The 144,179-nt window shown below is 41.4% G+C and overlaps 2 protein-coding genes across 3 annotated transcripts; both read left to right on the top strand.

Moving 5' to 3' along the window:
- The first annotated feature begins 33,046 nt into the window (after window positions 1-33,046).
- TMEM59L (transmembrane protein 59 like) lies at window positions 33,047-80,077 on the top strand. Its single transcript, XM_072112423.1, has 8 exons — window positions 33,047-33,321; window positions 51,738-51,843; window positions 56,364-56,458; window positions 65,591-65,740; window positions 65,831-65,939; window positions 67,529-67,640; window positions 73,266-73,383; window positions 75,227-80,077. The coding sequence occupies exons 1-8, from the start codon at window positions 33,157-33,159 to the stop codon at window positions 75,386-75,388; spliced, it is 1,017 nt and encodes a 338-aa protein (XP_071968524.1). The 5' UTR covers window positions 33,047-33,156; the 3' UTR covers window positions 75,389-80,077.
- A 25,659-nt stretch (window positions 80,078-105,736) lies between these two features.
- KLHL26 (kelch like family member 26) lies at window positions 105,737-131,460 on the top strand. Of its 2 annotated transcripts, XM_072112400.1 has the most exons (3): window positions 105,737-105,910; window positions 118,293-118,478; window positions 128,665-131,460. In XM_072112400.1, the coding sequence occupies exons 2-3, from the start codon at window positions 118,294-118,296 to the stop codon at window positions 130,244-130,246; spliced, it is 1,767 nt and encodes a 588-aa protein (XP_071968501.1). In that variant the 5' UTR covers window positions 105,737-105,910; window position 118,293; the 3' UTR covers window positions 130,247-131,460. The 2 variants fall into 2 exon arrangements, with proteins under 2 accessions (XP_071968501.1, XP_071968510.1); XM_072112409.1 differs by lacking the exon at window positions 118,293-118,478.
- The last annotated feature ends 12,719 nt before the right edge of the window (window positions 131,461-144,179 follow it).

The raw sequence follows: 144,179 nt of genomic DNA, 5'->3' as shown, positions 1-144,179 counted from the left end.
GCGTGAACTATCTATGGCCGTAAGAATGACCATGTGGCTCTATTCTCTATGGAGAGGGGAGGGGTGAGCCGCGATCACCTCTCCAGCGCGTCCGATGTGTGCTATAGCCTGGCAGGCACACGTTTATGTGAATGCAGCAAACATATGTCTATTTTTTTTAAGAGAAAAGGGGGGGCCCCATGCAGAAATCTGCTATGGGGCCCAGCCTCTCCTAGTTACGCCACTGCTTAAAGGTAGGATGAAACCCCATTTCCTCACTAACTCTTACCTATTAGCTCCACTCTTCAGGCAGGGGCTAGGCTCTTCCTGCTCTGGTCTGGTATGCTAGCTGTCTAGAGTTTAGACTGGAGTTACTCCAGTTTGCTTCTGCAGACTCCTAGGTCTGACTGTTTTCTACAAGTGTCCTGCAGACCTTCTGGTCTGACTGGAACTGGGCTCTAGAACATTCCTGGCCAGGGGTTTGGTTACTCCCCACTGGTCAGGTGGTGGCTGCTCCTCCAATTACATCTCAGCTTACAATACATTAGGATAATACATGTGATTGGATGACACATCTTACATCACATAAAGCAATTAACTCCTGCCTTACCAGGCAGGATCTACCACTGCAATGTTCCCCTGTGTCCTATAAGGACTATGTAGTGTGATGTAGTGACATGCTGTGGGGCTGACTAGACCCTACACAGGCTGCAAGCTACATGGTGGGACGTATTTGCAACCACTCCTCCGCCTTGCATCGGCGAGGGTGTTGCAAATCCTTTTGTCCTTGTGGAAATGATAAGCTAGTAGATGTTCCAGATAACACTGAAAGACCCTTATTTCTCTCTACCCATTCAGTACACAAACATGCTTAGAATTGTGTCCCGTGGGCCTGTGACATTTGACAATTGTTCAATAAACCCTATCAGAAATAACATAATAATTAGCAATCTCAGATTCTTTGAAGTAAAATCCCTCATAGTTCATAGTGCCATGGAGATTTGATGCTTTCAGTAAAATCATAGCAAAAGGTAGATTGCATCTCATGTAATATAGACAGATAAGGGTGCATACAGTAATAATGGATCTCATACCCCTTGTATATATTGTATTTTCTCATCTAATACCAACTTGGATGCATGCATCTCATCCTAAAGGACACTAAAGGGAGATGTCTTTACAAGTGTCCTATACAAGTAGGATGTATCCAAGAGATCCAGTTCACTGTTGGCACTTTTTAGAGAGCTGTTGTCTCAATCACTAGTTATTCCAAATGGATCCATTTTCGGTGAAGAAAATCTTATTTTATTGACAGTAAAATTACATAAAATAGGCTCTCATCTGTAAAATGCAGTACGCCTGAAACACTTTATTAAGGGTCTATTTTATTTAATTTTACCAACAATAGAATAAGATTCACTGAAGATGGATCCATATGAACAACTAATAATCAAAATGACAGCGCCATAAAGAGTGTCTAAAATTTTTCTCTGAACTGTATTTCATGACAGTATCTGGACAATCTTATATAAGCTGACTATTGATATGTAAAGTGGTTCGTTTTCAGCACATTACAAGTCTGTTTCAGGAAAGTTTCTCCCATTAAGCAGCTAGTATATTGATACATTTAGGTAAGGAATGATGAGCAAGAGATTATGCATCCAGTGGGAATAGTGAATCATCGCTAATATGTCTGGAACACAGAAGACATTGAAATGGTAAATTTGTGTCACATAAAAAAAAGATACTACTGGTAACTACTGACATGATTGTTCCACAAGGGACTGTCACATTCTGTTCTGTCTGTTCTACATATTGATCTACTTGCAGGCAGACATGAATAGCACTAGTGCCTTACAATGAATTGCACATCAGTACTGCGTGAGATGCGTAAAAACACATCTAAATATACCGAATACGAGCACCGAGCAAAATCTTTACCTTTGAACATAACATTTTGTTAACCATTGGCAACTGACAATGCTGATAAAAGCATACAAAGTGAATACATTAAGATATTGGATCAAAACCAAAGGATTTTGCCATCAGGGGGCATTTATTTATGGCTTTCCAGCAGTTTTGGTATTTTTTTTTCTCTTGCTGCACCATATTTATAAAGTGTTGGAGCCACGATATTGCTCTATTTCCGATACTCACACCTTTTTTTTGTCGCTCAATTTGGGCGAAGCTTGGTAATCCTGAAACTTTTCCTGCACTTCTTTGTTCCCAACACTTGATTTGACACAATTTTTGGTGCACAAATAGATAAGCTAAAAGCTGGTCTACCAAGTTCTATTTGACCTTTATGAATGTGGAGTCAGTTTGGAACCTTTTCTGTCACATGCCAATTCATTATGCCTTTGTGCCAAAATAAATATAATCCCTGTCTAATTTACTGCACAGTTTCTGAGCCAAAGAAAGCAGACCCTGAGCCACAATTGATGAATGCCCAGGTTTGTGATTACTTATGCCTTTTCTGTCCTATGTGCCTAGTCAACTGGTTTCATATCTTGAAAACCTGCAGCCTTCAAGGGGTTATTTCATTTTTACTATTATTTGGAGTTAAAAATTCAACTAAAAATTACCATTATAAATTTATAACGTATTGTGTAACGTTCTTGTCACGGGTGCTCCCGCGATCGCTGTCTCGGATCGCGGGCGCACCCGTGTTCCTGCTGCTGCCCCCGGTCCCGGGTCCCGCTCACCTTCCCTGGCTCCCGCGATGTCCTCCCTGGCTTCCGCAGCTCGGGGCGCGCGTCCCCGTCTCCTAGGGCGCGCGCGCGCCGTCACTCTAAGATTTAACCCCTTCCCGACATTTGACGTAATAATACTGCATGGCGGGAGGTGCGTTCCCGCAAAATGCAGTATTATTACGTCAAGCTTCTGGCGCCAGCTCCTGAACGGAGCCGGCGCCAGAAGCTGCGGGTGTCGGCTATATATTATAGCCGACACCTGCCTCTAACACCCGCGATCGGAGATTTCTCCGATCGCGGGTGTTAACCCCTAACACCCTGCGGTCGCGCTGACCGCGGCGTGTCAGAGGCATTTAAATGCAAGTTAAAGTGAATCGGACCCCCCGCGGCGCTTACCGGGGGGGTCCGCTGCTCCGATCGCAGCCCCGGGACTGCCGGTGCCCGGGGCTGCGAGATCTTCATCCGGAAGCCGGGTCCCTGCCTCCTGGCAGGACCCGGCTGTAAGACACTGGGCATGCGCAGCATGCTCAGTGTCTTACATTACACAGTGCAATACATCTGTATTGCACTGTGTAACCTGTAAAATAGCTTGAACAAGTGATCAGAAGATCACTTGTTCAAGCTTAGATGTCATTACCTGTAAAAAAAAGTTAAAACAATAAAGGTTTTTTAAAATAAAAATAAATAATGAAAGAAAGTGAAAGTCCCCCCCAAACACCACATTTCCCTGTACACAATTAATAAAGTATAAAAAACACTAAATCACAAAAAAAACCCCACTTATTTGGTATCGCCGCGTCCGTAACAATCTGTACAATAAATCCTAATCATAATTGTACCCTCTAGGTGAACGTGGTAAAAAAAAAACCCCAAAAACTTGCCAAAAATTAAAACTTTTTATCAAATTGCTTTACAAAAAATGTTCTAAAAAGTGATCCGAAAAGGTTATAAGCGCCAAAATGATATCACTGAAAAGAACAACTTGTCACGCAAAAAATAAGCTCACAACCAGCTCCGTCAACCAAAAAATACTATAGTTATGCCGCTATAAAAATGGCAATACTAAAACAAATGTAATTTTTTCTATTCTAGTTTTCCTTCAATAAAATTGGACAAATATAAATAAAACTATATAAATGAGGTATCACCGTAATCGTAGTGATCCGTAGAATAAAGATAATATATTATTGTTATGCTACAGCGAACACCCCCCCCAAAAAAATGCTAAAAATCCAAAACAAAAATTGATAAATCCCAAAAAAAAGTTAATAAAATTGCTTCGATAAGCTAAACACCCTCTAAAATAAAGGGTTTTTTTTACAGTGCATCTCGTCTCGCAAAAAATAATCCCTTATTTGTCTAAATTGCTTAAAAAATAAATAAAGATTGTATAGCCCATTCCCAACGCGCGTTGTTATAGAACGGTGCGGCGGGTAGTGACTTGCCAACACTGTTCAGACACAGTGATCGGGGTAAGACGGCGGCTGTTCCTGACAGCCATCCATCCTGCCTCATGGACCAGAAGGGTTCCATCCCCCCCACACTCCCAGTTCATGATCGCTGCTATTGGCTCATCAATTCAGACCAGCCAATAGAAGCGAATTTACTTATGACGTCAGTAATACTGGTCACTATGTCTGTAGACACGGTGATCGGGGCAGGGTTGCGGCTGTTCCTGACAGCCACCAATTGTGCCTTGTGGTTCAGAGGGGTTTTGTTGCCCCCCTCTGTCCATGTTTGCCGCTATTGGCTGGTCGATTTGGTCCAGCCAAAAGCAGCAATATTCGTCACAATGGGCATCGCTAGGGTGAATAAGAGCAACACTTGGCGATAATTTCCCTACGGAAAACGAAGATATGGTACAGAAGCGCTGGCCGTGTACATTGTACAGATTATGCTGTACAACTCTTACGAGCTGTTCCAATGTGCATGTCCTGCCGTATCATTTCTCCGTTTTCAAGAGGAAGGTATTAGGAAACTAATATTGGGACAAGAAGGACGGGGCCCCAGTACCTCTGGTTTAGATGTTCCAGGACAGCATTTTCCCGGTGAATTCTGCTGCTTCTAAAGGTAGGACTCAATAAAGAGTCTGTTCCAAAAGAGGAGTTAGGATGGACACTACATACTACTAATAGACCTGCGACACCTCCAGAGTGACAAAAGTTTAGTTGGTCCCCTGGTATATTCTACCTCCTTATACGCAACACATTCACAATTCACGCCCAAGCTGTTGTGAATTCATTTAGGTAAAATTAATAATTGTAACAACTGTTAGGTTACGTTGCTCCCTATACCCCTCCATTATTTCATAAGGGGCGCCACATAACGGGCACTGAACTTTCCAGAAATAATAACCACCTGTATGTTCAAAATGCTCATTTCACCACGTGTATTACCCTACACCACATATTACACCTTGCTAAATTCCCCAAGGGGTGTACATTCAACAATTAGGGTCACTTTTCGGGGTTTCCTCTGTTTTGGTACCACTACGGCTCTCCAAATGTATCCTGACACATGTGAAGGATTTCTGTCAAATTTGGCCACTAAAAGACAAACATCCCTCTTTTCCTCTACTGTGCGCCCATAAAGCATTTTATATGCACATGTGGGGTACTTCTACACTCGGGAGAAATAGTTTTACACCTTTTTTGGGGTTATTTAATATATGATTCCTTGTAGCTTACAAAAATTAGGGGTAAAGTGACATTTATAGGAAAATTTTCACCTTTTTAATGTTTAGGGCCTAATTGGATCATTAACCTGTAGGGTAAAATACATATATTACACATTGCAAAATTCTCTAAGGGGTGTGCGTTCAAAAATTAGGGTCACTTTTCGGATTCTAAACTGTTTTATACCACTAGGGTTCTCCAAATGCATGTCAAACATTTCTGTCAAATTTGGCTTCTAAAAGGCAAACATCCCCCTTCCCTTTTACTGTGCGCCCATACAACATTTTATATACACATGTGGGGTACTTCTACACTCGAGAGAAATAGGTTTACACATTTTGGGGGGTTATTACATATTTTTATCCCTTGTGGCTATAAAAAATTAGGGGTACAATGACCTTTATAAGAAAATTTTCACCTTTTTCCTATTTAAGTCCTAATGAAATCAAACAACTTTACGGACAAATACACATATTACACCTTGCTAAATTCTCTAAGGGGTGTGCTTTCCAAAATGGTGATACTTGTTGGGGTTCCCCTCTGTTTTGGTACCGCTACGGCTCTCTAAATGCATCCTGACACATGTAAAGGATGTCTGTCAAATTTGGCTTCTAAAAGGACAACGCCCCTCTTTCCCTTCTGAGCTTCACTGCGTACCCATACAACATTTTATTTGCATGTGTGGGGCAATTTTATACTCGGGAGAAATGCTAGTACACATTTTTTGGGGTTGTTTTATCTTTAATGCCTTATGGGATACAAAAAATAGCCGTAAAAGTGACTTTTTTGGGAAAATGTTCATATTTTTCCTTTTAGGGACCTAATTGAAGCAAACACCTGTAGGGGAAAATACATATATTACACCTTGCTAAATTCTCCAAAGGGTGCACTTTCCAAAATGGTGACACTTGTTGGGGTTCTCCTCTGTTTTGGTACCACTAGGGCTCTCCAAATGCATCCTGACACATGTAAAGGATGATTGTCAAATCTGGCCTCTAAAAGGCCAACGCCCCTCTTTCCCTTCTGAGCCCTACTGTGTACCCATACAACACTTTATATGAAAAAGTGGTTCAGTTCTGTGCTTAGGAGAAATAGTTTTACACATTTATGGGGGTTGTTTAATCTTTTATCCCTTGTGGCTTACAAAAATTTGGGGTAAAAGTGACTTTTTTGAGAAAATGTTCACCTTTTTTCCCTTTTGGGGCCTAAATGAATCAAACACCTGTTGGGGCAACTACACAAATTACACCTTGCTAAACTCTCCAAGGGGTGTACTTTCCAAAATGGTGTCTCTTGTTGGGGCTTTCCTCTGTTTTGGTACCATTATGGCTCTCCAAATGCATCCTGACACATGAAAACTTTTTCAGCCATATTTGCCCTGCAAAAACGAAACAACGCTCTTTCCCTTCCAGGTGCCCCACTGTGTCCGTACAGCGGGGTATAGTGACAAAATGGGTATTTGCATACTCAGGAGGAATTGCCCTCAACATTGTAAAATGCATTTTCCTTTTTAACCCATTGTGAAGGTGCAAATTTTAGTGTTCAATGAATCTATAGTAAAATAAAATTACATTTCTGTAATTTCACTTTCATTTATCTTTCACCCTCATGAAACGCTCATAGGGTTAACAAAATTCCCAAAGGTTGTTTTGAATATTTTGAGGGGTGTAGTTTCTGAAATGGTGTCATTTGTGGGGGTTTTCTGTCATGTAGGCCTTATAAAGTCACTTCTAACTAAATTGACCCTCCAAAAGTAGGTTTTGATGATTTTCGTGAAAATCTGAAAAATTGCACCTAAAGTTATAAGCCTCCTAACATCCTAAAAAAAGGAAAAGATGTTTGAAAAATGATGCCAAGTTAAAGCAGACATATGGAAAATGTCAGTTATCAAGTTATTTTAGTGATATGACCAACTTTCCAAAAAGTAGAAAATTTTGAATTTGGAAAACATTGTTTTTTTCAAAAATTTTGCCAAATTTCCATTTATTTCATAAATAAATACTAAATATATTGATTAAATTTCTCAACCAACAGGAAGTACAATGTGTCACGAAAAAACAATCTCAAAATCAACTGGATATGTTAAAGCGTTCCAAAGTTATAACCACTTAAATAGACACATGTCAGATTTTAAAAAATGGGCCGTGTCAGGAAGGTGAAAAGTGGCTTCAGCGTTAAGGGGTTAAAGGGCCAGCACGCCAATAATTGGCGCTGGCCTGCTACAAGTTTCTTCCCCTTCCTGTGACCCTTGCCGGATCTTTGTGCCTCATAGCCTTAGAGAAAGCTTCCAAGCGAGTATTCCTGCGTTCCTGTGTATTCCTGCGTTCCTGTGTGTCCCCACTCCCAAGTCCTGTGTTACCCGTGTTCCTCCGTGTTGCTGTGTTCCTGTGCCTGTGTTCCCGTCCATTTCTGCCTGGACCTCCTGTTGCTGACCCCGGATTGGACCTCACCTTGCATCTTTGCCGCCTGCCTTGACCCTGTGCCTGGACCTGTCTACGAGATTGTCATCCGCTAAGGTACCTCGACCTCCTCTTCGGGAAAGCCCTGGCCTGGGCTACCCCTCTTTGGGATAGAGGCGACCCAGTCACGACTACTCTCACGGCTTTTCTGGCAGAGTTCCGGGCCGTATTTGAGGAACCTGCACGGGCCTCTTCTGCCGAGACTGCTTTACTGAACCTGCTCCAAGGCAGCTCGTCTGTGGGAGAGTATGCGGTTCAGTTCCGCACCCTGGCCTCTGAACTTGCCTGGAACGATGCAGCCCTCATCGCTACCTTTAAGAAGGGACTCTCTGCGCAGGTTAACGACGCTCTGGCTGCTCGGGACCTGCCGTCAACTCTGAGTGGTCTTATCACTCTGGCCACTCGGATTGATGTTCGGTTCAAGGAACGCGCCGAGGAACTCCGCACCGAGCACCCTCAAGCCCGGGTAAGACGTTTTCCTCGCCTGGCTCCAGCCTTTCAAAGACCTCTCCAGCCTTCGCCTGAATTGTCTGCTGAGGAACCTATGCAGGTGGACAGAATTCGGCTCTCCCTACAGGAGCGTTCAAGACGACGACAGGAGAACCTCTGTCTGTACTGTGCCAGCCCAGAGCACTTCATCAGTTCCTCTCCTGTCCGTCCTCAACGTCCGGGAAACGCCAGCACCTAGGCTTCTTGGGAGAGGCGTCCCTAGGTGTAAGTACAGCTTCTCCACGTCTGACTCTTCCCGTGCTCCTCAGCGCTGGCACCGGTACCCAGATCCAGGTTTCTGTCTTCCTGGATTCGGGCTCTACAGCGAACTTTGTGGATGCAGCCTTGGTCTCTCAGCATCACTTCCTGGTGGTTCGTCTCGAGAAGCCATTGTCCATTGCCTCGGTCAATGGTCAGATTCTCTCCGTACCCATCTGGTTTCGCACGGAACCCCTGCTTCTGCAAGTTGGTGCCCTACATCAAGAGAGAATCTCAAGAGGGGTTTCATACGCAAGTCCTCCTCTCCGGCTGGTGCAGGATTCTTCTTTGTCACTAAGAAAGACGGCTCCTTACGTCCCTGTATAGACTATCGTGGGCTGAATAAGATCACGGTTAAAAACCGATACCCCTTGCCGTTGATCACGGAACTCTTTGATCGCCTGCGGGGCGCCAAGGTGTTCTCCAAACTGGATCTTCGGGGTGCTTACAATCTCATCCGGATCCGCAAAGGTGACGAGTGGAAGACGGCGTTTAATACCCGGGATGGGCATTTTGAATATTTAGTAATGCCCTTTGGACTGTGTAATGCCCCTGCTGTCTTTCAAGAATTTGTTAATGACATTTTCCGGGACCTCCTCTATACATGTGTCGTGGTCTACCTGGATGACATCCTGGTGTACTCTCCGGACCTTGAATCCCGCCAGAGACACGTACGCCAAGTTCTTGATCGACTTCGTGCCAACCATCTCTACGCCAAACTGGAGAAATGCCAGTTTCACCAGCACAGTCTTCCATTTCTTGGTTATATAATTTCCGACAAAGGCCTCCAGATGGATCCCGCAAAACTGTCTGCAGTTCTTCAGTGGCCACGCCCAGAGGGCCTCCGAGCCATACAGAGGTTCCTGGGGTTTGCAAATTATTATCGACAGTTTATTCCCCATTTTTCCACTGTGGTGTCTCCCATCGTGGCCCTCACTAAGAAGGGTGCCAATCCACGTTCCTGGTCTCCTACAGCTGAAGAGGCCTTCTCCAAGTTAAAGTCCGCTTTTGCCTCAGCTCCAGTACTCTCTAGGCCTGATACCGACAAACCTTTCTTTCTTGAGGTGGATGCGTCCTCCGTGGGAGCTGGAGCGGTCCTCACCCAAAAAGGGCCCAGGGGCCGAACTTCCACTTGCGGCTTCTTTTCAAAAACATTTTCCCCTGCTGAAAGAAATTATTCGATTGGTGACCGAGAGCTCTTGGCCATTAAACTTGCTCTGGAGGAATGGCGGTATCTTCTGAAAGGTGCTCTTCATCCTGTATGTGTGTACACTGACCACAAGAACTTGTTATATCTCCAGTCAGCCCAGCGCCTGAATCCCAGGCAAGCCCGGTGGTCATTGTTCTTTTCCAGTTTCAACCTGCTAATCCATTTTCGTCCGGCTGACAAGAACGTCAAGGCTGATGCTCTATCCCGTGCCTCTGATGTGATTGGAGAGGAACCAGCTCCTCGGCATATAATTTCTTCAGACCAGCTTGTTGTTGCAGCTCCTGTTGATCTTCGGCAGCTACCTCCTGGCAAGACATATGTTAGACCTGCTCTTCGGAAGAGGATTTTGTCTTGGGGACATTCTTCCCGTGTGGCTGGGCACCCTGGGGTGCAACGCACCGTGGCCCTCATCTCCCACTACTACTGGTAGCCTGACCTGGTCAAAGATGTTCGAGAGTTTGTGGGATCCTGCTCCTCCTGTGCCCGCAACAAAGCCTCTCGTCTCAAGCCAGCTGGACTGTTATTACCCCGTGGTCCCACGTGGCAATGGATTTTGTCACTGATCTGCCTGTCTCCTCGGGCTGTACTGTCATCTGGGTGGTGACGGACCGGTTTTCGAAGATGTCACATTTTGTTCCTCTTCCAGGTCTTCCGTCTTCTCCACAGCTTGCCAGCCTTTTCTTCAGACATATCTTCCGGCTGCATGGTCTTCCGCTGCACATCGTGTCCGATCGTGGAGTCCAGTTTGTGTCAAAATTCTGGCGTTCCTTGTGTAACCAACTGCAGGTCAACCTTGACTTTTCTTCTGCCTACCACCCTCAGTCTAATGGTCAAGTGGAGAGGGTGAACGAGACTTTGGGCTGCTATCTCCGTCACTTCGTCTCAGCCCGTCAGGACAACTGGGCTGACCTCCTACCCTGGGCTGAGTTCTCATATAATTCCCTGGACTCTGGGTCTACTGGCTTGTCTCCATTCTTCGTGGTCTATAGACGTATTCCTCGCCCTCCTCTTCCGCTGTCTACTCCCTCTGATGTCCCTGCGGTTGAGGATCTGCTGTTGGACCTCAACTCTATTTGGGACCAGACCCGCCAGTCTCTTCTGCGAGCTACAGACCGTATCAAGACCCAGGCTGATAAGAGGCGTCGGGCTCCTCCCGTCTTTTCTCCTGGTGAAAAAGTATGGTTATCTTCCAGATACGTCCGACTCAAGATACCTAGCTACAAGCTCGGTCCCCGGTTCCTTGGTCCTTTCAAGGTAATCAAGCGCATCAATCAAGTGGCCTACAAACTCCGCCTTCCTCCTTCTATGCGCATAACGAACTCCTTCCATGTCTCCCTCCTGAAACCTGTCATCCTGAACCGCTTCTCCCAACAATCCCCTCCTCCTGCTCCTGATGCGGATTCCCCAGACGTCTATGAGGTTAAGGAAGTTCTGGACATGAAGTTCGTGAGGGGTAAGCGGTTCTTTCTTGTAGACTGGAGGGGGTTCGGGCCTGAGGAGAGATCCTGGGAGCCCGAAGAGAACATTTTGGATCGGACTCTCCTCCAGAGGTTTATTGGCCGCAAGAAGAAGAGGGGGAGGCCGAAGGGGGGGGTACTGTCACGGGTGCTCCCGCGATCGCTGTCTCGGATCGCGGGCGCACCCGTGTTCCTGCTGCTGCCCCCGGTCCCGGGTCCCGCTCACGTTCCCTGGCTCCCGCGATGTCCTCCCTGGCTCCCGCAGCTCGGCGCGCGCGTCCCGTCTCCTAGGGCGCTCGCGCGCCGTCACTCTAAGATTTAAAGGGCCAGCACGCCAATAATTGGCGCTGGCCTGCTATAAGTTTCTTCCCCTTCCTGTGACCCTTGCCGGATCTTTGTGCCTCATAGCCTTAGAGAAAGCTTCCAAGCGAGTATTCCTGCGTTCCTGTGTGTCCCCGCTCCCAAGTCCTGTGTTACCCGCGTTGCTGTGTTCCTGTGCCTGTGTTCCCGTCCCCTTCTGCCTGGACCTCCTGTTGCTGACCCCGGATTGGACCTCACCTTGCATCTCTGCCGCCTGCCTTGACCCTGTGCCTGGACCTGTCTACGAGATTGTCATCCGCTAAGGTACCTCGACCTCGGCTGCCACCGTGGGCTAGTCACACCTGGGAACGACCTAGTGGTATCCTGCCGCAGCAAGTCCAACCCGCTTTGCGGCGGGCTCTGGTGAATACCAGGTGCCGCTAGGCTCCGGTTCCGGGTGTTGGCTAGTTACATCTCCCGCGGTGGTCCAGAGGATCCACTGATCCTGACAGTTCTTTTTGATATATGATGTTTATAGTCTTGGGGCTGGGTATTTTTACTAATTTATTGGGAACTATTTAAATGCACTTGTATATTTATATACAGGCGGTCCTCGACTTAAGAAAATCCGACTTACAGACGACCCCTTATTACAAACGGACATCTGGATGTTGGTAATTTACTATACTTTAGCCCTAGGCTACAATAAACAGCTAAAATAGTTATCAAATGTGTCTGCAATTAAGCTTTATTGCTAGTCCTGGTTCTTATGACAACCAGGGGCATTGCTAGGAACATAAAAGATACGGGGCACTTTCAGTAATGCCTGCTCCTGTACCGAACCCCCTTCATGTGTGTTTGGGCCTATGTGAGAGATATCATATTTCTCTCCAGATGCCATATTGTTTGCACAGATGCCATATTGTTCAGCCAGAAGCCATATTGTCTATATCAGCCATATCAGAATTCAAACGTTGTAAGGAACTGAACCGGGGTCACAATGGGAATTCGAAAAAAAGTCGCAAGGCATAGGGAACAAGTTTTCTCTCTCTCACTAGGAAACAGGGATGCACGCGCCAGGCCGCAAGAGCCGTCGCTGGATCATGGGGAAAGTGAGTCAAACTGCTGTCGCAGAGGAGCACACAGAGATGCAGAGGTGTGCCTGTGACCCCAGACCAGGGCCGGTTCTAGACAAAGTGGGGCCCTGGGCAAAACTAAAAGTGGGGCCCCAGAATAAAACTATTTTATGACCAGTTACAGTCAGCAAGAGGCTCCCTTTAGTATGGTAAAACAAATTGTAATTTTGGAGAATTTTATAGGAGATAGATAGATGATAGGGAGATTGATGGGCAGCATGGTGGCTCAGTGGTTAGCACTACAGCCTTGCAGCGCTGGTCAACATCTGCAAAGAGTTTGTATGTTCTCTCTGTGTCTGTGTGGGTTTCCTCCAGGTACTCCGGTTTCCTCCCACACTCCAAAAAATTACTGGGAGGTTGATTAGACTGTGAGGCCCATTGGGGAGAGTGACCGATATTTTCTGAAAGCAGACACTTGCCCCATTTTCAAAATTGCATCAAAGAGTTTATAGACATAGGCACCTTCATACAACTTTGATTTGAACTGAAACATTTTACAAAAAAACCCTTAAAATTTTACTTTGATGGCAAAAAATGTGCTCCAAACAGAAAATATTTACCTTCACACCTCCTAAATGTAATAGATGGACATGTGTAGAGTTCACAAATGTCCCATATTGATATGTTCACATAAATAAATCCACATAATATCTAATAACTAGATATCTGCTTTTCAGCTAGAAATTTTTACACAGTCACAACCTGCAAAATATAGCAATAAAACAGAATAAAAAGTAAAGGCGCCATAAAACCTAGAGAATTTTGAAAGCAGACAACAGGCGATGCATTTGGCAATTAACATTCAAAATTTCCTCTAAAATATGTACAAATCCAGAATACTTATATAAACAAAATATACTTTCCTAAAACAGTAAGATGTGAGGAGGGCATACATAACCCACACCAATATACAGTATTCACCAAAATATGCAGCAAATGGAACTGCAGAAAATTCTCACAGATCTATCATTGTATGTTCCTTACACAATGGTCACCCAATTAATAACTATATATCCATTAACCCCTCTAATGAGATAATAAAGTCACTTTTAGATGTCGCCATTGTATTAGCCGCACAATAACAGAACCCTCCGCCCTTCATAAGAATGAGAGTGAGAACGTCATAACATAGGTGTAAATAATGGAGGATGGTGTGAAATAAAAACTTTATTTCCGAACATGTGTGTGTTTTTGCTGTTACATATAACTTTATGGACATGTTCTAGGTCGCAGTGTTAATATGTAGGGACATTAGGCGAAGAGGATTGAATGTTCATCGTATCAGTCAAATTTCCCAACAAAAAATACACAAATCACAAAATAAGAAAAGAGAGAAAGTGTGTTCTTAGATAGTTCTGCATAGAGAAGGGTTAAAAACATGAATATTAGTTGATATTATCCCTTCTCAAAATGTAGTAACATATAAAGTGAATATTTCCATTATCTGTGAGGTGCAGCAGCTCCTGTGTGCAGCAAATTTTCCCTGCAGCCTGATGGCTAAGAATCTGGAGGGGGGTGCATACTTCAGAGGGCTGTATCTATGGCACTGTGACAAATAGAACCTTACTTCTTTTTTTCCTATGAAAGAAGAGAGTCTCCTCTGTTATATGAATCTAAATTTGTGTTTCTAGGAAAATGGAGATAATAACTGTTGAACTGCCGTCGGGAGTGATTTTTATATATAAAAATGGCACCTGATATTCCCACTTTAAACCTGAATATCTCTGGATCCATAGCACCTAGAAACAAAATTCAAGATTCATTTGAAAGAAGAGACGCTCCCCTTTCAGGGGGCCCTGGGCAATTGCCACCTTTGCCTACCCATAGCGCCGGCCCTGCCCCAGACATGGGTCGCAGGGGCACCCGTGACACCCATCATCACCATGTCTCCTCTTCAGCCACCTGTCCTCCCTGTGGAGTTTACCACACAGACATCTTATATTCTTTACTGTCCCTACATCTTGGTCCCCTAACAGTGTTATCCTGCTCGTACCCCCAAACACTCTCCCTCCTTTACTGTAAGGCCTCTTTCAGATGCATGTATGCTACGCCCAGGCCAGGACTGCTTGGCTTGGGAGGTGAAGGGGTGACCGCTACTCAGAATTCTTACGTGTTCTCACCATACTGTGCCAACTCCTCTATTCACCACTACAGTGCACAGAGTGTACAGTGTCCTGCTGACTCGAGACATCCGGGGCACAGGCCAAAAGATCCGGGACACGGGCCCTGGATCTTTTGACCTAGCGACGCCCCTGTTAACAACCCAACATTTTTAAACTCCAATTGTTACAGAGACCAAATTTTGGGTTACTATTATAAAATAGACAGTTCCGACATACATACAAAATTCAACTTAAAGAAAATCTACCATTTCATTTAATGCAATATGTAGCTACACTGATGCAGAATAATTTCTTGCTTAATCCCTGTGCTGAGTGATCAAGTTGCTCTCTGTATATTAAAGGGGCAGCATCAAAAAATGGTGCACACTTTCCAAACAGTGCAGGGTGCTCCAGATAATTGAAGACAAATTGAGGCAAACTGTACTGAGAACAGTTTGCCTAACTTTTGATAAATCTGGGCAATAGTTGTCTCAACTGAAATCCACAATGCAAAAAATCTCACAGGTCATGCTCTGTGGATTTTTAATAATGTCCTTTTATGTTGCAGGTTTATAGGTTTATGTAGGTTTATAGGTATGTAGGTTTATACAAACATACATACATCATATACAAATGCATACAGTATATACACAGTATGTGCATATACAGTCATTTGTACACACATACACTATATACACATCATATACACACATACTGTATAGTATATATACATTATGTTTGGACTTGTCTGACTCATCTGCATTGTTTGGTCTGGTACCTTTCATTTTCCTCTTGACAATACCACATCAATTCTGTATGGGGTTAAGGAACAGACCCTGAGAGACCCTGCAAGTGGATAGAGGGAACTTACTTCTTCTGACAGCTGCTGGATGGTAGAATAGATGGGTAAGATGAAGCCGGAGACAGACCAGCATACACATAGGGACACAGAGGGATAAATAGAGACAAACAAGTGGAATCGGACAGAATCAGGTTAAAACCAAAATAGTTTACCCAACTATATACAGTTGTGTATAATGTTGGATTTTAACCCACTAAAATGAATTACCATATATACTCGAGTATAAGGCGACCTGAGTATAAGCCGAGACCCCTAATTTTACCACCAGAAACTGGGAAAACCTATTGACTCGAGTATAAGCCAAGGGTGGGAAAGGCATTGGTCACAGACCCCACTCCCCCAATCTATAGCCAGCCAGCCCCCTATAATATACAGACTGCCCCCTGCAGTATACAGCCAGCCCAGCTTGCCTCCAGTAGTATACAGCCAGCCCAGCTTGCCCCCAGTAGTATACAGCTTGCCCCCAGTAGTATGCAGCCTGCCCCCAGTAGTATACAGCCAGTCCCCAGTAGTATACAGCCTGCCCCCAGTAGTATACAGCTTGACCCCAGTAGTATACAGCCAGCCCCCAGTAGTATACAGCCAGTCCCCAGTAGTATACAGCTTGCCCCGAGTAGTATACAGCTTGCCCCCATTAGTATACAGCCAGTCCCCAGTAGTATACAGCCTGCCCCCAGTAGTATACAGCTTGCTCCCAGTAGTATACAGCTTGCCCCGAGTAGTATACAACCAGTCCCAAGTAGTATACAGCTTGCCCCCAGGATTATACAGCTTGCCCCCAGTAGTATACAGCCAGTCCCCAGTAGTATACAGCTTGCCCCGAGTAGTATACAGCCAGTCCCCAGTGGTATACAGCTTTCCCCCAGTAGTATACAGCCAGTCCCCAGGAGTATACAGCTTGTCCCCAGTAGTATACAGCCTGTCTGTACGGCTCGTCTTCTGGCTTACGCGGACATCGGGGGAGCAGCGCTGCACATCGGGGCCACCGGAGGGTGAGTATATAAGTTTATTATTTTTTAAGCCCATTGACTTAAGTATTGACTCGTGTATAAGCCGATGGGACGTTTTTCAGCACTTTTTTTGTGCTGACAAACTCGGCTTATACACGAGTATATACAGTATGTAAAAAGAAAAACAGGGCCCCTTTCTTCCAGAAACAGAGGCACATCTTACCATGGTTAGTGCAATCATTGAAAATCAGTGGTATAGAAATAAATTCAATTTAGGTTCAATAACATGTACTACCCAACATCAGGTGGGGATGTGTTTTTGGTAGAAAGCAGCCATGTTTTTCTACCCTCGAACAACCTCATTAATATTTGGTCAAACCTTCTGATCTCCCATATCAATTAATTTTTAGGTGGGGCATACCTCTGACTTTAAACTAGGGATGTATACAATTGTGGTTTATGCTCTGTAAATTTATCTTAATAATTTTATAAACATTTGACAACAGTATTTCTTTGATACATTTCAAGCATTTTTTGGTTGAAATGTTTAAATGTTTGCCAAAAATAGTTATGCTAAGAACAAATCTGCCTTGTAAATCATAGAAAATCTGAGTGACACAAAAAAAAAACCCTGCACTGAAACAGACTTTACAGTATAAGGTCTTCAGGGGAATACAAAAGGCTTCTTTACCAGGATGGAATAATATCTGTCACCAGTAAGTCATAGGTTAATAATCTGTCTCAGTGCTATTGTGCTGCACATATAACTCTGTGGAGTCTGGAATCTTACTTAAACATTGACTATAGAATCATTTTCATTGCTCATCAAAATTGCCAAGGGAAATAATGGAGACTTATCTGTTAGCATCTGGAAACCTACATCTTAATGTAGATTGAAACTCCAGCTGTATTCTGAGACTTTAGCTCAATTCTCTTAATCCCAATTCTGCAATATTGTGTATCTGAAGCCATTGTATTACGTTTATATTACTTCTTTTTGGCAATGCTCCTGTTTCCAATGACTTGTTGACATAATGTAAGAGAGAGATATTATGTAGGGCAATCAAAAGCTTTGATCTGTTCTTAAAAAGTCATATTAAGCATAATGCATGATGCTGCAAAAAGGGGCCTACAAAGTATTGAGACAATAGCAATTTAAACAGTATATAACACAGGTTAAGAACTATTTAGATCACATTTTCTTGTCTAGGGTGTCAAGACAGGGAGGAAGTGTCCTGAGCTTCCCACAACGTCTAACCGTGCCTACTTGTTGTCCCTGAATGAAACAGCATGTAACAACTGTGCGGTGGTCCCCACAATACAGTAGACAGACCAAAAAGGAGCACAAAACTAGGAGAAGTCAAACAAACTTGGTCAAACTAAAATGAGGTACAAAGGTACCAAGTAGAAAAATATCAAGGTCCAGGCAAAAGGTCAGTATCACAGGAAAACACTGTAGAGTATAAATGAAGACAAGCCAGGAAGACAAGTATTAAAGTGCACCAGTATTTGGGCCAAGCAGGAATATATGAAGTAACTGGACACAAAGGTAATTTGTACAGAGGTCCAGCACACTGATAAGAATGTGTGCACACACATTATAAGATAATACTTGCTGATTTCTGAAGAACATTACACTTGGGTGTGGTGCTAAGCCAGTAGAACTCAATCTGATGAGCTAGTTCCTGCAGAAGTTCTCACAAGTTATTTTTCTGACAGTTCTAACATTGGGTACAAATGTATTCCTAAAAAAAAAAATACTTTCCTTGAGAATACAAGTAGTAGAATAGGCATTTTAATCTACCACAATGGACAGTGACTATAGGAGCCGAACATTTTTTTAATATTAGATGTCATAAGCAGCCAATAGGAAAATTTATTTTTTAGGAAAGGTGGATCATTTCTCTTTCTTATTTATGTAATCATAATATTACATAATCATTAGAAGTTACTATCACCATTAAACTATATTCTTATTTTTCTTAGAAACTAAATAAAATTGAAACTTTTCCAGTAGGAGGATATACAATTTTACAGTTTAAAATTGGTGTTATAGAATCCTCTAAATAACGCACAAATAGTTTCTAATTGTTCCGTAACTGCCTAATCTGAAACCTATTACAGCTCCACCACCACCCCCACCCCCCCACGACACGGTATCGGGTGGTGAGGAACTGGTTGGGTTGTGAAAATAAATGAAAAAAGAATCTCATAAAAAGAGGACAGAAGAAAGAAAAAAAGGAACTATTGTATATCCCATTTCCCTCTCAAGGAGCACATTTAGTTTTTACAAAGTACTTGATTTTCAACTTCAATTGTTTGCTTTTCCCACGCAGATTATCATATCATCCAAGTACAAGCAGGGGGAGAAATGTCCAAACATCAATTGATATTGGTAACCTCCTACCCTGGTCACACCATGCCTAGATACCCCCAAGGTATAGGACCCCCACCCTGCAATACAGAAGTTTATGTTTGAAGCCAATTGGTAAATTAAAATAGGTCATTTCTTTTGCTCACTGGGCACTCTGCACCCCATCTTGACAGAAAAAAACAGAAATGTATATATTTTTGCTAATGTATTAAACAAGAAAAACTGAAATACCCCTGGGTCATAAATATTGTACTGTGACACTATTTAATATTTAACTCACATTCTGTCCATTTCCTTCCAATCCTCTTTGATATGGTTCTACTCCTTCATTGGAGTCCAGCTGTATTAACTTAAACTGATTGGACTTGATTAGGAAAGGCACACACCAGCCTATATAAGACCTCACAGCTCATAGTGCATGTGAGAGCACATGAGAATCATGAGGTCCTAGGAACAGCCCAAGGAGGTCAGAGACAGAATTTTGGCAGGGTACAGACCTGGCCAACGTTACAGCAGAGTGTTTGTAGTACTCAATGTTTCTAAGAGCACAGTGGCATCCGTAATCACTAAAGAAAATCTACAATTTGATTTAATGTATTATGAACCAAACATACCTTGAGAATGCTGAATCTACACTGATGCAGGCACATAATTTCTGAGCCTAGTAATTTTGCTGAAAAAATAATTATAACATTCAGGACTGTTGCTCAGCAATTTCCGTCAGCTCCATTGAGGTGTATAGAGCAGAACGGTCATAAGTGGCTGTCTGCTTAACAGACACCTGTCATCAGGTCTCTGTCACTGTTCTACCTGTTGGAGCAGCTCACAAGGATCCCATCCAAGCCTCTATCTAGTCAATTCATACATTAATCATTGTAAAATCCTCTTTTCTTTATTATGTAAATGAGCTTGGGCACATGGAGGGGCAGTGATGTCACCCCTGTTACCACTCCCCTCTCCTCCTCCTGCTCATGTCTATGTGTAATGTATAGTAAAGCATTGCTAGTGTCTGTGCTTTATCTGCTGACATGCTCCCCTCCTAGAACACATGTTCTGCTATACACATGGCTGCCTGGAGCTGTTGTATCTCTCCTATACACACACAGGCTGCAGGGGGTGTGGTCACAAGCAAGCACATAGAGGAGCCATTACACCATTATACTTCACATTATTATACAGGCTATCAGTCAAGCACTGGGGGGGGGGGGGCTGGCTGTGCCTCCCACTCATGAATAAGCTGGGCAGCTTGAATATGATAATGACTCATTGGATATTTCACAGGTCATTTGCATACAGCTTTAGGACCTCATTGCTTAGGTTAAGAGGCATGTAGAGGGACAATGAGGGGATAGAGGCAATGCTTTCTAATGCCGGTTTATGAAAATATATTTAGTTTAGGGGGGTATTTTGCCTGATAGGTACTCTTTAATTAATCAGCAGGATAGACAAGGGGCCGACTGAGGTACCTGGCATCCCATCCAACCCTTCATTCTTGTGATCTGTGGGGGTCCCACTGAGACCCTGACTGATCAGCGATTTAGAACCTATCCTATGTTAATTTTATTTACAGTCTATCGCCTTGAGTCTTGTTGCTAGATTTCTCTCTGCTTTGGTACAGGTTTAGTTTGCATATATATGTTCTGTATGTTAAAGCTGGTATTAATAATACAATCAAATATTATATTGCATAGCATTCAAAGGCTTATTGGAAATAGGTTAACATGTAAACCGTCCCAATGTACAATCCCAATGAATCCCAATGTACAAATTTTTATGTTGAAATATTATATGTATGTTTATGAAAAAATAAATAAAAACAAGTTTAAAAAAAAAAAAAAGAACCTATCCTATGGATAGCGCCTAACTTGGTTTGTGGGACAACCCCTTTAAAGGACATCTACGACCAGGATGAAAAATTGTAAACCAAGCTCACTGACATACTACAATGTGTGTCCCCTCTAATAATAATTCCTTTTATTGATATAGCGCACAAAGATTATGCAGCGCTACACAGAACTTGCCAATCCCTGTTCCAATGGGGCTCACAATCTCATCAACCTAACAGTATGTTTTGGAGTGTAGGAGGAAACCAGAGGACCTGGAGGAAACCCATGCAAACACGGAGAGAACATGCAAACTGCAATCAGGGCCAGTGTCAGCACCTGGCTAACAAGGGCAAGTGCCAGGGCACCAGAGCTCCAATGGGGCCCACCACAAGGATGGACCAGAAAGAGTGGCATAACGACACCAGCTGTATTACGTGCCCCCAGGTACGTCATTCGGAACCCCATCCACTCCTGGCCTGTCCCTTTACCTCCCCTGACTGCTGGTGAAGGAGCTAGGCATGGCCCGTCCCACCCTACCCACCACACAAGTGGCCTGCCTCGCCCTGCCCTTCCCTCCTCACATTTGCTCCTGCCCTACCCACCTCACATGTGGCGCAGCATGACGCGGGCCGCGCCTCACGTCGTCCTTGCCTGCGTGCATCAGTATGGCCTGGCACGGTCTAGCACCTTACAGGCCTGTCCGCCCTCTCCTCTTCTTCCTGGCCCTGCCACCACGTCCCGACCAAGTGACATCCAGCTGGGGTAAGTATAATTGCTACATATGTAAATGCATGTATATGTGTTTGTGTTTATATATGCTGTATATATGCTGTATATCTGTGTGTATGTGTTGTATATACTGGATGCGTGTGTATATATCCTGTATATCTAAGTGTATGTTGTATATACTGAATGCGTGGCTATATATGCTGTACGAGAACGGTTCAATAAGTACCCGTGTTTGATGACAGAGGGAGCTCCTGAGGGAAGTTGGTGTTATCATCATGTGCTACCGTCTATCAAATGACAGCAAAACAAATTGCAGACTGATTGATAGGTTAGTTTGGATTTGGCAGCCATTTGAGTAAGACGTGTGTCGTGATTTTCGCTAAGATGGAAAAAAAACAGTATCATTCTGTAATTTGCTCTTTGTTTTTGGATGGGAAAAATGCGAGGAGATAAAAGCAAAGTTGGATGCTATTTATGGTGACACTTCACCATCTATGACCACAATTAGATATTAAAAAAAGAATACAAATCGTGGTTAAAACTTATCTTTTACTGAATTCGTTTAAAAGTGAACAAACAGTAATCTGGCTTCAAAGAAATAATGTGAACGCACGGTGCCCATCTGCAAAAAATAGGAAGAAACAGAGCAAGTGTGAGCCTGGTGGCCTCCTTATACAGTTCAAGGGTATTGATGCAACTTATAATGAAAAGGAAAGCTCGCCTCTGTGGGCTGCACATCTTGATATGTAAAAGGTTAATATCTACACTCAGGTTTCCGGATATTCCTCGGTGGAGGTGCCACAAACAAAGGGTCAATAAGGTGATTGCGGGCACCCTATGTCCATGTAGAGTGTAGAAAAAGATTAGATTAGACAATTAGATATTAGTTCAACGAATTTAAACGTGGGCGAACATCCATTTTTGATGAGGAGTGACCAGGACGCCTGACAGACATGGTTACCAAGGAAATTATTCAAAGTTTACGACATGATACTCGTTGATCAACGAACGAAAGTGCACAAAGTTGCAGAGGCCGTAGGTGTGTCGACTGGAACGACAATTAATATTTTACATGCCAAATTGTCGGCCTGATGCGATTGCTCACAGTGGACAACAAGCGGATGTGACTGTCAACTTCGAAGTAGTCTTTGGAGCAATTACAGCGAGATCCGAAGGAGTTTTTGAGTTGTCACCATTAACGAAACCTGGATTCATCATTACACAACAAAAACTAAGCAACAATTAAAACAATGAATTTCTCCTGGTGAATCTGCTCCAAAGAAGACGAAGACAGTCCCATCGCCCGAAAAGGTCAAGGCGACAATTTTTTGGGATGCGAACGACGTCATCCTCATGGATTTTTTTAGAAAAAGGGAGAACAATCAATGGACAATATGACAGTGAGTTATTGAACCGTTTCGACAAAAAATTAAAGGAGACATGGCCACATATTCATTCGATTTGGCTCCCTGGGACTTTTTCCTGTTCCCTAACATGAAGTAAAAAATTTCGCTCAAACGAGGAAGTCATCTCCAAGACAGAGGCGTATTTTGGAGAGTTCGACAAATCCTATTTTTTTGGAGGGGTTAAAAAAATGGCAGGAATGTTGGGAGAAGTGAATATTTCTAAAAGGGGACTATGTTGAAAAAAAATAAAAAATGGTGTCTTCATTTCTAACACGGGTACTTGATGCATGTGTATATATGCTGTATATCTGTTCGTATGGGTTGTATATACTGGATGCTTGTGTATATATGCTGTATATCTGTGCATATGTGTTGTATATACTGGATGCATGCGTATATCTGTGCGTATGTGCTGTGTGTATATATTGGATGTGTATATATATATATATATGCTATATATCTGTGTCTATATAGATACTGGACGTGTATATATATTTGCTGTATATACTGGAAGCGTGTGTGTATATATGTTGTACATACTGGATGCGTGTGTATATATGCTGTATATCTGTGTGTATGTTGTATATGTTGTAAATTTGATGTGTATATACTGTATGTGTGTATAAATGTAGGAATCTGTAGACACATGTATGAGTGTAAAAATGATTGTAATTATGTAAAAACATACATGTGTTTTTAAGGGAAAGGGGTCCTCATTCAATGGTCTGCTATGGAGCCGAGCCTCTGCTGGTTACTCCCCTGATCAAAAAATGTAATTACATCAGCGACGGCATCCTTGTTGACGATGTAAGTGAAAGATATGATTGTCCCTTACTGTGTCCGAGCTCAGGTGATAGGGTCATGCCGCCACGTAAGTTCACTGTCAAGGGGCCCACTGAGGCTCTATCACCCAGGGGCCCACTGAAACCTGTAGCCGGCCCTGACTGCAATGATGTTGACCCTGGGACTTGAACCCAGGTCCCCAGTGCTGTAATGCTAACCACTAAGCCACCATGCTGCCCACTGGCAGGATCCGCTCTTCTTTTAGCCTTTGTTTTTAAGGAAAAAATTATTTCAATTATCCAAATGAGGCCCAGAGCCACTCTGGCTTATTTGCATAGATTTAAAAGTTATTTTTGTGTAAAAAAAAAAACCAGGGAATTAGAAAATAAAAGATGATCAGATCCTGCCTCAGGGACGCACACACCAGTATGTCAGTGTGCTTGGTGTACGATCCTTCATCTTGGTGGTAGATGTTATTTAACCCCTTACCGAAAACCAACATAATAATATGCTGGAGTGCTGCAAGGGGTGTATGGAGAGTGCTCATGGTCTGAGCTATTTCCATACAAACTGGGTACATATTGCAGCAAACACCCATCATTAAAACCTGCAATCACTAAAACCGATCACAGCTGTTAACTGCTTACATGGTGCTGGCGCATGTAATAGCCGGTGGTGCATCGGTACCACCATCTTGGATGTGACTGCCCTTCCCTACGACGTCTTTATAAGACTCAAGGATGTGTGATTTCTGCTGTAGGTACTGTCTTTGTTTTTAATGCACATAATCATTGAATGTAATTGGTCAAATTGGTATTGGGTCTTGACGCTCTGACTATTCCACCAGCTCTCTCTCTCTTGCCGCTGTAGTCTAGCGCCTCTTTTGCAGCAATATTTCTTTTCTTATTACTTGGATTACTAAACCCCAATAGGGATTCTTGGTTTTTTTGGTTTAAGGCAGCTGAATTAATCTGTGTCAAGGACAGTTTTTGACAGTATTCTTTGTAGACTTATAAACATCATCGCTTATTTACAGTACCCGACCAGGGCATTTGGAAAGCATATCAAGTGGAGACCAGGTGAGCACCCTAAATAGGGGTCTGGATATTCATATACACTCACCGGCCACTTTATTAGGTACACCTGTCCAACTGCTCATTAACACTTAATTTCTAATCAGCCAATCACATGGCGGCAACTCAGTGCATTTAGGCATGTAGACATGGTCAAGACAATCTCCTGCAGTTAAAACCGAAAGAAAGGTGATTTGAGTGCCTTTGAACGTGGCATGGTTGTTGGTGCCAGAAGGGCTGGTCTGAGTATTTCAGAAACTGCTGATCTACTGGGATTTTCACGCACAACCATCTCTAGGGTTTACAGAGAATGGTCCGAAAAAGAAAAAACATCCAGTGAGCGGCAGTTCTGTGGGCGGAAATGCCTTGTTGATGCCAGAGGTCAGAGGAGAATGGGCAGACTGGTTCGAGCTGATAGAAAGGCAACAGTGACTCAAATCGCCACCCGTTACAACCAAGGTAGGCAGAAGAGCATCACTGAACGCACAGTATGTCGAACTTTGAGGCAGATGGGCTACAGCAGCAGAAGACCACACCAGGTGCCACTCCTTTCAGCTAAGAACAGGAAACTGAGGCTACAATTTGCACAAGTTCATTGAAATTGGACAGTAGAAGATTGGAAAAATGTTGCCTGGTCTAATGAGTCTCGATTTCTGCTGCGACATTCGGATGGTAGGGTCAGAATTTGGCGTCAACAACATGAAAGCATGGATCCATCCTGCCTTGTATCAACGGTTCAGGCTGGTGGTGGTGGTGTACTCTTTGGGCCCCTTGGTACCAATTGAGCATCGTTGCAATGCCACAGCCTACCTGTGTATTGTTGCGGACCATGTCCATCCCTTTATGACCACAATGTACCCAACATCTGATGGCTACTTTCAGAAGGATAATGCGCCATGTCATAAAGCTGGAATCATCTCAGACTGTTTTTTTGAACATGACAATGAGTTCAATGTACTCAAATGGCCTCCACAGTCACCAGATCTCAATCCAATAGAGCATCTTTGGGATGTGGTGGAACGGGAGATTCGCATCATGGATGTGCAGCCGACAAATCTGCGACAACTGTGTGATGCCATCATGTCAATATGGACCAAAATCTCTGAGGAATGCTTCCAGCACCTTGTTGAATCTATGCCACGAAGAATTGAGGCAGGTCTGAAGGCAAAAGGGGGTCCAACCCGTTACTAGCATGGTGTACCTAATAAAGTGGCCGGTGAGTGTATTTTCTATAGAAAGTATCACCTGAGGCGCCATTCTCTGTCTGCTTTTTTTTCTCCTTGTTTTAAAGCTTTTTGAAAGAGGGGAATAATAAATAGAAACACTAAAACGAAAAAGTGCTGAGACCTGAAAGTCTGAAACACTGCCAAATGTTTTGGGATTTTTAAAGAAGGGGAGCAAAAAATGGAAATGCAAAATAGAAAAGGGAACCAGTAGGAAGGGGGTTAAAAGGCAGCTGACTATACATTCATTAATGACAAGAAGCCTAATCACATGATGTGGGATAATGAAATAGATTTCCAGCTTTGTACAGAGCTATTTTAATTGGGCAGATTTATGAAAAGTGTTGTAAGGTTAGACAGTGCAGAGTTAGACTAGACAGTCTTATGCTGCACAAGATTAATATAAGTGTCTGGTGCTGGATGATAAATCTGGTGCAGTATGTCTAGTCGTACTGTGCACCTACTATTAATTGCCTTATTTTATGCCAGAAAACTGGGACAAAATTCTGTCGGGTCAACATTATTTTTGGTGGAGGGACTTTTTTTTGTGCTAGGCATCACCCCTTTTCATAGACCCCACCACTTTGTTGAACCAGTCGTAGGAGAGCCAGAAAATTGTCTTAAAACATTTATAAATGTGGCAAAGACAGTTTTGAGTGCACATTATGACAGAAATCTGTCATAGACAGATTAATAAATCTCCCTCAATGTGTTTGCATCTCATCAACACAGTGTACGGAACTGGTTTGTCTAGGTAAAAGGCTGTTGACGTTTGTCTGGGAAGAGACTAAACTCCGTGAGGAGATTTTGGGTCTTCTAGTCAAGGTTTTGGCTGTTAGGTTTGTTGGAACGGCCATATATGTGATCCATCTCACACAGTCTAAACGTATATCTCAATTAGCAGGTATTACCAAGAATATAAGCTATTCTCTTTTGATCACAGTAACAACTGTCCTTGAGGGAAAATACAAGGTTACCATCCCTAAGGCAAGTAAGAGCTTATACATAGATAAACTTTCAGGTGCAACATGTTTTAAAAGATGAAGGGGTTAAAAAATAACAAACTGTACCGGGACACAACAAAATTGTTGGTTAGCATTTTGTATTTGGTGACAAGTCTTTTTTAAGGGGTTCAAGTACTGCATACAGTTCCAAGATCCAGAATTATCTGTAAAAATAAACTTATCAGTTATCATCTGATTAACTATCTCAATGGATCTTATTTTTTATTCTTAAAAGTTAGATGGAAACCCCTTTAATTTATCACAGAACACTTACAAGAATATGTAATGAAAAACAACCCAGACTGATTTGCGGTAATGGATTCATTTAATTCCAAGTTCCTTAAAACCATAATGATTGATTGTAGTCCTTTGCCTAAGACATAATTCATCATGACCACTCTAATTGCTTACTTGAGTTTTACCCGCTCTTATATTAATCAGGACTTCATTTGCATTATATAACCTGAAAAGTAATGCATTTAAGTCAGACCACTGGCAGGGGTTGAATGGTTTCTGCTTGCATCAGTTGAATTTGGCATATGTTCCAAAAGAATCCTGTAGTTTATAAAGGAAAAGTCTGTTGTATAATGAAATTTTTATTTTTTATTTAAAAAAAGTATGACTGGGATTTCTTAAACCTGGTACAATGGAAACCTGCAGTTGAAAAATAAATCAAATAAGTAGCTATAGGCAAAGCACTCTTAATAAATAAAGGCAATAGATTATCATTTTTGAGATTATAATGTACAAGAGGGGCATCTCCTATTTATTGATCTGATTGGAGGGAGTCAAAAAACAGGTTTCCCCATTGATCAACTGTCCAAGGCTAAATTCACACTAACATGTGCCCGCCATACCATAGCATAGCAGGCACACGGCAGCTCCAGGGAGAGGAGGAGTGGAATGAGCAGACTTTTCCACTCTGCCCCTCTCCATAGAGAAACATGGGGCATAGCGCCGTATTACGGGGAAAGATAGGACATGTCCTATCTTTCTCCCGGGTACGGAAAGGTGCCATGCACCAATTGACGTCTGTGGGGGACGTATATACACAGTATATACGTCCCCCATACGACAGTGTGAATGTAGCATAAGACTGAGAAGGTTTCCACACTTGCAACTTATGACCTAAAGCGGACCTGTCATTATGAAGCATGTTCAGGAAGCATAACATGGTGACTCTACTATAAACCCATTCTGATATAAAACACAAAAATATTGTGTTGCTCAATTAATACATAAAAATACAGCAATCTTTTGTTTAAATCTGCTGTATTTATAAGTGAACCATTTTCCTACCTTCTAACCCATTTAGCAGTGGTTATTGGCTCCATACACACAGACATATAGTAGTGCTTAGGCTACTGGTAAGAAAAGTGGGTCGTGTCAAAAAGTCCTTTCCTCACAGGAGTGGGCCACAGGTGAATCCATCAATGGGTCTCTAAGTTTGGGGGCCCATAGACCCTCATGACTTGTGCACAGCCATCACAGTATAAATGTTATTCAACATACAGAATTTCATCCATTCTATAATAATATGGATAGATTACCTAGAAAACTCCCCAGTTTATTTTTAGACACTGTAGATGCATTGAGATTACACATTTGATTACTGAGATGACATATTTATTTCAGAAGAGAGCAGAGCTGTTCTAGTTGCCCATGGCATCCAATCAGAGCTCAGCTTTAATTTTTAAACAGCTGTGGTAAATGAAAACTGAGCTCCGATTGGTTGCCATGGGCAACTAGGATATTTTTCTCATAAATCTGACACATCTGATACATCTTCCCATGTAATGTCTAGCCATCCAGTACCCATGGGCTTTCTCCATGCTACAGTGCCCAATCACACTGTACTAACTTTTTACTTCCTGAGGCCTGCTACTATGTAGGCATGTATTCCTTACTTACAGAGCTAGAGGGGCATATTTTGCTAGCATATTATTGCTAGCTTTTGCAATTATTTGCCCCAATCCACCACCTTTACGCCAGTGGGGGGCGCGGCCATTAAGAGGGGGCGCGGCCGGCAGAACGGAGGGCCAGCGAACTCGCTGCTGCCGGCGACTTTTCATATGTCGCCCCGTCTGGCGTAGGATAAACGCTGCGCAGCCAGCTGCCCCAATACATCAAGAGGCTTCCGCCTCAATCGGGCTGCGAACATGCAGCGGCGGGGCTATCATACGCTGGTGCACGAGCGCCAGTGTATGATAAATATGCCCCAGAGTGTCTAAGTTAAAGATCAGTCAGCAGGTTATTGACACAGCTTCTAGGACCCTAGGGCTTCTAGGATTCAACTGCTGGACTTTAGGCACTCCAGTCCAACACTGCATGGGGTGATAGAAGTATAGAGATAGTTGAAGTGGGCAAAAAAGAGGAGACTTACATTTTGCCTGTCCCATTTGCTTTATTCATATCAGTGATGCTTAGTATTTTTTATATTGACCAATATGATCTCCGCTAATTTGTGTAGGGTATCGTAGACCAAAAAAGCAGCTAATGTCCACCCACCACCTCAGGGAGAACATAGAGAACGTGAAAGAGTCTGCAGATTCTACAGGTAATATAATGATCATGAATACTGCACACACACACTGTACTATTTATTTATGCAATGCTTGCTTAAAGGGTAGTAATTCTGCTGGAAAAACTGCTTTTAGAATATGATTAGATATTTTTGGATGGTTTGAGGTTTTTATCTGCATGGCTTAGGCACAAAGCCATCTTGTATCAGGACCATGGACAGAGATTTTAAGTAGTAGTTTTAATTTTGTAAGGTGTAGTACTTTAACTAGAACATTTCATTCCTAAAGTACAATTGCACCCACATTATATAAGTAATCTTCATGCTCAACAATTATATATATATGTATATATAGTACTTGTATTGATCAATACAAGTATCATTTATTTGCACTGAACAACTAATTTGTTTTTAAAACCAGCAATTCATGATTGGGCCAAAGGTTGCATAAATTGTTCACTTGAAATATTATGAAGAAAATTAAATGCAATACTAGATACAAAAACAAAATTAAAAAAAAAGGTAAATACATCTTAAAATCTTTACGGCTCAAGTAAGCATAAAATTCTACTTACCTACTGTACTTTTAATCAATGGTGCTGGATCTTAATAATTAAAATCTTAATTAATTTTTTTTTTTACATCAATAGATATTTTCACATTGAAAGGTTGATTTAAATTCTTCTGGATTATCTGATGAAATCCATTTAGCAAACCCACTATCATAATCCTACTTTGGGTGAGGAATTTAAGTGTGTGTCTGAGTCTGTAAAAAGAAGAGTGAAGAAATCAGGCGATATATGTGTGTGTAAGTCTGCTATAGGAAACTGAACTTCGCGTTTACAATCACCAAATTTTGCATAGCCGCTCTCTGTGCCTCAGGGAACGTCATAGACTAGGTTTTGAGCCGAAATTTTTACACCGTGCTTTCCAAAATACACTTATTAAACACCATATACAGAAGCCATTGCCTGCTGCTGCTGTAGCAGTTAGAAGCTGAGCCATGATTGGTTGCTATTCTACCACAGGTCATTAAGCTATGAACTTTGATAGGTTACTATAGGCAATAAGTATAAGACAGCTTATGTGTGAGGTAAGATGGATAGTGATACAGAGATAAGAGATTTATCGGAAATGTCTGAGGTAAAACTGTTCCAGTTGCCCATCAGAGATCAGCTGTAATTTTCTAAACAGCTGTGAAAAAATTAAACTTGCGCTCTGACTAGTTGCCATAGGCAACTAGAGCAGTTCTGCTCTGACACTTATGATAAATCTCCCCTTAGACAAAGTGACAGTCAGAAACAGTCACATTTAGAGACAGTCGGAGACAGAGAAAACCAGAGACAGTCAGTCAGAGACAGACAGTTGGAGACAAAGTCAGTCACTAGAAAGAGACAGACAGCTGGAGACAAAGACAGTCACTAGAAAGAGACAGTTAAAGACAGTCACTGAAAGAGACGGTCAGAGACAGTCACTGAAAGCGAAGGTCAGAGACACTCACTGAGACAGTCAGAGACACTCACTGAGACGGTCAGAGACACTCACTGAAAGAGACGGTCAGAGAAAGTCACTGAGAGAGATGGTCAGAGACACTCACTGAAAGAGAGGTCAGAGACGGTCAGAGAGAGAGAAGGTCAGAGACAGCCAGTGACAGAAACAGTCAAAGACAGTTGAAGACAGTCAGTCAGAGACAGAGAGACACGGAGAGTCAGAGAGAGAGAGAGAGAGAGAGACGGAGTGATAGATACATATAAAATATTTTTTGTTAACCCATTCTATTTTGTTATAGTTAAGAGCAGTTATGCCGGGATCTACAGCTAGTGCTCCATATAATAGCAAGGGTAACTAGAAATGCTTTGGCCAAATAGCAAACTTTTAGCTATAGGCCCCCGTTCCAAACTGTACATTGTAGTCCATAAATCCACTAAAAGATATGGTCAAAGACAGAAATAGTCAGAAACAGTCATTGAAAAAGATGGTCAGAGACAGAGACAGTCAGTGACAGAAACAGTCAAAGACAGTTGGAGACAGTCAGTCAGAGTCTTATAGCGACACTGGTACAATTGATCCAGTGGCCCTGACACTTGCCTGGGTTGGCCGGGTGCTGGCACTGGGCCTGTCTGTAAGTACAATTTATATATAAGGAGCACTGGACTATAAGGCGCACCTTTGATTTCTGAGAAAATCAAAACATTTTTGTGCACTTTATAGTCCGAAAAATATGGTAGTAACCCTGGTACTAGTACTGTATCTGCAGCAATATTGGTTCCTGTGCTATTTTTATGTAATAGGCACTGGCAACTTATCGATTGGAAACATAAGATGGAAATTAATGTTCTGGGAGTGGGGGGGGGGTCTACAAAATCAGCTTGTCAAATGCTTTGAAATTCTTAGTGAAAGCCATGTTTGGATCTAGTATAATATGGACTGAAATGGAAAATTAAAGCACACCTTAAATTAAAACTGGATTACATTAGTAAACTAAAATAAACCAGATACTTACAGTATCTTCATTTGATAAAAAACAGGAAAAATTATGAACATAAGAGACCATAGAGTGAAAAATGGTGGGGGATATGAATGCTGAAATACATGCATTCCGAAATAAGTTGTTTATTAAGTGGGATAAATCTGTGTGTTCATATGTGTGCGTATGAAATGCATGTAATCCACCATCTGATAATCTAGAAACTCTAATTGTTTAGCACTTATTTTCCCCTGATAAAAACATAAAGTCATAGTAGTAAATGTTGCCAACTTTCTATTTTGGTTCATCGGCCTCTATAAGAGTTTTTATACCTTATCTAAGACTGTCCAATATTTATGAATATCTGCCATGCATTTATTGCGTCTCATTAAAGATTTAACTGTGTATAGCTATACTTGTGTTTTCCTGACATTTATTCAGGTATAATTTATTTAATTGACTAAGATACTTTCAACTACTTCCAGAAAATAGATTGGTATAGATACATTATATAACTAAATTGTACAATAAGTGATTTTGAATTTGTGTGTACCGGCAGTTACATACAAGATAGGTTCTGTTCTTAAGTTGAATTTGTATGTAAGTCAGAACTGTATATTTTACAATTGTAGCCCCAACCAAATTTATTTTGGTCTCTGTGACAATTGGATTTTAAAAATGTTGAGTTGTCATAAGAAGCAGGATTAACAATAAAGCTCAATTGCAGACACCTATGATAACTGATACAGATGATCATTGTAGCCTAAGGCTAAGTACAGTAACTTACCAACATCCAGAGGTCCGTTTGTAAGTAGGGGTGGTCTGTAAGTTGAGTGTTCTTAAATAGGGGACCATCTGTACTGTCTTGGACAACTTAAATACCTTAGGAAAAAGTGTAAGTGGACATTGAGTCAATTTTAATTTTTCAGAGATGTTTGCTATATTGTAGAAATGCTGCAGATATAATTTCTTGATGTCAGTACAATGACAAAGCACACACACACATGTAGAGCAGCCACTCCATCACCCACTAGAGCAGCATCAACCCCTCCTTCTCTCTCCCAGAGTCCTTTGCACTATACACATGACGTCAGAGCAGTTCTGACATTGTACAGCACTGCTTCTCTGTGCATCTCTCCGACTAAGCATCTGCTGCTGGATCCTATATAAACCCTGCAGGATGGGAGCCCCTGAGCACTGGAGCTGTGACCTCAGTCTTCTTCTGTCGCTCATAGTTATAGTGTCTGCTGTCAGTGCAGGGGACCCTTTTGATGCTCAACTAGGAGATATCTCCTCCTGCAGCCAGCAGTGTCAGCTCACCTTCAAGCTTAAAAGCTTCTCTCAAGTAAGTGCCAGGATACATCCTTCCTATCTAGCTAAATATCTCATGTGTTTATGATATAACTGTCCTTGATCAATTATATAGCAAGAAAAAGATTATAATATGCATAGATATTTGTTAAGACTGCTGCCCCAATTTAGAATTAAACTACTGCTATTCATTGACTCTACATCTTCCTACTATGAGGTGCGATTTAACCATATACAATTCTGCTTATAAATAAGATGGTGGTGGATTGAGCAGGTGGCTATGGTTGGTGCGCTGCCGTTAACTACGTCTTTACATTATAGGTTACCTGCCATTTCTGATTCTTCATCTTCTGAAATTTCCAGAAGAGGAAGTGTTGGGTGTTCAATTGCCCATTTCTTATGTGAACATCACATCAGCTATGTAACAGTACTGAAGGGTGTTGTGTATCTTTATACTGATAGGAAAGATATACATGGTTACTATTTATGGGAATCACCATATAACAAAATAGAAAAACAAGAAGCTCGGAGACTAAATGGGTTGTGCTTCCAATGAATAGTTACATAATGGTTACATATTGTTGGAATGAGATATCATTGAAATACATAGAGTTTAGGATAAACATTACCCTTTATAGGATGTGTTGATGACAAGCTCTGCAAGAAAGCCATTGATGTGGCTGCATTGCTTGCAGTCATTATGCATTCAGCAAAGCTTGTACATGATTGTGGTGCTTATGACTAGCCTCGGCCATAATAACCTGGTGTTTCCACAGCTATTTGTAGTCTGATTGTAATGCTGGTTACTCAATATGTCTTGGGTTGCTTACAGTAAAAGGGTGTAATAATATATTGGTAGGTAACTGCTGCTAAAATGCCACCAGATATTCATGTAGTGAATAAAATGCATTTTAAATCCTTTTATAATGTCCGTGTTTGTGTCTTATTCCGTATTGGCCATTATGGGTAATTGATTATGTAATTTCTGAGCTTTTAATACAGGTGTATAACATATCCAGATTTGCAAATTGACAGATTTGCTCTTTTTGACAAAAACACAAAGGCCAACATTTACTAAGGCCCTTGCACCAGTTTTATGTCAGACTTTGCATGTTCTTTCTTGTGCAAACTGCTTGCACATGTATTTAAGAAGTTTCCACGCCACATATGTGTCGCAAACGACTCATTGGTGTTGCGGCTGCACTATACCCGACGCAACTGTGACACATAAAGGGGTGTTCTGGTGTACATTCGGACCAAGAAACACATTTATCATGCTGTGTCCGAGGGAAGTGTGTCACACGGCCCATGTTAAAGGTGCACCAAAAAAAAAGTGCACTCTGTCGGAGCAGTGCAGGGTGCACCAAATTCTTGATGAACGGGCACCACAAATCATGAATCGTGCGCACTCTGCATACTTCACAGTGCAGCTTGCACTGTTTTTCATAAATGTGGGCCATAATGCACAAAAGATTTGTTTGAATTTATTGAAACTTTATATGTTTGAATGTTATGATATATGAAAGTAATTACAATATTAGATCAAAAACTATAGGTACTATAGCTACAAGTACTCTGTTGTGTCTGGATACAAGATGAGATATAGTTATAAATGGAGTCATACATGTTCCACGGATTATCCTGTGGCACATTTGCTCACAGATAATGCAGTTGGGCCTGTAGATCCTTGCCACCTTGTTGCCACTGTTGGTATCCCAACTCTTCTCATACATACTCTCTTATGGTGACCAGTAGGCCAAAGTGTCTCAACCTTATATAGACGTTCCTAAGAAACACTGCATTATTCTGCTGAACAATACGTGGTGAGATACCTGCCATAAGAGGCACTGCTTGTTACCACATGATATCCTTCACCTCTTGCTGAGCTGTTATCGTCCCTCATATCATTATTATGATATATCGTTTGCTCCACAGATCAACAGCAGGGTTGAAATTCTCAACATGAGGCCTATTTTAGTGACAAGCACAACCATAAGGGGATCCAACCAATTACTGTTATTGCTCCAATTAGTGTAAAAAGACATAGAAGGAAACTCTGAAACAACTCTTTATTTAAAACAGGGGCAGACATATAATTTGGGGTTTCCGTAGGGAAATCCACTGTTACTATAAAGGAACTTTCTACTTTCTCTAATATTTTTTTATTGTTATGTATATAGAGAATGAACTGAACCCTGAGAAGAGAAACTGTTGTCCAGCAGTATCAAATGTGGATGAAACTCTCCGCATGTTCTTTTAGGTGCAAACTGCTTGCACATGTATTTAAGAAAGGCCCTCTCCATATTTGTGTTGCACTATGCTTCATCAAAAACAAATTCCTGCATTGAAATGTGCGGACCGTGCGCCAGATTTAACATGCAAAGGCCGACAGAAATGTGTCGGACACCCTATGTTAAAGGTACACAAAAAAGAGGTACACACAAAAAAAGGTACACACAAAAGTTGCAATTGCGTCCTATGCACTACACACAGACAAACTGCACATCGTGCAGTTTGCACTGTTCTTAGTAAATGTGCCCCATTGTTTGTTTGCAATTTATCACTATTGAGTTGAAAAAAACTGCAATGCTGCAGTAAACATAATAGAAATAATAGAATAATTAACCTCTTAACGCTCAGCGTCCGATATATCGGACGCTGAGCTCAGTGACTTAACTCTCAGCGTCCGATATATCGGACGCTGAGCCGATGCCGGTTCAGCTCAAGATTTGAGCCGAACCGACATCGGGAAACACGGGGTGCCGGCTGTGACTGATAGCCGGCACCCCAGTGTAACACCCGCGATCGGAGTTGTCTCTGATCGCGGGTGATTAACCCGTTAAATGCATCTAACATGCATCTGGGGGGTCTTTCCCCCACGATCGGCACGATCATTGCTACGGTATCACTGGGGTCCGATCTGGACCCCAGTGTTACCTGCAGGAACTGCCGGTAAGATGGCGTCTATGACGTCATCTTACTGGCAGAGTGCCACCCTATGCAAGTGCATAGGCTGACACTGATAATGCCCTGCAATACATAAGTATTGCAGGGTATTATTATGAACAAGCAATCAGATTATTGCTTGTTCATTTCCCATGGTGGAAAAAGTGAAAAAGTAAAAAAAAAAATTATTCAATAAAATAAAGTAATAAATCACCAAAAATGCCCAAAAGCCCCAAAACATATAAAGATACATATAACTGAAAAAAAAAGTCTAAATCATAACACAAACCCCACATATATAGTATCACCACGTCCGTAACAACCCGTAGAATAAAAATAAATAATTATTGAACCCGCACGATGAACGCCGTAAAAGAAAACTGTTATAAACCCTCCAAAAATTATGATTTTTACCTATTCAATCCCACAAAAAATGCTATAAAAAGTTATCAAAAAAACATATGTACTCTAGAATGATACAGGTGCAAAGTACAACGTGTCCCGCAAAAAACAAGCCATCAACCAGCTCCGTAGCCAAAAACGTAACAAAGTTATGCCACTTGGAAGATGGCAATACAAAAATGATAGATTTTTCCCCACAATAGGGTTTTATTTTACAAATTTAGTAAAACGCAAGAAAATATATTCGTGTCTGGTATCCCCGTTATCGTATCGACCCGTAGAATGAAGATAATATGATTATTAGTCTATACGGTGAACACCACAAAAAAAAAAAACCAGTAGAGAATTGATGCTTTTCTACTCCTGCTCTCAAAAAGAAGTTCCTAAATTTTCAACAATAGGTGATACCAACCCCAAAATGGTAACATTGGAAAAAGCATCTCATCCCGCAAAAAAAATGGCATCACATGGCCCTAATAGCGCAAAAGCGAAAATTTTACAGCCTTCAAAAGAGGCCAATGAGGAAAGTAAAATCCTGGCAGCTGTAGGGTGCTCCTTCCCTTCTGCGCCTCACTGTGTGCCCATAAAACAAGTCATGGCCACATGTGGGGGGTCTCTGTACTCGGGAGAAATTGTAGAACAAATTGTATGGTGGGTTTTGTATTTTTATCTTTTGGAAATGTGTACATTTTAGGGCTAAATGAACGTATAACCGGCACAATTTGACTATTCTAAATTTCGCCTCCATTTTGATGTAATTACTATGAAGATCTCAAGGGGTTAACAATCATCGTAAAATCTGTTTCTGATAGTTTGAGGGGTGCAGATTTGAAATTGGGTTGATTATATAGGGGGGTTTTGATGCTAAATATGTAAATTTTCATTCAAAACTGTATTTATCCCCAAAATAGTCAATTCTGAAAATCCGGAAAATCGCTATTCGATTTGTAAGCCGCGTGACATCAAAATAAATTATCCAGACATTTCAAAAATGGTGAAAATGTAAAGTAGACAAATGGGAAATGTTATTCAGCAATTTATTTAGGTGGTACATCTATCTGCCTGAAAACGCAATGATTTCAAATTTCAAAAATGGCAAATTTTTCTGAAAATTCATCATATTTTCTTTTTTTTTGTAAATAAACGCAAAACTTATCAGCCAAAATTTACCACTAAAATGAAGTACAACATGTGGGTAAAAAACAATCTCAGAATCGTTTTGATAAGTAACAGTGCTCAAAAGTTATAACCATATAAAGCGACGCATGTCAGAATCCAAAAAATGGGACTGAGCCTTAAGCTGTAAAATGGCTGCGTCCTTAAGGGGTTAATAAATGCAGTATTTAAAGGAACCTGTCAGAATGAAAAGTGCATTGGTAGTAGTAATTGTCACTTCATAAGGAGCTACAGATGTGTAAATAGGATACCACTCCTTCTTAGTATTGAATAAATGACTTTGCACTCCGATTATTGTATGGATTTATACTTTTATTTTCCTCAGTCGCAGATTGCTGGGGAAAAAAGGGTCAGTATACATGTATAAGGCAGAAGACTGCACGGCATCAAAAGCAAGGTGGTATATACCACTAATTAAAAATGCGCCTTTTCTATTATCAGTATACACCTAAGTTCAGACGAATGTTATAGAGCAGGAAAGCTGAGCAAGTTTTATATATGCAGGCAGCATGTTGTAGCACGTGATATTACTTTGAGCAGTAGATTACCTTTTATATCTATATAGGTTTGACTGCACCTCTGAATTTTCTCTTGGTTATAAGCTCTTATTTAGTAATTTTTTTTACCTACAACATAGCTTTTACTTAAATGTTTTCTTTCATTGCACAATAAAGCCAATATATATGGGTTCTCGCTTTTTTTAGTTTTAGTGTTGATTCTATTAGTAAATTACAGCCTTGTGCTTTTCCTCAGTCAGTTAGAAATGGCTGTTGCCATCGAAAAAGATACATTAAAAAAAGCAAAATGAATCTTTTCCTAGTAAAACTACATATCAATCTATGGAGCTCCTCTTGGTGTATAGAATTCTACCTGCGGATTACATTTTCATGGAAGCTGGTTCCCTTCAATGTGTGCATTTCCAAATTCTTACATTTTTTGTAATGCTGATGCCAAGCCTGCTTGATGGGGGTTAGTTAGGTTAGAAGTGGCAGTCTAAATAAAATCTAAGTTTACACTGGATAAATATTTGACAAAACTGGTAAAACTGCTCATGTCTGAAAATAAATCACCAATGACTGGAGGCATGTAAACACATGGACAGCTAAACCAGAAATCCAGGCTGGACATCAAATTATGCTCCTGCTGCCTTGCATTTATTAAGGTTTCATCTGTAGTGTGTCCCCACCAGACCAAATGTATCATAAATTTTTATTTTCTTTTAAATGCTCAAAGGGGTTTCCCCACGAAGCAAGTTAGGCCCTACCCTTGGGATAGGGCCTAACTTCCTTCATGGAAAAACTCATTTAAATATACTTTTGGGAAACTCTAGTTGGTTCTTCAAAATCTGGATGTCCTAATATAACTATTACTTGAAATTTCATGTGATGTTAATATGGCCTGTTGGAGATTAATGGATTTAATACAGGGACTTGTTGCCTGCTGCATCAGATGATGTACATGGTATAATCTATACAAAAACAGAACATAGAACAATATAGGTGCATTTTATTGCCATTAGTTTCCTTTAGATTAAGTGCTAATAACACTGATTATTGAGGTTTTGTTTAATAAACAGTAAAGGTAATTAACATTTTGTAAGGAACAAGCAGGCTCTTGACCAAGTGTTTGTTTGTACATATGTAAGTAGTAGTTCTGAAGCACTTCTTCACTCAATTTGATAGCTTTACGACTTTCTTTATAAACCCTAGGGCCAAGTTAAAGCTCAGACAAAGGCCCAAAAGTATAGCAGGGGCAAATCTTTATGTTTACTATTTGGTGGGTCAGCTCAAATACATTAGATTCTGTGTCCTTACAGATCATCTGAGATCATTACTAGAGATGGGAAAATCAATTCTAATGAAGTGGAATTTCGTTCAGGAAAATTTTGATTTGGCACAAATCAGAAGTATACAGTGATTTGTGGGACCAAAGTTTTTTTTTCCCCTTTATTAGCAAAATGGCCATGAGCACAAAATGTTACATGGGGCAGAGAACTCTGGGAAGAAGAAAGGAACACCCTCAATTACATGTGCAGACATGAAAGCCAATCAGCGACCGGCAGGCTTATGTGATGTCACAGCCCTATGGAAACAAAGGGCCATTTGAAATCCCGTCATTTCACACTACACTGTTGTCTCTAGCGTCTAGCTGCTTGCATTCAGTAGTTGAGGGAGTGATTTTTGCTCAAAGTCCAGGGTATCAGTTTTTGTGGTTCTGTATTCCCCAAATTTTAATTCTTTTTGTTGCTAAAGTAGACATCAAGAGATCTGTGTCAAATCCACATAGCTGATGGAGTGATTTTTGCACAAAGTCCAGGGTGTCAGTTTTTGGGATTCTGTAGTCCCACATAGTGGATTTGACACAAAGTGGATTTGACTTAGTGCCAAATCCACTCTGTCATTGTGCCACACTGTTGCCTACTATGTTGCTGCCACTCCAGAATTTGACATTGTGCCACTCTCTGGCCTCATGCAGCCGCTACTGCTGCCGCCCACCTACACACACTGTAATTGTGCCACTCTCTGACCTCCTGCTGCTGCCACCACCTCCACACTTTGCCATTGTGCCACTCTGTGGCCTATCATGTTGCTGCTACCTCCATAATTTGTCATTGTGCCACTCTCTGACCTCCTACTGCTGCTGCCCCCACCACCACACTCTGTCATTGTGCACACTGTGGCCTACCATGTTGCTGCCACCTCCATAATTTGTCATTGTGCCACTCTGCGGCGTACCCATGCTGCTGCCAACTGACCGCTGTCTCCCTGGAACACCTTGTGATTTTCATAAAGCTGTTTTCACCCTCCACCACTTTATGATGTTGCCACTATGTTTGGTTTTCCCCTTCATTTCATCTGTCAGAAGGATGAACAGCTTCAGGATTGATAGCCAAAAGCAGGAGTGGATACAGAACACAGAGGACATGGAAATATCCCATTTACTGGTCATCTCTGTTTTGGATCAACTCCTGTTTGTTTTTGGCTTAAGCAATACTGATGATGGATTACTGACCGATTGAAAGCGGACACTGACAGATGAAAAGAATGGCAAAATGATCAGTGACGTTAATGCAAAATTTCTGCCAACACCCTCTTTTCTTTTGGGAGTGTTTCTACATGTATTAGCGTTTAACAGAACAGGTTCTGTCGTAATCTATGGAATCATCTGGTGTCAGTGTAAAAAGAGTGCACTCTTTGATGTTATAGTGGGATCTCAGTCCTTTCTAGCTGTTTTTACAGCCTGGCAGCTGTAGATGCAAGAGGACAGAGGGGATATGGAGCCGTGCATGAGGCTGTATACAGACACTCTTTAACTTAACTTCCTATATCTTATAAATGTCTTCATATAATTGCAGTCTGCAAGTGGTACCAAGTTGTTATTGTTTCATTTGTCCTACTCTGTTAGGTACAGAAATAATGAGACAATTGTACTGTTCCATACCATTGTTTATTGTAATGCTTGTAGTATACTTTCAATAAAGCATGTTTAAAAAAACAAACAAGCGAGCTAATATCCCTAGTAAAGGGATCTCTCCTATAAAGATTTAAAGGGGTATTCCGGGAATCATCCCAGTGATGATATAGCAGATACCATAGTAAAGATGTGTAACTACTATACACGGCATCACTGAGATGACGCCTTACCACAACACTGCCCAGGCAGGTGCAGGACATGTGATGTGGACATGTGACCAGCAGCCATCTTCTGTCCTGTGTCTGCTCCACACGGAGGAAATAAAAGGACTGATTAAAGGGCCAGTAGCATTTTAATTCTTCCCTACAGTATAGGTCAGTAGCATTTTTCTGCTTAGGGGAGCAGAATTTTAAATAACAACTAATTACATATTTGCTTATATTTTACTGACTCATTTGTATATGAATTATGCTGATTCCTGGAATACCCCTTTAAAGAAGAGTAAACAATCATCATAGTAATAAAAAAAAATAAACCATTAGCTTATAGAATAGGTTGTTAAGAAAAAGTACTATAATACCCCTAAGAATTTGGGAAAGTGATTTCCACTCAGCATTCCAATTCTATTCTAGTTAATGTAATATATAACCAGCAGCTGCATGTAACTGATGCAACAATAGCCTACACAATGACTAAGGCATAACAGCCAAAACGTGTCGATCTAGTGCACGATTTGTTCACACTTGTGGATGCAAGGGTTTTAAGAGATAAACGTGGAAGATTTGCATTGTATCTGGATTGCTGGATCTTTTCTTTTTTCACCATTAGACTACACAATGTTATTTCTCATAAAGCTTCTACATATTTAAAAGTGATGTAAGGAGTTTTTCACCATTCATGTCATTATATGGATATTTTGAACACATATACAGTATTTTCACTTAGGTGTGTTCTCACTTTTGTTACTCACTGTGTGTTGAGTCATTTGAGGGTACATTGTTAGTGCACAGTTATACAAGCTTTACACTAAATACTTTACATTGTTTCAAAGTGTCATATGTTCAGGTTGTCCCATGAAAAGAAAGAATTAAATATTTCCAAAAATGATGGGTGAACTCACTTTTGTGAGATACTGTAACTTTCCTCAATATATATAATATATATATATATAATAATATATATCACTGTAGTCTAGTAGAACAAGTATAGAATCCTGACCACACATGGGGGTCATACTTAAAGGAAACCTACCACTTGTAGGGTGAGCTGGTGCCGGAGCTTATTTTCGTTAGTGTTTTAAACCGCGGTATCGCGGTTTAAAACACTTTTTAAACTTTATAGCCGGCGCAGGCAGGTACGCGCTCGGCGCTTACCATGCGCGCGGCTCTCATTCACTTCCTATGTAGCCGCGCGCACGGTAAGCGCCTAGCGCATACCTGCCTGCGCCGGCTATAAAGTTTAAAAAGTGTTTTAAACCGCGATACCGCGGTTTAAAACACTAACGAAAATAAGCTCCGGCACCAGCTCACCCTGAGCTGCTGCCCGGTATTTCCATCAGAAACCTGCCACTACAAGTGGTAGGTTTCCTTTAAGGTATGTATTTGTAATGGAGTTTTCAATGGATGTTCAAATATGCCAGGAATGAGCTGTGGTACAAAGTCATTGTATGACATTGCAGAAAAAAGGTTTTTTTTATGAATCTCACCTATTTTTACTTTTCACAACCTTTTGTTTGTAGCACATTCAATAATGGCTTGTTGGAAGCTATAAAAGTATTTATGGAAACTAGGACATGAACTTTAATTTGATTCCTTTTTTTATTTTTTTTTTTATTTAACAACCTCTGAAAAACCTCATCTTTCAACATGAAGATTAAAAACAGACTCCCTGCTGTGTGGTCAAGTAGAGTAATGAGTGTGAGCAGCAGGATAAGCTATTTGAAAACTCTTCTCTAGGCTTTAGGCCAGCTGAGATAAACGTGTTATAGATAACAAAAAAGGTAATGCCTGGGTAAATCACTTTTCTTCTATTAATGGTTTAATTGCAAGGGATGTTGTGGCTTTACAATATCAGCAGGTATCAGTTTCCAACCAGGTATCTATTGCTTGCAGATTTTTTTCCTGTTTGCTGTTTACTTAAATGGGATGTCCAGTTTCAGCAAAAAAAATGTAATTGTATGATGAAAAGCAAGAGTGGCATGTTCCATACCACTTCTTTCAGCATTTAAGTTAACAGTGGGGCACATTTATCAAAAATAGTGCAAACTGCACCATATGCAGTGTGCCTGAGAGTGTGCAGTGTACGCCAAATTCATGAATTGTGGCACCCATTCTTCATGAATCTGGTGTGCCTTGCACTGCTTGCAACTTTTTTTGTGCTCCTTTAACATAGGGCCTGCGACACAATTCGGTCAGACACTGCATGATGTGGCGCACAGTCCGACTGTGCGCCGGAACGCCCCTTTCAGTGCAATATTAGTGTTGCGTCACAAATACATGTGCAAGCTGTTTGCACATAAAATAACAGAAAACTGCCACAGGGGCTTTAATATTATTAATACAAAATTTTTTAAACATGTGATTCCCCTTGAGAAAGGCACAGACACCGAAGCGCAGGTCTGGGGTTGGCAACCACGTTTATACAGAAAACTTTAACATGGGTATGTTATAAAGAGCATCTTTTGGCACTTTATGCATTAATTTACTGATATAGCACATGACTGCGCACAAGCACTTTATGATAATATCCACTTTGTTGCTAATACAATTTATTTGGCCGAGTGTTGCTTGTCCATGACACCCTCTACTCAGTGTGAAGTTTACATATTTAAGCAAGTATTAACTATATTCGTATATACATGAAATGTAAATTTTCACACGTGTTGTCTGCAATGGTCCGACTGTGTGCCAGAACGCCCCTTTCAGTGCAGCATTTTGTGTTGCGTTGGGTATAGTGCAGTGACAACATAAATGTGTTGCGGACACTTTTTAATACATGTGCAAGCTGTTTGCACATAAAATAACAGAAAACTGTCACAGGGGCTTTAATAAATCTGAGCTAGTATATTATTAATACAAAACTTTTTAAACATGTTGTGAGAAAATATGTAGATATTGCCTATAGGTCTGTTTAACCCCTTCACGCACTTGGACGTAATAGTACATCTCTTCAAGAAGATACTTCCCACATCGGGACGTTCTATTACATCCAGCTTCTGGCAATGGCTCTCGAATGGAGCCAGCACCAAAAGACGCGGGTGTCAACTGTATATTACAGTTGACAACATGCTCTATCACCCAGAATTGGATCGCGATTGGATCAAGCTTGACAGCGGCGTGTAATGGTCTTCCCTGTAAGGATCAGATCCCCTGTGCCACTTACCGGAGGATCCAATCATCTTCTGGGCAGCCCCAAGGTCTGACAAGTGACCGGTGGCTTCCCGATGTTCCAGGATTGACTGTAAACTGTCTGCATGTTTAACAATGAATAAGTATTGTAGAGCAGCGGTCAGACTTGAACCAGCGGTCAGAGCATCTTTGGTTCAAGTTTGTATAAAGCAAAAAAGTTAAAAAAAATAGGTTTAAAACATTAAAATAAATAAAAAGCTAAATAAATAAAATATAAGCCCCTAATGCAACACATCACCATACAAACAATTAATAAAGTATAAAAAAAAAAAATTTCATAACCCCCCCCCCCTCCACCACCAACATATTTGGTATCAGCGTGTCTGTAACAATCTGTATAATAAAACAGAATCATTACTGTAACCACACGGTAAACGCCACCAAAACAAACCCCAATAACATTTTTGGAAAAAAGATCATTGTAATTTAAACCCTTAAAAAATGCTCTAAAAGGTGATTTACTTTCTTTTCAACTCTTCTTGCAAAAAATTTGCCATTAACCAGATTCGTCAGGCGAAAAAAAAAATTATGAATTTGAAAAGATGGTGATGCCAAAATGAACAAGATTTTCTCCAAATTTGTTTTTATTCAGTAAAATTGAATAAAATACACCCCCCCCCCCCACACACACACACATATTTGGTATGTGGCGAACCCTGTAAAAAATGTAAAATAAAAAAAAAATCTGAATTTTTTTTTATTAAATACCCTTTAAAAATGGTCTAAAAAGTGATTTAAAAAATATTACTCGCTCCAAAATATAACCATTAAAAAGAACAAATGCTTCTCGCAAAAAATTAAGCGCTTATCCAAATTTTTAAGCCGAAAAAGTTATGTATTTGAAAAGAGGGTGATGCTAAAATGAACAAAGACAAAACAATCTTCCTAAAAATTGATTTTCATTTTCACCACCAACAAAAAGTGAATAACATACAGCAGTTTACCACCACATATGAGGTTTAGGCCTCTCACAGTCAACCTCTAAATACGGGGTTTGGATATTTTCCCAAAAATGTGTAAAATTTGTAAAATTGCACCCAAATTCTAAGCCTCATAACATTCTAGTAAAATAAGTTGAATCTTAAAAACTATGCCAACATAAAGCAGACATTTGGGAAATGTAAGCTATGAATTTATTTGGGTGCTATGTCTATCTGCATTGAAAGTAGAGAATTTAGAACTTTGAAAATAAAGAATTTTGCTAAATGTTTGCCAAATTATTTATTTTTCATAATTAAACACAAAAGGCTTTCTCAAGCCTACCAGGTTGGCTTGAGAAAGCGCCTGTTCGACGCGAAACGACCCGTCGCCTGTCACGGCTCTATATTTGTCCGTGTTGTCACTTTGCTTGAATAAAGGATTGAACACGTCCCGGTGAGTGCCGCTTCACTACTTTCTACAATCGTGACTGGATACATTCTGTGTGCATTTGGAGCTGAGCACCCTTAGATGTGACCCGTGGTCCATGTGGGAGGAGCAGATTTGGACAGGGATCATTCACTGCAGTAGTGCCGGTAGCTCTTTGTCTTTGTTTTCTTACATGGCATTATCGTTGCAATGTTTATGTGGGGTTTGCTTTTGCATCTCGTTTACGTTTATGCGGTTTTTGCAGTAGGTTTATGTTAACTTTTCTTTGTGTTTACGATTATGTGTGTTGCATTCATGTTTATGTGGCATTTGAGTTTACGTTGTATTTATGTCGCGTTTACACTTACGGTTATGTGGTGTACATTTAATTTGCATTTGTATTTTACATGGCGTTTGCATCTCTTTTTTGTTGTATTTGCATTTATAGGGCATTTGCTTCGTGTTCATGTGGCATCCGTATGTACATTGCATTTACGTTAACTTTGCGTTTATGTGCCGCTTGCATTGCATTTGCATTTACATCTGTGTGGCGTTTGCATTTACATGGCATTTGTCTTTACGTTTACATGTCGTTTACATTGTGTTTATATTGCACTTGCATCACGTTTGTGTTTACATTGCATGTGTGATTACAATGCATTTGCATTTACACTGTGCTCACATTTCTATTGTGTTTGCATTACATTGCAATTTGAATCATTGCATTTTTTGTAAACACAATGTAAACACAATTTTAACAGAATACCAGCGGAATTTGTGTAACCACAGCCTTAAGATGAACATAGAAAAAAGTCACAGCTCACTACTGACAGTATGAGAGAAGATTAGCATAACACACGCCTCGAGCTCCAGCCCCAGCCCCTGTTCCTCCTCTCTGACCAAACACAGATTATAATAGTCAGATCTTGGGACTGATATCTCCGCAACCCTGTGCTCCTGAATCAGTGTAGCAGCCCCTACAGAATGGTATGTCAATCTCCACATGTGTGAGGTGGTGAAAGTTCCTCTTTAACCCCTTACCGACTTATGACGTAGTATTATGTCACATGCCAGGTGTGGGTGCATGGAGAGGGCTCACGGGGCCTCACTGAGCCCACTCCATAGCCGGTAAGTCTTTGCTGCACATTACAGCAAATATTTACTGGTAACACCTGTAATCGGTGCTAGCACCAATCGTGAGTGTTTTTTTCTGACGATTGATGCCGGCGAAGCTGTCGGTGGCTTATAAAAGATGGCGGCACATGGACGCCGCCATCATGCAAGAAATCGTCGCTCCCCATGCCGAAAAGTCGAAAATGGTACTTTTTTGCCATTTTAAAAAATAGAAAAAATTCTAAATAAAGTGATAAAAAGGTCGTACAGTCCTAAAAATGATAACATTGAAAACGGCATCAAAAGTCTCAAAAAATTACACCACCCACAGCTCTGTACACCCAAGTATAAAAAAGTTATTAGCGCCAGAAGATGGCAAAATCCCCAAAAAAATTTTGTACAGGAGGTTTTAATTTTTGTAAATGTATGAAAACATTATAAAACCCGTACAAATTTGAAATCCCCATAATCGCACCGACCCAAAGAATAAAGTAGACATGTCATTTGGGGCGTACAGTGAAATCTGTCAAATCCAAGCCCTCAAGAATACGGCACCAATTTCACTGCATTTGGAATTTTTTTATCCCGCTTCCCAGTTTAGGCATGGAATATTAAATACCACCATTTTGAAGTATAATTTGTTAAGCAGAAAATAAGCTATAACACTGCTCTGTTATAAAGTTATAGATTTTTGAATGTAGGGAGTGAAAAATGAAAACGCAAAAAACGAAAAAGGGTTGCGGCCGGAAGGGATTAAATGGAAGTTGAACAGAATCTCTTACATTCACCTTTCGTTCTCCATAGGGATACATGGTTCCTTCCAACATGCTTCTGTTAAATATAACTGCAAAAATTACACGCGCTACAGGTTCTATTTTCGCTGTTATAGGCAACTGCACAGGAGGATGAGTAACACGTGGAGCTGCAGAGACATATATATGCATACCATTCTATATATCTGTAATAAATACTGTCCTATACACATATAAATAATCTGCTCTACTGCTCTATACAATTACCGTATTTTGCGCCTTATAAGCCGCACCGGACTATAAGGCGCATTAGTCCGATGCGCCTTATATATGTAATAATTACATATATAAGGCGCATCGGACTATAAGGCGCGGGGTCCGGGGGCGTGGCGGAGGTCCGGGGGCGTGGCGGAGACCCGACGGGACGCGACGCCTAGACGCGACGGGGAACGCGGGGAAGGTGAGCGGGGAAGGTGAGGGGGAGGTGGAGGAGGGCAGCGGACCATACTTACATAGGTCCCCGCTACCGGAGACAGCAGATCTCCAGCGGGAACTGCAGACCATGCGGCAGAAGTTGTTCATGCCGCGTGGTCTGCAGTTCCCGCTGGAGATCTCCGGTCTCCGGTAGCGGGGACCTATGTGAGTATGGTCCGCTGCCCTGTGCCCTGTGCCATAGATAGGGCGCACCGGACTATAAGGCGCACTTTGGATTTCCACGGAAATCCAAGGCTTTTAAGTGCGCCTTATAGTCCGGAAAATACGGTACATGATCATACAGACATAGAAATATACACACACATATTATCACACACGCCCATAAATAAATACAAACATACATACATATATTTACACAATTAGATGCAGAAATATGCACACACACTGGTTATATACTACATGTCCATTTAATTCACACAAACATACACAAATACAGACACAGAAACATAAATACAGACACATACATTAATCACACATACATATGCAGGAGGGAAATCCAGCTTGCAGGAATTTATACTGTGGCAGACAAAGGGTTAAACACCTGCCTCTGCTCCGACTGTTGCTGCGGTGAAAGATAGGACAAGGAGTGCAGGCTATGCAGCAGAGGCTGTGGGGGCGCCCTACTACTCGCCCCAGGCCCCACTCTAGTCTGGGCCCCCTGAACAAAACCCCACCAAACCTCCCTGATAATCCATGCTGACAATCTACGTAAGAAGTGAATCCCCGGATCCACAACTTTCTTTCTCATCATAATCTTATTGTCACCATAAAAGTTACACTTAGGCCCCTTCCATACTTGCGTTGCAGATCACGTCAGAGTTTGATCAGGGTACGATCAGGGTTTGGTCAGTGAAAAACGCGCAATCAGTTTTCAGTCAGAGTTTGTTCAGTGTCTCAGTTTTTCACGCGCGTTTTCAATGCAATTTCAATTTTTCAGTTTTTCACACGCAGAAAATGCGCGTGAAATGGACTCAGGACTGAGCTCTATCTTTTCTATGGCAATGGATGCGTGAAAAACGCATTGCACTTGCAAGTGTCTCAGAGTGTAATGCGTTTTTGATGCATCTCCATAGACTTGTATGGTGCGTTTTTTTTAACACGCGTTTGAATCTCGACATGCCCTACTTTTGCAAGTCACGCGCGTGAAAAACGCAGCACCATACAAGTCTATGGAGATGCATCAAAAACGCATTGCACTCTGAGACACTTGCAAGTGCAATGCAAGTGCAATGCGTTTTTCACGCATCAATTGCCATAGAAAACATAGAGCTCAGTCCTGAGTCCTGAAAAACGCATTGAAATTGCATTGAAATTGCAACAAAAACGCGCGTGCAAAACTGAGACACTGAACAAACTCTGACTGAAAGCTGATTGAACTCTGATGCAAAATGTGCGTTTTTCACTGACCAAAAACTGATCGCACCCTGATCAAACTCTGACATGATCTGCAACGCAAGTGTGGAAGGGGCCTTACAGGCCACGTTTTTGCCTGTCCTGTCCGTATGGTTGCTTACTGTTGATGTCACTCCCACTGGTAGGCTTCATGTAAGATGTGATGCAATTTAGATGAGACTGGGGGGTGAGTCAATTATTTTTGTAGAAGAGTCTTAAAAGGTAAGTAAGATCATTGACACATAAATAGGTGTTCACCGATAAAACAAAATTTGCAGCCATTGAATACAAATAGCATATTGCAATAATCATAAACCATAAAGTCAAAAAACATTGTCATGCCAGCAATATGATCCTGTAAAAGTGTCCTCCTATTGCTAATGTAACTTTTATGTATTGGTTTAAATAAAACTATGCTGAAAAAACAGTTGAACGTACGCAGATTTACTACTTCCATATATTAAACACTAAAACAAGTCACCAAAAACATAATGCACAACCATTTAAAAAGTTCTTTTTGTGTCAGAGTATCAATTTGGTATTGAGAATCATGATAAGAATGGATATAAAATTCCAAATCCTGGTATGGAAACAACTCCAGCATGGAGACTGGTACTGAGTGACTCCAGGACTGCTCCTGCAGTCCCAATATAGCCCTTGACGTGCCATGAAACCCTATTTTAAATCACTGTCTCCTGAGCTCCCTGGGGAGCATGTGGTGAAGATATAATTGAAAACTCTGCTAGTGTGTTTTTGTATTAGGGAAACCATCTATGTATGAGTTGTTCTTTTGAAAACTAAAATCTCACTATTCCAGTTAAATAGCTGTGTTGACATGTTGCCATTTATAAGGCATATTGTTCCGCTGCTGTATTGCAAGTATGATATATTACACTAGGCTGGTAATCTAAAGCACAAATACTGATGTTATTTTTGAACAGTCTCTTATAGAAACTTGGATGAAGGTCAAGAAAGTTTCTCAATTAACTTCTCAGATTCCCCAACATGTATGCACACTGAAGTTGGATAGGAAAATATGGATTCCTGTTCAACTTTAAGGGAACCTGCCATTTAAATTAACCCATCCAAAATAAATTCTTCATAAAAAAATATGATTATAAAACATTGCCCTTATCCCTGAATGGTTCATCTCCATGGCTGCAATGTTAAGAAATAAGTTTGTAAACATATATCCAACTCAACTGATGTGAGTCTATTAATGGAGTCCTGCATATAAAATTTTAGCTGCATTGCCCTACCTCTTTCTTCTGGAATGGACAGGTATCACTGCAAGGACATGCTGCTGTATAGAACTAGTACTTAGGGACTGTCTGCCAATATTCATCTACAGACATATGCAGCTCTGTTTCTGAGAGTTCTGTTATATCAGTGCACTTCATATTAAGTGATCAGGGTAATGTCATCTAAGATCCTTTACCCAGAGACATTAACATCTACCTCATGTATCTGTATGTATCATGTATGTATGTATGTATCTGATCACATGAATTCATGCCTCCATAGGCAGGGGGATGGGTAGAAGTCCATGGAGGCATGCTGTGTGTCATACACATACATGAGGTAGATGTTAATTGGAAATGTGTCAGCTCTAAGAACCGTCTCTTTTACGTGAGCGGCAGGAGCCAGCTCTCTGCACTGAACCGATGGCTCAATTAACGCTGCCCTTAATTGAGTAACAACACCCCATTTAACCTGATAAAATCGTGTTAAAAGTGGTGTGGAAAGTAGTTAATAGGGCTCTATTGGAACTTGTCACTAGCTATGTGAAAAATGTGGTGAAAGGTTCCCTTTCATGGAACGAAATAAAGCAGTGCAAATTGACTTGTCTCTACTCCCCTCTTATAGCACCAACTTATTGTTGCCCCAGGAAGACTCAATTATGTTTTATTTTTTGTATGATGTGATTTTGTTTCTTTGTTCCATTGTAATGGAACACATAAACTTGAGTAAATACAGTTGTTCATGCTCCCCTTGTCTTCCAACAGGATGATGTCCTTAGCGCCTGCTTCAGAGGATGCAGACTGTTTTCCATTTGCCACTTTGTGGATGTCACTGCTGACCTCAATACCACTAGAGCTGAATGTGAATCAGGTAACTTTGGATAATATTAAGGTATACAAAGGACAGATTTATCAATCTGTTTATGACAGAATTCTGTCGTAAAAGGGGGTGTGGCTTTGTTCGAAAGGGAAATATTATACAAATTTGCCAGCGTTCTGACACATTTTCTGACATAAGCAAATTCAACTAATAGGAAGTGCAACATATGACTGCAAAATGTAAAAATAAACCAGATTTATCATCCAGGCTCAATCACTTTGATAAATCAGGTACAAAATCAGCTGTGTAGTGTAACCAATGATGAGGTTTATAGGTTGCACTTGTTTGACCAGTATCTTTCTGAACCTTATCTATCTATGAAACTGCGCACTGTCCTACTTTTAAAGGAAATCTACCATTTGTTATTTGTTATCTTGTTTAATCCCTGCTCCGAGTGGTTTTGCTCAAAAAATAATTATATAATTCAGGAACCTTGGGAAAGCTGGGTTGCATGCTGGCTGCCGTTCATAAACACATTACACAGGATTACTGAACTGTCCAGACAAGGCTTAACAACCTTATACACGGTAGCTGGGGATGGTGCAGCGATTGATTACTTCTGCCTGTCAGGGACAACACAGTGATTACAGCGTTCTCTGAAGCAGGGTAAGAGCAGAAGTGCCGAGACTGGCAAATGGAGCGACAACGCTTCATTATCATAATTTTATAATAGTTTTTCAGCAAAACCACTAAATTCAGGGATAAAGAAGATACGTTTCTGCATCAGTGTCGCTACAGCATTCTCAAGGTATGTTTGGTTCATAATGCATAAAAGCAAATGGTAGATTTCTTTTAAGACACTATTGATAAATCTGCCATATTGTATTTAGAAATGCCAAATATTTCTGTTATCATTTTAGTGCCAATAATGTGCTTGAAGCTTTACAGGAAACATCCCATTTACACCATCATCACATTGTGCACCAGGCACTTAAAATTGTAAATTTTTTTGGGTCAGCTGGAGCTCCAGCTGTTAGTAGATGCTAGATTGCCAAGGAAAATGTAAAATTAAGGAAATGTGTGTATCCTAATACAGCAAAGCATTTCTGCTACTTTAGTTTCCAAGATTGTGTACTCTATGTGGCATAATATACTTGTGAAGATTAGCATACCATCCTATAGGGGCTACTACACAGATTCAGGGCCCCTATGAATTTTTTACTAGACCCAACATTTGCGAAGTCCCAGTATGTGACCATTCTGATCCTGCTTAGGGCTCCGTCACATGGCATTGTGTTCACCCAGACCAGATCCAGGCGAGCAAAGGACCGGGAGGAGGAGGTGAGAGGGGCGAATGCTCTACACCCCTCCTCCCTCCATAGGCAGACGAGTGGCCACAAATCTGCCAACGTATAGGACAAACTGGTGTTTTTTGTTTTTTTTTTTCATTTCTGATCCCCTTACACCTTAAACTGTCATCAGAAATAAGCCTAATAAATCACTACCAGTGTGTTGTTGGACAGTTTCCAGATCATGTTTATTTCATGACCAAGCTAGGTGGGATCATCCAGAAAATCAACTTTGAAGTTAGATGTAAGTTAGATGTATGAAGTCAGGGAGGTGGAAAGTTTAACAAGTCAAGCTCTCCCTGCCTCTGAACACGTCCTCCCATGTGATTGATATCATGGGCCAGACTTAAGGATATCTGATCAATGACGGCCCTGGACGCAGAACCATCAATTACAGTGAAGGGGGCATTTTAAGGCAGGGAAAGCTTGACTTCAGTGTTAAACTCTCTGCCTCCTTGACTTCATAAAACCAATTTAAATCTCATTTTAAAGTTGATTTTCTGGATGATGCCACCACATCAGGCCATGAAAGAAACATAATGTATAAGATGCTCAGTTGCTTCACAACATGCTGCTAGTGTTTTAAAAGGCCATATTCTGATTACAGGTTCCCTTTAATTTATGAAGTGTCGGAACCAAAATATTGGTGTTTTCCTAAACTCTCGACTTGTTCTATATTTTGTGAATCCAACAGTTTTCTGGCGCCTCTATTTGTGGTTAAACTGCATTTGTGTTCTCATTGCATTTACATTACATCTGCACTTGCATTGTGTTAACATTGCATTTGCGCTAACATCATATTAATATATATTGGGTCTCATGGTCAAAATGTCAATAAAACACTGACAGCCACAATACATTGTAGTACAGAAGTAAGGGATCAAGGTATCCCCAGTGTAAGTCCCCAAGTGGAACAGTAAAAAAAAAGTTAAGCAAAGTATAAATAAATAAAATAATAAAAAAAAACACCACTCATTTCCCTGTATATACTTGAATATAAAATACATAAAATAACACTCTACAAACACAAAATTGGTATGTCCATAGTGACCTCGGCCAAGAAGCTATCACATTATTATACCTATATTGTCATGGGTATAAAAAAATTGAAATAAAAAGCGAATTAAAAATTGCAATTTTAGTGCTTCCTACCTCCCAAAAATATGTAATAGAAAGCAATCAAAATGTCAGATGTACCTTACAAGGGTACCAATCTAACTGTTACCTTTTCCCGCAATAAACAAGCCCTAACAACCCTCTTTTAATTGAGGAATAAAAAAGTTATAGCTTTCAGAATATGGGCACACATATGCAAATGGGGTTTCCTTAAAAAGGACTTTGCACCAGAACGCCCCTTTCACTGCAGAATTTTGTGTCTCCTCAGGTATAGTGCAGTAGCAACACAAAAGTATCACAGACACTCTATAAATACATGTGGAAGCAGCTTGAACTAAAGAGAACATGCAACATCAGTCAAAAAACTGGTACAGGGGCAATCTACCACTAGCTGATCACCAAGAAATAAACTTATAATTAGCAACCCGGAGCACAGAGACAAGATGTCAGGCACTCTGGGCTGCTAATTATGCATGCCCCCTGCGTGACGTCACCTCCCTTTCCCAGCATGGAAAAAGGGGGTGCAGGTGTGTGCATAATTAACAGTCCGCAGCACTGGACATCTTGTCCCCGTGCTGCTAATTATAATTTTCTTTTTTACATTATCCCGGCATGTCAAGCCTTGAGAAGGACATATCTGGGATCAATAGGAGCGTAGGTGAGTATATGTAGTTTAATATGTCTACCAGTTAGTGGTGGGCCATTGTGTAAACACTTTGTAAACAAAATTGTAACAGAAAGTAAATGCAATGTGTAAACACGGCATAATTCATGAGCATAGAGGGAACACGCTGGGTACGTTCATTGTTGCTTCTCTAACAGTGTCTGCTGCTGATTGGACAGTATAAAAGAAGATTAGCATAACCCACGCCTCCTCCACCAGCACCCCCTGTCTGATAATACACAGGATTATAATGGTCAGATACTGAGACCAGGGACGTAACTATAGTGGAAGTAGCCATAGCAACGGTTGTGCGGCCCACAGTGTCAGGGGGCCCCAGCATCACTAAAGAGTGGAGGATGCATCATTATATCCATATTATGCTGCAGTTTGTACATCATAATATGTATATAACATATATATGATGTATATATATTGTATGTGTATACGGTGAATGGGTGTCTACATATACTGTATGTGTGTGTAAATGCTCTATATGAGCATATGTGCATAAGTGTACAAATGTGTGATTGTGATTGCATGTGTGAGTGTACAAATATGTATCATTTTCAAGTGGGAAGGGGGCCCCATGCCGAAGCCTACTATGGTGCTCTGCCACTCCTAGTTACGCCACTGACTGAGACTTATATATCTGCAACTGTGGTGGCTAGAAAGTATAATCAAAGTGTCCCTGAATCTGTGTAACACCACCCTATAGGATGATATGCTAATCTCCATATAAGTAAGATGGTAAACAGTCCCCTTTAAGTCTAGCTTTGTACGCCTTTTTTTCTTGCTTTTATGCTGGTAAGTTGTATCTTAGTAGTTCTCTTTTCTCTAATGCAGTGGGTGTTTGAGGAGTTCTGGTTTTTAGTGAAAGTGCTACTTTTTTTAACAATAGTTGAAAAAAAATCCTCAAAAAGTCAAACAGCTCTGAACCATTTCCTGTGCCTGCCAAGAACAGGTATGGATTTGCACCTGCCAAGAGCAAGTATGGATAGTATGACTTATTTGTGACTTTTTGAAAAAGACACAGTTTCTTGAACTTGAATCTTAAACAGGTGATAACTCAAGGAACACTGCAGAAAACTGAACCATGGTGAAATTGAAGGGAGGTTGTACATAAAAAAAGTGGTAAATAGAGAAGAAAAAGCCAAGTCAAATAAAAGATGTTTAATTTTTTCTTACCAATCTGAAGTTTATAGTCATCAGGTGGACAGCAAGGATTTAAGTGTTGATGTTACATGCCTACTTAGTGTCCTAAATGACCAGCTACCATATAAACAGATTAATTGTAACAGAAACTTAATATAGGTGAGTAATTTAGACTAAATACAGAAATAAAATATTTTCACATCTTGTACAATGAAGAAAGATTTTGATTTGTATACATAACTGTTACAACCTGCATTTGTTGTATGTATTCCTTCTCCCCGCTGTTTTAGCATGTGCCGAAGCCTATTCCAAAACCGAGGAGCAATATGGTTGTACAACAGGCTGCAGAAAACAACTTACTGAGGTTGAAAGCCAAAAGGAAAAGGTAACAGAGATATTGCAAACAACAGATAAAAATGGATATATTACAAAATGTACTTTAGGTATATAAATCCCCCCCCCCCACAAAACTACCTACTCAGCTACTTCTGTTCTTTAACTAGTTGCTGACTGCTGTACAACTATATACGTTGTATGGGCTGAGCCCTCTCCATTTACGGCGGGTAACAGCCTTCTTACACAGCTGACACCCACCTGTAACTGCCATGGTCAGTGCTGGCAATGATCTGGCAGTTAACTTGTTAGGTGCCGCGGTCAAAGCTGATAGTGGCACCTAACAGTGCTTCCAATGGACGCTGCTATCTTGGTTTGCTGATCGGCACCTTTCATGACTTAATTGGAGGGCGCCGATTGGTTGCCATGACAGCTGGGAGCCTGAGCAAGGCTCCCATAGCTGTCATTCATCGATCTGTATTACAGTCTGTCAGAGACAAACTCTAATACAGAGGCAATATTAACAATTAACAATATACTGTAATACAATTGTATTGCAGTATATTGTATGAGTGATCAGACACTTTAGGGTTAAATAACCCTAGGAGGTCTGAAATAATAGTTAAAAAAGAAAATAATGTTTTAAAATTATAAAAATTCAAATCACCCCCCCCCCCTTTCCGTAGCACACATTAAAAAAAAAAATAATAAATTAGTAAAATCATAAACATGTTTGGTATTGCCGCATATTAGGTATTTGGCGTCCCAAATGCCTAAATTGCCACTTTTGTGATCTAAAGCCTGTACAGTCCCCAAAATGGTATCACTGAAAACATCAGCTTGTCCCACAATAAATGACACTTTACACAGCCCCGTCTACTATATTAGGTTAAAGTTATTGCTGTCAGAATATGGCAAAATTAAGAATTCTTTTTTTCACAAAAGATAAAAATATTTTTATTTTGTTATTTGGACCACACAGGAAAAGATGTAAAAAGGAAAAAGGGCCTTAGGAATATGGTGCATCTGTTTTTTTTTGGCAATTAAATTATGTCACTAGAAAATACAATTTGTCCTGCAGATAACAAGCCCTCCTATGTCTTTGTAAATGGAAAACAAAAAAGATATGGCTTGTGGAAAGAGGGAAGAAAAAAATGGAAATGCAAAACTGGAAATTAAATGGTTAACGTGCTGCATGTAAATAGGACTCTATATACAATCTTCTTGCTTTGTAACATTCTTCCAAAGCTTCATAGTGCATTTTCTAAAATTTGTAGAAAAAATATTGGCAGGAACACAAGTGTATCCATAGTCTAGTATGTTCGCAAATCATCACAATCTTATGTTCCCTATATGCAATTATGCTCACATTTTCGGGTTGTGAGAATCTCACCACATAAATCGCAACATTCATAATAACCCAACATTGTAGGCTCACATTCCAAAGATGACCTGGCTTAATAATGGCTTGACACTACACATGCTTGTATTTTTCCCACCAACAAGAAGGTTGCAAAGTCATTCCATTACTGATGAAAATCCAAAACAAAAAGAAATTTAGATAGTTATGGCAGGTGGCCATCAGTGGATTAAAGGGAATCCATCACACAATTTACCTTCCCAAACTAATCGCTATGTTATGTAGGGCTATGCCTACACATGTCAATCAGACTCTGTCCATACCAAAATTTCAATGCAAATTAGGCCAAAGTGCTTTTGCATAGCACCTCTGGGCTCCGGCTCTACATTTTGCTGGACCCAGGAATGATGTAGCTGAATGGGGAAGGATGAGATAAGTAGCAGGGAGCAATGTCATTGATGTTTGTAAGCCCTCCAAAGCACTGCAGCCTTATTTGCATATTTCTTAGAGGACTTGTCACCCTGAAAACGGCACTAGGAGCTGCTTACTAAAGTAAGCAGCTCCTAGTGCTAAAACAGACGCAGCAGTGTTAAGTAAACAGCTCCTAGTGCCATTTTTCAGGGTGACAGATCCTCTTTAAGTTCATGTAAATGAATCGAAATAAAGTGCCCCATGATTAATTCATATAGAGTGCCCCCGATTAATTCATTTTAATACATCATTGCCCAGATTATTTAATTAATTTGTATACAAAACACAAATTTGGCACTAAAGTTTGGCTTACTAAAGTTCGCTCCATAGGCCGGCGGTGATTGCCTCGTGTCCTGCAGCAGTCGGTGCAGGCAGTGCACACCCATACCCCAAATAAAATTATAAATCTATAGCATAGTTTTTACTTCTAGTACACAGAAACACAAACGCCTGCTACTCCAAAGCCTGGACAGATCTAACACTCAGATAGCCTGACAAAATAAAACATGCAAAACATGATCCGCGTTCATGCATGCAATTATATATATATATATGTAAAGTTGGAAACAGTAGCAGATTATAATATAAGGGCAGTTGCCCGGGCACAAGCCTTCTAGGGGCCCATGGCCTTCCAAACCACCCACCAAATTTAATACTGAGAGGGACCTTCACTCATTAAATCCTCGTACTTCTGTTCCTGTTCTCAATACCTATATACACAAGAGCCATATGAGGACATTTGAAGGCTCCAAAGGTCCTGAAAATGCAGATTGAAAGCAGACAGAAGGGACACGTCCTCCATTCTTCAAGAAGCTTGATTATTGTACCATATGTAGGAAATAAATTCTAGACTTCTAGGGGCTATAATATTCATACAGCCCAGGGCCTATGGCAGTCTTAACACGCCCCTGGTTGGAAATGGGAGAGGAAAATAAAAATCTGATCCCTCTTTTTTACTGTCTGTATCTCCAGTTCTGTAGCTCACAAAACCACAAGCCAGATGTAGTCTGAAAGATGAACTTCTTATCTTTAAAATCAGAAACATCAGAAGCATGCTATCAAACCGATAGCCGCATATGAAGTGGCCCTCACCCTGCAGCCTCTAAACTTGACCCATCTCAGACAAAATATGACTCTTCTGATCTTCTGATCTTCACATAATTATGGAGAAAATTTTTAATACATGATATTTCACATAAAATATGAGGTGCCCTTCAATATTAATCTACCTCTCTGTTTACAGCATATTGGTGGATTATCACTCAATTTATATTCTATAAAGCTGAATAAAATTCTATATGTAAGTTACAAGGCCTCAAACAAATAGAACATTTTCCTGGAAACTTCCCAGATGCAAGTAGGAAATTGGCTAACTCCATGACAAGGGCACATTGTGTAACTGCAGGTTTTCTCTAGTTATTTCTGCTCATTTTGTTCCTTTTAGTTTATATTTAAAACCCATTATCTAAGTGGAAAGTTGTAAAGTTAAAAAAAAAGGAAAGGGAAAAGCATGGCAGCTAAAATTTCTAGTCCTGGGCATTTCTATGTACTGAATCTGTATTTAGAGTGCAGCCCTCATTGATCATTAGACAAAAACATATACCATTAACAACTATCAATAACTAGCCAATGGTTTCTGTTCCAAAAATTAGAACAGGGAACTACTGGAGGATGTAAGTCCATCCATCTTCATGAGTGTCACATCAGAATGCAGTTCTGACATTCTCTCTGAACAATGACTCTATTTCATGCAGACCCATATTAACAGCAAGAATAGACTAGAATAGACATCATTTCATACTTTCACTACATAGGAATCATATTTAATAACTAACCTCTCCTTATGAACACAGAATATTAAACATATTTCTAATTAATATTTGCAATTGCTCACATTGGGGCATATTTATCAGGACCTCTACGCCACGCCAGAGGCCCTGAAATAATCGCAAATGCTAGCTTATTGCTAGCACTTGCGATTATTTGCCCAGATCTGCCACCTTCAGTGGGGCGTGTAGGGGCGGGGCGCTGGCGGCCGAGTGGAAGGCGTGGCCGGCCGGGAGTGGGCCGGCGCGGGGCGTTACTGTCCCCACGCCGGCGCACTCGCTGCTGCGGGCGACTTTTCACATATGAAAAGTCGCCGGCTTAATTTTTTTTTACCTGCCTGGCGTAGGATAAATACTGCGCAGCCGGCTGCCCCGATGTAAGCCTCTTGATGTATCGGGCTGCCACTATGCAGCGGCAGGGCTATCATACGCTGGCGCACGAGCGCCAGCATATGATAAATATGCCCCATTGTGACTATATACAGCTATTGAGCAGAAAGCTGACAGGTTGGTGATGACTCAAAGATAAGCTTTAAGCGTTTTTTACCTTTGAAAATGTTCCCTATTCACTGATTTAACCTCCTAGCATTGACAGTCCAGCAGAACAGGGGATTGAAAGTATGACCTTCCCCGAAGTTGCGGCTGAAGGCTCCTAGAAGTAGATGCAGCTTAGGTCACAACTCTATCCTGAACTCTATTCACTCTTATGGAACTCCTGGGAGAACTTACTCAACAGAGAATCCAAGAAATCCCATTCTGTATGGCAAAGGTCATGGGGAGATGTGGTTTTCCATTCAGCCGATGGCTGGGTGTCCAACAATCAGACAAATTCGCTGGTGATGTCTATAGAAGTTCAAAGTTCAAACTTCTTACTAGGACACATCTACCATTGCTAAACTGATAGTAGATGTCCTTTAAGAACACTTGACTTACAGATGAACCCTAGTTACAAACGGACCTCTGTGGCATCTTTCTGGATGCTGTTGATTTACTGAACTTTACTCCCAGGCTACAATCTTCAACATAAGAATTATCAAATGTGTCTGCAATGAATAAAGGTGTCTCGAATGAAGCTTTATTAATAATCCTCAATCCCATTACAGACCAAAATTATGAAAATCCCATTGTCCCACAGGATGAAGAAAATACCTTATCTAGGGTTACATTTACAACATACCATAGTTCCTTACATACTTACATACAAATTCGACTAAAGTACAAACCTACCCAGGGACTGCCTATTATAACAATTGTTTTTTGTCTTTTTTATCACATGTGAGACTTTAAATTAATAGGATAATCTAATTAATTACCTGTTTTATATTTTTTAGAATTACCAGATAAAAAACCATTTACCATTATATGTATGTGTCCCTATATCTTCCTGCTCCCTTTCCTTCTTCTGGTCGGCTAAAGGGTGGAACATTTCAAACAGCTATAATTTCTGAACTGTGGCACCTACAAACAATTTAAATAATTTTTCAGAAGACAATTTAGTATAGCACCAGAATTTTGTTTCTAGGTGCCACATAACCAGAGATATTCACAGTTAACGCAAATCTTACATCAAAATCCATCATGTTAAACAAGGGTCACTTCCTCATAGATCCAGACGCTGTGACTGTGGTAATCTTATATTTGTTATTCATGGCCTCCTTCCTACTTAAATCAACTTGTACAATTATGCTAATGATGTTCTGCCATAGGAAAAATATGTTTTTCTGCCAGCAAATGTTGCCAACAAGCTGTGCAATGTAGTGGGGTAAAAACCTGGCCCTCTATTCATAGATTATCCCTTATACATCAGTGTGTCTAATTTCAACACTTCCCACAAAAATTACTTGGAGAGACCCCCACCTCTTTTTATTTATTGTTTTAAAAATAACTTTTTTGAGCCTAACATCAATTACATCCAATATCATACAAACAATATCCATGGATTTTGAGACGTATACAAGGAAAAGGAATGCTACTTTCTAAACCAGGTGGGGAAGGGGTGAAGGGTAAGGTAGGGGATAAGGTGGCTGCAATATAAACAACTCTACATATATACATTTCTTTCATTTGAAACATAAAGTTAAGGTAATGCAGATTACATCTTTCAACTGAATAACCAAGAAAAGGATTACAAAAAGGCCTATGTGTTTATTAGATCACTAGAAATTGGCCTAATAAACCACTACAAGTGTGTTGTCAAGCAGTTGTATAAAGTCAGGGAGGCAGAGTTTTTAACATTGAAGTCAAGCTCTCCCTGCCTCTGAACCAGGGCTGCATCCACCTTCTCTGCCTGAGGCAAAAAATGAAATCGAAGCCTAGGTGCACACTTCTTTACTTTTTCTGTATTCTGTACTGTCAGAAACAAAAATCCAATATGATCTTTGCTATGATGTATTACCTTATACATATGCTACAAAGCATGTATGCAAGAATAGCATAAATATACAATCCTAATTACAGCTCTGCAATACAATGTACATACACTTTGCAATCATACACTCCCATATTAACATTTATGCACTTTTACACACTGATATATATATACAAAACCCTAATATATGCCGTCCTATTCACACATACCTAAATACATATCTACAGGCACACTTATCATCCATGCTGAATCTGTAGGTAAGCAGTCTTCCTGCAGATTTGATTACACTACACCCCATCCAGCTTGGCAGAGGGGGACTAGATGAAAGTATTAATAATAAGGGGCCACATCCAGGAGGAGGAGGACACACACAGGGATCGAAACTGTGAACTTTTAGTGCCCTTTACCACTGCTGTGTTGACACCCGTCCTCCTTATCACTGCTCCGACTTCAGCACATTTTAAACAAGCAGAGAAAGAAAAAGGAGTGCTCATACCATTTCCCATGATGAATTGTATGAGAGCCGAGTTTCACTCATTCTTTACTTGGTAAAAATCAGAGGACGCTTTAAAAAACCATGACAAGTTACCACACTTATGCCCCACAGTAGCCAGTAGTCATAGGGCTGCCTCTAGTAGCCACAGTGCTGCCCCCAGTAGCCAATACTTCCCCCAGTAGTCACAGGGCAGCCCTTAGTAGTCACAGGGATTCCCCCGGTAATCAGAGGGCTGTACCCAGTAGTCACAGAGCTACCCCCCCAGTAGTCACAGTGCCTGTCCCAGTAGCCATAATACATCAGGAAGATAGAAAAATAGTCGGCACTCACCGTTTTTCTTCAAAAAATTATTTTTCTTTTATTTCATATCGTTAAAAAATGTTCTGTTTCACAGGGAGAGACATTACACAACAAGAAAAAAGTGAGAGTTGGAGGGACGGATCGTTTCGTGCTAACCTAGCGCTTCATCTTGCCTGCTACTGCAGGGTGTTCCAAACAATTTATGTTGGCCGCCATGCAAAACTCACTGACGTCGTCAGAACACACCCACAACCTTAACCTGTTACAATTGGTTAAAAACATAAACAGGGGAGGAGTCGAAATTCGACCGCGCCCTCTTCTCAGGAGCTGTTTTTGTCTATCGCCACCGTGGCCCGGGGCAGGTACTAATTCCAAACCCGCAAATGACAAAATATTGGGGTTGCCATTATGTGCTATCCTAACATGGTCTATTAACCGAGGAGCTCCTTTACCCTTGATAATAGAATTTTTGTGCTCCCTGAACTGGGTAAACAAAGTCCTAATGGTTTTGCCTATGTAAAAATGTCCGAATGGACAAAAAATAACATAAACAATGAAACACGATCTACATGTAATAAAGGAATTCACTTTATGATCTATGCCTTCTATTTGTAGAGTTTTCCCCTGAATCATCTGGGAACAATGGTTGCAACTACCACATCTATTGTTCCCTAAAGGGGTCATCTTTTTTAACCAATTTCCTTCATTATTTCTCTCAGGCAGTCTACTTCGTACTACGAAGTCTTTAACAGTTCTACTTCTTCTAAAAGTCACAGTGGGACCGTTTTCGGCTATTCCCTTTAATTGTGGGTCCGATTTGTCTCCCAGTAGCCATAGTTCTGCTCCCAGTAGTCACAGTGTAGCAAATGCCATTCTCAGTAGTCACAGGGCAGTAGTCACAGGGCTGCCCCAATAGCCAGTGTTGCCTGGCACTAGTAATCACAGGGCTGTCCCCAGAAGCCTTTTCTGCCTGCCCCCAAGTAGACACAATGCTGCCACCAGTGTGCTGCCAAGGGAAAATCACAAACCCTTCCTCTCATTGCGGTGTTTGGGTGTTCAGACCCAGTTAGACATTATCGTTGCGGTAAAAGAAGCAAAGGGAAAACAACCTACATTTCGTCTCAATGCAGTTAAAGGCACTCTGGGTGTTCAGAACCAGCTAGTTATTCTCATAGTGGCAAAAGAAGCAATGGGAAAACCACACCCTTCCTATGGTTAAAGGCACTCTGGGTGTTCAGACCCAGTTAGTCATTCTCATAGCGGTAAAAGAAGCAAAAACCACACACCCTTCCACATGGGAAAACCACACACCCTTCACTGAAGTTAAAATCCAGCTACTGTGTATTTGTCAATTTCAAATTTAAATTCAGGTAATACAATTTCAAGTTAAAATTCCATAATGCTGTCATATTTCATTATCGTGTTTCCATTTTTGCTCCCCTCCTGATAGTATAGTATATTCTATTCATTGTATTGGGAAGCACATTTGCACCATTTTCTTTTTGGCTCTGTTTTTGATTTGGCGCTTCAATTGACACCTCCACTTTATTCTTTGGGTCAGTATGGTCACATGGATACTAATTTTGTATAGATATTTAATTAGATTAAACTTTTTCTACACAATAACATTTCTTTGTTTGCCATCTTCTGAGGCTAATAACTTGCTGTGTAAGCTGTGTAATTTTTTTCAGGATGAGCTGACATTTTCCTTGCCACCATTTTTTATGGGTGTAGGACCGAAAGATGGCCTTTTATTAAATTGAGTTGCAAAATGGTAAAATAGTGGAGATTAGGATGTTTTCTGTTAGAGGGTACATAAGGAATAACTGTTTTTAAATTTTGAAAGATTGTGACTTATGAGACAGGACAATACCTAACAAATTTATGATTTCATTTGTTTATTTTACATCAGTTCTAAGGAAAGGGGGTGTGATTTGTACTTTTAGGGTTTCTTTAATTTTTTTTATTTTTTAAACTTTTTTATTTATTTATTTATTTACTATTTTTAGGCCCCCTAGGTTAAGTAATAGATTAGGTAGTGGGGTAGTTGTCTCCTGTGGTGTACCGGCACTTTTGTAAGACACAGCAGCGACACAGTCTGTATGGTGCAACTGGCCACAATCAGTTTTATTTTCAATTAAATACAAGAACATAGCTGTGGTTGCTTAGGGGCCGAAAGCTGGTTGACTGGCTGCTTTTTGCACAAAACACAGCCATAAGCAGAAGCTGTTTGACTTCAGGGATTTGGATGCCAAATCCGCCAAATCAGTATGGACACTAATTTGGGGCTTCAGAAATACTTATCAAAAATCAGTAACGTGTTGTTTAGTATCTTAATAGGTTTTTTTTTCTGTGAAATGTAGATGCTGGATCTCAGACTTCCCACTACCTTTTCCATGTTTGACTTGATTTCTGGCTTCTGCAGCGACATTGTAAGTTCAGCTCAGAGTTTTATATCATCTACATGGACTTTCTATCTCCAATCTGATGATGGGAAGGTTGTGGTATTCCAGGTAAGATTTTTTTTCTAGGATAAGTAACTATTTTGTGTTTACTTCACAATTAAATAAACCACTTCATCTGCTTCTCAAATTATCTCTCAGTCACAGCCAGAAGTGGAATATCCAGTGCTGGAGCTTCAAGCTCCAAGATCTGAGGTCACGGATAAGACATGGCTTTCTTCCAGATTCAATACCCTGAAACCTCATAAAGGTATACCATCACTTTATATCTTTTTCCTTTCGTTGGTTGCACTCATGTATCTGGAAATAAATACACATGGTTAAAAAAGGGAACATTTAAACAGCATAATGTAAATCAATCACAAGTCAATCACACTTCTGTGAAATCAAAGTTATGAATCAACATGAATTGTGAATCAATTTCTCCAGCTTTTTTAAAAATGTAACAGACGGCATGTTGATATGATGGTGGATCAGTACGTGGTGACCACAGGCCATTTCTTTGGTCTCACCCTTTATGGCTATTATTTGCTCACTTTTGCATTTTGTCATTGCTTGAGGTAGCATGTGGCAGTGTCTACATCCTACAAAATTTGATGAGGTGGTTTAGCACATCTAGGATAGCACATCAATGAGAACTGTGGCAAGATATTTAGCTGTATCTGTCAGCGCAGTGTCCAGAGCATGAAGCAGATACCAGGAGACATCAAGGAGCCCTTTTAGGGAAAAAACAGCAGAATTACTGCTACCACTTCCTTTGTGCAAGGAGGAGCAGTTCCAGAGCCCTGCAAAATTACCACCAGCTGGTTCACAAGTCAATGTTCTGCATTTGAACAGATGATCATGATTAGCAGGTTAGACACTGGCACATTGTGCTTACATGAGAGCAGGTTCACACTGAGCACATGTGACAGGTGAAGATGTCAGGAGATACCATGGAGACCATTCTTCTGCCTGCAGCATCCTCCAGCATGATCGGTTTTGGCAGAGGGTGAGCCCTCCATATCTAAACCAGAGGTACCCTGATTTCCATTTGGTATGGAGATGAGACCCTATATGAGACAATATCCAGCTGCAGTGGGCCCTGGGCTCCTTCTGATGCATGACAGTTCTAGGCATCATGTGGCTTTAGGACCAAAGCTTTAATCCAGGTCTGGGACGGGATCCCTCAGGAGAACATTCTCACTCCTCATGTGAAGCATGTATAGTAGAAAGGTCATACAGGAACGTGGAGGCCATACTCAGTACTAAGCTACATTTCCGTTTCTTGAGGCACTTCAACTTTGTTGTATTTGCCTGAAATTTGATTTTCCACTTCGATTTTGATTCTCTTTCCATGTTCAGACCTTCATGGAATACTCATTTTGATTTATTATTTTTATGTGTTATTGTTGTCAAAGCATTCTAATATGTAATGGATAAAGAAATGCAACTAGAATATTTTAGTCATTGAAATCTAGCATGTGGTATTTTAGTGTTCCCTTTATTTTTTGAACAGTGTATGTTTGTATATATACATTTCACAGTAATGTTGATTATTTCAGAAGATAACTTTTCTTAAGCAGAACACAAATTGAAAGTTGTGATGTGAAGGGCAAGAAAATTGTTGATGCTGATTTTTCTGCCAAATGTCAATAGGATTTGTACCCCATTCACTGATTGCTTTGTGCCACCCATAGGTGATTCAAACTACCCCACACTATCCATGGAATTCTCAGTGGAGGGCAAAATATGAAGTGAATATGCCCTAAGAAAATGGTTTTCATGAGCATTTTATTTTTTGTGTGTTTTATTTACAGATTTATCTTTTATTACGTATTTTACTTTATTTATTTTTAGGTACACGTGATAAAATGGAGAAGAGTTCAGTTAAAGAGTCCAAAGTGAAACATAAGTTACCCCACATGGAGACTCCACAGTCAGAGCATGATTTTCTAGGCTGCATGTCAAAGTAAGGTTCATTCAACACCCTAAAGTTGATCAAACCTTTCAACAAACCCAGCTATAGAAATCACCAGTGGCTGGATCTAATTGGCCAGTAAGCAGATAACAAAGCAGTAGGGATACTTTTACCCCTTAACACATTCTGCCATACATGCTGTTAGCTGCCACATCCCAATGTAAATGTATTAGCAGAGGAATGCTTGGGATCAGAAGCAGAGTCCTGTCTGTGACAGCTGGGCCCCTGCACTAACAGCCAGGATAGCAATGTCTATTTGTTTGATCAATAAGGCTTGCTCACCTCTCCTCCACGTGGTTGGCCAATTGTCTCCATGGCAACCCAGTCTTTTTTTGTACAAGCTGTAACTACCTACCTATCTCACCAAAAAGAGGTAAAGAGGAGATCAAAAAGTCACATTTACCCAGAAATAATACAATTTATACAAAACAAGTACAACTTGTCCAACAAAAGGATAAAAATGTAACGTCTCTTACAAGATGGCGACATAAAAACAAGTGAGTTTTTACTCTGCAAAACTACTCAAACATAAAATGGCTATGAAAATGGGGTATCACGTAACCAATAGAACATTAGTAATATGTTATCTGTGCTACGAAGTGAATTTTCTGTACCCCCCACAAAAGGGTTAATAGTTTTTTTAACACTGAGGTGTTAGCACCCCAATATAGTATCAGTGTAAAGTTCATCCCATCCTGCAAAAAATAAGCAGGATAATATAATATAATAATGATAATATTCATTAAAAAAAGAAACATTTTATAGCATGTATGCTGCTCCAAAAAGAGTAATTTATAAAATTGTGTGAGTTTACATCAAAGTACACCATAGATTTAGCATTTATGAGGAAAAGAGATGAGATTTGAGTTCCAAAGAATGTACACCCCGCCATCCTAGAGGTTAATAGAGATAAATCCAGGATTTGGTGCTCCGCATAGCTTGTAGATCCTATTTTTACCATCTCTGCCGAAAAAATGAATAGAGGATGAGTGAAGAAATCAGGCGATACCTTTTTGAGGCTGAGTATATTTGATGGTGAAGCTTTCGAGAATACTAGTTCTCTTCGTCAGACATGATGTTATGCATGAAAATTCACTGCATTTGAAAAATTTAAAAACAGAATGATAAATACAGGGACATCTTATTTATGACAGGACGGCAATAAACAAACTAAAAACCTGTAAGGCGAGACCAGAGAGCTCTGGTTCATATCTGCTTGTGGACTCCAGATCAGAGATAGGAGGTCATGAAGCTGGCATGAATGTTAAGACCACTTTTTAAGGTGTTGAATTAATGCATAATTCTCTGGCATGTTTCCCCAACATAGCAGCCTGTGGTTGGACACTGTTGATCCATAATAAGGTAGACCACATTAGAAGACCTGCAGGAAAAGGTCCCCTTGATCTTATGTACCTGAGGTAAAGGTACCTGGTCACATGTGCAAATGTGCTGGCATGTTTTACACCTGCTTTGCAGGCAGGGCGAGGTACCATTTTCTGATGCTGATCTCAGGGCACTCCGGACAACAAGTTGTTTCAGGTTTGGTGGTTGTCAGAAGGACAGGAGAGGAGGGACTGGGAATATTTCTTTTAGTCTTGTATCTTTATGTAGAATCGCTGGAGTTCCTTGGCAATATGAAGTAGGATCGCCAGTTGTGGGCTGTAAGTGACTACTAGGGGCAGGGCAGCCATCAGGAAATTCGGGGCCCCATACAGCAAAAGTGTCTGGGCCCCAACACACCCCAAAACCGAACAAGCCTCCTGCCCCCCGCAGTGACCTTTCACAAACAGGGTTTGAGGCCTGTTGCTACGACAAGGCACACTCTTCTGGTAGATTGCCAATAGGAGTCATACTATTGAACGTCACGTGCAATTTTTCACATTTTCATAAAAAAAGCTAAATCCTGCTATTGAGGGACCTGCTCAGGTTTCAAGTCATTTTGAGAGGCCTAAATAAAGTAAAACCCCATAAATTACTCCATTATAGAAACTACACCCCTCAACGTACGTAAAACAACTTTTATGAAGTTTGTTAACCCTTTAATTGGTTTACAGGGGTTAAAACAAAATCGGATGCAATTTCGAAATTACATTTTATTTGGCTAAATTAATGTGTTTTTCATAAAATGTACAAATTCTCAGTGGATAAAATTCCAAAACGCTCCTCAAAATTTGATCCCCCATCTCTCCCGCGTATAACAATACCCCATATGTGGTGGTAACCTGCTGTATGGGCACACGCCAGGGCATTGAGGGGGAGCTGCGCCATTCAGAGCAGATTATGCATTGTCACTTTTTATTGGCTATACAATCTTTATTTTTTTGGCAATTTGGACATTTAAGGGCTTATTTTTTGCGACATGAGATGCACTTTACAAATACTTCATTTAAGTGGGTCTATAGCTTTTCGATGAGATTTTATTAACTCTTTAATGTATGGAGGAAAAGAAAATTGTCAATTTGGGGTTTCTTTTTTTTGTATATTTTGGGGGTCGTACACCATACACTAAAAATACTATAATATTTTCATTCTATAGATCACTACGATTACGGTGATACCTCATTTATATAGTTTTTCATTTATTTTTACAATTTTACTGGAGAAAAACTAATACAGAGGAAATCTTATTTGTTTCTGCATCGCCATCTTTTCGGGAACTTAACCTTAATATTTTTTGGTTGACAGAGCTAGTTTAGGGCTTATTTTTTACGTGTTGAGTTGTTCTTTCAATTGGTACCATTTTGGGGCACATAACTTTTTTTGATCACTTTTTAGAACATTTTTGTAAAGGGATTTTATGAAAATTTATATTTTTGGCGAGTTTTTCGGGTTTTGTTTTTACGGCGTTCACCGTACGGGTCCAATAATGTTTCTGACTTATTGTACAGATTGTTACGGACGCGGTGATACCAAATATGTGGGGGGTTTTGGTGATTTTCAGGTATTTTTACTTTATTAGATGTGTATAGGGAATGTCTGTGTTTAGGGGACTTTAACTCTATTTAATTAATTATTTTTATTAAAAATTGTGTTTATTCAGTGTTTTTAACTTTTTTTTCTTTACTTTTACAGGTTAGCTTGAACAAGTGATCCACTGATCACTTGTTCAAGCTATTCTTCACCTAATACAGTGTAATACAGATGTATTACACTGTATTATGTGAAACACTGAGCATGCTGCGCATGCTCAGTGTGTCACAGCCGGGTCCTGCCAGGAGGCACGGACCCGGCACCCGGAAGAAGATCGCGCAGCCCCGGGCACCGGCAGTCCCGGGGCTGCGATCAGAGCAGCGGGACCCCCCCGGTAAGCGCCGCGGGGGGGTCCGAATCCTGTTAAATGCCCCTAGCACGCCGCGGTCAGCGCGACCGCGGCGTGTTAGGGGTTAACACCCGCGATCGGAGAAATCTCCGATCGCGGGTGTTAGAGGAGGGTGTCGGCTATAATATATAGCCGACACCCGCAGCTTCTGGCCCCGGCTCCATTCAGGAGCCGGGGCCAGAAGTTTGACGTACTATTACCGCATATTACCCCACCAGCCGGGCCCCCCCCCCCTAGTGTCTTAGAGTCCGGGCCCCATAGGGCAGTACCAGTTGTACTGCCCTATCGGCGGCCCTGACTAGGGGCACTCTGGCCCCTTGTTGGGTCTCCTTAGATGTTAATGGTAAATGGTCTCTGTTGATGGCTGCTGCTTTTCTTATTTGGTTGTCAGTCACTTTTGGTATGTAGCCCAACTGGAGAAATTCAGACCTGAGCTCCAGAAGGTGTTTTCCAGATCTGTCTTGTATAAACAGATAAGGTTGTAGGGTATAGCCTGTCTGTATATGATAGATTGTCTGGTATGTTTGGGGTGGAAGCTGTAATTTCTCAGGTAGGCTGTTCGGTCTGTTGGTTTAATGGAATATTGTTGTGGTTAAGCGGCTGTCTTTATTTGTGCTGTGAAATCCAGAAAGTGTATCATCTGCAGTCCAGATGATCAGAATGTCATCAATATAACGGAGCTAGATCATGGGTTTTGTGGTACATGTGGATAAGTAAGCACCTTCCAGTTCAGCCATAAAAAGATTGGCACACTGTGGTACACACCTTGTTGTCTGGAGTGCCCTGAGACCCCCATCAGAAAATGGTACCTCGCCCTGCCTGCAAAGCAGGTGCAAACCATGCCAGCTCATTTGCACGGGTGACCATGTACCTGTACCTCAATCACAGCAGGTACATAAGATCAAGCGGACCTTTTCCTGCAGGTCTTGGAATGTTGTCTACCTTATTATGTGTCAACAGTGTCCAACCACAGGCCAGACTCTACATCAGCACATGAACTCGCACCGATCTGATATTAAAAATGAAAGAAAAGATCTCCCAGTAGCTGCACATTTCTCCAGAAAGGACTACACTATGGAAGATTTGCAGATCACTATTTTAATGGGACATTTTAAGACACAGATGGAGAGGAAAGAATGGGAGTATAAATTAATGCAAAGATTCAACACCTTACAAAGTGGCCTTAACATTCATGCCAGCTTCATGACCTCCTATCTCTGATCTGGAGGCCACAAGCAGATTAGAGCCTGGTCTCGGCTCACAGGTTTTTAGTTTGTTTATAGCTGTCCTGTCATAAATAAGATGTCCCTGTTTTCATCAATCTGTTTTAAAGGGTTTTTTTTTAATATACTTTGATGATCACTGTGCATTGTGCATACAATACTGTGAATTTTCTGTTTCATGCATAACATCATGTCTGAAGAAGAGACCTAGTATTCTCTAAAGCTCACCATCAAATATACTCAGTTAGCCTCAAAAGGGTATCGCCTGATTTCTTCACTCTTCTTCTGCTCTCCATGGCTAACATGGTACAAATCTACACTACTAGCAAATAAATGAATGGAACATTTGTGGCCTAAAATGCTCATTATGAACCTTGATAAAGTCCTTGAGGGGTTAAGTTTCTGAAATGGTGTTTCTATTGTTCTGTTATCTCAGGGGCTATGAAAATCTGACAAAACACCCAAAATGTAATCCAAAAACTCCAATAGCTAATTGGCGCTCCATCCCTTCGGAGCCTGACTGGTTACCTCTACACCAGTTTACAACCACATGTGAGTCATTTCCATACTTAGGACAAATACCCTAACAATTCACTGGGTATGTTTTCTTCTTTAACACCGTGTGCAAATAAATATTTAGGGGCCAAAGCAACATTCTTTGGAAATAAGTGAATTTTTCACTGCCACAAGTCAAAGTGAATTAAGTTCCATGAAACACCTGAATTGTTAAATGTTCACTGTGTCCCTTAATAGATTTTAGAAATCTAAAGTTATTACCAGATATAGTGGCAGATTTGAAAAAACAAACGTCCATAAAGTGAAAATGAGCTTGGTTCTTAAAGGGTAATTCCCACAAAGACAAGATTCTTAAATATACTAGGGATAACAAAATAACACCTTCTCTAATTCACTGTTGTACAAAAATACAGCATTTCACAGATATAATTCCAACCTGTCTCTATCAGTCCTGCTGTACACAATTTCGATTGCCCCAGGATCCGCTGTTAATCTTGTGACAATGTGCTCACAGTTCATGAAAGTAGTCTTAGTATTAATTTTTTTTTTTCTCTGCAGGCGCTCAGGATTGCCACGGTGGATTCTGGCTGCTTGCTTGTTCCTTTCTATCATGGTGATGCTCTGGCTTAGCTGTGCCAGCTTGGTGACTGCCCCTGATCAACACATAAAGGCTCAGGTACCGTACAGTACCCCTTTCTTTTTATGATTAGTAAATATTATTTGAAATTACCGTATATACTCGAGTATAAGCCGACCCGAGTATAAGCCGAGACCCCTAATTTTACCACCAAAAACTGGGAAAACCTATTGAATCGAGTATAAGCCAAGGGTGTAGTATACAGCCAGCTAGCCCCCTGTAGTATACAACCAGCCAGCCCCTGTAGTATACAGCCTGTCCCAAGTAGTATACAATCAGCCTGCCCCCATGTATTACACAGCCTGCCCCAAGAAGTATACAGCCTGCCCCAAGAAGTATACAGCCTGCCCCAAAAAGTATACAGCCTGCCCCAAAAGTATACAGCCTGCCCAAAAAGTATGCAGCCTGCCCTCAGTATGCCTAGCGAATAATAAAAAAATAAACTTAATACTCATCCTCCGGCGATACTCACCTTTGATGCTTAGTGGCGGCTCCCAGTTCTCGGCGGCGGCGGCTCCCGGTCCTCGGCAGCGGCGGCTCCTGATCCTCTGTGGCGGCTTCTCTCTTAATAATAATAAAAAAAAAAATTAATACTCACCTTCCAGCTCTCGGAACCTCGGCGCGGGCTCCCGGTCCTCAGCTCCTGGTCCTCGGCGGCAGCTCCCGATCCTCTGCGGCGGCTTCTCTCTTCTATTTTCACTTGTCGGCAGTCGCGTCCATGCGACCTGCCGACGGGCGCACAGTGCGATGCGGCGGTGTCGCCGCTGATGACGTCATAGACGCGACTGCCGGCAAGTGAAGATAGAAGCCGCCGCCGAGGACCGGGAGCTGCCGCCGAGGACCAGGAGCCGCCGCCGAGGACCAGGAGCCGCCGCCGAGGACCGGGAGCCCGCGCCGAGGTTCCGAGAGCCGGAGGGTGAGTATTAATTTTTTTTTATTATTATTGACTCGTGTATAAGCCGAGATGAGGTTTTTCAGCACATTTTTTGTGCTGAAAAACTTGGCTTATACACGAGTATATACGGTAACTCAGAATATAGACAGTTAATGTGTATTATACACACACAAAATGATTTTTTTATTTAAAAATGGAGCAGTATTGTTCCTTTGGGGATAAGAACGGTCCTGTTTGTTATGCATAAATAAGCATTTGGTCTTCTGATTGAAAAATTATAGCTGTATATTATTCTCTGTAAAAAAAAATTTAAATTATTTAGAATAATTTTCAAGGCAACCATTTTTACACAACCCTTTTAAAGGCTTCTAAACTCACTAGTTTATATTTAAACTATTAAAGGGGTATTCCCATTTCAGCAAATTAATGTAATTGTTTTCATGATAAAAAGTTATGCAACTTTCCAATATACTTTCTGTATTAATTCCTCATGGTTTTTTAGATCTCTGCTTGGTGTCATTCCATAGAAAGCTTCTGCATTTACTTCCAGTGGACAGAAATGTGAACATGGTCACACAGGTGCACAGATCGTTATATCATATAGTAATCAGAGCTGTGTGTTATAATGAGCTGTGCACCTGTGTGACCACGGTCAGATTTATGTCCACTGGAAGTAAACATAGAAGCTTTCTATAGCAGGACAGCAAGCAGAGATTTAGAAAACCATGAGGAATTGATACAGAAAGTATATTGGAAGGTTGTATAACTTTTTTATCTTGAAAACAATGACATTAATTTGCTGAAAGGGGAATAACCCTTTAAGCTTCCAAAAAGTAGACTGTCTCTGAGTTTTGGTACAAGTAGAGCTCAGTGAACAAGTTACCATACAAAGTAATTAAAGTAATATTATACCACCATTGTAAAGTAATTGCTCAGCTAATATAACCTATAATGAAGTAAACCTATTTTATGTTTATCTTCTAATAGCCACTAAGCATTAATGGAGACAAAGAATACCTGGAAGACATGGAAAAGCCAGAACCCTTTCCCCTACCTCCTGTTGTGGCTGTTACCATCTGCCCTACTGAAGAGAGTGAGGAAGCCGGACCACTGCCAGTGAAAGTGGACTTGGATAAATCCATAATCTAAGACAGTCTTTTATATACCTTTAGTGCTTGGGGGGATTGTATACCACAATGCATTAAAGGAGATAATTGTATCGTTCTACTGGTTTCATGAACTGTACTCTTTTGCTTCTTTTTGTTGCAAAGCATCTAGGATGATTGACCTACAGATAGAACCCACCACATGTCCTGAATCTTGTGGTGTATGCTATGGAGAGTGAAAAGTTGCATTGTTGGTTTCGGTAATAATAATATTCCTTTATCAGCTTAAGAAGTTTTCAAGGATCTTATTAACTCACAAAGTTTCAAAAACAACTTGTTGGTATCTTCTGATGTATGAAGACAAATAGATTACAGAGCTTAACCATATGGAAATCTGTAAAATTTTCATTATGAGAAACTGTAATGTTATTATAATAATAAAGATGTCAGGTACGGTAAGAGGACTCTCGAACACCATAATATTCACAATATTTACTGACCTGTGTATTGACTTGTGTCTTTATATGCCCATGAGGACACTACTGGTACTGCATGAATCTAGTAATCATTATTATATATATATATATATATATATATATGCTTTTCTCCTTTTTTTAAACATGAAGTTTAAGCTAAGGTGCAATGCAGCTTTTACAAAATACATGAAATTTATAAATGGGCCACTTGCAATGGCAGATGCATTTATAAGTACAAATAGGTTCCATATGTTTTCATGTAACCAAGACAAAGATTTCCCCAGTTCTTCGGGATGTAAGATGCTTTAAGCCTCTAGCATTGTAGTAGCAAAAAGTATTGCACTACATGTTTGAGATTTTACATTTCCCATTGATTGTAATGACACCAGTCACTTTATTGACAATTTAGTTTTCTATTTCCATTTTTTGTAATAAGGTCCCCAGAAGTACAGCTGATTGCTGGGAATCTTAATATCGGGACCTCTTTCATTTCAGATGTTCTTCATTTGGTGACCGTTCATTTTCATATTAGGTATCACACAAAGTCAGGTTCTCCACTCAATTTGTCACCAGAATGTGTGACAAAATTATAAAAAAAATGTTTTAACCAGATTTTTTTTTTTCATTTTAAAGAACATGTTTAGAACACTCTTCCTTATGCCTAATAAGTCGCCTTCAGCCTATGGGCACAATTCGGTTTCATTTGTTTCTGGTCTATATATTACTAAAGAATAAAATCACAGCAATGTTTGACAGAGCATGCCCATTTAATCTTGAGTCTAGATTCTTTTAAGCCTGCTTTATTTATGCGTTCTTACTTTGATAATTTTGTTTATGCAATAAATTAGGAATTGGTTGATAACAAAAATCACAATGGTTATTACTGTTGCCCTGCAGGACTAAAAGACATCTGAATAGTACCTGTATGTGTATCCTAAACTTAGTCCAGGACTGCGTGGCATATAACCGCCATGGATTAGTTCAACAAAAAATATGCCACCTTACAGTAGGAATGAGGCCAATAGATTTTAAACGTATCCTGACACAAACTGCATTAATCTGCACTGCACAGATAAGTCACTTACATTGTAGATTTTAAATCTTCAACACATGTATTTATGCTATGGCTTTTATTGTACATTTCAGCCTTTTGCAGAGAAAAGTTTGATAGCTGATTTCATCTTTAAAAATAAGTACCCATGTAATTTTTACTGTCCCCATATTTAGGAATCTTCTTGCTACTACTGTAGATCTGCTCAGCTAGGCTGAGAGCCAATATTCAGATATACATATGTAACTTCCTTAAGGAAGCAAAATCAATGTGAAGCCAAAGTGGCTTTGCGCAATTTTTCAAATACTAGTCTTTACACTATGCCTTGTATAATACACTTTCATCTACAGACACTGACACATAAATGATGTGATTTACAAGGCCATTCTAAAGTGTAATGTATTGTTTTTTGCCACTAAATACAATCTCCCTCTCCCTCCCTCAAGTGGACATATCAACAATGTCTCCAGGCATGCTTGTGGTTTCAGTAATTCTAGCATATCTTCTTTCTTTTCAACCTGTCCTTATCCATAGAGTTGTTTGCCATTCAATTATAACCACATTTTTTTCAGTTTCTTTTAATTGCTAACTTCAAAGTTATCTGTAACATTCTTTCTTTTCACCAAAATATATAATTTCTACCTCATCCACACAATTAAATTCTATATCTTTTACACATTGGCAGAGCGCAATCACAGTTGACTTCCCCAACACTTGTACACTTAATTAAGACAAAAAGAATATGTATAGCTTACTTAGAACATTGTCAGACATATAAACTGGCAATTTATTTGGCGTACGTAGAAATAATGAGACATCATATGATTCATCATGGCCAATTCTTACTTATGCCGGCATCACTCATCTCATGTAAATGTAGGCAGTTGTATGCCTATTAATTATGTTTCCATGTTATCTTTAGGTATTATCATCCTTCTTACATATCATATACATTACATATGTATTTCTTATACATTACAACATATTTGATTTTCGCAGGGAATGTTTGTTCCAGAAAAGTATCTTCCACATCTCTGAAATTATATAAAGCTTAATAAAGGCTTGTTGTGCTCCAAATCTTAATAATGGATTGTGCTCTAAATCTTTTGCTGCTGTTTACATTGTGAATGTCTGCAAATTAAAGATCCAAGGATGAATCACTTTAGACAATCAGTCTACTTTTGATGTTTTCTTTTTTTGGAAGTTACTAATTAAAGCCTCTTTTGCAATTTTCTCTTTACAGAAATTATTTTATTCTGCATGTAGGAGAGTTTTATATTATTACTCTAATGGTTTAACAAAAAATGTCAGCAACCACCATGCACTTAAATTAGCCTCCTTTGAAATGTCAGCGGATTATATGTTTATGATTAGTTCTGTACACAGTGGCAGATGTGAAACAAAATGGATATTGGATGTATTGGGGTTAATTATCATTAGGGCTGCTCCTAGCAATAGTTCTGTGACTGCTTTTTGACGTCTTCTGTCCATCAGATTTAAAGTGGCGTTCGTACTTTAATAAATCTGTCTCAGCAGGGTCTCAGATTTTTTTTGTAAATAATTGCTGAGTAACAAAAAAATTGCAAGCATATACGCCAGGAGGGGAGTGGAGTGACTTTTTAGTGATTATAAAAAATAGCATAAATTGTCATAAATCCAGATTTATAGGGCGTTGCACTAGCGGTCGTTCTATGTTTAAGCACTATTTCTCAGTGGCAGGAAAAGACCAATGTTATTCAACCTATAATTTAAAAATTAATGTTATCTTTATAAATTTCCATTTTAATTTATGATTATTTTCAGGCAGTTTTAGGCTTTCCCTAGCAAAGTCCTTCAGGTGGGGGGTGTAATACCAGAGCCTGGAGGGGCTCTCCTTAATGCCCCCTGAAGCTCTTTAGCCTCAGACATAAAAATAAAAGTCATGTTTAAAAAGCCAGCAGCCTCATATCCCTAATAAAAGGATGCATGATATAAAGCACTGATGGTGCTGTGTAGAGGTTAATTTAAATTACATAGTTACATATTTTATATATTTAAAAAAAGACACATGTCCATCAAGTTCAATCTTGAGCATTGTCTATTATTAGCTAAAAGCTGGATGTGTAAGTGGGCAAAGTTAATGGGAAGTAATTACTCTGTTTATCTAATGGGAATTAAAGGGAACCTGTTACCAGGGACCTAATTTTCACTAAAGACAGGTTGCAGGAGCCCTTTCCACCTGTATTGCAAATATGCCTCTCTGCCTTTTATAAGCATTTGCATTACAATATAATTGTATGTTATAACTTGCCTTGCACACTGACAGAATCCTCTGTTAGTTCCCAGGGATTGGCTTTTTGGATGCATTTCACAAAACAACATGTTACTTGCCTGGGCTGCAGCCTGCTCAGCTCTTGGCCCCCACCTTTGCGCTCCTGTACAGCTCCTCCCTCCTGCTAATTCACAGAGGTCACAGCCTGGTGAGCTGACATCAGTGTGGAAGTACTGTGATTTTCTATTCAGTTTGAAACTTATATCTGGCGATAAAAAATGTGCAAAGCAAAAAAAATAATTAATTGCTGCATTTACATTCTTATTAACGGTACTTTGACCTTATTATTGGTAAAAGCAAGATGTATTTAATATATTTTCTGATCTGATTAGTCTGCTTGCCATGATTATTTTCATTGCTTTCCAGTTTTAAGTCTTCTTTTACTACCACTTATTGCTCTGCTTTTCTACGTTTTATTCAATTAGATCACTATGCAGATTTGTGACTGGTTTGTGCTAAGCTGTCTTCCTATTGCATTATTGGTTTCTAAGCTGGCTGAATTCTTTTGTATGTATATTTATAGACTACTTTACTGTTTAAATTTGGGACTTGACAATGTAGGCTTTTCTTTCACTCTAATATATCAAGGATTAGAGTAGGTTTCATTTTGTAAATCTTGTTGTAGTAAATTAGATATTCTTGATGTAATTCTGTGGTATTAACATAAATGCATATGTTGTACAACTGCTTAATAATGATATACATTTTACTTAAACAGCTGTAAACATTAATGTGCAGCTCATATGTAAGGAATTTGTTTAAACCTTGGGCCAAAGTTTCAGACAGCCATAATCTTGTATATTCCTGAAGTATGTGTAAAAGATGCATTGCCAGTTTTTATGTGATTCATCATGCAAATGTTGTCCAGATAACAATAAATGTTTTTTTAAATGATCCTTGTTTGCTAGGTTACTACTTTTAGTAATGCTTTAACATAATTTCTACTACATAGCCAAATATGCCTAAGAAATTATTTTTGTAATAATGTAAGGCACACAAAATGTATTGCTCAATATATTCTGTGAGGTTTCACCATTAACTCCTTACAGCTTTAATTTCAGGGATATTTAGCATAGTTGCAGACGTAGTGGTTTAAGAGCCATATCTTTATTTTTTGTGCACTACCTTAAATTGTTTTACATTAATTTTCTTGATACTTAACAATTATTAAAGGATTTTTTAATTTATAGTTTTATTTGTGATTAACATTACAAAAGTTGTAATATATACCAATAATTTTTTATGATTTTTAAGTTAACTTGACATCAGCGGGGAGCGGTGATCTCCTTGACAGCCTTAGGTCTTCCAACGACCCGAGGCTGACTTGTGTTAACCCCTTCATTACAACGTGCTATCAGCACATTGTAATGAATGAGGAGGAAAATCTGCATATACTGCCATACAGTAGTATGACAGTATTTTATAGGATTGATCAGACAACATAGGGTTAAAGTACCCTAGGGAGTCTTAAAAATAGTAAAAATAAAAAAGAGGGAAAAAAATTATAGTAAAAAAACTGTAAAAAATAATAAACACATTAGATATCACGCGTCCGAAAATGCCCAATCTATCAAAATATAATAACTGTTTTTCACGGTGTTCAACCCTGTAACGGAAAATAGCGTCCAAAGTCAAAAAAGGTTGTACAGTCCTAAAAATGGTAGCAATGAAAACGTCATCAAAAGTCACAAAAAATGACACCACCCACAGCTCTGTACACCAAAGTATGAAAATGTTATTAGCAGCAGAATATGGCAAAATAAAAAAGCATTTTGTACAGGAGGTTTTAATTTTTGTAAATGTATGAAAACATTGTAAAACCTATACAAATTTGGTATCCTCGTAATCGTAGCGGCCCAAAGAATAAAGTAGAAAAGTCATTTGGGGCGCAAAGTAAAAGCAGTAAAATCCAAGCCCACAAGACAACGGTCCAAATGCGTTTTTTCACCATTTTCACTGCATTTGGATTTTTTCTTTCCGCTTCCCAGTACACGTCAGGGAATATTAAAAAAGCAATAATTTAATAAATAAGTAAATTAAATATTAAATATGCAGGTGGGGTGTGAAAAAAAGAAATGAAAAAACAAAAAAAGGCTAGGTCGTTAAGGGTTTAAGATACAGAAGGCATTACACTTAGTTTGCATTGGTTTACCTTAGTTTGGTAATATACTCGCAGCTGCAAAGTGGAAAGAGATAGTAAATGGCACGGCACATGAATTATACATGCATGTACTTTTCATGTGGAATGTACAAGATATGCTTTCTCCGAGGTCTGGTAAAACGTGATGTTGGAGGGGATGTGAATAATAAGAAAATTAAGTCATATCCATAACAATATACCACAGAAGACCTCTTAGAGTGGCATCTCTGAGAGCACCAGTTATAGAGGGAAACAACCCCCTGTGAAAGTAGATATCTTGAGCAAAGCTGTACAGGGTAATATAGTCTATAAACTGCTTGCCATCTAAGTATGGTGGGCACTTGTTTACCCCTTAACGACTTCTCTCTTTTTCATTTGTGTTTCCGTTTTTTCTCCCCAGATACAAATATCTACAGACTATTTATTTTTACACGTAAAGAGCTGTGTGAGGGCTTATTTGCTGTGTAACAAATTACATTGTGACGGTAAGCTTGAGAAGCGGCAAAAAAATTCCAAATGCACTGAAAAAATGCATTTGCGCCTTTATCTTGCGGGCTTGGACTTTTACAATTTTCATTGTGCGCCCCAAATGACATGTCTCCGATTCTGACATTTGGACGCTATACTCCTTGCTCACAGCCGGGAATTACTGCTCATGTTTTGCTGACAACAAAATTTTTCTGATTCATGTATAAGTGCATACTATTCACCAACAACAAAACTTTTTTGATTCACATGTTACTGCACGATATTCACTGACAACAGAACTTTTCCAATTCACTTATTAGTGCACACTATTCACTATTCACTTGAGCACTTTTATGATCAACTTATAACTTTATGCAATTTACTGACAAGAGCAACTTTGAAATCAAGGTATGATTGATGTTGATGATTTATGATTTTTCTGGAGCTGAATACAGGACCTTGTGCTATATAACAGTTGACAAAGGCTCGAGGACGGACCATAAAGTGTCCTGTTGTACCTTTATGTATACTCTTTGACATAATAGAAGAATAACGGATTCATCAGCTGTGAGTGCCTAGAATTATTTTGAATGTTGTATGTCTAGCCCAGCACATTCCTCCCAGTATAAAAGTAGCCCAAGTCAGCACCGAGCTTTATTATATAGGTAGACCAGGCCAGCACATGCGCCCAATATATAGGTAGCCCAGGCCAGCAAATGCCCCCTCAGTATATAGGTTGCCCAGCACACTCCCTACAGTATATAGGTAGCATAGCACATTTCCCTCAGTATGTAGGTAGCCTAGGCCAGCACATGCCCCCAGTATATAGGCAGAACACCACATTCCTCCCAGTATAAAGGTAGCCCAAGTCAGCACCGTGCTTTAGTATATAGGTAGCCTGGCCAGTGTATTATACACAGTATATAGTTAGTCCAGGTCTGCTCCTGACCCCCAGTATATAGGTATCCCTGGAAAGCAGATGGTCCCCAGTATATAGGTAGCCCAGGCCAGAGCATGCCCCCCAGTATATAGGTAGCCTGGGTAAGAACAAGGTATACACGTATCCAGGGTCAGCTCCAGGTTTCAGTAGGCCCCTGGGCAACAGATGCTTAGTGGGCCCCTTTGCAGTGAAATACACAGCCCCCCTCATAATTTAACTATATACAGCCCCCTTACTGTTCTATTATATACAACATCCCTTTGATTCATTATATACAGGCCCAGTATCACCAGATAATGCCACTTGCCAGGATATGCTTGGTGCTGTCGCCAGCCCTGCATGTACCACAGGAGAATTTTAAAAAATGTATATTCACCTGCCTGCAGCCTCCTCGTCACTCCCACATTTCTCCTCTCGGAAGAATATTTTTAACACCTCTACTTTATTCTTTGGTTCGGTACAATCGCGGTGATACCAAATTTAGACAGGTTTTATTGCGTTTTAATACATTTTCAAAAATGAAACAAATTTTTGCCATCTTCTGATGCTAATAACTCTCCTCTCGGACACCAGCAGCGTCATACCACCAAGTTTTAAATCTTCAAACACTTAAATAAGTTTCCCCTTAGTTACAATTGGATTTCTTTCCCGGAGACTGCAATGGGATCTATTAGACTTGCGCAATCCAATTCAAAGTAAAAGGGCTGGAGTTCGGAATCAGCAGGACTCTTATCCAGAGATTTTCTCTGCAAATCTGCATATCCCCTATTTTAGAGTACACCTACTCTGGCTGGGACTGTTAGTCCATTAGTTGAGTTGATGATGTTTGCTGTGGATAAAGGCACAACACTTCGTGCAAAAAAGCACCAGCGTTATAGAATGCTATTTTTTCCCTCATCACATCATTTTTTGACTAACACAATAATCAATAATTATCTGCCAAGAACTGCCAATTCTGGACATTCTTTCAGATTTGCCAGTTCATAAAACTAAAATATTTTAGAAAATAAACATAAAAGCCCACAGGAAATCATTTAATGTTTCATAACAGCAATGTTCAAGTCTTTTCCCACTCTCCACTACATGACATACATTTTCTGCCTGCTGGTCTTCATTACCTTTGGGAATCATGGCAAATTGCTTTCCAACTACAAGATCTTGTTTACTTCTTAAACATTATTTTATCCAGAATATAGCATGCTTATCATCTGAAGTATTCTTTGCCATTACCTGGAAAACTAAAGCCAGAGGGGAGAATGAACCTCAAGAACCTAAACAGAAAATATGATCAATACAGCCATCTTTTCTTTCCAACACAAAAACAGTGAATTTTAGGATGCAGCCATTTTGTAGCTGAAGGCTCAGTCCCATTTTTTGTATTCTGACATGCGGCTCTTTATATGGTTATAATTTTTGAACTCTGTTACTTATCAAAGCGATTCTGAGAATGTTTTTTCTCCATTTTAATGGTAAATTTTGGCTGATAAGTTTTGCATTTATTTACAAAAAAAAAGAAAAAATGATGAATTTTTTGAAAAATTAGCCATTTTCAAAATTTGAAATAATCGCGTTTTCAAGCAGATAGATTTACCACCTAAATAAGTTGCTGAATAACATTTCCCATATGTCTACTTTACATTTTTCATAAATGTCTGGATAATTTATTTTGATGTCACGCGGCTTACAAATCCAATATAGATTTTTCCGTATTTTCAGAATTTACTATTTTGGGGATAAATACTGTTTTGAATGAAATTTTACATATTTAGCACCCTATATAACCAACCCATTTTCAAATCTGTCAGAAACAGCTTTTATGAAGATTATATAGTAAAGGTTAAAGGAAACCTTAAATTTTTAACACCTCTACTTTATTCTTTGGTTCGGTACAATCGCGGTGATACCAAATTTAGACAGGTTTTATTGCGTTTTAATACATTTTCAAAAATGAAACAAATTTTTGCCATCTTCTGATGCTAATAACTTTTTCAAACTTTGGTGTACGGAGCTGTGTGATGTGTCATTTTTTGCAAAATGAGCCGAAGTTTTCATTGCTATGATTTTGAGGACTGTGCGACATTTTTATCACTTTTCATTACATTTTTTATGTCATGTAAAAAGGTGTAAAAGTCGCATTTCGGACATTTGGGCACCATTTCACCGCCAGTTATAACTGTTTTTATATTTTGATAGATGGGGCATTTTGGGACGCGGCGATACCTAACATGTTTGTGATTTTTACTGTTTATTATGTTTTATATCAGTTCTTGGGAAAGGGGGGGGGTGATTTAAATTTTTAATATTTTATAAATTTTTTTAACTTTTTTTTCACAATTTCTTAGACCCTCTAGGGTACATAAACCCTAGATAGTCAGATAGTTCCTACCATATACTGCAATAGAACTGTATTGCAGTATATGGCATTTCTGCACAGTATACGTTACAATGAGCCACTGGCTCATTGTAACGAATCTGCATAAACCATTCACCCTGGAGTCTGCAAGCACCGACCGCGGGTTATAGCGATGGGTCTTTGCTGCAATATGCAGCAAAGCCCATCTCTGTATGAAGAGCCTGTGAGCCCTCTTCACACACCCTTCATAGCTCTGCAGCAGATATATTCATTTCATTATATGGACATTTCATTATAAGGGGCTCTGCTCTGCATCTTTCTGTAAAGAGGGGCTCTGTTGAGTACATTGGACATTTTATTAAAGGGGGGTTCTGCTGTAGACATTTCATTAAAGGGAGGAAGTGCACAGGAAGGGGTGGTGTCGTGGGGCGAAGGAGATACCCAATGGGGTTTATTTACTAAGGGTCTGCGGAATGCACTTTCGTCGAATTTTGAAAATTCCCAATGCACTTACACCGGGAAGAAGAAAGTGAACTCCGGCGGACCTGAGTGGGGAAGCGACAGATGCAGGAAATTGGGCGCACGATCTTTGTAAATCGCGGCACAGTGCATTGTCATCGGACAATACACTTTGGGTGAACTCTGACGGCTGGGTAAGTAAATGTGCCCAGTTATTACACTGCCATACTGATGTATGGCAGTGTATTATACCAGTCAGCCTATGCAAATTACCCCACAGGTTAGTCAGACAAGGCAGCTCTGGGGACCCTGGACCTCAGGGTTTCCATGTAGACGAACGGCACCCCAATGGCCGCAGGCAGAACGATCATACGGTGGGAAGGTGGGTGACCCCTTTAGGTGCTGCAGTGATGTTTGACTGTGGCGCCTTAAGGGTTAAACAGCAGGGAATGTGGCTATCGCGATCTCGGCTGTAAGTGCAGAGACTCGGGTGTCACCTACAACCAGCCTCCTACAGGGATCGGCTCCTATACAACAATTGTTAGTATATACATACTAAAATGTTTCACTACCTCCACCTAATAAACACTAAACAGCAGCTAAACAATAAAAACACAAATAATAAGAATGGTAAAAAATGGAAATGATTGTAGTGATAACCAGGCCGGGATGTCAAACCCTTAAATCAACAACAGGTGCTCTGTAGGACTGCAATATACTGAAGATATGCAGGAAAACAACATCTAGGCCCAGACTATTCAATAAATGTCTGTAAATAATAATGTCCAATTGCGCAATCCGATTATTCCTAATAATAATAATCTTTATTTATATAGCACCATCAAATTTTGCAGCGCTTTACAAAACATAGGGGACAAATATAATAATACCTTACAGAGTACAAACAGTCATATGGAACTATAGGAGTGAGGGCCTTCCTCACAAGAGCTTACATTCTATGAGGATGAAAGGGGTTTACACAAGAGGTAAAGAGGTTGTATAATGGCTCAGCCATTCTTTATAAGGAAAATAATTTAATAAATAAAAATTCTGCTGCTTGAACCAGCCACAGCCCCCATCTTACATACATATCCAAGGTGAAAGTGACTGCGGAGAAGCTTGGAGCTTGGTGTATATCTGGTGTTTGCTGGATAACAGATGGGAGAAGAACATAGGATTGATTTAGTAAAGAGACAGCTGACATTTCATGCAGTTAGCGAGTGCATCAGCAGAACAATTAGCATTTTAGAAGTTTCAATGGTCAAAAATGGGCAGATTCTCAAGATGTTTCTGAGATCCATACGACAAGAGCGAGCAAGAGATTGAATATACAATTCAAAGGAAAGGTCGGAGTCCAGCACAACCCCAAGACAGTGGGCCTGCTACCTCCGTGCTATAGGAATCCCACAGACCGAGATGGAGGAGTCGGTTGGTAGATGGTAGAAAGATAAGGAGTTCAGTCTAAAAAGGTTACGTTTCAAGAAGAGAGAGTACATGATGTTCGAGATGGCAGGGAGACAGTCACCAATGTTTTGGATTAAGGCAGGGGTGATGATACCCAGCTGTATACTTCTGCATGTAACATCAGCATAGAGATGACACTGTAAACCAAATCTGCTAATGGTTTGTCCGATGGGGGCAGTATATAAGGAAAAGAGAAGAGGACCTAGGACTGAGTCCCGAGGAACCTGGACAGTGAGAGGAAGATGAGAAGAGAACGATCCAGAAAAGGAGACACTGAAAGTGCAGTCAGAGAGATAGGAAGAAACCCAAGGGAGTACAATGTCCTTCAGGCCAATGGAGCAAAGCATCCTAAGGAGGAGCTGGTGGTCCACAGTATTGAACACTGGCGAGAGATCCAGAAGAATGAGGAGAGAATAGTCACCTATGGATTTAGCAGGAGAAGATCATTGGAGACTTTAGTAAGAGCAGTTTCAGTGGAGTGATAGTATGAAAACCAGATTGTAGGGGGTCAAGGAGGGAGTTAGCTGAGAGATAGCGGGTTAGTCAAGAACAGACCAGATGTTCCAGGAGTTTGCAGATGAAAAGGAGGATCAAAAATGGTCTGTAGTTAGTAGCACTGGATGGGTCCAGTGAAGGTTTCTTTAGTAAAGGGGTAACAACAGCATGCTTAAAGGAAGAGGGGACAATACCAGAAGAGAGGGATAGGTTGAAGAATTTAGTGAGGTGAGAAGTGACTGCTGGGGAGAGAGACTGTACCAGATGTGAGGGGCGGGGTCATTGATACAGATAGTCGGGACACTACTTCCTCTGTGAATGGCTCAAAGGAAGAGAGTGAACAAGGTAAGGTCCCGGAGGGAATGGGATTAGTGGGGTGAGTGGATTGAGAAATTATTTGCCGGATGTAATAAATGTTATCTTTTAAGTAGGTGGCCAGATCTTCAGCCCCAAGGTCTATGATAAGTGGTTGCACCTTTGGTGTTAGTATGGAGTGAAGAGTATCAAAGAGTCTTTTGGGGTTGTTAGGTATTAGTATATTAGATTAGACTTGTTTAGCAAAGTGAACGGCAAAGTTATAGGTTTGTAGCATAGTCTGCAGATGTGCAAGATTTTCTCCACAGACGTTCATCAATCCTGGCACACTGCCGAATGAAATACGTTTTTCTGGGTGCCAAGGTTGCCAGCATCTTTTTTTGAAAATTCCAGAGAGTGGTGCCATCTCATCTAGGGCGCTTCTGATAGTATGATTATCGTGGTTAGTAGCCAGGTTTGGACAGGTGAAAGAGGAGATTGGGGACAGTGCAGTCTGTAAGGTTTCAGTGAGTTGGTGAGTATCAATGGCACATGGGTTCCAGTATGAGTGATAAGTGGTAGGATTCAGAGAAGGTGATGAATTATTGAAAGTAAAAGAAAGAAGGTTATGGTCTGAAAGTAGAAAAGAAGGATTGGTAAAATTAGATATTGAAGAAAATCGTGAGAAGACCAATTCATGAGTAGGGGAATCGGAGCGGAGAAAAGATGTTAGTGCTAGGAGCTGAAAGGCGGGTGGCGAAACGGGAGTGTTAATAGGTATGTTAACCCCTTACCGCGTCGGGTCCCGATGCATGGAGAGGGCTCACGCATATTGCAGCAAACCCGTGCTCAGTGCTAGCGGGTGTTATCCTGGCCAGCTTCAAAAAGATGGTGGCACATTGCCGAGGATCGCCACTCCCAGTGCCATCATCGGGGAGCAGCGATCCGTTCCCATGACAGCCTTGGGTCTTCCGAAGACCCGAGGCTGTGTCGTTTTAACCCTTTCATTACAATGTGCTATCAGCATATTGTAATGAATAAGAAGGAAAATACCCATACTGTAGTATGGCAGTACATGATAGGATCGATCAGACAACCTAGGGTTAAAAATCATTAACACAAGCATAGCCATGTCCAAAAATGCCAGATCTATCAAAATATAGATATATATGGTTTTCACTTCACTTCACCCCGTAACAGAAAATAGCGCTAAAAGTAATATTTAAAAAATCTATAAAAAGTTATCAAAAGGTCATACAGTCCTAAAAATGATATCATGAAAAAGTTATTAGCGCCAGAAGAAAAAAAAAAGGTTTTAAATTTGTAAACGTATGAAAACATTTATACAAATTTGGTATCCCCGAAATGGTACCAACCCAAAGAATAAAGTAGACATGTCATTTGGGGCACTCAATAAAAGCTGTAAAATCCAAGCCCAGAAGAAAATGGCGCAAATACGGTTTTTCACCATTTTCACTGCATTTCGATTTTATTCCCCACTTCCCAGTACATGGGATGGAATATTAAATACCATCATTATGAAGTAAAATTTGTGACGCAGAAAACAAGCAGTCACAGAGCTCTTTACGTTACGGGTTACGCTCTAACCCTAAAAATAAAAAAGTTATAGATTTTTGAAGGTGGGGAGTGAAAAGTGGAAATGAAAAAACAAAATAGGGCCAGGTCGTTAAGGGGTTAAAGTCTCCCAAGATGATGGCTGGAATGTCACAGGATAGAAAGTGAGGGAGCCAGGAAGCAAAGTGGTCAAGGAACTGATAGATTGAGCCGGAACAGAAAATGGGCAGAAAAGTCTGAGGGTGTGGACCTCAAAAGATGGAAAAGTAAGAGAGGGTACAGGAGGATTGACCTGGAAGGTGCGACTTGGAGAGAGTAGTAAGCCTACCCCCTTCCCTGTCTATTCTCAGGTCTGGAGCAGTGAGGAAAGTGTAAGTCACCATAAGACAATGCCACAACCGAGGCAGAGTCATCCTGTTGGATCCATGTTTCTGTGAAGGCCAGCAGGTTAAAGAACTTAGAAAGAAAGAGGTCATGAACTGATTCTAGTTTATTACACACAGATCAGGCATTCCATAGGGCACATTTAAAAGGGGTTACGGGTGGGGGAGGAGAAGAGGGGATACACTGAATCTTTATAAGGTTAGCAGGGTTTCTGTGTGAAGTGTTTAAATATGCAGAAGGTGGGCCTGGGTTAGGAGAAGCTCTAAAGAGTTATAAGAAGTTATTTATTGCTTCACAACAGAACACTGTTATTGGTTAGTATGGTTACATAAAGTATAGAGTGTTTGAGTGGTGTACAAAGGTAAGTGAAGAAGTGAGATATTGATATGGATAATCTGTACTGGTGGAATAGATGGACGTAGGCAAGTAAAACAACCATAGCAAACAGAGAGAAAATGGAAAACATTTTCAGACAAACATATATGTTAACTTTTCTCTGCCATCTTACCTGTCTGCTGCCCTGTCTAACTGCAATGTATAACTGCAGTTACATACTTGTCTGAATACAGGCAGTCCCCGGGTTACATACAAGATAGGGACTGTAGGTTTGTTCTTAAGTTGAATTTGTATGTAAGTCGAAACTGTATATTTTATCATTGTAGTTCCCGACAATTTTTTTTTTTGCCCCAGTGACAATTGGAGTTTCAATTTTTTTTGCTGTAATAGGACCAAGAATTTTCAATAAAGCTTCATTGCAGACAATTTTAACCCCTTCACGCTCCGTGACGGATATATCCGCCACGGAGCTGTGAAGGTTGTATGAAGAAGGCTCACGGGCTGAGCCTTCTTCATACAGAGATGGGCTTTGCTGCATATCGCAGCAAAGACCCATCGCTATCACCCGCGGTCGGTGCTTGCACCGATCGCGGGTGTTAACCTTTTCTTTGCCGCCGGCAAAGTCGCCGGCGGCACTTTAAATTTGGCGGCGCGTGGGGGGGCGGCGATCGGTTGCCATGGTAGCCACGGGTCTTCGTTTGACCCGAGGATACATGGCTTCTGCATATGCATTACAATGAGCCTGTGGCTCATTGTAATGTATAGTGAGCAGAAATGCCATATACTGCGATACAGCAGTATTGCAGTATATGGCAGGAGCGATCAGACCATCTAGGGTTAATGTACCCTAGAGGGTCTAAGAAATAGTGGGAAAAAAAAAAAAAAAAAAGTTTAAAAAATGTAAAAAAATAATAAAATATTAAAAGTTCAAATCACCCCCCTTTCCCTAGAACTGATATAAAATATAATAAATAGTAAAAATCACAGACACATTAGGTATCGCCGCGTCCCAAAATGCCCGATCTATCAAAATATAAAAACGGTTATTGACGGCGGTGACCTCCGGAACGGCAAATGGCGCCCAAATGTCCAAAACGCGACTTTTACACCTTTTTAGATGACATAAAAAATGTAATTAAAAATGATCAAAATGTTGCACAGTCCTCAAAACGGTAGCAATGAGAACATTGGCTCATTTCGCAAAAAATGACACCTCACACAGCTCCATGCGCCAAAGTATGAAAAAGTTATTCGCGTCAGAAGATGGCAAATTTTTTTTTTCTTTTTTGTACACATTCGTTTAATTTTTGAAAATGTATTAAAACGCAATAAAACCTATATAAATTTGGTATCACCGCGATCGCACCGAACCAAAGAATAAAGTAGAGGTGTTATTTGGAGCGCAGAGTGAAAGTCGTAAAAATTGAGCCCACAAGAACATGACGCACATGCAGTTTTTTTCAATTTTTCCACATTTGGAATTTTTTTGCGGCTTCCCACTACATGGCATGGAATAATAAATAACATCATGGGAAAGTAAAATTTGTTACGCACAAAATAAGCCCTCACACAGGTCTGTACACGGAAAAATGAAAAAGTTATGGATTTTTGAAGATGGAGAGCGAGAAATTAGCGAAAATACCCTGCGTCCTTAAGGGGTTAAGCTGATTATTGCAATCTGGGACTATTTTAAAGCATCCAGAGAGCTTCACCAGAGGTCACAGTGGGCAGAGGGGTCCGTCTGTAACTATGGGTTGTCTGTAAGTCGGGTGTCCTTAAGTAGGGGACCGCCTGTATTATGTTAAGCAAACAATCAATCAATGAATGCAAGCATGGCCCTAATTTAGCTAGTAGAACATTTAACACAAGTTCTAAAGACTTAACACAAGTTCTAAACAGAGAAAAACTCATTGAGGGACACAGATGGAAATTAAATCAGTTAGGACAAAAAGGGGTCAAATGTTAGAGAAACAGACACAATACAAGGGTAATTAACAGATAAATACCATTGCAGTAGGCGAGACTGGAATGAAAGACACAGTACATGGGTGAGATTCCTACCCCGACACAATTACTTACCTGTCCACTCGAATTCACCTAAAGTGCATTGTCTGACGATAATGTACTGTGCCGCGATTCACCAAGATTGTGCGTCCGATATCTTAAATGTGTCGCTTCCCCGCTCAGGTCCGACAGAGTTCACCATCTTTTAAGTGGTGCATTTAAGTGCCAGGGCTCGCAACTCAATTTGAAAGTTAAATCCCACGCTCACTCCGAATCAGTTGGATCGTCCGACGGCACGCCCCCCAATTTGTGTCGCATGGAAGCTAACCAGCCAAAAAACGATCCCGTGCACCAAAATCACAGTGCAGACATCTGTTAAATACCTTTCAAAGCCGTGCAATCCCCGAAAAAGGTGAACAGTCCGACTAAAGTGAGCAATGCAACCCTTAGTAAATGAGCCCCGATGTATCCACAGTCCATGTTCATGTCATAAATGTTTTCCATAGGTCTATTGGAACTATTCTCACATATCCAATCTGACTTTTAAATCAGTATGTGGAAAATGTCTTGTATAGTACTTTTTCTTTTTTTTTTAAAATTCTTTATTTATATAACAATTTTTAACAATAAGTGGAGTAGAATATGCATATAGGCAAGACAGAACAACAAGTTAAACAAAAGAATGCATATATGTGACATGACCACAGAGACACGGTCTGGCTTAGGTTTTTACCGTCAGCTGAGCTGGGCGGCCAAACGTTCGCTGGTATGCCCAGGAAGGCCAAATGCAGAAAGAAGGGGGGACAAGGTGTTTTCCAAGGGGAGAGAGAAAAGGACGTGGGGGGGGGGGTTGGGAAATAAGGTGTGGGGAAGGGGGATAAAAGGGGAGGACAGGGGAGAGGGAGAAAAGAAGAAAAAAAAAAAAGAAAAAAAAAAGGGGGGGGAGCCCGGCCACAGACAGGGACCGGTGAGGTGGGGTTGGGGGGTTATGGGATCTCCAGGCAGCCAGGGCAGCCACTGGATGGGCGTCCATGTAGGTGGGCGCACTATTCGCCAGTGGCCAGGAGGGACCTGTATGCGGTTGATTGCCTGAACTGAGTCCAGGGAAGCCAGGTCTTGTGGAATTTCTCAAATGTGTCATGAATTGAGGCAGTGAGTTCTTCCATGAGCATTATTTCGTTAACCTTCGAGAGCCAGAGGGAATCAGAGGGGGCGATCGTTTGTCGCCACAAGAGGGGAATGCATGATCTTGCCGCCATAACGAGGAAGTGGAGAAGCGAGCGCTTGTACACCTGGAGTGAGATCTCGCTATGTTGAAGAAGGAATAGAGCCGCATCGAGGGGCAGAGAGTAGTCATCAATCTGCCTAATTGTGGATTGGACTGCGTCCCAAAAGGGAGTCAAAGTGGGACATGACCAGAAAGTGTCAAGGAACGTGCCCTCCGCAGCCCCACACCTCCAGCATGTTGGGTCCGCATCTGGAAACAGGCTATGGAGTCTGGTCAGAACCCGATACCATCTGGATAGCAATTTGTAGTTACCTTCTTGGAAGCGTGAACTGATGGATGACTCGTGGGATAGAGAGAAAATTTGCTCCCTTTGCTCTGGTGTAAACATCACTTGGAGATCTTGTTCCCACTGGGAGATGAAACGAGGAGGGGGTTGGTTTTCTGGACATTGTAAGATGTTGTAAGTAATGGAGAGACCATGTCTCAACTGTCCGGTGCCCGAGCATATAGTTTCAAAGGGAGTAGGAGTATCGTCGTAAGAGTCTGTGCAAGAAGGACTGTAGTGCGAAAGTGCGCCAAGGACTCAGAACCGAAACCCCTGAGGACTCTGCTATGTTTAGAAGGGATCGGGAGGATTTGTTTGCCCGGAAATGTGAAACGTTACATATGCCAGCCGCCCTCCAATTGCGGAAGACCGGGTCTTCCAATCCTGGAGTAAATTTGGGGTGCCCCAAAATAGGGGACATGTTTGAGTGAGGGGAGATGAGAGGGCCTCTAACAACATCTGAATGGCATACTTTTAGGGTAGGCCATATAGTCCGGTGGTTGGGCATTCCGAGTGTCAGTGATTTGTCGAGCCACGGGGTGGCAGATAGCTGTACTGTTGAGGAGTGTTGTTCAAGGGGTACCCAGGATTTACTTTTAGCGTGGCGACACCAGTCAATCACTCTCACTAAATGTGCCGCCCGATGGTAGGATCTGATGTCCGGAAGGGCAAGACCCCCCCGGTCTTTGGGTCTACATAATACCTCCCTTTTCAGTCTCGCCGGTTTTCCGGCCCATATGAATGAATGCTGGATGGCTTGGATTGTGCGAAAAAAGGCTGACGGAAGGCAAATGGGAAGCGCTTGAAAGAGGAAGAGAATGCGGAGGAGACCGTTCATTTTGAAAATTGCACAGTGTCCTAGCCATGTAAAGGTGTTTTTACCCCAGGAGTCGCAGTCTGCTTTTATCGCCTTTAGGAGAGGAGGGAAGTTTAATCGATATAAGTCTTTGGGGTCCGGGGGGATCTGAATCCCCAGGTAAGATAGGGCCTCCGAAGACCACTTGAAGGAAAATGCCCCTGCTCGATGGTCCCTCTTGACGGAGGACAAGGTCACAGATAAAGCTTCTGACTTCGAGAAGTTTATTTTAAAATTCGACCAGCGAGAGTATTCATGGAGGCATTTCATCAAGTTGGGGAAGGATACTCTGGGATTGGTCACAAAGAATAAGAGATCATCCGCGTACGCAGCAATCTTCGATTCCTGTCCGCCAATTGTTAGACCGGAGATGTCAGGGTTAGCTCTGATGTTGCGTAGGAGTGGCTCGAGGGTCAGGACAAAGATGAGAGGTGATAGGGGGCAACCTTGTCGGGTACCGTTGCGAACTGGAAAACTGTTAGAGAGAATGTCGTTGACCCGAACCATGGCTGTAGGGATTGAATAGAGGGACAAAATCCAATACATCATGTTGGACTTTAACCCAATGCTGCGGAGTGTCTCAGTCATAAAGACCCAATTAACCCTATCAAACTCCTTTTCGGCGTCTGTGGACAGCAATGCTAAGGCTTTAGAGTGCGTGCGAGCGTGGTGTTGTCCCTGGCCTCGTGACCAAGGAGGAAACCTGCTTGGTCAGGAAGTCCAATTTTGACTATTAAAGGCATGAGACAAGTGGCAAGTATCTTGGCAAATAGCTTAGTGTCCACATTAAGAAGTGAAATGGGCCTATAGCTGGCACACTGCGCGGGATCCTTCCCAGGTTTTGGCAAGACTGTGATGTTGGCTCGCAATGAGTCCGTGGGTGGGGGCCGACCGGAGGTGAGCGAGTTGAAGGCGGCTAGCATGTGGGAGGTGTGGGGAATTGCTCTGGTAGTTGACTGGTAGCAGTGCAGAAAGCAGGGACACAAGCAGGTTTAAAAGTCCAACTTAAGTGTTTTATTCACACTTGCTAAACAGAACACAAATTCAGCCTTGGCTTGGGCACATGCAAGAAAAACACTACAAAAGTAATTCCTGCCCGGCTAGGCGCTGTCTAACACATTTGACGGTCCCTAGCTATCCGGGTACCAGGCTGCCTGGCACACGCTCTTGGCCAGCAGCAGGACAGGAGGCCCTCAGTTACCTTTGCTGTCAGAATGCAATCTCGCTTTCAGCTCTCCAGGTAGGGCCTCTCCTACTGCTTCTGGCCTGCAGATTAAATCAGGCCCTAACGAGGCCTGTGACCCGCACCTGTGGGCTATACAAAAGCCCAGGACCAGAGCCCGGGTGGAGTAGGAGTCCCACTACCAGCCTACCCCTACTCCATAATAAGCAGGCCCAGTACAGACATTACAAATGTGTCTGTGTTAGCTAGGCCAACACAGACAAAACAGACTATTCCTGCTTATCATGTCTGCATTAACCCTTGGGTTACTGCAGACAAACCCAGGGCTTTTACCACCAGCATTTCATCTGCCTGTAGGACAGATAGCGGTTTTCCCACACAATACCTCTCACTTTCTCACAGAGGATAGTTCTACCGTAAGACGTTTGTAATAGATGAGTGAGAACCCGTCGGGTCTGGGGGCCTTCCCGTTTGGGGAGTTCTTGATGGCACCGTTAGTTCTTCCGATGTTATTGGGCACTCTAAGGAAGTAAGATTGTCTTCTGATAAGGAGGGGAGCCCTGAGCTTGCAATGTAGGCTTGTACCTGGTTTCGGAAGCCTGCCCGCGAGGTATCTGGATTAGTGCTGTCTACCGAGTATAGAGCTGCATAATAGTCTCGGAACTCAGCGGTGATTTCTTTGGGCGGTGAGACACGGTTACCGGAGGGGGTCGAGATTGAGAGGACATAAGCCACCGATCTTTGTGCCCGCAGGGCTCTCGCTAATCCCCTGCTGCTTTTATTCACAAATTCGTAAAAGAATCTGCAACATTTTGAAAGGGTATTTTTCGCTTTATCAAGGAGGACGTTTTTAAGTTCGTCGCGAGTTTGTGTTAGTTGGGCACGCAGTTCTGGATCTAGCGAACGTTTGTGACGCGTTTCCAGGTCCCTGAGTTGCCACAGTAGAGTTGAAATTTTTGCTGCCTTCTCTTTTTTGAGCCTAGCCCCATGACTCATAAGGGTCCCTTATGCCAAACAGGGGTCTGAAATTTCTCCCTCACATTTGTCGAAGTGGGCTGCTAGGTCGTGTCTATTTGGGAGTCTCTAAGATCCGGTAAGTGCTGGTGTTTAATGAAAAACATGTCGAGTCGCGAGTATACATCATGAGGGGGTGAGTAGAATGAAAAGTCCCGGTCCGTCAGATGTAGCAATCGCCATGCATCTACAAATCTGTGGTCGTGAAGTATGCGTCGGATGTAACGTAGGGCAGGGCCTGACAGTTGAGATTACCAAGGATTACCACCCCCTCCTTGAATTCACCCAAGCGGTCCATAAAAATAGAAAGAGCTCTACCTTGTCTGGAGTTGGGGAGGTAAAAAGATGCAAAGGTGTAGACCTGGGATGAGACACGTCCCTTCACAAGTAGCATGCGTCCCTCATCATCAGAACGAGAGTCCAGAAATTCCCAGGGCAGCGTTCTATAGTACTTTTTCTAACCTTAATAGAGATGTCTTTCTAATGGCTGGTTAGTATTATGCTCACTAAGACTTAGGGTGATGCCGCACATGAGGTTTTTAGTCCGTTTTTAAGCATGCATTTTCAGTCAGTTTAAAAATGCATCGCTGCAAGCAGCCAAATGCCTGGAAAACGGTCAAAAACGCATGCGTTTTTAAACAGACTGAAAAGGTATGCTCAAAAACGTCGTGTGTGGCATTACCCTAAGGCTACATTCACACTGCCGTTGCCTGCCCATACCGTACCGTAGTGGGCAACGGCAGTGTGAATGTAGCCTTAGGGTAATGCCACACACGGCATTTTTGAGCATACCTTTTCAGTCTGTTTAAAAACGCATGCGTTTTTGACCATTTTCCAGGCGTTTGGCTGCTTGCAGCGATGCGTTTTTAAACTGACTGAAAATGCATGCTTAAAACCCCAGTGCACAGGGAGAGGAGGTGAGCGCAGCTCACTCTCTTCCCTATCCATAGGAAGTTATGGCGCACGGTGCCGTACTACGGACTAAGATAGGACTTGTCCTATCTTTTTCCGGGGTACGGAGCGGTACGGTGCTCCCGTAGGGCGCCGTGCGCCCATTGCCCTCTATGGGGGACGTATATCGGCCATATATACATCGGCCGTATATACATCCCCCATACGTCAGTGTGAATGTAGCCTAAGACCGTCTGTTGTATCTCGCACTGCAATACATACAATTAGAAGAAACACCATGTCTCGCTGTTGTGTTGCTGCTCAGAGAATAGAGCAATTTAGCGTGTATAGGACCACTCGATGAGTGTTAGGTCAACTGCCGACATCCCAGTCAGCTAGCTAAGCATGGAGAGGTAATATACCATTGCGTAGTATTCTGTACTCAAGTCTCTGTATGACTGCTTCACAGCAATAAAAGATCTGCATTTGTTTGCCCGCAAGTTGGCCTTTAAAAAGATCTTCCATGAAAAAGAAACATCAATGACACCTGAAGACCGTGAACACCTAGCTTTACAAGCATTGGAGGACTTATTGGAGGAACAGGAGGCAACGGTCATCAAAGGTAGTATTCCTCCTTCTCTGATACCCCGATCTAAAAACTTTCCTGTTCTCTCCAATTTTCCAACCATTGATCTATTTGTTAAATTGGTCTCTCATGAGTTAAAACAAATACCGAGAGTCAACATGAACAGCAATTGCACTGCAGTACAACGCAAGGCAATTGCTGAATTGAGTAAACTAACCGAAGTGGTGATTAAACCATCTGATAAAGGTGGGAATGTTGTATTGTGGCCAACATCTGAATACGAGAAAGAAGCATTTCGTCAGTTGAAAGACACCACGTGCTATAAGCGCTTAACATTCAACCCTCTGAATAAATTTAAAGAGGATTTAACTGACATTCTAAAGGAAGCGGTAGACAATAACATTCTACCGGAGAAACATATTGACACACTTGTACCTAAATACCCTAAAGTGTCTTCCTTCTATTTGCTTCCGAAGGTACACAAGCGTTTGAACAACCCACCGGGATGCCCAATCGTGTCTGGAACGGATAGCCTATGTGAGCCAATATGTAAGTTGATAGATTACTACTTACGCCCATTAGTCGAGACACTGCCACCCTATCTTAAAGATACAACTGATGTCCTAAGAAAATTCGAGGATCTCCACCTGGATTCAGACATGTGTATTGTGTATATGTGCATGCGCCCCCTCATACGCCAATTTATTCCTGGGGCTGTGGGAGAGGGAAATCTTCATTACCAATCCCTCTAGATTTGTGGACAATGTGTACCTGTACGCGAGATACATAGATGATGTGATCATGGTGTGGCGTGGAACAGAAAATGAACTCCACGAGTTCATACAGGAGCTCAACAAAAACGATAAGAACATCAAATTAACATATAAAGCTGGAAGACATAATATTGAATTTTTGGACATTCTTTTTGATGTGGACGACTTGGGTAATGTCTCTTCTAATGTTTTTAGGAAAACAACATCCAGCAATACTCTGCTTCATGCAAACTCATCCCATCCCCATAAACTCATCGAGAGCATCCCAATTGGACAGTTTTTGAGGATCCGAAGACTCTGCTCCAATGATGAAGACTTTGAGACCCAATCAAAAGACCTAAGCCAAAGGTTTCGAGAACGTGGCTATTCGGATCGAGCCATTAACAAGGGCTACATGCGAGCGAAACATACACCCCGCAAGCAACTCCTGGCACCCAAAACCCAAACCAGGGATAAAGACACTAAGGTGAGGTTCGTAACTACGTACAACTCACAGTGGGGCATGATTAGAAAGACTCTATCGAAGTACTGGCAGATACTTAGAACCGACCAAGCATTACTACCGTATGTCCAGAACAGACCAGCAATTACCTATAGCCGGTCCAAGAATTTAAAGGATCACTTGGTTCGCAGTAGCTATACGGGCCAGACACCACGCAATGTGTTTGGGTCACGGGGGCCCAAGATGGGGATGTCGTCCGTGTGGGGGCTGTGTGGCATGTGCCAATGTCGAGACCTCTACCTCTTTTTTCAATTCAAACAGGCAACGACAATACGAAATTACGCACTCTATCACCTGTACTACATCGAGTGTCATCTATTTTGCCACCTGCCCATGCGGGCTTATATACGTCGGCCTCACAACCCGAGAGCTTCGACGGAGAATCCGAGAGCATGTCTTGGGTATCATAGCAGCGAAAGCAGAACAGGATTTGAACAAACTAAAGACCATCCCCCGGCACTTCAAGGAACATCATGACTGCGAGGGGTCTTTGCTGAAAGTAAGGGGGATTGACAGGGTGCTCACGGATACAAGAGGGGGCAACTGGAGACGTGTATTAGCACAGAGGGAGACCAAGTGGATTTATCTGCTAGATACAGTCACACCCAATGGTCTCAATGAAAATATCAGTTTTGCGCCATTTCTGTAATTTATATTCCCTTGAGGTCTTCTTCCTTTTTTCCATAATAACTTTCTTCTGGGTCTTTTAATTCATTTTATTTATTTAGTTTTGTGTTTAGTTTTTGTTATATAGTCGGTTGTCAGTTTACTTTTGTCTATATGTTGTGTCTCTCACGATTTTCTTTATCTTCCAGATACCCCTGGACTCCATTGTCTTCCTTATGATGCCCACAATCTGCAAAAAACCATTTCCCAGCATCTGCCTCTGCCCCCAATATATTTCCACATTCCTATATTCACCTTCTCACGTGTGTTCACTGGGTTGCACTGTGCACTTTGTCACCTATTTTTGTTTTACCCTTTTTTCCCACCATGTCATTTAGCCGTCGTTATATATATATATTGAGTCACTGCAGGAACTTAAACTAGGTTCTTTCTTTCATTTTCATCATTTTCATATATATATATTTTTTTTATGTGCGTTTTACTGTAATTACATTTTATATGTATACATGCACTTTACACAGATCTTCATCTCTCATATTTTATGCTTATATATCACTTTATTAATGTGTGCCTTTTTATGTGTAATTATATAAATATATTTTCTTAGTGTGGGCTTATGTGCAATAATATCATGGTATATATTTTTCCAGGGTCTATAGTAGATATTGTAGTTATTTGTTTTTAACTATTATGTTATTTCAATGCTATTGCGCGTGCGCGTCTTTTTCAGTGCTTGATCATCTCCTACGGTACTAGGTGCGCATGCGCCACAATGTCCCCGGGTTTTTCCTCCCTTGTGTGAGGTCCCGCGCGACTTTGTTACTCCCGCTCCTGCGCAGTCCATCTGTACCGAGACACTTTTTGGCGCACGCGCATTTTAGGCGCAGCTGCGACACAACATATTATTATCGTGCCTCCCAACTTCTCTATTGGCCTGCAGTGGCTTAAATAGCCGACGCCTTGGACACTAGACACTCCCCTTGATAAAGCGCGACAGCGAAACACGTGTCGGGGTCAGCTGCATGTGGTCCTCTCTGCTTGGTATGGTTTTGTCTAGCCTAGTCTCACCCTTTGTATGTCTACTAAGTGTCATTTATCACTCTATATCTCCCTATTCCATGGGTTAACATTATTGTGTAGTGACTTTGTCTTGACTACCTGTATGCCCTTGAAGGCGATTATTTCTGGACACATGCATTTTAATTTTACATTGGTATCTGTCCATTATTGCTTTTTTGACTACTGTTTTTTTATGTCTTTAATAAAGTATACGATTTGTAATATACCCTGAGGGTGTTGCCTCCTTTCTGCTTCAAGTATTTGGTGATATCAAGTCTCTGTATGTGTAGCAAAAGCCTTACTGGAACCTCAAAACTTGGAAGGATGGATAATTTCAGATCTTGTAATGTTGAGCATCCTTTTAGTATTAAAAGTCCATCTTATAGGTATATTGGTTGTATAGTTCATAGTACTAAATACTTGACAAGTTTCATAGCCACTAGCTCTTTCTTCAGCAGCTGTCCTACTTTGCGTTTGTAATAAGTTCAGTGATTTTGTTACTAAACCATTCTTTTCAATGGGCATTTTCACACAATTTTTTTTTTTCACTGATAAGTGACAATCTATCTCAGGCAAATTCATTTGCATTTCCAGCGAAACACATGTTACTGATGTAATTAAATGCCCCCTGCACTTGGAAACTTGCTCTGAGTACTTGCCGAAGTTATCAAACCAAACCAAGAACTGCTGAACTGAATTCAGTTCAGTAATTATAGGTTTGGTGCAGTATACGCACAAGGAGCAAATTTGTAAAATAAAAATATTGCATAAAATACACCATAAGGCTACATTCACACAAACATATAGGGGATGTATATACGGTGCATATATGACCCCCATACACTTCTATGGCCTCACTGCGCTGTACGGGAGTGGTATGGTGCCGCACACGTTCCGTAGCCCATAGAATGATAGGACATGATAGGCGTAGGTAAGTTGGTTAGATGCCGTGCACCAGATCAGGGTGAGCTGGTGCCGACGGTTATTTACGTTATGTTTTCAAACTGAAATAAAGTGTTTAATAGTTTTAGTATGCGCAGAGCGCGTACCATGGTGTGGTGAAGCTACTTGTATATAAAGATTACTAAAGTGTTTAAACGCTTTACATCTTTAAAAACATAACAAAAATAAGCGCTGGCACCAGCTCACCCCGAGCTGGTGCACGGCATTTGCAGCTTATAACCACCATCATCAGAAGTGGTAGGTTTCCTTTAAGTCTGCCCCTTATGTCTAAGTAGCATGATCACCAGAAAATTATCTGCATTCATTTTTGAGAACGGAACACCGGTTCTTATTATTAACCCCTTAAGTACCCCTCATTTCTCGCTCTCCACCTTCAAAAATCTATAACTTTTTCATTTTTCAGTGTACAGAGCTCTGTGAGGGCTTATTTTGTGCGTAACAAATTTTACTTCTCCGTCAAATTGTTTATTATGCCATGCCGTGTACTGGGAAGCTGGAAAAAAATTCCAAATGTGAAAATAAAAAAACCCCACGTTCACGTCATGTTCTTGTGGGCTCAGTTTTTACGACTTTCACTACAAATAACAACTCTACACTATTGTTTGGTACAAGTAAAATGTAGTAAACAGACCACACAATTAACCCAAAGCTCAGATCAGACCCTTAAACGAAGCGAGTAACAACACGCAAGAGGCCAACAGAAAAAAAGCTATTAATAAATGTGGGGACACAGTAAAAGGTATCAGTGTAGGGAGTAAAAGACTACAAAAAGTGGGGTAGTAAAAAAGTTGGGGCCAAAAGTGAAGGCATGCATTATATAGTGGTGGGCTACATTAGGGGGGTATTTTATATGGGCCTCATACAAGGGCTTTAAACAATCTGGAGGTGAAAAGAAGGGGGCATTCTACTATTTAGAGTTCACTAGGTGGGCATTACACGTTGTGGCAGGTTATTGTCTTACCACAGCGACCCCCGCACATGAAGTCATACAGCATGGACCCTCCAATGTAGGGGCACACCACAGTGTTACAGCATGGAGCCCCCAATATGAGAGGCACCCCACAGTCATACAGCATGGACCTCCTACTCATGTGAGAGGAAGCCCACAGTCATACAGCATGGACCCCCCTATGTGAGAGGCACCCCACAGTAATACGACATGGACCTCCCTACGTGGGAGGCACACCACAGTCATACAGCATGGACCTCCTACTCATGTGAGAGGAAGCCCACAGTCATACAGCATGGACCCCACTATGTGGGAGGCACACCACAGTCATACAGCATGGACCCCACTATGTGGGAGGCACACCACAGTCATACAGCATGGACCCCACTATGTGGGAGGCACACCACAGTCATACAGTATGGACCTCCTACTCATGTGAGAGGAAGCCCACAGTCATACAGCATGGACCCCCCTATGTGAGAGGCACCCCACAGTCATACAGCATGGACCCCCCTATGTGAGAGGCACTCCACAGTCATACAGCATGGACCCCCCTATGTGAGAGGCACCCCACAGTCATACAGCATGGACCCCCCTACGCGGGAGGCACACCACAGTCACACAGCATGGACCTCCTACTCATGTGAGAGGAAGCCCACAGTCATACAACATGGACCACCCCTGTGTGAGAGGCACCCCACAGTAATACAGCATGGACCCCAAATGTGAGAGGCACCCCACAGTCATACAGCATGGACCCATCAATCATACAGCATGGACCCCTCCGCCAATGTGAGAGGCACCCCACAGTTATACAGCATGGACCTCTCCCCCCATGTGAGAGGCACTCCGCAGTCATACAGCATGGACTCCCCATGTGAGAGGCACCCCAGTCATACAGCATGGACCCCCCCCCCCCCAATGTGAGAGGCACCTCAGTCATACAGCATGGACCTCTCCCCCCATTTGAGAGGCAGCCCACAGTCATACAGAATGCACCCGCTCCTATGTGGGAGGCACCCCAGTCATACAGCATGGACCTCATCACCATGTGAGAGGCACCCCACAGTCATACAGCCTGGACCTCCTACTCATGTGAGAGGCACCCCACAGTCATACAGCATGGACCTCTCCCCCCATGTGAGAGGCACTCCGCAGTCATACAGCATGGACCCCCCTATGTGAGAGGCACTCCACAGTCATACAGCATGGACCCTCCTATGTGGGAGGCACACCACAGTCATACAGCATGGACCTCCTACTCATGTGAGAGGAAGCCCACAGTCATACAGCATGGACCCCCCTATGTGAGCGGCACCCCACAGTAATACAACATGGACCCATAAATCATACAGCATGGACTCCCTCCGCCAATGTGAGAGGCACCCCAGTCATACAGCATGGACCTCTCCCCCCATGTGAGAGGCACTCCGCAGTCATACAGCATGGACCCCCCTATGTGAGAGGCACTCCACAGTCATACAGCATGGACCCTCCTATGTGGGAGGCACACCACAGTCATACAGCATGGACCTCCTACTCATGTGAGAGGAAGCCCACAGTCATACAGCATGGACCCCCCCTATGTGAGAGGCACCCCACAGTAATACAACATGGACCACCCCTGTGTGAGAGGCACCCCACAGTCATACAACATGGACCCATAAATCATACAGCATGGACTCCCTCCGCCAATGTGAGAGGCACCCCACAGTCATACAGCATGGACCTCTCCCCCCATGTGAGAGGCACTCCGCAGTCATACAGCATGGACCCCCCTATGTGAGAGGCACTCCACAGTCATACAGCATGGACCTCCTACTCATGTGAGAGGAAGCCCACAGTCATACAGCATGGACGCCCCTATGTGGGAGGCACACCACAGTCATACAGCATGGACATCCTACTCATGTGAGAGGAAGCCCACAGTCATACAACATGGACCACCCATGTGTGAGAGGCACCCCACAGTCATACAGCATGGACCTCTCCCCCCATGTGAGAGGCACTCCGCAGTCATACAGCATGGACCCCCCATGTGAGAGGCACCCCATTCATACAGCATGGACCTCATCACCATGCGAGAGGCGCCCCACAGTCATACAGCATGGACCTCCCCACCATGTGAGAGGCACCCCACTGTCATACAGCATGGAACCCTCCCCCAATGTGAGAGGCACCTCACAGTCATACAGCATAAACCCCCAATGTGAGAAGCACCACACAAACATACAGCATGGACCCCCCTCCCCCTTTGTGCGAGGCACCCCAGTTTCATATAGCATGAACTGCTTCCCCCATGTGAGAGACACTCCACAGTCATACAGCATGGACCCCTCTATGTGAGAGGCACTCCACAGTCATACAGCATGGACCCTCCTATGTGGGAGGCACCCCAGTCATACAGCATGGAGGCCCCTATGTGAGAGGCACCCCACAGTCATACAGCCTGGACCACCCATGTGACAGCCCCCCCTAACTAATAACATGCTCCCCTTGTTGGAGATGTGGCTGCTCTGTCATTTATCCATTTGCAGACTGATACTCCGCTGGACCCCTTCCTCTCCCCCCAGCATACCCCCGAGCAACTGTACTACACACAGCATCTACAGACCTCCTAGAAACACAGGGCATGTCTGGGAAACAGGAAGTCCTGCCTAAATAACCTCGGTCACATGATCCCTAGTGACAGGTGACCAGTGACATCACACCTACTTCTGGTAACTCCATGCTAGCGTCTACAGAGCTCCTTTACCAATGCTACTACTGCTTCACCGCACACCCGGGAGCTTTGCCTACGTCCTGGGCATCCCATAGTTGGATTACAGAAGAAGTCTGCATACTGTAGGCTGACGTAAGGTAATTAACCCTTCCGTCTCCTGCTTATTACAGTTGCATAGTCCTCAATGTTTGCCTCTGGTTGTTGCCCATGTTACTTGTACGAAATAGGGTCATCTTGTATTTAATATCCAGTGCAGGAGTATATATATATATATATATTTCACCTACTTCTCCTGCATCTACAGTATGGAACATAACTGCCCACTTGTACCAGCACTCCTCAGAGGAACACATGTTAGCTGAGCTGTCTTTCTTCTGGGTAACATGGGTAGCTTATTGTTTTGTTTGGCTTTAACTGTAAACTTTAACTGTTTTCACTTTAACCCCTATATGACCAGGCATACATTTTTTGCAGCATTTTTAGGTAACATATAGGGATAGTTAAAAATAGGAAAAAAATTTTTAAAGGACCTTTTTTTTTTTCTATAGTATGGATTTTTTGTGTTTACAAATTAACCCAAAATGACTATTATAAATTAATTCCCTAGGGTAGTGTCGGAGTTATTTTATTTTTTTTGGAAATATTAAAGAGATTAATAAGGGTACACACACACAGCCCTATGCCCGCCCAGCTGGCATACCCCTGTGAGCTGGAGAGGAGGAGCTGACCCCTCCATAGAGAAAAGCGTCACATGGCCTGCACACATGAGGAAAGATAGAGTGCACCACCGCCATTGCCGTCTGTGGGGACGTATGTGCAGCCGCGTATACATCCCCACAGATTGCTGTCTAAATGTACCCTAAGGTACATCGAATTGTGGGATCACAATATCCCATATGCCTACACAGTCCCTGGCTAAACTAAGAGTTTATCAGAAGCTGAGCAAAACGTATCTTTTATTTATGCAAATTTGCGGCCACGTCTACTTGGGAGCCTATCATTTTCATAAATAAAAGATACGTTTTTCTCAGTTTCTGCTCTTAATTAGCCAGGATCTGTATGGGGATTAGGTAGTTCCTTGATGGTAGGTTTCCATTAATGTTTGTTTTTATGTATTTATTAACCCCTTAACGACTTGGCCTTTTTTAGTTTTTTCACTTCCATTTTTCACTCCCCACCTTCAAAAATCTATAACTTTTTTATTTTTCCACATAAAGAGCTCTGTTATGGCTTATTTTCTGCGTAAAAAATAGCACTTCGTAGTGACGGTATTCAATATTCCATGGCGCGTACTGGGAAGCGGGAAAAAAATTCCAAATGCAGTGATAATGGTGAAAAAACACATTTGCGACACTTTCTTGTGGGCTTGGATTTTACAGCTTTCACTGTGCACCACAAATGACATGTCTAATTTATTCTTTGGGTCGGTACGATCACGTGGATACCAAATTTGTATGGGTTTTATAATGTTTTCATACATTTAAAAAAATTAAAACCTCCTGTACAAAATTTTTTTTTTTTGATTTTGCCATCTTCTGGCGGCAATAACTTTTTCATACTTTGGTGTACGGAGCTGTGGGTGGTGTCATTTTTTGCGACTTTTGATGGCGTTTTCATTGCTTTCATTTTTAGGACTGTGCGACCTTTTGATCACTTTTTATTAATTTTTTTATATTTTCCAAAATGGCAAAAAAATGTCAATTTTGACTTTGGACGCTATTTTCCGTTACGGGGTTAAACGTAGTGAAAAACCGTAATTATATTTTGATCGGACATTTTCGGACGCGGCAATACCTAATGTGTTTATGATTTTTACTGTTTATTAATATTAATATCAGTTCTAGGGAAAGGGGGGTGATTTGAATTTTTAGGTTTTTTTATTATAATTTATTTTTTTAAAAACTTTTTATTACTTTTACTATTTTTCAGACTCCCTAGGGTACTTTAACCCCAGGTTGTCTGATCGATGCTACCATATACTGCCATACTGCAATATGGCAGTATATGGGGATTTTACTCCTCATTCATTACAATGTGCTGATAGCACATTGTAATGAATGGGTTAAAACGAGACTGCTTCGGGCCTTCGTGAGACCCGAAGCTGTCATGGCAACGGATCACCGCTCCCCGTGACGTCATCGGGGAGCGGCGATCCGCGGCAAGATGGCGGCCCATGCGGCGCCATCTTTTTGGAGCCTCCGGCAGCATTGCCGGGGGCGATCGGTGCTAGCACCGATCGCGGGTGTTACCGGTAAGCCTTTGCTGCAATATGCAGCAAAGACTTACCGGCTATGGAGAGGGCTCGGCCCCCGGGAAGGGGTTAATATTGTGTATTTGTGTGCGCTTTTTTTGAAACGTTGAATGTCATAAAAGACCCCTGGTGGAGATTTCCATTTTTTTTCTAGTTTTCAACTGTGAGGGAGCAGTCACATGTTCTGTCAGCATTGTGTTTTTTTGCCGCAATGCAATTGGGACAGGGAGAGGCTTGTGCTGATTGTATCCGTGCTTCAGAGGAAAGCATGGGTCTGTAACAAGCACCACATGTTTTGCATCCTTTACAGTCCGGTGCGATCATGCACAAGCACCTCCCTGTTCTGATTGCATTACGTTTAAAAAAGCATTGTCGACAGAATACGTGACCGCACCCTAAGTGGCCAAGTTTTATCCAAATATTACACACTGCACTTAGTGCAGGGTGCAATAGATAATTGAATAATGGCGCAGCCTGCACTGCTATGAAAGTGTGCACAATCTACTTTTAGGTGCACCTTTACAGTGTGTGACATAATTTTGTCAAGTTGCTGTACATAACGCGACGCTAGCGCACAGTGGGCGTGGCTCGGGCCGATCGCATATGCGTTTCCCGGGAAACGCATGCGATTAATAACCCGATCGCATGCGTTTCTCTGAAAACGCATATGCGATCGCCCCAAACTCCGCCCCCTGTGCGCTAGCGTCGCGTTATGAACGCGGCGCTAGCGGAACGTGTGAACGCGTCCTCAGGTGCACAAACACTTCTTAAATACACAGGAAAATATTTATTCGTGGTGCACAGCTTGCCCCTTAAGGAGCTACTCATGGTAAAAGACCGGTCCACACAGTCCTAGATAAAGTCCAAAGAAATAGAGAAAAAATATTTCACTATGACCGGAGCTCCCAGTATTATTCTTTTCCTTCGTTATTCCATCTTTATCCACCGGTGAACGGCACCAATCCTCAGTTTCTCCAGCTGAAAGTATGTCACCATACTTTTCAATGCCCCGGAAGAAGCCTTGCCGGCGAAACCCTGGGTTGGGCGGACATGAGAGCTAGCGTCCCGCTATTTGAACTTGTGATATGAGCATTTTTATCTGACTCTTGTGAGTATGATGAACTTAAATAAATTCTAACTTTGTTGGAACGTACCACACCATCTGCCTGCATATTTCTTCCAGCTACAGTGCTTTACAACATAATTAAAGGAGGATAATGAAAGTGTGATGGTGATAGTCTGAATGGTGACATAGCCCCGGTCATGGTGAAATATTTTTTCTCTATTTCTTTGGACTTCTTAAATACATGTGCAAGTTCCAAAGACGTTCTTCTCAGTGCAGAGTACGATAGAAAACCAGCACAGCCACAATAATAGATCTAGACCAATTAATTCAGTTTTTATGGTACTCGAGCAGCGGTCCCATGGTCCCTTGTTTGCCTCCCATGGGTCATCCACGGATGAGCTCCATTTGCGAGCCAGTGACAATAGAAAAAAACTGCCAAGGGCAAGAATACCAGCAGGAATAGAAACTTTTCTATCTTTTGACATTCAGGAAGTCAGCTGATGCATGGGGCCATGAACACCACTGCCGTATGCATGAGCACGGTTACTTTTGTTTCTGTTTTTACATTTGGCACACGACTCCAAACAATATTCGCTTGCATTTCCCCTTACGCTGTGCATTTTAACCTCTTGAGCCACCATGACGTTCACCAATATCATGGTGCAGGGGTGTCACGGGCTGAGCCCTCTTTATACACATGGGATGTGTAAAGTACCCTAGTGGGTGTAAAAAGTAGTAACAATTTTTTTTCAACAAGTTAGAAAAAAATATTAAATAAAAAAAAAAAGTTGAAATTGGCCCACTTTCCCTACAATTGATATAAAAATAAACAATAAAAACATAAACACGTTAGGTATCATCATGTCCCTAAAGTGCAGATCTATCACTATTGAAAATGGTAACAGAAAATAGAAACCAAATGTCCGAAAGGCCACATCAAAATTTTAATAAAAAGTGATCAAAAGGATGTATAGTCCCCATAAAGGTAGCAATGACAACGTTATCTCATCCTGCAAAAAATTACATCTTACACAGCTCCATACACTGAAGTATAAAAAAAGTTATTTGTCTTTTATTTTGTGCAAAAGATTACACATTTTTAAATCTACTTAAACATAATTAAACCTATATAAATTTTGTACCAAATCCAAGAATAAAGGGGAGGTGTAATTTGGAACGCACGGTGAAATTTTTTTTCCAGCTTCCCAGTACATGGTGTGGAATATTAAAGTTGTTACACAGAAAACAGGCCTTTATACAGCTCTCTATGCATAAAACTAAAAAAGTTGTGGAATTTTGAAAGTAGGGAGTAAAAAAAATGGAAACTCAAAAATGAAAAAACGCTTTGTCCTTAAGGGGTTAAAAATCTTTACATGATATGCATCATGTGGACAACCATAAGGCCATGTTCACACCCTGCATTCGAAATGTATTTAAAGGGAACCTGTCACCAGGAGACCCATTTTTAGCACTCCCCCAGTCACACAGAGCATAGTACATACACTGCCAAAGTGTTTTTGTATAAAAAATTGGTTTTACAGAAAAAAAAAGATGTTATATTGTACCTTTCATTAGCATCTGCTGTGTGACTAGGCAGTTGCCAAATGGGAGGGTCTGGAAAGGAGCAGTTCCCCCCCCCACCCTTGGGAAACATGTGACCATTTCAAATATATGAATAACTCCCCACACTAGGGATTGGCTGTAGAGGAGCAGGGGGCGTCGCTAAGCCCAGTGATTTGAAAAGGTCATATGTAGTAGCTGTTCCCCAAGGGTGGGGAGAACTGCTCCTGTCCAGTCCCTCCTTTTTGACAACTGCCTAGTCACACAGCACATGCTAATGAAAGGTACAATATAACATATCTTTTTTTCTGTAAAACCAATTTTTAATACAAAAACACTTTGACAGTGTATGTACTATGCTCTGTGGGGACTGGGGGAGTGCTAAAAATGGGTCTCCTGGTGACAGGTTCCCTTTAAAGGAAACCTACCACCACAAATCTACCTATAAAGGTAGATTGGGTGGTAGTTGGATCAATGGGACGTGAGGGTAGCCCTTTTAAGGGCTAATCCTCACGTCCCCACACTTTTTTGATAACTTTTATTACACATATATTCAAATTTACTTATGCGGCTACTGGGGCGTGGAGTAGCCGCATCTGAGGTTACACAAGGCGGCTACTCCACGCCCCGGTAGCCACTTTACCCCTCCTACTCACCCATCTTCGGTGCGCAGCTCCGTGTAGCTGCGCGCCCTCGTCCGGCGATCCTGCCGTCTGCGCATGTGCAGAAGAGCAGGCCCGCGCCTGTTTCGGAGCAGTGACCGCGCCGAAGATGGGTGAGTAGGAGGGGTAAAGTGCCTACCGGGGCGTGGAGTAGCCGCCTCGTGTAACCTCAGATGCGGCTACTCCACGCCCCAGTAGCCGCATAAGTAAATTTGAATATATGTGTAATAAAAGTTATCAAAAAAGTGTGGGGACGTGAGGATTAGCCCTTAAAAGGGCTATCCTCACGTCCCATTGATCCACCTACCACCCAATCTACCTTTTATAGGTAGATTTGTGGTGGTAGGTGCCCTTTAACAATGAAATTCTTCTACAGTGGGAAGGAATTTGTCCTGATAGCATATGCATTTAGACCTTGTGATTGGTAATGAGTATCGCTTTTGACATTGTTTACAATACAATATTATAAAGCTTTATTGAGGAAATTGTTGTGTACAAAAAGGAAAATCATAAGAACCTAAACCTTATAACCAGCTTAAAGGGGAACCTGTCACCTGTAGTCTCTTTGCACTGGGGTCTGTATTAGTTATTGTACAAATGCAGGATTTGTTTTTTGAGTGTTGTACTGTAGTATTTGGCACATCTGGGGTTCTGGTTAGTAGTGCGGCCCCTTGAAGTTGAGCAGTATGACAATGTGGCCCCTTGGATAGATAAAGGTTGTGCACCCCTGACCTACTAGCTAACTATATGTGAGTATGCCTCTTATAATACTCTGTACATGGAGTTTTGTTTTGTTTTTTAAACAGAATTCTGATTTTGGATGTAATATTACAGTTCAGACTCCATTGTTGAACTTGTCTGCAGGATAGCTTCTTCCTTATCCACTGTTCCGCCAGAAGCTTTGTACACGGATGTGCCATGACAATTATTTGAGCAATGAGGTGGATTTATTTACCTGTTTGATAATGTGCACATTAACCTATGATAACTTCCAGAGCACTCCATGTATGTATAAACGTAATTGACGGTACATTTCTTTTCCTTTATACACTGCTCAAATAAATAAATAAATAAAGGGAACAGTAAAACAACACAATATAACTCCATGTAAATCAAATTTCAGTTAAATCAAACTGTCCACGTAGGAAGCCACACTGATTGACAATCAATGTGATTTTTTTGTCAGCATGTTCAGTTTTGTACAGAAGAAAGTATTCAATGAGAATATTTCATTCATTCAGATCTAGGATGTGTTATTTGATTGTTCCCTTTATTTTTTTGAGGAGTGTACTTCTAGAGCATTATAATGTTTCTGACATCTAAATTTACAATTCAGAAGACAATCTGTTTGACAGGACTTTTGTTCCTATTGTTCTTGACACAGCTTGCATCTCAGTTATAGTGAATTTCTTCCCTACATTAGCATCATTGTTACCTAATTATTTTGTGCATTTGGAGAAGAGTAACTGTAAATTTAAATAAACTTTTTCTTATCCTACACTTAAGATATGCACTTTTGTAATTTATTCCAATTGGCTATCTATAAAGGTTTGCCCGCTAGAAGGTGTCCCTCTCTCCTCTCTCTTCTCTCTCTTTACTTTTTTTTTTTTTTTTTTTATGAGGTACCTAATTTTAAGACAAAAAAGTGGGAAAACAGTATAAAGCAGACCCTCCCCCTTCTCCTCCAGTATATAGCCTGCCAGCCTCTGCCTCCCCCCAGTATACCCATACCCCCCCACCATATAACCTGCCAGCCCCTGCCTCCCCAGTATATGGCCAACCCCCCCAGTATATAGCCTGCAAGCCCCTGCCCCTGACTTGAATCTTAAGTCCCGCATTCAGTCCGAATCAGTTGTATCGTCCAACAGCCTGCCCCCCCCCCTCCCCCCGTTCCTGATTTCTGTCACATGAAATCCAGCAGAGCTGCGTCACAATCCGATCGCGTGCGACACAGTCCCCTGTTAAACACCTGTCACAGCTGCACAAATCCTGAAAAATTTAAAAATCCGACGAAAGAGCAATCCGCAGACCCTTAAATAAGTCTCATTGTGTTGGACAAATCACTGATTCACTTTACTAGCTGACTGTCTTTCAAACACTACAACCCAAGCAAGAGATGATGTCAAGATGTATAACTTGTATGAATCTGGCAGTGGGTACATGTATACATTTGGGGTGTACAAAGGAAAAGACAGCTAGTTGCATATAGTTGCCCCTCATATATAGACACTAATAGAAAAATTGTACTGGATTGAATGAACCCACTACTAGAAAAGCTTGTGGAACAATTACAAAGAACACGGTTGGCTTCCCATGGTCACTTGTCAGTAAAAATGTGAAGAAGGGGAGTCAGCATCTCTTTGTAGCTCAGAACTATTGGCTGTAAAATACAGAGGTAAAAAAATGTGTTTTTACTGCACAAAATTTATGATGATTCCTCAGTGCAAGTGACTCTTCGTCAAAGCTGCACACATGCACAAAAGCCACTCAATAAGTACAAGACAAATTGATTAAAATTTGGTTCCACGAAAAACCAATTATTTTACAAAGAAGCAGGGCACTTTCCTCACTTTTCAAGAGACAGTTGTTACATCCCTGCTTTACCCATCCATGCCTATCCCCGAGAGCACCAGTTCTGAGTCTGTAGACTTGGTGAAAGACACTTCCCTTATATTGTGCCAAATACTGGAACTAAAATCTCCCCACAGAACAGATGCAGGGTTTGTTTAATTAAAGTAAGGTATTCGGAGTGACAACCAATACTACTGTCCCCAAAGTCCATCCAACCCTGACCTCCGTATTGTAAGCTGCTTTATAACATATCACACCTCCCTAAATTATTAGCTATGATATACTTTTTAACTTCTTCAATTCAGTGCAAAAAAAGGTCCGTCCAATTTTAACACCATTCCAATATCGTCCAACTCTACTCTACAAAAAGAGGTAAAAGGTGTGGAGGAAGTTAGATTATTATTTTTTTTGTTCTCCCTTATTTTATTGAATATCTTAAGAAAATAAAATATAAATAATTATTATTCCCCTAGATGAATACATGGGGAATATTTCAACCGGGGAGGGGGGAGGGGTGAACATTTAGAAAAAGGGAATCTCCAAAATGCACTCATGTCATTTCATTTGTTGTGCCATAACAATATGCAAGAAGCACATATAGGGAGGGGGTAATGCTGAAAATGGCAGAAGTATAGGAATTTTTCCAAGAGCACATACCAAACCCAAAAAAAAGGCTTCAGAATCCAAATCTTTTTAGGAAAAACACAACTCCCATTTTCTTCCCCAAATTTTCATTCAATGGCCCACATTTATGAAAACTAGTGTAAATTGTAGTATGTGCAGTTTGCCAGTGGAGTGTGCAGAGGGAGATTAATCAAAACTGGTGCACGGTCTTCAATAATCTGGTGTTCACAAAGCAAGTTGTAGACTGAGCCAATTTGAATTTGTGAATTATTCTATATTGACAGACTTCGTAGCCACATTCATTGTTGGTCATCAGTCCGCTGCCTTGGTGACCATACAAATATGAGGTTTAAAAACAGAAGTTTTTAAAAGCTAGATAACCCTTATCTCTGTACTTGTGTCCATCTTAATGGCCAGGCCATTTTTCGTAAATGCAGTCTACTAGCTATTTTTTTTTTATTTTTCACTATAACGTTATTTTTTAGGGTTTTTTTTCTAATTTTTTATTTGCCTTTACCTTTGAAGCTAAATAACATAAATACTTTTTTTCTCAAGTTTAATAAGCATATAGTAATACCAAATTTATAGAGTTCCTTTTTTTTAAATGACCTTCCATTGCAAGAAATACTTTTGAGGAAAAAAACTCTTTGCAACACCAGCTTTCAAGTTCCATAACTTTTAAGATTTTTAAATGTGGCTGTGGGGCTTACTTTTTGCAAAAACACTTCTTTTATGTGTACCCACGGGGTTCATGAAGTTTGTATGTGACTGATCGGGGTTAGGGGTAGGCAGTCGCTTAGAGCGCTACCTCTACTCTGACTTGGGAGGGGTGCAATTTTTATTTTTTTTTAAATAAAAATACTTAACCCTCTCAGTGACGCCCTCCTTCCTACAAGTCAGACAGGAGCACTGAGGCAGTCACACAGTCATGGTTCCCAGTGCTCCTAACTCCATCTCTGCCTGTTGAGGATCAGCAGAGTATTGCTGAATACAACGTGGGAAGGTGGGATAGGCTGGGTCGTTGAAGTGGGACACTGGGCAATTGGCCATGAACCTCATGTCCATTGGACCTCCTGCTAGTGACCTACTGCCCCTACGAGAAGCAGACATGGGACAGTTATAGAAGAATATTCAGGCAGAGTTCACTGTAGCAGGTGCCTTTGCAGCTTTAATGCTGTACATTTCTCATTGCCGCTTTAAGAGCCCCTCCCCCTCATATGGAAGTGATAGCAGTCGGAACACCCGAGATGGGAGAGGAGGATCACTGCTGTTGTCTTCACTGCCGATGCAGATTCCAATATAAATGCTGCAACAAGTACGTTCATTTCAATGAAAATTCTATATGTGTAACTTACACATGCGCTGTACATCCTTTGCATGGTGTATGCGTTTTGATGAATAAGCTGTGATTCATACGGCATGATGTATGCGGTGTGATGACCGAGGTGTTTTGTGTGTGGTGTATATAGGGTGTGATGAATGCAATAGGATGTATATTGTGTTATGTATTCTGATAATTGCAGTGTGGTATTTGGTGTGTGTATACGGTGTGTTGAATGCGGTGTGATCTGTGCGGCATGTTGTATACAGAGTGATGTGTACTGTATTGTGATATGTATTGTATACTGTGTGATTTCTGTGATGTATGCGGTGTTTATGCATACAGTGTATGATGTATGCGGTGTGATGAATTTGATTTGTGTATACATTGTCGTAATGTATCTTCTCAAATGAAGGGTTGTAGTGGAATGAAGCAAGTATATATTGAGCCTATAAATTTGCACACTGTAATAGGCTATATATAAGCTCCCTCCATACAATAATTCCTTTTAATAATAATTCCTTTATTTATATAGCATACCCAGATTACGCAGTGATGCACAGAGCTTGCCAAATCGGTCCCTGTCCCCAATGGGGCTCACAATCTAGTCAACCTACCAGTATGTTTTGGAGTGTGGGTGAAAACCGGAGGGCTCGGAGGAAACCCACACAGACCTGGAGAGAACATATAAACTCTTTGCAGATGTTGACCCTGGGACATAAACCTAGGTCCCCAGCGCTGCAAGGCTATAATGCTAACCACTAAGCCCCCGTGCTGCCTCTATACAATGTGAGTGTCTGCTGTATTATACAAGAGACACCAGCCGCCAACACCTACAGGTGTTAAACTTTTAAGTGTAATCTAACCCTACCATTTAGAGGGAACTTGTCAGCCGGATTACACATATGAGGTTAATGGCAGCTTCAGGTCCCATTGTACACAACACAAATGTATTTGACTGAGATATCTGCTAGTTATTTTTTGAAAAATCACATCAATTAACAGTATTATTCAACTTTTGAAGCGTGAGTTGGGTGTGTTTTCAAAAGTTACTCTATAACTTGGGCTGCTACTTGAGGTGCCCACTCCCAAAAATGGAAAAGAGAGGATCCTTTTCTTTATCTGATATCTCAAAAATGAACCAGTAGATATCTTGGTCAAATACATGTTTGTGTTGTGTATATTGGGACCTGCAGCAGCCAACATCATCCTGACATATGCAATCCTTCTGATGTGAACCACCATATTAGATGGGATATTAAATAGTTCCACAAGGGAGCACAATTTGACCTAGATGGAAAACTAAAAAATAGACACACAAAAATTAATGGGCTGCAGTTGCAAGGAGTTAAAAATACATTATAAGTCAATACCTCCTGCTGGGGGTTACTAATTCCTTGTCTGCCCTGGGCACAGAAATGCCTTGTCCCGACCCTGGTGCTGACAACTACAGTATATACTATATACACCTATACTGCTATAACACACACAGAGCACCTACCTCCCCAGCAGGAAGTGTCTATGTGTGAGCTTGTCTTGAAATGGAGGGACAGAGATTACACTGCATTCATGGGAATAATCTGTCCATAGTCAGAAGATTTACGGTCATATCCCAGAACAACCGACATTGTATACACTAGGACTGATAGACTGGTTGGAATTATATCTGTGAAATGCTGTATTTTTGTTAATCACGATGAATTTGAGAATGTGTTATTTTGTTATCCTAAGTGTTTTTAAGAATCTTGTCTTCGTGGGAATATCCCTTTAAGGTCACAGCCTTTTTTCATTTTTGAGTTTCCACTTTTTGAGTTTCCCACCTTCAAAACTAGTAACTAAGAGCCTCATTAAAACTGTATTTCAGAACAAATCTAATATACTAATATATAGAGATGTACAGATCGCATGTATTTCCATAGAAACACATTTCTAAATTCTACACAGAAACACTAGACATTGTTATGTTATAACAAGGTGGGTTTTGGTTGTGGCACCTGCACAAAATTTACAGAGACTATTAGCATTTCTGGTGCTGGAATTTTCTTTAGAATACGTATTACTTAAGGACTTTATGTGTACCATCAATGCTTGAACCTTGACTACAATCAACTATCATTCCTTCAGATATGAATAAGACCAACAATGTCACACATTGGGGCACATGTTTCACTTTTTTCCATGGCTTTTTCTTTCTGCTCTGTGACGTTTGTATTTTTTCTTTGCGTCTAAGGCGGTCTTCCTTCAAAGTTCACCATTGTCTAGTTTGCTGCAATTTTCTGAGTTATCACCTGAATTCAGGTGAAAGTTGCAGTTTCTTTTTAGTGCAAATGCACTAATATACAAATGACCGGCAGAAAAGCCAAAAATGCATGCGCACAAAGCCTTATGATACATGTGCCCCATTGTATTAAATGCCTTCTTACAAGTTGGAGAGTAAGTGGCCTGTTGTTTTCTCTACTTTTAGCATGGCTGATAAGAACAACAGCAGCATGAAATGCACCTTCTCCGCTCCAGGTCATAGCACAACCCTTCTACAGGGACTCACTGCTCTACGAGCTCATGGTCAGCTGCTCGATGTCATTCTTACCATAAACAATGAAGTATTTCAAGTTCACAAAGTGGTCCTAGCTGCCTGCAGTGACTACTTTAGGTAGGTTATAGACCTATATTACCCTTTTTCCTTCATTGTAGAACAGGCAAAATATAGAAAATGAATTAAAGAGCATCTTTCACCATAGGTTTTGCTATACTGAGTCTGTCACAGAAACTTTTTTTCAACATAGCCCCATGTTTCAGAGCAGTCGGTGCAGGTAGCTTCCGCACCCAATGTGCTAACCTGCCAACCTGAAAGTACATAGCCTCATTTGCATATTGAATGATACGTAACAAATGATTGCTGATGAACAGTAGGAAATAAAATGTGATGGAATCAGTGGAGTTACTCAGATTGTATTATTCAATCCAAAAGATTTTACAATGTATCTTTAATAAAGATTATGATGTGATACATCATGCAGACACAACAAAAAATCAACTTGCATACTTTCCGTCTTCAGGTTTCACTGTGGGAAACTTTCAACATATGTATTTCTGATTCTCTAGTTGGACATGGTGAAAGATCCTCTGTAAGTCTGAACCTGAATCAAAGAGCCTCAAAAAGTTCTGAAAACTGGAAAATAATAGAGAAGGAAAGTTGGAATTAAACTACAAAATTAGATGTGTTAATGTATTTATGATATACAGTATATGTAACTGCTTACAATTTTAGAGTGAAAGGAAATATTTATTGTGGAAAACTAAACAATTAAATGGTGGTTGATTTTTACTCTGTTGGTTCTCCTCAAGCCTGGATGAAATGAAATAAGGTCGAACATGGAGACATACACGTTCCTGCATCAGGGTCTGTAGGATTCCAAAACTGAATGGTGAACTCTTAAAACCTTTTAACAACTAAGTCAGAATGGCCTAGATGGGGGAACGTCATCAAAATCACTGTCCTGCTTCTGTCATTCCAGTGGTGCTCCCAGCAAAAACAGGCTACACAGAAGGGATCACAGTTGTGTGCATGTTTGTCTTTGATAAATCGGCACCAATGTGTCCTCTGTGTGAAACTGTTAAAATTTTCTACACTCTTAAACACTTGCACTATTTGGCATCCAATTCTTTCTTTCTAGAATTGTGTTCACACCTTTTAATGCATCAACATAATTTTAACCTTATAGCTAAGGTTAAAGGAGTATTCTTGTCTGGGCATTTTACATTCAATTTAATTAATCTGCCGTATATAAACATTTCTTCAGTTAGATGTTTTTAAAAAATTACCTGGGTGAAGATAATTTTTCATAAATGTAGTGATATGGTCCCTTAGAAACAAGACTGTGTGCTTGGATACGACCACCTCTGCTGGAGTGAGTGTACAAAGAAACAAAAAGCTTTTGTAAATGAAATGTCCGTGAGTTACTGCAGGTCCCACAGCCGTCCTGTGGTGAAGAATGCTGAAGCCAGGGGTCAGGCAGGACTCCATAGCACATGTTCTAAGGTACAACATGACTACGTTTATGAGAAATTATCTTCACACAGGAACATTTTTTTTAATAAAAGAAATTGAAGAAGAAATGTTTACATATAGCAAATTAATTAAATGAAAGGTGAATGCCCAGATGGGAATACCCCTTTTAAGTTTTCAGCATTTTTCCTGTTACAGTATGTAACAGTGAAATGCATTTCCCTTGCTATGTGCAAACCTCTAATTTATCCATAACACTTTGTGCAAAAAAATTACCCCAGTATCATAACAGTACTATGTCAGTTTAGTGACATGAATAAATTGATCCATTCATGGACCCCATCAATTGCCCATTTCGTAATGAGAAACACAATGGCTTCTTCAAATTTCATGAATTTCAAAAATGGCAGCAAATCATGACCATCGAGTGGGAATATTGTTCTGAATATACTTTATTCATGTGCTACTCTATGATCATGCATCCATTTAATGAAGCACATATGCATCAAACAGTCTACACAGTTTTGGATGAAACAGGCAGGTAATGTTTACTTGATAAAGTGACCTCATCAATATACATTTAAGCCGGGGGCATTGTTGGGGGCATAAAAGTTATAGGACAATGTAAAGGGCATGTACTGAATTATCAGTAGTCACCGTTCCTGTACATAACCCTTCTATAATGAGTCTGCCAAAACCAACTGAAAATACAGGAGAAATCCCTACTTATTCCATCCAATGCCTGCAGGTGACCTGTCCTCGCACTGTAGATGTCCTCTATCTTCTCCATTAGGCCTTGCATCACCATGTCTCCTCTTCAGCCATGTGTCCTCTTTCTAGATGTTATCACACAGAGGTCTTTTGTTCTTCATTGTCCCTACATCTTGGTCCCCTAACGCTGTTATACTGGTGCTCCCCCTAACACTGTCACCCAAATACTGTAATACAGCTGCACAGAAAATCCACACTTTATAATGTCTGCAATTGTAGCAGTGGACCTTGTACTGTGCTGATTATGCTTTACAAATACTATATTGTCGGGGCGTGGCCGAATGCCGAGCTAGGAGGACGCATACCGGCGAGCTCCCGGGATCCTGACCTCCATCCTGACAATTGGATAGCCATCCGTGACTGTACTCACCTGGGCACCTGGCACAGACTTCCCTGGCACCTAGGGGACAGAGTGGCACCTGCCGTTTGGAGCTCCAGCCGTGACGGGGTGACAGTCTCAGAGTCCAGACGCCGTTCCAGAGGTCGGGGAGCACGTGAGGCTGGACCCTGCCGCTGCCTGTGCATTGCACCCTTGCAATCCAAGACCCGGTGCTGGCGATTGGCGCGGTGTCGGGCCTCCCGTCCGGGACTTGGGGTGTGCCGCGTGCTGCACGTGGTACGCCGGCGCCATTGTAGAATTGGCGCGCCTCCTCCTCCTGCTCTACAGGCGCTGCCTGCGCGTCTGCACCTCCTTCCAGGACCCGGTGCCGGCGGCAGGTGAGGTGTCGGTCCTTTGGTCCGGGACTGAAGGGGGCCGCTGCTCTGCTGTGTGGAGTGTGCGGCAAGTGGTGCGCCGGCGCCATTGTGAAGTGGGCGCACTTCCCCCCCCTGCCTTCCAGGCGCTGCCGCCATCCGGGACTCTGAGGGACAGCTCAGGATCTACTGCCTCGGGGTCCTGTCTCACTGGAGCAACTGCTGCTGAGAGGTAGGCTGCCTGTCTGCTCCCCTGGCCACAGAGCCTCTCCTGACATAGCCCACTCTTGTCAGTACAGAAGAGACCTCCCTGACCCCCCCCCCCCCCCCCCGACCTCATCACTATCTTGCACTGAAGGGGTTACTTCCACTATACTAATAAGAGCATGGGTTCAGACCCTCTGCCGCCTACCCTGTTGAGTCCTTAGTGACTGTCTGATTCAATCCTCCTTGAAAGCTTACTGGGATACTGGTGCTGTATGCTTGTAATTCACACAGATAGTATAATGGGCAACAGGAGGAGAACAGCTAAACAAAGTAAGGCGCCATCAGGAGCCTCCGCGCCGCCATCCGATGACGAATCAGTTCCTGGAGACCCCCTGTACCATTCCCTGTACCCCCTGGATAACCAGTCTTGTTCCACCTCACAAGCTGTTTTAGCACAAATACAATCTAATGCGGCAAGGAAGCTGGGCAGGTTTTCACGTGCTCAGCCTAGCTCTCCTCAAGGGTCTCCTGGTCCCTCACCCTCCTTGTTTGATGGATCTCAGAGCCCATTGCAACCGGACGATCCGGAGGACATCCCTATGGATCCATCTGAGGTGCTTGACAAGAAATTTGCTGAGGTGTTAGCGGCCATTAACTCCTGCCAATCTAAGCTAGTTAACAAGGTTGATGAACTCCGTCAGGGCTTTGTCATCCTGAGACATGACGTCCATAAAGCTAAGGAGCGGATAACCGAGACGGAGCGCCGCATTTCTGATGTTGAAGATGTCCAGAGACCAATGCCCGCTCAGATTACTGATTTACAACGTCAGATGGCTGCCGCCGCAGACAGGGCGGATGATTTTGAGAACCGCCTAAGGCCCAACAATATAAGAGTGGTTGGTCTCCCCGAGAAAGCTGAGGGTCCCGATCCAGTTGCCTTTTTTGAAAAATGGATGAAGGACTTGCTTCCTGCAGAGACTTTCTCGCAGTTTTTCACGGTAGAAAGGGCCCATAGAGTCCCATCTCGCCCTGGCCCTCCGGGGGGAAATCCTAGGCCTTTCCTGGTCAGATTGCTACATTTTAGGGATAGGGACGCAATCCTGCGAGCGGTTAGAGGCAAAGGGGAGATCCTCTTAGGTAATAGCAGAATAGCATTTTACCCCGATTTTTCTGCTGCGGTGCGGAAGCAGCGCACCCATTTTAATGAGGTCCGCAGTCGTCTAAGGGATAAGGGGTACAAATACTCGATGATTTTCCCTGCACGTCTCCGTGTGATAGATGGTCAGAGGACCCGTTTTTTCACCTCCCCGTCCGAAGCCATGCACTGGGTGGACTCAGCCCCTAGGGCTCCTGGAAGTGCTAGGGCGGCCCCTCCTCCCTGACCATGGGCTGGAGTGTACTCAAAGTTTTCCCTCTTAGTCAAGAGGACCTGCGTGCCATAACTGGGGTCCTAGTTCTAATATAGCTAAGCGGTTATGTCATACAATACTTCAAGGTGGGTGCCTCCACCCCCCCCCCCTAGTAAATTGTTGGGGTCTCCCCTCTGTACTGTACCAGAGCGATAGGAGCTATCCATCATTTACTTCCTATTCCCCTAACTGTAGGGGTCAGGCTCCCGGGATAAGCAGTTTTGGGGTTTATCCTAGTTAGGGACCACAGTTCCCGGTAGTTAGATAGTTCGAGGGTATAGGTCTGCACTTCAGTTGTTAGAGTGTTAGACAGGGGGTTGTTTCTAATGTATAATTGGGATACAGGTTTGCATGTGTTAATGCTTTCTTATGTGTTTATTGTGGTAAAGTTGTGTGTGTGTGTGTGAGTGCGCATGGTTGTCTGTGTCTATGTCCTCTCCACTTCTCTTTGCAGGTTCCAATTCTCCAACCCTCCAGCCAGACCCATATCCCCCCTCACCTTTTTTATGGCGCCAATTAAAGTAATGAGCTGGAACGTTAGAGGGCTAAATTCTAAATTTAAAAGAGCTATAATTTTGGATACCATTAAAAAACAGTCTCCCCATATAGTCTGTATACAGGAGACGCACCTTACAGGACAAAAAATTCTATCACTAAAACGTGCCTGGGTTGCTAGGGGTTACCACTCCTCATACTCAGTGGTAACCCCTAGCAACCCAGGCACGTTTTAGTGATAGAATTTTTGGCCGCTTTGTCATATTGCATTGCTCCTTATGGGGGTCCTCCTTCACCATTGCCTCAGTGTACGTCCCTGCTCCTTTTGATACTGGTCCATTACAAGCACTGACAGATAAATTGGCAGCCATGCCCCCAGGTCCGTTAATATGTATAGGGGATTTTAATGCGGTGCCTGATCCTTCTCTGGATCGCACTAGTGGTGTAGACCCTGCATCAACTCGATTAAATGAATGGATAATGTCCCTTAGCTTGAAAGATCTCTGGAGGGGGAAATATCCTTTGGGAAAAGAGTATACCTTTTACTCCTCAGTGCACAGGACCTTTTCTCGAATAGACCTGGCGTTAGGCTCTCCTGACGTGCTCCCCATGGTTGACTCTATCTTCCACTGCCCCCGTAGTATCTCGGACCACTCCGCTTTGTTTCTCACTCTACTGATTGGTCCTCCCTGTGATTCTCGAATTTGGCGTCTGCACCCTGCATGGCTCTCTTCTCCTACAGTGCAGATGAAAATGCAGACAGATCATAATGAATTTTGGGAAACACATCATGATCATCCAGACCCATTGCTACTATGGGACTCATACAAGTCCTCTACGAGGGGGGCGATCATCTCTGGGGTGGCGGGGCATAGGAGGGTCATGGGCGATAAAGAAAGAGGGTTGACCTCTATACTACAGGATGCTGAAAAAAGATACATAGAGAATCCCAGTGGGGACAATAAGAGGGCCTGGGCGCAGGTGCAGCGGGAACACCTTGCTCTGGCCAAAGAACGCACTAGCAAACGCCTTTTGGCTTCTGAAGCCTCAGTCTTTGAATTTGGGGACAAAAATGGTAAGTTACTTGCATACCTCTCCAGGGCGGAACGACCGTGTGCATCAGTCCCCTTTATAGCAGATGCGAGTGGGGCCTTGGTACACGATCCTACCTCCATAAATAAGGTGTTTAAGGAATTTTATTCTTCCCTGTACAGTCCTAGCATATCTACCTCGGCTGCCGAAATGGATGCCTTCTTGGATGACCTTCCTCTGTGGCGCTTAACACCTGCTCAATCACTAGAACTAGACTCCCCTATCTCAGCAGAGGAGGTGGAATTAGCTATTCAGTCTCTTCCAACAGGTAAGACACCTGGCTTAGACGGGTTAGGGGGAGAATGGTATAGGAGTAGATGTGAATTCTTGGCCCCTAAGCTGCTTGAAGTTTTTAAAACAGCCCTGGAGCATGACTCGCTGCCTTCCTCTATGAGAGAAGCCTTAATAGTAGTTCTCCCGAAGCCCGGGAAAGACCCTTCTCTCCCTGACTCCTACCGACCTATTTCTCTCCTTAACACCGACGTAAAAATCCTAGCCAAAATCTTGTCAACAAGACTAAATAAGGTGATTCTGTCACTGGTGCATCCGGATCAGACGGGTTTCATGCCCGGCAGGGGAACGGATATTAATATTCAGAGACTATTCCTAAACATAGAAGCAGCTGTGGGCTCTCCTGATCCTGGCTTTGTTCTATCACTTGACAATTGCAAGGCCTTCGACTCTGTCGAGTGGCCATATCTATGGGCCATACTGGCTAAAATGAGAATAGGCCCCAGATTCCTGGCCCTTGTCCAGCTTCTATATCAGGGTCCGAAAGCCAGGGTCAGAACTAACCTGAATGTGTCTGCTCCCTTCCCCATGGGCAGGGCTGCCCGTTGTCCCCGTTACTTTTTGCATTGGCCATTGAGCCCCTTGCTGTGGCTATTCGCCTCTCCGATGATATTGTTGGATTGGTTAGAGGGACGATCATGGAGAAGGTTTCTCTATATGCGGACGACACCTTGGTATACCTTGGAGATGTGGGTGCTTCCCTAGTGTCCCTTCTTTCCCTAATTGACAGATTTGGCTCCATCTCAGGCCTACGGGTAAATTGGGATAAGTCAGTCCTCTTCCCTTTATCCGGAAATACCAGTCTTAATCTATCTATCCCTCTGCAGGTGGTGTCTGGCTTTAGATATCTTGGTGTTAGGGTGTCCCGCAGGGTCCAGGAATATGTTGCATTAAATATTGACCCCCTGATAACAGACACAGAGAAACGGTTGCAAGCATGGTCCTCATTACCCATATCCCTATATGGTCGCATTAATATTTTTAAAATGATTTACCTACCAAAATTCTTATATCTACTTCACTCCTGTCCGGTACTACTCCCCAAATTAATATTTAAACGTATAGACAGTATTTTAAGAACTTTTTATTGGCAAGGGACCAGCCCACGTTTCAGTCTGGCCGTGCTACAGGCTCCTAGATCCCGGGGTGGATTAGCGGCACCTGACCTATACCTTTACTATTTGGCATCCCAACTTGTCTACGCACAGTGGTGGATCGACATAGATGGGGGGAATGCAGCCACTGCTTTGGCAGGGTCTCTGATGGGGTCATATGAAGCTCTTACGAACCTTTTATATAGGTACAAATCCCCGGCCTCAATCCCAATTCCCTTGCGTACCGTAGCTGTATGCTGGCGAAGAGCCCAATTGCTAGTCAGCCCCTCCTCCCCCCCTCCAGTGTCTCCCAGATCTCCCATTTGGTTAAACCCTTGGTTCCCACACCTTCTCTCCCTACCTGGGTGGACGATGTGGGGGGCTGCAGGTGTCAAGTTCATCGGTCAATTGTTATCCTCGAACTCTGAGCTACTCTCTCTTAGTGAACTGCGGGAGAAATTTTCCCTGCCCCCCATGGCGTCCTTTCACTACTCCCAACTGAGGCACGCCTTTAAGGCCCAGTTTGGGTCTACTAAACTGTCCACTGAATTCACTAAGTTGGAAACCCTGCTAGGAACCCCTGATCTATCAAAAACTCTCACACAAGTGTACACTGTTCTACAAGCACAGGGAGTTAGACCATTTGATCGGGCTCATGTGCGCTGGAGGGAGGATATCCCAGACCTCTCAGAAGAGGAATGGGGGGAAGTTGAGCACTCATACTTTGACTCAGTGGTGAGCGCTAGGGATTTCCTAGTACAAACAAAATTCCTTCACAGAATTTATTACACCCCGGTAAGACTTAATCGTATGGGGGCTAGACAGGATGATAACTGCTTCAGATGTCAGGTAGCCTGTGGTTCTTTCTTACATTGTGTGTGGGCCTGCCCCAGGGTCAGTGCCTTTTGGACAGAAGTGCTAACCTTCCTCAACAGTCATTTTGGCTTTCCCCATATAGCCAACCCCAAGGTTTGCCTTTTGGGAATAATAAATGAGGTCATTGGTGGCCATTATGACAGGATCTTCTTTAGACTCGTTCTGTACTACGCTCGTAAGGTGGTGATTATGTCCTGGAAGGATCGTGACCCCCCTCCCCTGCAGAAATGGATAACGCTGGTCAACAAGGTTATCCCTATGTATTACTCTGTATACAATAACAGACAATGCCCTCAAAAATTTGAATTTATTTGGTCTAGATAGAACATGAACTCTAACACTACGGTGTAAAGTAACTATCATAAACGAATCCCTTTGTCTGGCTCGAACCCCATGCGAAGAGGGTGGTGTGTTGTGTTGTTAGTGTTTTGTCTTTGTGTGTCTGCATGATTGGGTGCCTGAATGTTTGTTCATTAAGTTCCGACTGCGGCGTTTACATGCTGTATATGTACTGATGTGGTCATCTATTTCTGATACTAGAATGCCATTTGACCGATTGCGATATCTGCCTATGCTGTTTTGCTATCTTCAAGTATTACTACGCTGCGCCGTAGTCTAATGTTTTGAGGTGTTATTGTTGAATTTAAAAAATGAAAAATTCAGAAATAAAATCTTTTAAAAAAAACAAATACTATATTGTCCCCATTGTGGCCCACACAATTGCTGCCTTTCCACCGTATTTGGTCCCATACTTTACATAAAAATATTACAAACCCTCATTGTGCCACCCACCTGATAATGTTCCCTAAACGTGGCCTAACATGTAATATTGTGCTTAATACCTGAGGCCTCTGCTAATGCCACTTCAACGTGACCCTATACTGAATTATGCCCTCTCAGCGCCCCAAGACTCAAAGCCCCATGATTCTGGCTCCTTTCTAATAAGTAAAAGGAGCAGTAAAAGGAGCCACCTAATAATACCCACACTAAATAATGCCCCCCACCACCACCATTGAATATTTCTCCAACATTAAATAAGTCTAACCAGTAATAAGTAATGTTCGGATGTAATGCACCCCCCCTAGCCCACAATCGACTCGTGTTCCCCACAGGCTGGCCCTACACCGTAAGTTAAAGGGAAAAAACAACCTAATACAGGCGGTCCCCTACTTAAGAACACCTAAATTACAGATGATCCTTAGTTACAGACAGACCTCTCTGCCAACTGTGACCTCTGGTGAAGTCTCTGGATGCTTTACTTTACTCCCAGCTGCAATGATCAGCTGTAAATTGTCTGTAATGAAGCTTTATTGATAATCCTTGGACACATTACAGCAAAAATATTGAAACTCCAATTGTCACTGGGGCTAAAAAATTTTTTGTCTGGAGTTACAATAATAAAATAGGAGACATGTTGACGTCATTACACTGCGTCTTCTGGCAGAAACTGTTCCACTATCTGTAGTGAAGGATGGAGCTGATGGCTCCGTTCTCCACTACACTACTGACCTCTATCTGCATCCAGGAAATTTAAATTGTTTGGGTTGTTACCAACTGGGTAGTACTTTATAAATCTGAACACACTTCTAAGATGACCAATATAGTCTTGGCCTGATGTGGCACATATGATTGCTGAAACCTCATTTCTCGAGGCCAGGTTAAGGATAGACTGGACATAGAATTAGTGTTATGAGAGCAGTGTTGCTTTGGTCAGGTGGGTTTTTCTTTTTAGTTATGACTAGATGACCCTTTTAACTAATTGTTATGGTAAGATTGTTGAGGATGCTTGTCAGGTATCTGTCATGATGTTTTCCATTTTGCAATTTTAGATATTTTTAACATGATTTTATACATGACTCTGTTTTAAAGAATGTTTAATTTCTTAATCTTTTCTATTTCAAGGGCCATGTTTACAGGAGGAATGAGAGAAGCTAGTCAAGATGTTATTGAACTTAAAGGAGTATCTTCTAGGGGACTACGACATATCATAGATTTTGCATACAGTGCAGAAGTGACTCTGGATCTTGACTGCATTCATGATGTTCTTGGAGCTGCAGTTTTTCTACAAATGGTTCCTGTTGTGGAGCTTTGTGAAGAGTTCCTGAAATCTGCAATGAGCGTGGAGACTTGTCTGAATATTGGGCAAATGGCTACAACTTTCAGTTTGGCATCTCTTAAAGAATCGGTGGATTCATTTACTTTTAAACATTTTCTTAAAATATCTGAGGAAGAAGATTTCCTTCATTTGCCCCTAGAACGGCTAGTTTTTTTCCTCCAAAGCAATAAGCTAAAAAACTGCAGTGAAATAGATTTATTTCGTGCTGCAATCCGTTGGCTGCAGTTTGACTATTCCCGACGAGCAAATGCCAGTCAAGTTCTTTGCCACATCCGCTTTCCATTAATGAAGTCTTCTGAGCTAGTGGATAGTGTTCAGATTGTGGATATCATGGTAGAAGATGTGTTATGTCGGCAATTTCTGCTCGAGGCCTTCAACTACCAAATTCTTCCATTCCGCCAACATGAAATGCAATCTCCTAGGACCGTGATTAGGTCAGATGTATGCTCGTTGATAACATTTGGTGGAACCCCTTATACCGATAATGATCGAACAGTAAGCAGTAAAGTATATTATTTGCCAGATCTGACTGCCCGCCAGTTTAAGGAGCTTGATGAAATGGAGATTGGCTGCAGTCATGCTTGTGTTGCAGTCTTGGATAATTTTGTGTATGTTATAGGAGGACAGCATTTGCAATATCGAAGCGGCGAAGGAGCTGTAGAAGTCTGTTTTCGCTATGATCCCCATTTGAATCAGTGGCTGCGAATTCAGCCTATGCAGGAGAGTAGAATTCAGTTTCAACTTCATGTATTGTATGGCATGCTATATGCAACTGGAGGAAGGAACAGATCAGGAAGTTTGGCATCTGTTGAAAGGTATTGTCCCAGGATGAATGAATGGACTTATGTCTGCTCCTTAAAACGAAGAACTTGGGGTCACGCAGGAGCTACACTTGGAGGTAGACTGTATATTTCAGGAGGCTATGGAGTATCAGTTGATGACAAAAAAGCCTTGCATTGTTATGACCTCTCTTTAGACCAGTGGGAATTTAAATGTCCAATGAATGAGCCAAGAGTTCTTCATGCCATGGTTGGGACCAAGAACCGAATTTACTCATTTGGGGGTAGAATGGATCATGTGGATCGTTGTTTTGACATTTTAGCTGTTGAATATTATGCTCCAGAGACTGACACATGGACAACAGTGAGTCCAATGAGAGCCGGACAATCGGAAGCAGGTTGCTGTCTCTTAGATCACAAGATTTTTATTGTAGGGGGCTACAACTGGCACTTAAACAATGTGACTAGTATTGTACAGGTCTACAATACAGAGACTGATGAATGGGAGAGGGACTTGCATTTCCCAGAATCTTTTGCCGGCATAGCTTGTGCATCAGTTATACTACCACAGGTTACAACTCAAAGCTAACCAAAAATGACATTTCACAGAGACTTGAACTACTTTGTATTAACTTGCATTGCCCAGAGAACAGAAAATAAAACGGTGTTCTGTACTTAAAGATCTATAAAAGCTTCTGTACTCTGTGCCATGAACATTTGTATACACACAGCAAAGCAGATTTTTGTATACCGTCTAAAATGTATACCTTCTACATCTACGGTAGTTAAATCGCATGTCTCCCAGTACTGGGTGAGGAGTTTGGCACAATTTATAGAGAACCTGTCTGGATGATTTGGGACATTAAACCAACAATAGGACCACTCCGTCCATGTCCACTACATAGAAAAAAATGTTTATACATTTCTAAGCATGAGTCTAATAAGCCACATCGTACTCTTCTCTGGTGCTCCCTGTGTCTGCACAGTGATTCAGTGAAGCCGGAGTAGTACACTCTAGCTTCATTGTGCATGCGTTTATCTTACAGAGCATGCACAGTGAAGCTGGTCTGTACTACAGCAGTTGCATTGCATAACTTCGCAGGTGCTGACAGCTCTGGGCCAAGGTACTTATATGTTTGATTTTATTATTGCAGACACAGAGGGAAAACCTACAGGGTGACTACAGGTTCACCCTAAGACACGTTTTATTTAACTTAAGACAAGCTCTTTGGTTGACTTGAAAAATTTTGTGCAATGTGGCACTTTAAAACCTTACCTTTCCTGAAAGCAATAATCCCTTGTCTATGGTGCACAGAATGTTCTGCAGAATTCTCTTTTAAAATGCATCTCAGTATATCCACCAATGTGCAGATACCGCTAACACTACCGAGAAACTAAAAGCAATACCACATATTTGGTGAAACAGTTAATTTCAGGTAATTGTTGCAGATCCCTAACTCTTAATCTGCATACTGTCTTAAAGGGGTTATCCGGGTTTTAAAAATTTCTTATGGCTGGGCTGGGGAGGGATATTTAAACATAATAAACATGTACTTATCTCCTCCGGTGCCGCCGATGTCCCGCGCCGCGGTCCCTTCGATCCGTGCCCCTGTTTGTTTACAAGGGCACGGAAGCCGCGCACAAGGAGCTTCCGGTCCGGATGTGGCCGGCTCCTCCTATCCATCCCTATCTCTCAGCATTGTAAGCCCTGAGAGATGGTGTCGGATAGGAGCTTCCAGAGGAGGTAAGTAGATGTTTGTTATGTTTAACTAGCCCACCCCAGTCCGGCCTCAGTTATTTTTAAACCGGATAACCCCTTTAAAGGAAACCTACCACTTGAAGTGGCAGGTTTCCGATGGCAATACCGGGCACCAGCTCAGGGTGAGCTGGTGCCGGAGCTTATTTTAATTAGTGTTTTAAACCGCGGTATCGCGGTTTAAAACACTTTTTAAACTTTATAGCCGGCGCAGGCAGGTACGCGCTCGGCGCTTACCGTGCACGCGGCTCTCATTCACTTCCTATGTAGCCGCGTGCACGGTAAGCGCCGAGCGCGTACCTGCCTGCGCCGGCTATAAAGTTTAAAAAGTGTTTTAAACCGCGATACCGCGGTTTAAAACACTAATTAAAATAAGCTCCGGCACCAGCTCAGCCTGAGCTGGTGCCCGGTATTGCCATCGGAAACCTGCCACTTCAAGTGGTAGGTTTCCTTTAAGCCCTCATTTGCACAGCAGTAGCAGTATTCTTGTTGTATTAGGCTAAATTCACCAGTCCTTCCCTCCATTAAAAAAAGTGAAGAACGGAGGTTCAACATATCAGTTCAAAATGTCGTTGATATCAATGGAAATTTTATGTTGTCCGTTATGGTCAGTTCTGTCATGGATTTGTTTTCTTTTCAAACTGAGGAAAAGTACTGCAGGCTCCATCATTTTTTGTGTCCAAAAACGCATTAATAACGGCTCCCTGTCTTAATAGAACATAACGGGTGACATAAAATTTACGTTGATGTCCGTGGATTTTTAAGTGATACGTTAAACCTCCATTCTTTACTTTTTTAACAGATTTGAGGAACGGAGGGAAGGAATGGTAGTGTGAAATGTAGTGTGAAATGAGCGAAAACCAGGAGCAGAGCAAATGAGTAAATCTTTTCACTATAGCTTTACTCTGTAGGATTTGTTCTTTGTTTAGGTTTATAGATGTCAAAATAATATATGCAAGTGAGAAAGTGGCCTATCTGTGTTTTAAAGGAGGAGTACTGGATTTCCTGGGGAGAAAAAAGGCATACTAGTTTTATTATTTATTGTTGGGCATTTGGAGGCACTTTAAAACCCCTTAAGGACGCAGGTTTTTTTTTTTGCTCATTTCTCGCTCCCCACCTTCAAAAATCCATAACATTTTCATTTTTCCATGTACAGAGCGTGTGAGGGCTTATTTTGTGCATAACAAATTTTACTTTCCCGTGATGTTATTTATTATTCCATGCCGTGTACTGGAAAAAAAATTCCAAATGTGGAAAAATTGAAAATAAAACCACATGTGCGTTCTTGTGGACTCAGTTTTTCCAACTTTCACTCTGCGCTCCAAATGACATCTCTACGGAACAATGGGTCGTGTTTTTTTTTTTTTGTTAAATGACGTTTTCATTGCTACCATTTTGAGGACTATGTGACATTTTGATCACTTTTTATTGCATTTTTTATGTCATGTAAAAAGGAGTAAAAGTCGCTTTTCAGACATTTGGGCGCCATTTCCCGTTATGGAGGGAACCATTTCAATATTTTGATTGGGCATTTTGGCATGCGGTGATACTTAATGTGTTTGTGATTTTTACTGTTTATTATGTTTTATATCAGTTCTAGGAAAAGGGGGGTGATTTTGAATTTGTAATATTTTATACATTTTTTACATTTTTCAACCTTTTTTTTTTCCGATGGCAATACCGGGCACCAGCTCAGGGTGAGCTGGTGCCGGAGCTTATTTTAATTAGTGTTTTAAACCGCGGTATCGCGGTTTAAAACACTTTTTAAACTTTATAGCCGGCGCAGGCAGGTACGCGCTCGGCGCTTACCGTGCACGCGGCTCTCATTCACTTCCTATGTAGCCGCATGCACGGTAAGCGCCGAGCGCGTACCTGCCTGCGCCGGCTATAAAGTTTAAAAAGTGTTTTAAACCGCGATACCGCGGTTTAAAACACTAATTAAAATAAGCTCCGGCACCAGCTCAGCCTGAGCTGGTGCCCGGTATTGCCATCGGAAACCTGCCACTTCAAGTGGTAGGTTTCCTTTAAGCCCTCATTTGCACAGCAGTAGCAGTATTCTTGTTGTATTAGGCTAAATTCACCAGTCCTTCCCTCCATTAAAAAAAGTGAAGAACGGAGGTTCAACATATCTGTTCTTTTTTTTTTTTTGTTAAATGACGTTTTCATTGCTACCATTTTGAGGACTATGTGACATTTTGATCACTTTTTATTGCATTTTTTATGTCATGTAAAAAGGAGTAAAAGTCGCTTTTCAGACATTTGGGCGCCATTTCCCGTTATGGAGGGAACCATTTCAATATTTTGATTGGGCATTTTGGCATGCGGTGATACTTAATGTGTTTGTGATTTTTACTGTTTATTATGTTTTATATCAGTTCTAGGAAAAGGGGGGTGATTTTGAATTTGTAATATTTTATACATTTTTTACATTTTTCAACCTTTTTTTTTTTTTCACTATTTCTGTATTACTACTCTATTACTACACTATTACTGTATTGCAGTATATGGCGTTTTTGGCTCATTGTAATGAATCTGCAGAAACCATGCAGCCTCGGGTCTTGCCTCACAAAGACCCGAGGCTGTGATGGCAACCAATCGCCGCCCCCCAATGACGTTCGGGGGAACGACGATCTGAAGAAAGATGGCACGACCCATGCGCTGCCATCTTTTAAGTGCAAGCAGCGACCGCGGGTGATGGCGATGGGTCTTTGTTGCAATATACAGCAAAGCCCATCTCTGTATGAAGAGGGCTCAGCCCGTGAGGCCTCTTCATACACCTTTCATAGCTCTGTGGCGATTATATACGTTGCACAGCGTGAAGGGTTTAAAGAGTAAAAAACAAAGAAAACATTCTGACAACCCCTATATCTAATCACCATGTATCATAAGTAGCAGTTATGTACCATGTCTAATTCTACCATTTTACTTGGATTCTTTTGTATATGGTCTGCTCCATTCAGAGGGTTCGTTGAACATTGTTTTTTCTTACTAAGCTGCATCAACTTCCATCAAACCTCTTGAATTTAAAATAGGACTTTGGAGATGAAGACATTTTTGGTGCAGTCAGACTTTCATTCTGTATTTAAAATATAATTGGGGAAATTTATTAAGATTGGAGTTCCAAATGTCAGTCTTAAAATCCCCCTGGCGTCCCAGAGCCTCTTTGTAGATTCTGGTGCAGTCTCCGACAGGTCGGACTTGTTTAGACCAAGTATGACCTGGCATAGATTTCCCCAGAGTTTACCTCATCAGTCAGACATTCCTGACCATAAAATGGCCACAGTTGGAGGGTCATTTGATCTCTAACTGGTCATGAGTAATTGCCAAGACATTAATCTTATATTCATGAATACTATTATAAGGTCCTGGCAGGGCGATTGTTCATTAACGGTTAGAGATCACATGACCCTCCATCTACAGCCATGTTATGGTCAGGAATGTCTGTCTGATGAGGTAAAAGACAGGAGGCCTCACTTCACATACCAAGAAAGCGGAGCAGAACTTTTAATTGATGTGTATTGGTAAATTACCTAATAACCTGCATTTACACACTCATTACAAAAAACATGAGGTCAAGTGGCCAACCCCTTTAAGATCCTATATAACATAGGGTGCCTGATGAGGGGAGGGGCTTATTTAACTGCATCCTGCCTGCATCACAAGTCAGTGTCTGGAAAAGAAGAGAGAGAGCGCAGTGCAGACAAATTAAACACTACGTGTCACTTAATGATCAACAACTGTTTAATACAGTGTTGCTCCTAATGTACTGATTTCTGCAAGGATAATATATCTCTCTTTCTCTCCTCTCTCTTTTGTAAAATTCCCTTTTTGTAGTGACTTCTTTATTAGACAGTATTTATTGAATTTATTATTATAAGATGCACATTTTGCAGAACAAGTAAAGTGTGACCAATCAAGCACATTAAATGGGTTATCCATTTATGTTTATTGTCGGCCTATCCCCAGCTTAGATCATCATCATCAAACGATATGTGAGACCTGAGCAGTTAGAGTGAATGACCACTACTTGACACATGCACCAGTTTTGTATTTTGTTAGACTGGAACAGCTAAATCACGAATATTAATGCTTGAAAACCACCTTTAATTATTAACAGATTTATGGCCCCTTAAATTTGGGGGAGTGTTTCACCCTGGTGAGCATAAAGATGTCTGAGAAGCTACTGGCCAGAGTATTTTATGTACCATCTGCATAATGTCTCTTCTCTGAAATAAATTGTTTTCTCATTTACTGTATATTCCCCTGAAAAAATTGACTGTGCTGAACAAGGCATTTTATAATTATTTCTTTGTGATAACACTTCAAAGAGGTGTTGGCCTACTTTTAATTAAACAAAATAACTATTCAAGAAAAAATTTAAAAAACTAGAGCTAGCAGTATGTAAAGCATAGATAGGTTGTTCCACACACTCCTGAAGTCTCTCAAAGGGGTTGTCCACTTTAAGGACATTCCTGCAAATAATTGATATTGTTTGTGTAATGAAAAGTTATACAATTTTCCAATATACATTCTGTATCAATTCTTCACTGTCTTCTATATCATTTCTTGCTGTTATGCAACAGGAAGCTTCATCATCTACATCATGTAGATAAACAGCGGTCCACGGCTCGTTATAACACAGTGTAATCAGAGCTGGAGATATAACGAGCTGTGCACCTGTGTGACCTTACATGACCATGGATCGGTGTTTATCACCGTGATTATATTCTTCACATACTACATGCCTTGGCAGGAAGGTGGCCCATGCCGGATTCGACACGTGGCATAACATGGGAAGGTGAGCTGGTGTTTCATTTCACACCCGGTGTTTATCTACAGGAAGTAAACAATGAAACAAGAAGACGGCAAGCAGAAATCTAGAAAACCATATAACTTTTTATTACACAAACAATATCAATTATTTGCTAGAATTTACTAAAGTAGACAACCACTTTAATTGCATCTTTTATTGGTAGTATTGTTCACATGAAAAGATCTGGCATCCGTGGCTTAGTGAAAAGATATGAACATGTATAGGCGGTCCCTGACTTAAGGACACCCAACTTACAGCCGACTTCTAGTTACCAATGGACCTCTCTGTCCACTGTGACCTCTGGTGAAGCTTGCTGGTTGCTGTGACGTCACACCTTGTGTGCCGGATCGTCTAACATACCTCCCACTGCTGGACCGCAGAAGAGAGGATCTGAGGGGCGTTGGAAAAGTGACTTTTGACTTTGTTTTTTTATGAATTGGGCAAACAGGGGCTGGCTATCTACAGGGGCAAATGGGCTGACTAATTACAGAGGCAGGGGGCTGGCTAACTACAGGGACAGGGGGCTCATATTGGGGGGGCAGCGGGCTGGCTATATATTGAGGGGGGGCAGGGGACTGGTTACATATTAGGGGGTAGGGGTTTCCTATATACTAGAGGGGCAGCGGCCTGGCTATATATTGAGGGGTGGGCAGGGGTTGCCTTTATACTAGAGGGGCAGTGGCCTAGCTATATACTGGGGGGCAGGTGACTGGTTACATATTAGGGGGCAGGGGACTGGCTACATATTAGTGGGGGCATGGGCCTGGCTATATACTAGGGGGGAAGGGGACTGACTAGCTATAAACTGGCTGTGACCAATGCATTTCCCACCCTAGGCTTATACTCGAGTCAATAGGTTTTCACAGTTTTTTTGTGGCAAAATTAGGGGCCTCGGCTTATATATGGGACGGTTTATACTCGAGTATATACGGTAAGTACAAACCTAAAGAACCTATCTTGTACGTAACCCGGGGGCTGCGTATACAGCACTAGCACTAGCCTGTTTCCGGCTCACAGAGAGGCAAAAAAAAAATTAACGCCCCTTCCCTTTTGTGCACTGCAGAGTGCCACTATATATGACACCATAGTACCCAAAATCATCCATGTAGTGTCATCTATGTGGGCATGAACTGCTCTTTAACCCCTTCACGACCATCCTATTACCACTTATTACTCTTTAATAAAATGAATCCATTATCAACTTTTTTCATCTGTTAACTGGCCCTGGGTGTAAGCAGCAAAATAAAAAGTGAAAATTTTCCATAAAAAGTGGTTTTCAAGTGTAAAGAAGTAAAACCAATAAATCTGCATATTTTTGGTATTGCCCCATTTGCTCTGTTGATTAAGTGACATACTATCCTAAATTAAAATTTAAACAGCATATCCAGTACAAATGTTGTTCTTTTGGTAACAACTCTACCATTTCTTTTTCTTTCTTATTGCCTATATGTAGCTTGTATCTGACTGTCATTGTATTCCCATAAATTATCAGATGTGTAAGTTTGTTTTTGTTTTTTGAATATTACTAAGTAATTTCAAAACTGAACGTCCTGACAATGTGTCTGCAATGAGTCTTGAGTTACAGAGTGAATAACAAGGAAGGTAGATGAGTAGCTGTTAAGCAGGGTTGTCAGCTGAAAACAGTAATGATACAGCATAAGTATAGATTTGTATATCACAAATTCCCAGCATTTGCTGTGATCTATGAAATGATCATTGCAATCACAACTACTTGGTAATTTATATATACAGTAGATGGCGATCATTGTAGAAGGATGTGCCTAATAAAGTGACCCAAAGTGGAAATTCCATTGTAGCCTTTCTCTCCATCAAACTATTTACTAATTCCTAATGCTTATGTATTTATCTAGAAATCCTAGACACTTACTGTATAATTTTATACTAATGCAAAGTCTGTGATACACCAATTGATGTATACAATTGCGATGGGTACTGTGTATCCGATTTTAATTGTTTGCTGTTTTTTCACATGCACAGTGAATTCCAAAATAAAATAATTTAATAAATGCGAACACTGATTTTATTTAATATTTTAGCTGCCAATTTTATAACGTAACTGTGAAGCTGTAGTGATTTTACCAAATTATCATATGTGATTCCCCCTTTGAAAACAATCAGAATGATGCCTACTTTGTGCTCCTCGTCAGTCTATGCCCTCAAGCTGAGGCCAGTTAGCTTGCCCACAGATCCCACTCTCTCAAAGTAATTTAGCATTAAAGATGATCTGTCACCCAAAGTGCTACAACCCTCTGATAAAGCTAGCAGACACTGCTGCGCTGTACAATAAAAACGCCCAACCGCACTGTAAGCACTAGGAGCTGCTTACTTTAGCTGCAAAATAAAATGCATAAAAGTCGTTTTGTGACTTGTCTGTCTTCCAAAAAAATACAAAATCAAACCCTAGATGTGAGAAGATGCATTCTAGCATATTTGGAAGCTACCAAAAGCTACAGAACTTCTGATGACTTTTTTTTAGTCCAATTTCAAGGAAACCACAGAGGGTCTACAGCCAGCAAATCAACAACAGCGAGATGGATGAAATCTGCCATCTCTTTTGTTACCAGCTTGAGGGGTTGCTTATTGCGGCTCAACTGAAAGCCCACTCTAATAGAGCTGTCTATACCTTTTGGGCAGAAAAGGCATTAGCATCCATAAAGCAGATTTGCAAGGCAACTACCTAGAAGAAATCGTATACCACTTACAAATTAGACTTAGGGCCTGATCTAGATCTTTCTTTTGGAAGGAAAGTCCTGTCTGCTGTTGTCCTATCCTAGGTTTAGTTCCTCTGTTACTCCTACTATCAATGCCGTTGTGGAGGCCAAGGGAAAAAAGAAAAAAAGAAGACTTTCCATAAATCCCCGCCAGTGGAACACTATTTTCAGGGGATTAAAAACTGTAAAATATATCAGAAATTTGATTAGAAATGCAGCTAAAATTTATACAAAGAGCCTATTGTGGCACCACTAATCCACTGTATGTGGATATGCCCTGAAATAACAAGTTGATGAGTTGATGAAAAGGATTGATCAGACTAAGGGAATTTTTTTTTTAAAAAAAGTCTTAGCGCTTCATCTTGCCTCATCCTTGCCCTCTCACTCTTTTTGGTCTTCTGTGGTCTTATCTCTCCCTGTTGCATGCCTGCATTTTAATGATGTGAAAAAAAGAATAAGACGTTTTAACTCTACAATTTTGTATATGAAGACTGCATCTCTGGCTGATTATAGTTAGAGCTCCACCTGCTTCATACTCTGCTAAGCCATGATATATAACGTGATGTCAAAGAATGTCTCAGCCGAAGGACTGCTAATAGTGCCCCTTGTTCTTTCTAAACACTTGTTCTATTGCTATTCTATTGGTTACTAATTCATCTCTTAGGCTCCTAGTTCATTAAAATGCTACTATCGCTTTGTTATGAACATACTGTATATCAATTGCCTTCTATTCTGGGTGGCGATCTTCCCATATCCCTCTCTAATGACCGCCCCTGTGTATCCAAATATCTCTAATGCAATTTCAATTCTTCTGCTTGTATCTCATAATTTTCATCCTCTGAATTAATCCCCCAAAGACATAGGAACTTTCCATATGGAACCACTTTTTTAACATTTTTTGGGGGGAAGGGTAGTACTCAAAATGTAGCAACAAATTTGTTACAGTCAGTTTCACAAACCCTTTATTTCTCAAGACACCATCACATACATACATACATACATACATACTGTAAAATACATATTTACCGCAAAATCATTCAGCATATCCACAAATTCAATGAGTTCATCTCTTGACCCTGATCAGTGTTTTCTAAATAACTTGTACAATACTGCCCAAATGCCAATTCCTATGTAGGAATATGTATGAAATGCTCTACAAGAATAAATTACTTGGCCTTCTTTGGCGAGGGGTGGAAATGGGGATCCTACCGAAAAGAAATTCCCCCCACTAGAATAATATCCTGCAGGAGTGGTACTTCTTACCGAAGATCCACACAACACTTGACTGTCCAATAGTGTGGGATGTGGATTCCTAATGGTCCCATTGCCATAATATCTGGAATGGTTCTTAAGACCTTTGTTGAGCAGTGTCCGCTCATATTTACAAGGCCCTTCTGAAGTTGGCTGAGGAATTCCATTGGAAAGATACTTTTAAACTGGCCTCCATAGATGTGTATAGTTGATATACTTGAATAAAACAACAGAATGGGGTTGGAGCAATATATAAAATCCTAATGAGATCTGGAAAGGAAGAGAAGTTTGTAAGTTGTATGAATCCTAAAGTATCACATATATAATAACATAATGCCTTTATCTTTAATTGAAAATGGTATAGACAATGCACAGGGACTGCTATAGGGAACCCATTTGGCCCCAGCTTTTGCAAATTTATTTCTTGCAGAATTTGAATTTACATATGGGCTTGAATTGTTTTGTGTCAAAAATCATGCTATGTGCAACATATTTGGACAATGTGCTAATACTCTGGTCAGGGTCAAGGAATGAATTCTTTTCCCATACTATTAAAGGGGTAGTCCAGGAATCAGCATAATTCATATACAAGTGGGCACTCAAAATATAAGCTAATGTGTAATTAGTTGTTATTTAAAATTTTGCTCCCCTTAGCAGAAAATGCTGATGACATAGACTGTAATGAAGAATTAAAATGCTACTGGCCCTTTAATCAGTCCGTTAATTTCCTCTGCGCGGTCCGTTGCAGGACAGAAGATGGCTGCTGGTCACATGTCCACATCACATGTCCTGTACCTGCCTGGGCAGGGTCATGTGATCACCACTATGTTTGGCTGTAGTCAGTTGGTTGCAGTGCATCCAGTATGGTCAGTGTGGTGGTGATGGCAGTTACACATCATTACTATGGAAACAGTGCAAGAAAACCTGTTACATCATCACTGGGAGCAGAGCATAAGTGGTAGGAGGAGTTACTGAGAACTAAAGGATCATGGATCCAGTGGCGGCCATCTTAGTGATAACTCCACCTCCATTAGAGAGGCCATAAATTTTGTAAATCATAAAATCAAATTATTTAAGCTCTGTTTTGTGACTAATGACATTGAGTATTGTTGTATTCATTTATTTATATCATCATGAGTTTTTGTGTCAGACGTTCATATTCCCAGAATACCCCTTTAACTTTCTTGATGTAAACTTATATGTATGTGATGGTGTCTTGCTACATTTCAAGAGCTACCATCTACCCATGTTAAAAAAGTGGCCCCACATGGACAGTTCCTCTGTCTCTGGAGGATTTATTCAGGGATTACAAGCAGAAGAATTGACATTGCATTTGAGAGTATGTGGATATACAAGGGGTGGGGGGGTCATCAGAGAAGCATACGGGAGGGTAGCCACCCAGATTAGAAGGCAATTCATATATGCTTTTAAGAAGACTAAAACAGTCCAGTATAATCCTAGAGCATTGGCTCAGAGAAAAACTATTTTATAGCGCCCTTGTGGAGGGAGACTTAGATTTACATGAGATAACTTACAACAAACCGATAGCAGCATTTAGATGAACTAGGAGCCTTAGAGATGAATAGGTAACCAGTTAAATAGTTTTGTAACAAAGTTCATGTTTAGAATAATCCTTTCCTCCAGGTAGGACAGTAGCATGTTTGAGATTAGGGACTTAAAAATACATTACTTGTTTTACATGTAATATAGTATAAAATTCCCTTTCAGCTTTTAATATAAAGGCAAAACAATTCCTATACAATACAATAGTACTTTATTGATCACCTGAGGGGAAATCCGTTTGTACAATTGGGCAATTGTTACACACCCGAAGAGACTGGCTTAACATTGGAGTTAGGGCGGCACGGTGGCTGAGTGAGTAGCACTTCTGCCTTGCAGCACTGGGGTCCTGGGTTCGAATCCCACCCAGGTCAACATCTGCAAAGAGTTTGTATGTTCTCTCCGTGTTTGCGTGGGTTTCCTCCGGGTACTCCGGTTTCCTCCCACACTTCAAAACATACTGTTAGGTTGTTTAGATTGTGAGCCCCATTGGGGACAGGGACCAATTTGATATGCTTGTGCAGCGCTGCGTAATCTGTGTGCGCTATATAAATAGAGAATTATTATTATTTATTTACATAAATACACTGCAAAAGGCGCGTTCTTGCATATTGCTGGTTTCTTAGTTTCATACAAATAAAGTGACAGGACATTGGGATACAGCACAATGCATGTTAACATGAACACATTACATAAGGGAAAGTTATTACAGTACGAATGCATTAGTGACAATAACAGACACAGGCCAGACAGACATATATAGGGATTACTACAGTAGGGGTGCCAGTACAATACTAACAGTGATTGTGGTGAGGCAGTGATGTGCTGCTATGGGTTTGGCAGAACAGACACTACCCATAGCTCCGATTTGGCGCTCTGTTGCACATAGCCGTACGACATGGAGTTTTTGTTGCCGATGATCGCCTGAGTGCTGATTGGAGGTAATATGGTGAGTGGCAAGTCGGTGTCGGAGGTGGGAGCCATCTTGACAGTCCATTCTCCTTGCAATTCAACCAGATTCAGAGTAGGTTGGTTGGAGGGCAGAGGTAATGGTGTGACTTTATTTTTACATTTTGCAAATGTATGTATGTAAGTATGAGTGATAAAGTAGAGTTAGACATGCACAGGCATACTGGTATAATTCTGTTTGTGCACTAAAAATTGCACTTAGTAAGATGCACTGCCGGCCAACGTCTTCTAGACCTGTAGTCTGCAATGTACATTTGTACTGGGCTGGGCTGGTCTAGCCCTAACAGGGATCCCATGTACAACAGCCAAACAAGTGCTCTACAGCGGGGAACAATATGGAACTTTTCTTAGATAGCCATAGATACTTCCATTGATTGTCAACAACAATATTTGTGATCAATCACAGAGCAACATTATTTTAAGAGAGAACTATCAAAGAAGAAAGCTGTGCACTGGTTGCTATGCGTAGCCAGGATAGTTTTTGCATATGACAGGACTTGTTATCCTAGGGATGTACATGTCATAACTGTTGAGTATGGCTTCTTCACATGGTAAGAGGCAACCATAGGGGCAGTTTATTTAAAGGGGTATTCCCGGAATATGAACGTCTGACACAAAAACCCATGATGATATAAATAAATAAATACAACAATACTCAATGTCATTAGTAACCAAACGGAGCTTAAATAAATTGATTTTATGATTTACAAAATCTATGGCCTCTCTAAAGTAGGTGGAGTTATCACTAAGATGGCCGCCACTCGAAACTACAAGTTCCATGATCCTTTAGTTCTCAGTAACTCCTCCTACCACTTATGCTCTGCTCCCAGTGATGATATAACAGACTTTCTTGCTATGTTACCATAGTAATGATGTGTAACACTGACCATACTGGATGCACTGCAACCAACCGACTACAGCCAAACATAGTGGTGATCACATGACCTGCCCAGGCAGGTACAGGACATGTGATGTGGACATGTGACCAGCGTCCATCTTCTGTCCTGCAACGGACCGCGCGGAGGAAATTAACGGACTGATTAAAGGGCCATTAGCATTTTAATTCTTCATTACAGTCTATGTCATCAGCATTTTCTGCTAAGGGGAGCAAAATTTTAAATAACAACTAATTACACATTAGCTTATATTTTGAGTGCCCACTTGTATATGAATTATGGTGATTCCTGGAATACCCCTTTAAGTTCCCTGGGCATGTTTTTTACCTAATTGCAGAGTGATATGAGATGTGTGCAGAAATAAAGACATGAACTCACAAAACATATGTAATTTTGAATTAATGGCCAAATCTTTATAATCCCAATTCCATGACAGACCCCCGAATCTCAGAGAGTCACCCTCAAGCACTCAGGAGAGGAAAAATAAACAAATACCCTCTATGGAACATCGGATAAAGGATGGCCCTCCAGGCTTAGAGGATTAA

The sequence above is a fragment of the Engystomops pustulosus genome, chromosome 1 (genome assembly GCF_040894005.1).
Source record: "Engystomops pustulosus chromosome 1, aEngPut4.maternal, whole genome shotgun sequence".
Classification (NCBI taxonomy): domain Eukaryota; kingdom Metazoa; phylum Chordata; class Amphibia; order Anura; family Leptodactylidae; genus Engystomops; species Engystomops pustulosus.
The sequence above is the reverse complement of the archived record's forward strand: the minus strand, read 5'-3'. Positions and strand labels throughout refer to the sequence as shown.

Bases quoted from the DNA above. Each gene is read 5' to 3' on its own strand.
- TMEM59L (XM_072112423.1), top strand. From the start codon at position 33,157: ATGGGAGCCCCTGAGCACTGGAGCTGTGACCTCAGTCTTCTTCTGTCG. The intron at 65,741-65,830 runs GTAAGATTTTTT...ATTATCTCTCAG, and splicing joins GGAAGGTTGTGGTATTCCAG to TCACAGCCAGAAGTGGAATA. The intron at 65,940-67,528 runs GTATACCATCAC...ATTTATTTTTAG, and splicing joins TACCCTGAAACCTCATAAAG to GTACACGTGATAAAATGGAG.
- KLHL26 (XM_072112400.1), top strand. From the start codon at position 118,294: ATGGCTGATAAGAACAACAGCAGCATGAAATGCACCTTCTCCGCTCCA. The intron at 118,479-128,664 runs GTAGGTTATAGA...TTCTATTTCAAG, and splicing joins GCCTGCAGTGACTACTTTAG to GGCCATGTTTACAGGAGGAA.